Source organism: Heptranchias perlo, chromosome 35 (genome assembly GCF_035084215.1).
Source record: "Heptranchias perlo isolate sHepPer1 chromosome 35, sHepPer1.hap1, whole genome shotgun sequence".
In the NCBI taxonomy this organism is placed as follows: Eukaryota; Metazoa; Chordata; class Chondrichthyes; order Hexanchiformes; family Hexanchidae; genus Heptranchias; species Heptranchias perlo.
Genome location: NC_090359.1, coordinates 22,169,868 through 22,314,046, shown reverse-complemented (window position 1 = coordinate 22,314,046; position 144,179 = coordinate 22,169,868). Strand labels below are relative to the sequence as shown.

Here is a 144,179-nt window from a genome sequence, read left to right as displayed (position 1 = left end):
TCTGCAATTTTGTCTTCAACACACCCACTCACTTAAAGATCCACTGAACAGTGGTTAAGCAATCCCAGTGTCTGACAGTGCTGAGTGAATCATCACATGTACTGGCACAGCGTGTAGGAAGGAATAACTCATCCTCCCAACTGAGAGCCTGTGAGAAAGAGGAAACCATAGTGTCACCTCCAGTTACAGACACCAGTTCCAGACAAAGGACAGCCTGTATTTTTGTGAATTGTACGCTCATGGGGTGTAGGGTGTCAGCACTGGGGAATGTAACATCTCTCAATTCAGGCACCGACTGTCAGAATTAAACACTCCCAGGGCAGGTACAGCACAGGTTAGATACAGAGTAAAGCTCCCTCTACACTGTCCCATCAAACACTCCCAGGGCAGGTACAGCACGGGTTAGATACAGAGTAAAGCTCCCTCTACACTGTCCCATCAAACACTCCCAGGGCAGGTACAGCACGGGTTAGATACAGAGTAAAGCTCCCTCTACACTGTCCCATCAAACACTCCCAGGGCGGGTACAGCACGGGTTTGATACAGAGTAAAGCTCCCTCTACACTGTCCCATCAAACACTCCCAGGGCAGGTACAGCACGGGTTAGATACAGAGTAACGCTCCCTCTACACTGTCCCATCAAACACTCTCAGGGCAGGTACAGCACGGGGTTAGATACAGAGTAAAGCTCCCTCTACACTGTCCCATCAAACACTCCCAGGGTCAGGTACAGCACGGGTTAGATCCAGAGTAAAGCTCCCTCTACACTGTCCCATCAAACACTCCCAGGGCAGGTACAGCACGGGTTAGATACAGAGTAAAGCTCCCTCTACACTGTCCCATCAAACACTCCCAGGGCAGGTACAGCACGGGTTAGATACAGAGTAAAGCTCCCTCTACACTGTCCCATCAAACACTCCCAGGGCAGGTGCAGCACGGGTTAGATACAGAGTAAAGCTCCCTCTACACTGTCCCATCAAACACTCCCAGGGTCAGGTACAGCACGGGTTAGATACAGAGTAAAGCTCCCTCTACACTGTCCCATCAAACACTCCCAGGGTCAGGTACAGCATGGGTTAGATACAGAGTAAAGCTCCCTCTACACTGTCCCGTCAAACACTCCCAGGGTCAGGTGCAGCACGGGTTAGATACAGAGTAAAGCTCCCTCTACACTGTCCCGTCAAACACTCCCAGGGTCAGGTGCAGCATGGGTTAGATACAGAGTAAAGCTCCCTCTACACTGTCCCGTCAAACACTCCCAGGGTCAGGTGCAGCACGGGTTAGATACAGAGTAAAGCTCCCTCTACACTGTCCCGTCAAACACTCCCAGGGTCAGGTGCAGCATGGGTTAGATACAGAGTAAAGCTCCCTCTACACTGTCCCATCAAACACTCCCAGGGTAGGTACAGCACGGGTTAGATACAGAGTAAAGCTCCCTCTACACTGTCCCATCAAACACTCCCAGGGTAGGTACAGCACGGGTTAGATTCAGAGTAAAGCTCCCTCTACACTGTCCCATCAAACACTCCCAGGGCAGGTACAGCACGGGTTAGATACAGAGTAAAGCTCCCTCAACACTGTCCCATCAAACACTCCCAGGGCAGGTACAGCACGGGTTAGATACAGAGTAAAGCTCCCTCTACACTGTCCCATCAAACACTCCCAGGGCAGGTACAGCACGGGTTTGATACAGAGTAAAGCTCCCTCTACACTGTCCCATCAAACACTCCCAGGGCAGGTACAGCACGGGTTAGATACAGAGTAAAGCTCCCTCTACATTGTCCCATCAAACACTCCCAGGGCAGGTACAGCACGGGTTAGATACAGAGTAAAGCTCCCTCTACACTGTCCCGTCAAACACTCCCAGGGTAGGTACAGCACGGGTTAGATACAGAGTAAAGCTCCCTCTACACTGTCCCATCAAACACTCCCAGGGCAGGTACAGCACGGGTTAGATACAGAGTAAAGCTCCCTCAACACTGTCCCATCAAACACTCCCAGGGCAGGTACAGCACGGGTTAGATACAGAGTAAAGCTCCCTCTACACTGTCCCATCAAACATTCCCAGGGCAGGTACAGCACGGGTTAGATACAGAGTAAAGCTCCCTCTACACTGTCCCATCAAACACTCCCAGGGCAGGTACAGCACGGGTTAGATACAGAGTAAAGCTCCCTCTGCACTATCCCATCAAACATTCCCAGGGCAGGTACAGCACGGGTTAGATACAGAGTAAAGCTCCCTCTACACTGCCCCATCAAACACTCCCAGGGCAGGTACAGCACGGGTTAGATACAGAGTAAAGCTCCCTCTACACTGTCCCATCAAACACTCCCAGGGCAGGTACAGCACGGGTTAGATACAGAGTAAAGCTCCCTCTACACTGCCCCATCAAACACTCCCAGGGCAGGTACAGCACGGGTTAGATACAGAGTAAAGCTCCCTCTACACTGCCCCATCAAACACTCCCAGGGCAGGTACAGCATGGGTTAGATACAGAGTAAAGCTCCCTCTACACTGTCCCATCAAACACTCCCAGGGCAGGTACAGCACGGGTTAGATACAGAGTAAAGCTCCCTCTACACTGTCCCATCAAACACTCCCAGGGTAGGTACAGCACGGGTTAGATACAGAGTAAAGCTCCCTCTACACTGTCCCATCAAACACTCCCAGGGCAGGTCCAGCACGGGTTAGATACAGAGTAAAGCTCCCTCTACACTGTCCCATCAAACACTCCCAGGGCAGGTACAGCACGGGTTAGATACAGAGTAAAGCTCCCTCTACACTGTCCCATCAAACACTCCCAGGGCAGGTACAGCACGAGTTAGATACAGAGTAAAGCTCCCTCTACACTGTCCCATCAAACACTCCCAGGGCAGGTACAGCACGGGTTAGATACAGAGTAAAGCTCCCTCTACACTGTCCCATCAAACACTCCCAGGGCAGGTACAGCACGGGTTAGATACAGAGTAAAGCTCCCTCTACACTGTCCCATCAAACACTCCCAGGGCAGGTACAGCACGGGTTAGATACAGAGTAAAGCTCCCTCTACACTGTCCCATCAATCACTCCCAGGGCAGGTACAGCACGGGTTAGATACAGAGTAAAGCTCCCTCTACACTGTCCCATCAATACGCTTTCGCCCCAACCCGCGAAGACCGCCCCCTGCTGCACCAGAGTGGCATTTTTCCATTGCCCACATGTCGCCCTGTGGCCTCCCTGAGTGTGTGTGGAATTAGAGGCCGTGTTGTGCGCAGTGGAGACGGGTTTGAGACGGCCCAACTCATTTCACGCAGGAACTGCGAATCCCTTCCCTGGTGTAAAGATGCCGGGGAACACAAGCGATGGGGTGTAAAGCCAGACATTTGAGTCGATAAAGAACTTATTATTGTCACCTTAAAATAAAACAATTACAGACACGCAGTTTTTTTTTTAGTAGTTATTTGCTTCACGACTTCTTGGTCCCCGGTGCTAACGCTGTAAGGATATCAGGGGCGTGGGCATGCCTATCCCGCCCGTAGTCAGCACCAACTTGTGACGAGGCACATGTGACTAGCTTTCCTGGTGGCCCCTGGGGGTAAATGCACCACCCAGAAGAGCCCAGGCTCCAACAACCCCCCCCCCTCGGGGCAGCCCTGGCGGCGGCTGGTATACTGCAGTTAATTAGCCCCAGTGCCTCTCAGTCAGTGTCCTGCTCGCTATCTCGTGAGCTCTAATGGAAAGTGCATGTGCGTGTGGGCAGTGGGTGGAGAAAAGAGAGGGAGGAGGCGGGCTTGGGTGTGACGCCTATTATAGTTGAATAGTCTGCTAGAACGGCTACTTGCATGAGGTACTGGGGGTCGGAGAGAGCGCCCAGCGCCCAGTGGAACCGTACCCCAGCAAGAGTTGGCAATTTCGAGAGAGGAGGGGAGACTACTGAGGTGGGGGTGGGGTGGTGGGGGAGATATGAGGGGGTCGGCTCCCTCTCGGTCAACTTTACTTGGCTGTTAGAAACACTCGGCCCCGAGCCACCGTCGCTTCCCCCCCCGCTCCCGCTCCACCCCTCCCCCTCGCAATCGGAGCCACGAGTCGCCTCGTCCGAAGCGCTGAGTCGGCGACCGCCCCCCCCACCCTCCCCCGCCCCGCTAGAACTCGTCCCTCGCTCTGGGCGGGTCGTCCATGCCGAAGAAGGAGGAGGGTCGGCCGTGGGTGTCGCGCTCGCGCTTCACGAAGGCGGTGAAGGAGGAGACGCAGTTGCCGATGAAGTGGTCGGCCTGGGCGAGGATGTAGAGGTCGGTCTGCGGGAGCAGGGGTTGCAGGGACACCACCTTCACCTGAGGCAGGAGGAAGCACAGAGAGAGAGAGCTTTAGGAACAGAGAAAAGCAGCCCCGCTCTTACATTGAACACCGTGCCCCTCACTCAACAACTGTAACAACTTGCATTTATATAGCGCCTCGAACGTAATAAAAAAAAAAGTCCCACAGGAGAGTAAACAAACAAAATTTGACACCGAGCCACATGAGGAGATATTAGGACAGGCGACCAAAAGCTCGGTCGAAGAGGTAGGTTTTAAGCAGCGACTTAAAAGGAGGAGAGAGGCGGAGAGGTTTAGGGAGGGAATTCCAGAGCTTAGGGCCCAGGCGGCTGAAGGCACGGCCGCCAATGGAGGGGCAAAGGAAATCGGGGACACAGAAGAAGTCAGAATTGGAGGAGCGCAGAGATCTTGGAGTGTTGTTGGGCTGGAGGAGGTTATAGAGATAGTGAGGGTGCGAGGCCATGGAGGGATTTTTTTTTTTATTCGTTCATGGGATGTGGGCGTCGCTGGCGAGGCCGGCATTTATTGCCCATCACTAGTTGCCCTTGAGAAGGTGGTGGTGAGCCGCCTTCTTGAACCGCTGCAGTCCGTGTGGTGAAGGTTCTCCCACAGTGCTGTTAGGAAGGGAGTTCCAGGATTTTGACCCAGCGACGATGAAGGAACGGCCGATATATTTCCAAGTCATTTTAAATTTGTGGCGTTGATAGACCGGGAGCCAATGTTGGTCAGCGAGCACAGGGATGTTGGGAGAACAGGACATCCCAAAGCAATGACGTACTTTGACCTGGGCAGCCAGTTTGCACGCAGCAAGATCCCTCAGCCGTGGCTCAGTGGGTAGCACTCTCGCCTGTGAGTCAGAAGGTCGTGGGTTCGAGTCCCCACTCCAGGCACTTGAGCCCATAATCCAGGCCGACACTCCCAGTGCCAGTACTGAGGGAGTGCTGCACCGTTGGAGGTGCCGTCTCTCGGATGAGAGAGGATGTTAAACCAAGACCTCGTCTGCCCTCTCAGGTGGACGGAACAGATCCCACGGCCGTAACTGGAAGGAGAGATGGAGATTTCTCTACTTCCAATATTTATCCCTCAACCAGCACCTTGGGAGGTCCTGAAAGGTGCAAGCTCTTTCTGCCTCCCACACAAAGAAAAAAATGAACAATCTGTTTTTGGTGGAGTTGGTTGAGGGAGGAATGTTGGCCAAGACACCGGAAGAACTCTTATAAGAGCCATGTGATCCGCCTTGAGCGGGAAGAGAAGAGCTGCATCTCTGACGGTGCAGCACTCCCTCAGTACTGCACTGGGAGCCTCGGCCTGGATTATGGGCTTCATTTTCTGGAGTGGGAATTTGAACCTGCAACCTGCCGACCCAGGAGTGGGAGTACCACCAACTGAGCCAAGCTGATCTATCTCACCCGATCGCTCACTGCTTTCAGAGGTACCTCCAGCCCTCCCAGTGGCGTAGATACCGGCGTCTCCAAGCCGTACAGGGCAGGGAGGTTCCAGGATAGTCGGCTGCAGCGGCCGTCAGGGGATCTCGCACAGGAGAACTGACCACTTTGGCGATGTGTTGAAGGGCGCACGGGACGGGGCCTGTGGACCGTTCCCTCGTGCGCAAACCCAGACGGTGAGCCGCGGAGGGCTATTCGGCCATGGGGAGCGGCACAGCCCAGCCTAGTCCCGTCCTCTCGTGTACATTCCTGGGGGAGGGGGCGATTGGAAATCATGGCCGATTCCCCTCCCTCCTCCCCCCCCCTCCCCACCCTGGGACCCTACTCCCCGCCCCATCGCTAGCCCAACCGAGTTCCACCTATTCAGCCCAGACCGGGGACGGAATCTGGCCCAGTACCACGAGAAGGTACTGGCCTCTGCCCAGTGTGGCGGTTCTGTGGCCAACTAAATCCCGCCGTTTCCGTACCTTTCCGTTCACGGCCCGCTCGATCTCAGCGCTGAAGGATTCGGAGTCGGTGGCGATGTAGACGGCCTTTGCCCCAGTGCTCTTCACCCAGGTGGACACCGCCCTGCTGATCTCCTGCAGGCTGGGCAGGCACATCTCCATCGTCAGCGGTATGGCGGTTTGCCGGTTGTAGCCGACGCACTGCGGCGACGCCATGAGGTGCGGTCCTGCCATCCCATCCTTCACCATGTTGCAGGCGTTTTTCTGTCGAGAGACAAAAAAATATATAACATCGCCAAGGTTCGAACTCCCTCCCTCCCCTCGTCATTTTCGTTCCCTCATCCCCTGAAGGTGCTGACTCTCGGTGAGGTCCCTTAGGGTCCAGCTGCCCTCCGCCCGGTACCTCACTCAAGAGCCCATATTCGACTGTGGGCGGCATCACAAAGCTGGGGGTCAAATGAAAATGTCAAAACTGAGATTGATAAGGTTTTGGTTGGGTAAGGGTATTAAGGGTTATGGAACCAAGGCAGGTAAATGGAGTTAGGAGACAGATCAGCCATGATCTAATTGAATGGCGGAACAGGTTCGAAGGGCTGAATGGACTCCTCCTGTTCCCATGTTGAGGCGAATAGCATAGATGCCTTTCGGGGGAAGTTAGATAAGTACATGCGGGAGAAATGAGTAGAAAGATACGTTTAAAGGGGGAGATGAAGTAGGGAGGGAGGAGGCTCGTGTGGAGCATAAACACCGGCATAGACCTGTTGGGCCGAATGGCCTGTTTCTATGTTGTCAATTCTATGTAATGCTATGTGGAATCAGGTCCAAGCCACGAGTCTGTCCACGCTCCTACCAGCAGGGGTCAGTGCTGGATCAGGAGCGGGAATCCCGGTTGAATTTCCCCCTTCAGGGGCACTGAGGCTGATTCTAGCAGATCCCAACCGATGTCCCGGCTGAGGTCAGCTAGCAGCACAGATCGACCCTGGGACATTCTGGGCTGCGGGGCTCAGTGCCACACCGGGGCGATGTATTATATACCTCAGGAGCCCCTGGGCCAGCTGGGTTCAGAAATGCCAGGCGTCCACAAAGAACCGCTGTTACAAGGGGCCATTTCTGGTTGCTATGGTCACGGCAACGTTGGTTCAGCGCACGTCTCCGCGCTTGGGTCAAATGTTCATGGGGCCGGTCAGACTGAGGCGGGCGCAGCTGGCAGTGCCACCCTCCACACACAAAAAAAGAAAATAGCCACTCACCCAGTCCACACCGACTCGCAGGTGAACGCCCAGGTAGGGCCTGACCAGCAAGGCCCGGATGTGGCCCTCGGCCTCCTGTGCGATCTTGTCTGCCCACACGACGTACTTCTGGAGGTGCCTGTGTTCGTTCAGCACGGGAAACTGGGCCGGAGCCCCGGGCAGGGCCAGAACCGGGTGTTGGGAGGCCGGGTACCTGGAAAGGGAGCAGCAGCTTTAACTCTTGGTTCCAAAATATCAACCATTTTAGAACTAGACACGGTTGCTATGGTCACAATAGATCACTAGGTTGCTAAGCTCATGACATCACAACAAGTCATTCCTGGTTGCTAAGGGCATGACATCACAACTGATCATTTCTGGTTGCTAAGGGCATGACATCACAACTGATCATTCCTGGTTGCTAAGGGCATGACATCATAACTGATCATTCCTGGTTGCTAAGGGCATGACATCACAACTGATCATTCCTGGTTGCTAAGGGCATGACATCACAACTGATCATTCCTAGTTGCTAAGAGCATGACATCATAACTGATCATTCCTGGTTGCTAAGGGCATGACATCATAACTGATCATTCCTGGTTGCTAAGGGCACGAAATCACAACTGATCATTCCTGGTTGCTAAGAGCACGACATCACAACTGATCATTCCTGGTTGCTCAGGGCATGACATCACAATAAGTCATTACAGGTTGCTAAGACCTCAATAGGGTCACTCCTGGTTGCCATGGTCACAACAGATCATTCTTGGTTGCTGAGATCATGACATCACATGGTTGCTAAGGCCACAATCTCACGGAGATGCCAGTGTTAAGTTGCCTTGAATGACGGACATTCCCTGGCACCTTTCCTCCATTAAAACTCCACCGGGCTGGTGATTATTGCCTCAGTGGCCTGTCCCGACTCCCTCCCACGAGGAGGGAGGACAGAGGTGGGACTCGCCGCGAGATGAGAGGGCCAATTATCACCAGGAGATTCTAACAGGCCGACTGAAACTCCCATCCCAACCGTGAGAATGATATCGGAAGGAGATGTCAGTGCTTATTCACACCGCCAGGCATACACACCGCCTCCCACCCGGACTAGAGACGTTACCTGTCGATCCATTGGGACTTATAATACGAGTTGAACGCAATCCCGCTGAACAGCTCCGAGCGGTCAAAATCCACACTGAAGTGGTCCCAGAACGGTCCGAACGGATTCCCATCCTGTCAAACATCCGGAGTCAATCACCACAGGAACGAACAACCCCTCCACCAGCCCGTGTTTCTGAAATCCCAGTATCCCGCGTTCCCGATACCCCACGTTCCCGATACCCCCAGTACCCCACGTTCCCGATACCCGCAATACCCCACGTTCCCGATACCCCCAGTACCCCACGTTCCCGATACCCCCAGTACCCCACGTTCCCGATACCCCCCGTAACCCCCGTTCCTGATACCTCCAGTACCCCGCGCTCCTGCTAATCCACAGGCCCGCTACCCCCAATACCCCACACCCCCAATACCCCACGCTCCCCCCCTCCCGCCAGTTTGAACGGCAGCACTGGGAACCTCGGGACTCACCTTCATCGGACAGGACGATTTATCGGCGCTCCTGCGAGCCGCTGCGTCGAAGCAGTAGGCGACCCTTTGACCAGCCGGCCAGTGTTTGGGCGCCAACTCCTGCATGAAGACCTCCATACTGATCACCCGATGGAATTCCCTCAGCGGATCGAGCCGGAAGTATTCCGTGTATGGGACATGGGCCTGGAAAGCAGCAGACACCCCAACTCAGATCGAAACTCTTCATGGGAGACCCATCCTCCCGTGAGGCATCAGCACCCCCCACCCCGTTACCACAGAGATGGAAGTTCAGAGTGAGGTGGGGTGGGGAGAAAAAGATGGGAGCGAGAGGGGGAGGGGGGAAGAGAGGGGAGGGGGGAAGAGAGGGGAGGGGGGAAGAGAGGGGAGGGGGGGAAGAGAGGGGAGGGGGGGAAGAGAGGGGAGGGGGGGAAGAGAGGGGAGGGGGGAAGAGAGGGGAGGGGGGAAGAGAGGGGAGGGGGGAAGAGAGGGGAGGGGGGAAGAGAGGGGAGGGGGGAAGAGAGGGGAGGGGGGAAGAGAGGGGAAGAGAGGGGAGGGGGGAAGAGAGGGGAAGAGAGGGGAGGGGGAGGGGGGAAGAGAGGGGAGGGGGAGGGGGGAAGAGAGGGGAGGGGGAGGGGGGAAGAGAGGGGAGGGGGAGGGGGGAAGAGAGGGGAGGGGGAGGGGGGAAGAGAGGGGAGGGGGAGGGGGGAAGAGAGGGGAGGGGGAGGGGGGAAGAGAGGGGAGGGGGAGGGGGGAAGAGAGGGGGCGACAAAGGGAGGGGGCGACAAAGGGAGGGGGGAAAGAGAAAGGAATTGGGGGGGAAGGGAGGGAAACCAAATACACAGGGCCAATAGCGCGATGGTGAGGGAGGAGGCCCCTCCCTCTATTCCATGAACTATTCCTCGTTCCACGTACAGTCCAGCCCTTCGATCTGCCCGAGACCGTGACCGTGCTAAAATGCACCAGGCAGAGCGTCGGACTCTGGCCGATCTCTGCCCGAGGCTCATTGGGGGCCCCCCAACAACAAGGGGGTGTCCTCATCGTGCAACTGGAGCGCCTGAACCCCAGTCACATCGAACGGGCGCAGAAGCTGAGGCCCCCCAGAAACAAATATTATTTTGGGGGGATGGTCTTTGCTGTCCTTGATCCCCACATCCCCTGTCCTGGGGTGTTCTTCACCCTTCCCTCCATCCTCGCTCATCGCCCTGCGCCCCCGTCTCCAACTCCTTCCTTCCCGGGACCTCGAACCCCTGGAATGCCCCACATCCACTCCCCCCGACCATCGGCAAGCGTTCGGAACCCGAGCTCGGCGGCACCGAGTCACTCTTGGTTCACCTCGTCTCCCCTCCCAACTCTCCTCCTTTGGCTCGTGGTCCGTTTTTCTCTGATTACGCCTCAGTGAAGCGCCTCGGGACTTTTTCCAAGTTGAAGGCGCTATACAAATGCAAGTTGTTGTTGGTGCTGGTGACCTCCTGCACTCTGACCCTTGACCCTTTGTGGCTGAAGCGCACAGCAACCACTTAACTAACCGCGGCATAGCTGGGAGAGGGGTGGGGAGTAAGGTAGAGAGGGCACGCAGGAGTAAGCGATGGGTGAGTGTATAAGGGAGGGGAACGAGAGTTCCCAGTAAAACCAAAGACTTGCATTTATATAGCGACCTCAGGACGTCCCAAAGCGCTTTACAGCCAATGAAGCACTTTTGAAGTGCAGTCACTGTTGTAATGTAGGAAACGCGGCAGCCAATTTGCGCACAGCAAGATCCCACAAACAGCAATGAGATAAATGACCAGATCATCTGTTTTAGTGATGTTGGTTGAGGGATAAATATCGGCCCAGGACACCGGGGAGAACTCCCCCCAGTTCTTCAAAATAGTGGCCGTGGGGCCTTTTACGTCCACCCGAGAGGGGCAGACGGGGGCCTCGGTTTAACATCCCATCCAAAAGACGGCACCTCCGACAGCGCAGCGCTCCCTCAGTCCCGGCACTGGGGATTGTCGGCCTAAATTGACATGAACGAAGTCTCTGGAGTGGGGCTCGAACCCACCACCTTCTGTCCCAGAGCCGAGAGGGCTACCCACCTGAGCCACGGCCGGCACAGGAGGGGAAACTTACGTTTGTGTAGGGAGGGGTTTGGTGCCTGTACACCACCCATGGCGGCACGACCAAAGTCCGATTCAGCATCTGCGCGAACGCCAAGGAGCCCAGGAAATGGTCAGCCTGATTCCCAAATCGACCTGTTTCACATAAAACATATAAAAAGGTGCAGATCATTAGTGCCCGACACTAAAGGAATGTTGGCCTTTATCTTGAGGGGGGCTGGAATACAAAGGGGAGGAAGTTATGCTGCAGTTGTATAAAGCTCTGGTTAGACCCCCCACCTGGAGCACTGCGTTCAGTTCTGGGCACCGCACCTCAGGAAGGACACATTGGCCTTGGAGGGGGTGCAGCGCAGATTCACCAGAATGATACCGGGGCTAAAAGGGTTAAATTATGAGGACAGGCTGCACAGACTAGGCTTGTATTCCCTCGAGTATAGAAGATTGAGAGGTGATGTAATGGTGTTTAAGATAATTAAAGGAATTGATAGGGTCGATAGAGAGAAACTATTTCCTCTGGTGGGGGGGAATCCAGAACAAGGGGGCGTAACCTTAAAATTAGAGCCAGGCCGTTCAGGGGTGATGTCAGGAAGCACTTCTTCACACAAAGGGGAGTGGAAATCTGGAACTCTCTCCCCCAAAAAGCTATTGAGGCCGGGGGGTCAATTGGAAATCTCAAAACTGAGATTGATAGATTTTTGTTGGGCGAGGGTATTAAGGGTTAGGGAACCAAGGCGGAGTTAAGATACCGATCAGCCATGATGGAATTGAATGGCGGAACAGGCTCGAGGGGCTGAATGGCCTTCTCCTGTTCTTATGATACAGCAGCCTGGGTGTGGTGAGTGCGTCGGTAACAGCTGAGAGCTCGTGTCCACACCGTGCACCAATAGAGCCGGTGAGAACAGAGCAATGGCTGGAAAAAGATTTCTTTTGTCGGCTTTTGTACTCGTCAAGGTGAGCGATGGTGGTGCTGAGGATTGGACCACTTCCCACTGTCCCATCAAACACTCCCAGGGCAGGTACAGCACGGGTTAGATACAGAGTAAAGCTCCCTCTACACTGTCCCATCAAACACTCCCAGGGCAGGTACAGCACGGGATAGATACAGAGTAAAGCTCCCTCTACACTGTCCCATCAAACACTCCCAGGGCAGGTACAGCACGGGTTAGATACAGAGTAAAGCTCCCTCTACACTGTCCCATCAAACACTCCCAGGGCAGGTACAGGGTTAGATACAGAGTAAAGCTCCCTCTACACTGTCCCATCAAACACAAGTTGTCGTGTGTAATTCTCTTTCCATCTGTACGATTTGGATAAAGCCACGTCACGCCCTGCAGAGAGAGCCCTGGTTTACCTGGAGCAAGCCTTGGTTGGTTGATGTCACTTGTGCCTTGAGATACATTTTCGTTCATTTTCTTCATAGATCCCCCAGCCGAGGCCCACCTGTAATGCTCCGCCCCCTACGTCTCCTTTGGTGCTGCTCTGTAGCCTGTGGTTACAACGAGTGTCAGTCCAGATCCTCCTCGGTGGGCAAGGGGGCACGTGGGGGAGGGTTCCGGTGATATCCTGTGCCCATGTGCACCTGGCCTCCGCTCGCCAACTGCCCGAAAGCTAATCTTTGACTAATGCAGCCAGAGCGGTGATTTCAGACTGCAGCTCAGCATGTTGAGATTCCACGCCAACGTGTTAAAGCCCCACCCAAAAGGGGCTAATTTTTCCAGAGATATTGAAACTGGGCCCGTCCTCCAACGCCCCCCAGCCCCCACGATGACTCTGTAGACGGCAACGAATTAAGCCAGTGTTTCCCCGCTCCTGAACTCAATCCAGTGACCCCCCAACCCCGCTGGAAAATGGCCCATGTGCACCTGTCGGTATGAAGATAGAGGTGCGGGAGCAGCTGCGATGCCCCCACAGTCGAATAGCTCCCCAACGCTCACTGCTTAGACAAATACAGAAAGAAAGGGGACTGACTCGAGGTGCAGAAGGGTGGACGGAACCCGGCGACCCAGCGTCCTCGGGCGCTGGGGAGCGAATTAACGGTTGGAGATCTATATCCCGATGCAGCACACAGTCCAGATAAACTCATGCCGACCCCCACCCCCCGGACTTACCCATGCACGGACAGTAAAGGACGTAGCCATTCTTGTCCCACGCCAGCGGCTCGTTGCTCGCCACACTGCCCAGCGTGAGCCCGCCCCACTGTAGGAGGAGGATGAGGAGGAGGAGGGTCCTGTCCCTCATTTCGCCCATATCCGTGTGCCTCAGGGCCGCGCTCCGCCCGGGTGCCTCACGGCCCGTGGCTCAGTCTCATCAGGAATCTCTGTCCTTCCTCTCGTGTTGCCTGCAGGGTCGAATCGAAAGATTGGACCTCATTAGAGATTGGAAACCAGCCCCCGATCCCTCCTCCCCAGCCCTTCGCCCCCGCTGAGAGGGGGGTCCCGTCCCTCCGACCGCCCGAGAGAGAGGGGGGTCCCGTCCCTCCGACCGCCCGAGAGAGAGGGGGGTCCCGTCCCTCCGACCGCCCGAGAGAGAGGGGGGTCCCGTCCCTCCGACCGCCCGAGAGAGAGGGGGGTCCCGTCCCTCCGACCGCCCGAGAGAGAGGGGGGTCCCGTCCCTCCGACCGCCCGAGAGAGAGGGGGGTCCCGTCCCTCCGACCGCCCGAGAGAGAGGGGGGTCCCGTCCCTCCGACCGCCCGAGAGAGAGGGGGGTCCCGTCCCTCCGACCGCCCGAGAGAGAGGGGGGTCCCGTCCCTCCGACCGCCCGAGAGAGAGGGGGGTCCCGTCCCTCCGACCGCCCGAGAGAGAGGGGGGTCCCGTCCCTCCGACCGCCCGAGAGAGAGGGGGAGTCCCGTCCCTCCGACCGCCCGAGAGAGAGGGGGAGTCCCGTCCCTCCGACCGCCCGAGAGAGAGGGGGAGTCCCGTCCCTCTGACCGCCCGAGAGAGAGGGGGAGTCCCGTCCCTCTGACCGCCCGAGAGAGAGGGGGAGTCCCGTCCCTCTGACCGCCCGAGAGAGAGGGGGAGTCCCGTCCCTCTGACCGCCCGAGAGAGAGGGGGAGTCCCGTCCCTCTGACCGCCCGAGAGAGAGGGGGAGTCCCGTCCCTCTGACCGCCCGAGAGAGAGGGGGAGTCCCGTCCCTCTGACCGCCCGAGAGAGAGGGGGAGTCCCGTCCCTCTGACTGCCCGAGAGAGAGGGGGAGTCCCGTCCCTCTGACCGCCCGAGAGAGAGGGGGAGTCCCGTCCCTCTGACCGCCCGAGAGAGAGGGGGAGTCCCGTCCCTCTGACCGCCCGAGAGAGAGGGGGAGTCCCGTCCCTCTGACCGCCCGAGAGAGAGGGGGAGTCCCGTCCCTCTGACTGCCCGAGAGAGAGGGGGAGTCCCGTCCCTTTAACCACCCGAGAGAGAGGGGGGTCCCGTCCCTTTAACCACCCGAGAGAGAGGGGGGTCCCGTCCCTTTAACCACCCGAGAGAGAGGGGGGTCCCGTCCCTTTAACCACCCGAGAGAGAGGGGGGTCCCGTCCCTTTAACCACCCGAGAGAGAGGGGGGTCCCGTCCCTTTAACCACCCGAGAGAAGGGGTCCTGACCCTTCAAGAGAGAGCGAGCGAGAGTGCGAGCCTGCGAAAGAGCGAGAGATCCCTTTAATCACCCGGAGAGAGGGTCCTGGCCCTTTAACTGCCTTGAGCGAGTGTTCGTGCTCTATCTTTGCCAGTGCCCTTGGGACTTGGCTCCTGCAACAGAATCATTTCAGCCGTGAAATCCAGCTCAGTGAATATTTCCGCTCCGAGTCACACACACAGCTCCTGTGATTGTCGCAGTCTCCCAAACCCGCCCGCCCACCACGGAAACCCAGTGTCTTGCTTATCTTGAGGGATCTTCGCTTGCAGTTGGAGTAAGTGCCCAACGTGATCCCCAGCCATACAGAGTCCAGGGTTTCATACCAAGTCTGTGCTGTCTTAGTTGATCTTAGCCAGGGTGATGGGAGAAGGGAGAAGAGGCTACAATTGGCCTCAGTAGCCTGGGTTTGGTGGGGGGGGGCGAAATCAGCCGGGGTCTTGCTATCCAATGACCCTTGCTTGAAAGGGCAGGTGTGTTTGATTTCGGTAGAGACACACAATCGGGCTTGGGTGTGATGCCTTTGCAGTCGAACAGCCGACGGGCACGACGAATGGCCAGCTGGGCGAGGTGCTGGAGGGCACCCAGGGCTTGTGGGACCCATACCCCCAGCGACAGTCTGTGCCTTTTAGGGGTGGGGGGGGGGGGTAATAAGAAGGGAGAAAATTGACATACAGAAAATTCTTCACTGACTTTTCACACTGAGGGGGCGATTGTTGCTTGTGGTGATGCACCCTCATCGGAGAGGAGTGGGCGGTGCACCCCATGGTTCAATAGCGCAACGACCGCACACTGCATACTGGAAGTTGGACATCGCAGTGGCTCATCGCTAACTCCCAGCCCCACTCAGTGCTGTCTCCTCTTCGCGTGCTAAGTTCCTGACCGCAAGGGAAGGGGAAAGGGTCTGCTACGAAAGGAGAAGCCCACCTCCCCCCCCCCCCCCGTTGCGATGTGTCATACATGGAGAGCTCGGACGCTCGGCAAAGTTGGGGTGGGGGGCTCTCTCCCGCTCCCGAGCTTTCACAGGGTCCGGGGACCACAGCCATCAGTGGGTTTCGCCCGAGCTTTCTCCCCTCCTGCCCTGCAGGCGCTCGCTCTCCCCACAGGTGCCCGATCCACCCGCACCCCCTCAAACCGGGCTCAAACGGCCACTCTTCACACGCCAGCCGGATATTCGACCCGGGGAGGCATCGCAGCCAGACTCAATCCCGTTCTCCGTTACATAGCCGGGGGTGGGGGGTGGTCACCGGATCGGACGATCAGGAGCGGGGGTCCCGGCGGATCTTCCCGTCGAGCCCCCTTAACCCCAGCCCTGGCTTGAGGCCCATTAACTCAGCTCAGACCGCAGGGAATCCATCGAGTGGGTTACGAGTTACTTTCACCAGCTGACCGAGGGGCCTTTAGTGATACAACGCAGTTTGATTTGATACACGTCAATTTGTTACAAGTTACCTCCTTTATCGCTAATTTATTACTGATCACATCCTCCGTCACATGTTATATCCTCAATTCATTTGTTACTCATCACATCCTCAGTTACTTTGCAGAACAGACTCGTCGCATCGCACAGCAACAGGAGGAGGCCATTCGGCCCATCGCGTGTGTGCCGGCTCTTTGAAAGAGCTATCCAATTAGTCCCACTCTTTCCCCCCATAGCCCCGCAAATCTTTCCTTTTCAAGTATTTATCCAATTCCCTTTTGAAAGCTACTACTGAATCTGCTTCCACCGTCCTTTCAGGCAGCGCGTTCCAGATCATAACTCGCTGCGTAAAAGAAATTCTCATCTCCCCCCCCCGCTCTTTGGTTCTTTTGCCGATTATCTTAAATCTGTCCCCTCTGGTCACCGACCCTCCTGCATGTCCTCTCCTCAGTTAATCTGTTACATCTTCATTGTGAACTTGTTACTGGGGATTCTGTGAAGGAGGCAGCAGGGGGGAAACTTGACTTAAAAGTTTTTTTAAAAATGCCCCAGTAGTAACTGAGCAACAGAACAGAGGATCTGATGGTTACATAGAACGTACAGCACGGAAAACACTAACCCAACCCCCCTCCTCCTCCCTCCTCCTCCTCCTCCTCCCCAGCCCGCAGCCACTCACCGCCCCTCACACTCACCCCACAGACAGACGGGCAGACAAGTCCCTACCTCCCAGGGGCTCTCGCTCCAACAGCTGCTTCCTGTAGCACAGCCCGATGGGAAGTGGCTCTCCTCCATCACACTCCTCCTCCTCCCTCCTCCTCCTCCTCCCCTTGCTACGGAGAGCAGAAAAGGACAAACAAAAAACAGCTGCTTCAGCTCAACCGTGGAGCTTCAGGGCTGAACTCAAAACCTGTCGATTGGTCGAGGTTTCAGTGGGCGTGCGGGGAATGTCAGGGGCCGTGAGCTCGTTCAAACCACCGTTGGTTTTGTTTGTCTGACTTTTATTCCTGTTGTTTATTTCTAGAATGACATAGAATCTACAGCACAGAAACAGGCCATTCGGCCCAACTGCTCCGTGCCGGCGTTTATGCTCCACACGAACCTCCTCCCACCCCTCTTCATCTCACCCTATCACCATATCCTTCTATTCCTTTCTCCCTCATGTGTTTATCTCGCTGCCCCTTAAATGCATCTACGATATTCGCCTCCTTGTGGGAGCGAGTTCCACATTCTCACCGCTCTCTGGGTAAAGAAGTTTCTCCTGAATTCCCGATTGGATTTATTAGTGACTACCTTATATTTATGGCCCCGAGTTTTGGTCTCCCCCACAAATGGAAACATCTTCTCTACGGCTACCCTATCAAACCCCTTCGTAATTTTAAAGACCTCTGTCAGGTCACCCCTCAGCCTTCTCTTTTCTAGAGAAAAGAGCCCCAGCCTGTTCAGCCTTTCCTGATAGGTATAACCTCTTAGTTCTGGCATCATCCTGTGGGTCCCACAGGCACCGGGCTCTCTCCACTGCTTTGCTCGAGTGCGAGGCTATTCAACTGTGGAGGGCATCACGTCTGAACTCAATCCTGTTCCCACTTGAAGTCCACACATTCAGGCGTGCGCACAAACACAGGCACGCACCACACGCCCAATTACCAGCAGCAGTCCCTGGGCAGCGATCAGTGACAGGATCCCTGGCTGATATTTCCTCTCCTTAGCCCAGGGACACCGAGGCCAATTTTAGGGCCCTCTCTGGTGCCAGCTCGACTGAGATCAGCTAACTCAGCGCAGGCCAGGGGGATGGACCCTGGGACCAGGCTGTACGATACCTTCACTCCTTAGGATGGCAGGAAGCTTTATAATTTTTTTAAAAATAAAGCCTCGCGATTTTAAGATAGCTAAGTATTTTGTGTGTGTCTCTTCCCTTCAAAACATTCATTCAGACACAAATGTTTAACACAGCGGTGAAGGTAAGCCCATCCTGACTCTCACTGCCCCTCCCGTCTCAAACACACCCATCTTTAATAGTTCTCAGTCCAGCAACTCGTCATTATTATAAATTCCACTCCCTGCTGCACCACTCACCTCCATTTCATTAAGAGATTGCTAATCCATGTCGATCCATCTCCGGTCACCCTTCCTCACAGGTCAACCCAAACAATCTCTTTTATGGAATTTTTTTTTTAGCAGCTAATGTACTTAAGTCAGATTGGAAGGGAGGAAGGAGTCACAGTGACTCTCACTGCCTGCTCCTGATCACGGTCACAGACAGCGACACACAGATAGACACAGAGGGACAGACACAGACAGAGATACACAGACATAGACACAGATAGACACACAAACACAGGTAGACACAGAGGGACAGACACACACAGAGGGACAGACACACACAGGTAGACATGAACACACAGACACATGCACACAGAGAGACACAGCAACACATAGGTACACTCATAGAGATACACAGACACAAAGACAGTGTGGACTCCCTACATGCATACTAAACAGCGGAAGCAACATGCTATAGACAGAGCTAAGCGATTCCACAACCAACGGATCAGATCAAAGCTCTGCAGTCCTGCCACATCCAGTCCTGAATGGTGGTGGACAATTAAACAACTAACGGGAGGAGGAGGCTCTGTAAACATCCCCATCCTCAATGATGGCGGAGTCCAGCACGTGAGTGCAAAAGACAAGGCTGAAGCATTTGCAACCATCTTCAGCCAGAAGTGCCGAGTGGATGATCCATCTCGGCCTCCTCCCGATATCCCCACCATCACAGAAGCCAGTCTTCAGCCAATTCGATTCACTCCACGTGATATCAAGAAACGGCTGAGTGCACTGGATACAGCAAAGGCTATGGGCCCCGACAACATCCCAGCTGTAGTGCTGAAGACTTGTGCTCCAGAACTAGCTGCGCCTCTAGCCAAACTGTTCCAGTACAGCTACAACACTGGCATCTACCCGACAATGTGGAAAATTGCCCAGGTATGTCCTGTCCACAAAAAGCAGAACAAATCCAATCCGGCCAACTACCGCCCCATCAGTCTACTCTCAATCATCAGCAAAGTGATGGAAGGTGTCGTCGACAGTGCTATCAAGCGGCACTTACTCACCAATAACCTGCTCACCGATGCTCAGTTTGGGTTCCGTCAGGACCACTCGGCTCCAGACCTCATTACAGCCTTGGTCCAAACATGGACAAAAGAGCTGAATTTCAGAGGTGAGGTGAGAGTGACTGCCCTTGACATCAAGGCAGCGTTTGACCGAGTGTGGCACCAAGGAGCCCTAGTAAAATTGAAGTCAATGGGAATCTAGGGGAAATCTCCCCAGTGGCTGGAGTCATACCTAGCACAAAGGAAGATGGTAGTGGTTGTTGGAGGCCAATCATCTCAGCCCCAGGACATTGCTGCAGGAGTTCCTCAGGGCAGTGTCCTAGGCTCAACCATCTTCAGCTGCTTCATCAATGACCTTCCCTCCATCATAAGGTCAGAAATGGGGATGTTCGCTGATGATTGCACAGTGTTCAGTTCCATTCGCAACCCCTCAAATAATGAAGCAGTCCGAGCCCGCATGCAGCAAGACCTAGACAACATCCAGGCTTGGGCTGATAAGTGGCAAGTAACATTCGTGCCAGACAAATGCCAGGCCACGACCATCTCCAACAAGAGAGAGTCTAACCACCTCCCCTTGACATTCAATGGCATTACCATCGCCGAATTCCCCACCATCAACATCCTGGGGGTCACCATTGACCAGAAACTTAACTGGACCAGCCATATAAATACTGTGGTTACAAGAGCAGGTCAGAGGCTGGGTATTCTGCGGCGAGTGACTCACCTCCTGACTCCCCAAAGCCTTTCCACCATCTACAAGGCACAAGTCAGGAGTGTGATGGAATACTCTCCACTTGCCAGGATGAGTGCAGCTCCTACAACACTCAAGAAGCTCGACACCATCCAGGACAAAGCAGCCTGCTTGATTGGCACCCCATCCACCACCCTAAACATTCACTCCCTTCACCACCGGCGCACCGTGGCTGCAGTGTGCACTATCCACAGGATGCACTGCAGCAACTCGCCAAGGCTTCTTCGACAGCACCTCCCAAACCCGCGACCTCTACCACCTAGAAGGACAAGAGCAGCAGGCACATGGGAACAACACCACCTGCACGTTCCCCTCCAAGTCACACACCATCCCGACTTGGAAATATATCGCCGTTCCTTCATCGTCGCTGGGACAAAATCCTGGAACTCCCTTCCTAACAGCACTGTGGGAGAACCTTCACCACACGGACTGCAGCGGTTCAAGATGGCGGCTCACCACCACCTTCTCAAGGGCAATTGGGGATGGGCAATAAATGCTGGACTTGCCAGCTACGCCCACATCCCATGAACGAATAAAAAATAAGACAGACACAGAGATACACATAAACAGAGATACATACACAGACAAGACACACACAGATAGACATACAGAGATAGACAGATAGACAGACACACACAGATGCAGAAATAGATTTAAGGCAGGTACAGCATGGGTAAGATACAGAGTAAAGCTCCCTCTACACTGTCCCATCAAATACTCCCAGGGCAAGTACAGCACGGGTTAGATACAGAGTAAAGCTCCCTCTACACTGTCCCATCAAACACTCCCAGGGCAGGTACAGCACGGGTTAGATACAGAGTAAAGCTCCCTCTACACTGTCCCATCAAACACTCCCAGGGCAGGTGAAACAAGAATCGGACGGAACCAGGCCCCCTTTAAGGAAAGATCTTGCATTTATATAGCGCCTTTCACGACCTCAGGATGTCCCAAAGCGCTTTACAGCCAATGAAGCATTTTTGACGTGTAGTCTCTGTTGTAATCTAGGAAAGGCGGCAGCCGATTCGCGCACAGCAAGATCCCACAAACAGCAATGTGAAAAGTGACCAGATAATCTGTTTTAGCTGATAGCTCATGGAACTTGCTCTTTTGCTATTAATGAAAGATATAAGTGGGGTACGAACTGATTCAGAGGGCGCAGCCTGTGATCAGCAGGTCACCAGACGGTCTGCCGATGACCCCAGAGGCAGCTCAGCATGTCAACTCTCCCACTTTCCATATGGCTGCAGTTCTGGAAGTGAATGTGTTAACCAAAAAGGGAGGGGAACCTGGGTTTCCATGGTGCTGGATGGCGACAGCCATTTATTGTATGATTCATTGGGAGGCACTGAAGGATAAAGAGGACAAAGTGAGATACTGTCTGACAGACGTAAATCAGAGACTGGGCTGAGGTCAGGCAGCTTCCTGTCAGCCTGCATTCCCAAAATGATAATAAAATCTAATAAATTATCACTGCTGAAAGTACCAAATCTCGGAATATTCTTCCCGTCAAACACTCCCAGGGCAGCTACAGCACGGGTTAGATACAGAGTAAAGCTCCCTCTACACTGTCCCATCAAACACTCCCAGGGCAGGTACAGGGTTAGATACAGAGTAAAGCTCCCTCTACACTGTCCCATCAAACACTCCCAGGGTCAGGTACAGCATGGGTTAGATACAGAGTAAAGCTCCCTCTACACTGTCCCATCAAACACTCCCAGGGCAGGTACAGGGTTAGATACAGAGTAAAGCTCCCTCTACACTGTCCCATCAAACACTCCCAGGGCAGGTACAGGGTTAGATACAGAGTAAAGCTCCCTCTACACTGTCCCATCAAACACTCCCAGGGTCAGGTACAGCATGGGTTAGATACAGAGTAAAGCTCCCTCTACACTGTCCCATCAAACACTCCCAGGGCAGGTACAGCATGGGTTAGATACAGAGTAAAGCTCCCTCTACACTGTCCCATCAAACACTCCCAGGGTCAGGTACAGCATGGGTTAGATACAGAGTAAAGCTCCCTCTACACTGTCCCATCAAACACTCCCAGGGTCAGGTACAGCATGGGTTAGATACAGAGTAAAGCTCCCTCTACACTGTCCCATCAAACACCCCCAGGGCAGGTACAGCACGGGTTAGATACAGAGTAAAGCTCCCTCTACACTATCCCATCAAACACTCCCAGGTCAGGTACAGCATGGGTTAGATACAGAGTAAAGCTCCCTCTACACTGTCTCATCAAACACTCCCAGGGCAGGTACAGCACGGGTTAGATACAGAGTAAAGCTCCCTCTTCACTGTCCCATCAAACACTCCCAGGGCAGGTACAGCACGGGATAGATACAGAGTAAAGCTCCCTCTACACTGTCCCATCAAACACTCCCAGGGTCAGGTACAGCACGGGTTAGATACAGAGTAAAGCTCCCTCTACACTGTCTCATCAAACACTCCCAGGTCAGGTACAGCACGGGTTAGATACAGAGTAAAGCTCCCTCTACACTGTCCCATCAAACACTCCCAGGGCAGGTACAGCACGGGTTAGATACAGAGTAAAGCTCCCTCTTCACTGTCCCATCAAACACTCCCAGGGCAGGTACAGCACGGGTTAGATACAGAGTAAAGCTCCCTCTACACTGTCCCATCAAACACTCCCAGGGTCAGGTATAGAGCAGTTTAGATCCAGGATAGCTGATTCTCAATGGATCTTCTTTTGCAATTTGGCTGCAGTAACTCCCTAGGCTTGAGATCAAAGGGCAGTTTGGGAGAAGACCCAAGCTGGAGGACAGGGGCATAAGGGCAATCATTGGAGGAGCTGGAGCTGGGCCTACTTACCATGCAGTGACACCCACCTGCAAAAAATAGGTGCTGAAATGTTTTTATTGGTCGGACACCCGCCCATTCCAATTGGTTGAGGTTGGTCACATGCATTAGGTGATTGTTGAGGGGGAGGGGCATCTGTCTACATCTCGCAGCTGGTTGGTTGACAGTCCTGTCAATGAAAGATGTTGGACCAATGTATTACGTATTACATAGAATTTACAGCACAGAAACAGGCCATTTGGCCCAACTGGTCTATGCTCCACACGACCCTCCTCCAATTCCACTTACTTCATCTCATCCTATCAGCATATTTTATTCCTTTCTCCCTCATGTGTTTATCCAGCTTCCTCTGAATTGCATCTGTGCTATTCGCCTCAACTGCTCCTTGTGGTAGTGAGTTCCACATTCTCACCACTCTCTGGGTAAAGAAGTTTCTCCTGAATTCCTTACTGGATTTATTAGTGACTATCTTATATTTATGGCCTCTTGTTTTGGTCTCCCCCACAAATGGAAACATCCTCTCTAAGTTTACCCTATCGAAACCCTTTCATAATTTTAAAGACCTCTGTCAGGTCACCCCTCGGCCTTCCCTTTTCTAGAGAATAGAGCCCCAGCCTGTTCGGCCTTTCCTGATAGTTACAACCTCTCAGTTCTGGTATCACCCTTGTAAATCTTTTTTGCGCCTTCTCTAATGCCTCCATATCCTTTTTATAACATGGAGACCAGAACTGCGCACAGTCCTCCCAAGCGAGGTCTCACCAAGATATCCAGGAAAAACATTCGGTTCCTGAGATAGACAGGTTGAAGATCGGAGGTCAAAGTTCCTGTCACGACAAAAAAAAAAGGGGAAGGTTTCATTTCAGAATTAGCAGGAGCGTGCGGCCTCAAAATGTGGGATTTCGAAGAGCCTGATTTGGGTAGCGGGTTATTAAATGCGGAAAGATTCCCCCCTTTCTTTTTCGCATTAAAAAGAACTTCAACGACAAATTGTTAGAATTTAAAATGGCGGGTGGGTAGGGTTGCCAACCCTCCAGGATTCCCCTGGAGTCTCCAGGAATTAAAGATTAATCTCCTTGATACTGCTGCGAGCAAAACACCCGGGAGAAAAATCATAGCCGGTGGGTGTGGGGTGGGGGATAAGAAAATAGTGTGTTTTTCATTTTTTTTGAACACTTTCGTTTATTAGTTATAAAAATATTGGCGATGGGCTGGGGGGGGGGGGGGGCGGGGCGGGGCGGGGGAGGGCTGTTTGACTGGCAGTCAAGAACCATCCAATCGGGTAACGAAGAGTCTGTTCGCTGTCCAATCGGGCGTGAGAAGGCGAGGCATTGCGAGGATTGACGTGTTGGACGACCAATGGCGGGAGGGTGGAGGCGGGGCGATGGGAGGTCATGTGATGAAACCTCCTGGAATAGGCCCAACCAGAGTTGGCATCCCGACTTGCTGTGCGGCTGGCGAGTTGCGGTGACATCAGTAACGGGTCCAGCACCATTTCCGTTAAGTCGTCAGTTTTTTTGCTCTTCACCTCCAGGCCTGATTGTAAATCCCGGACCGGAGGGAATTGTCACGGCTAGGTTACCTATAGCAACCAGAGTCACGGCCCTTGCTTTAATGGCCGCCCACCCCCCCCCCCATCTCCAGTGATACCAGGGCCGTAGCTATGGCGACCTGGGGCAAGGATGGAAGTTCAGAGCTCGGGCCTGCAGTAGAGCGAGGCAGCGGAGGGGAGGCTGCAGTTCATAACTGACGTTCAGCCGTCAAAGCCTGTGGAGCAGCCCCCCAGTGAGGGCCAGTGTCTGTCACCTGTCCCCCAGTGAGAGTCAGCGTCTCCCACCTGTCCCCCAGTGAGAGTCAGCGTCTCCCACCTGTCCCCCAGTGAGGGTCAGTGTCTCCCACCTGTCCCCCAGTGAGAGTCAGTGTCTGTCACCTGTCCCCCAGTGAGAGTCAGCGTCTCCCACCTGTCCCCCAGTGAGAGTCAGTGTCTGTCACCTGTCCCCCAGTGAGGGTCAGTGTCTGTCACCTGTCCCCCAATGAGAGTCAGCGTCTCCCACCTGTCCCCCAGTGAGAGTCAGCGTCTCCCACCTGTCCCCCAGTGAGAGTCAGTGTCTGTCACCTGTCCCCCAGTGAGAGTCAGTGTCTGTCACCTGTCCCCCAGTGAGAGTCAGTGTCTGTCACCTATCCCCAGTGACAGTCAGTGTCTGTCACCTGTCCCCCAGTGAGAGTCAGTGTCTGTCACCTGTCCCCCAGTGAGAGTCAGTGTCTGTCACCTGTCCCCCAGTGAGAGTCAGTGTCTGTCACCTGTCCCCCAGTGAGAGTCAGTGTCTGTCACCTGTCCCCCAGTGAGAGTCAGTGTCTGTCACCTATCCCCAGTGACAGTCAGTGTCTGTCACCTGTCCCCCAGTGACAGTCAGTGTCTGTCACCTGTCCCCCAGTGAGAGTCAGTGTCTGTCACCTGTCCCCCAGTGAGAGTCAGTGTCTGTCACCTGTCCCCCAGTGAGAGTCAGTGTCTGTCACCTGTCCCCCAGTGAGAGTCAGTGTCTGTCACCTGTCCCCCAGTGAGAGTCAGTGTCTGTCACCTATCCCCAGTGACAGTCAGTGTCTGTCACCTGTCCCCCAGTGACAGTCAGTGTCTGTCACCTGTCCCCCAGTGAGAGTCAGTGTCTGTCACCTGTCCCCCAGTGACAGTCAGTGTCTGTCACCTGTCCCCCAGTGAGAGTCAGTGTCTGTCACCTGTCCCCCAGTGAGAGTCAGTGTCTGTCACCTGTCCCCCAGTGAGAGTCAGTGTCTGTCACCTGTCCCCCAGTGAGAGTCAGTGCCTGTCACCTGTCCCCCAGTGAGAGTCAGTGTCTGTCACCTGTCCCCCAGTGAGAGTCAGTGTCTGTCACCTGTCCCCCAGTGACAGTCAGTGTCTCTCACCTGTTCCCCAGTGAGAGTCAGTGTCTGTCACCTGTCCCCCAGTGAGAGTCAGTGTCTGTCACCTGTCCCCCAGTGAGAGTCAGTGTCTGTCACCTGTCCCCCAGTGAGAGTCAGTGTCTGTCACCTGTCCCCCAGTGAGAGTCAGTGTCTGTCACCTGTCCCCCAGTGAGAGTCAGTGTCTGTCACCTGTCCCCCAGTGAGAGTCAGTGTCTGTCACCTGTCCCCCAGTGAGAGTCAGTGTCTGTCACCTGTCCCCCAGTGAGAGTCAGTGTCTGTCACCTGTCCCCCAGTGAGAGTCAGTGTCTGTCACCTGTCCCCCAGTGAGAGTCAGTGTCTGTCACCTGTCCCCCAGTGACAGTCAGTGTCTGTCACCTGTCCCCCAGTGAGAGTCAGCGTCTCCCACCTGTCCCCCAGTGAGAGTCAGTGTCTGTCACCTGTCCCCCAGTGAGGGTCAGTGTCTGTCACCTGTCCCCCAATGAGAGTCAGCGTCTCCCACCTGTCCCCCAGTGAGAGTCAGTGTCTGTCACCTGTCCCCCAGTGAGAGTCAGTGTCTGTCACCTGTCCCCCAGTGAGAGTCAGTGTCTGTCACCTATCCCCAGTGACAGTCAGTGTCTGTCACCTGTCCCCCAGAGAGAGTCAGTGTCTGTCACCTGTCCCCCAGTGAGAGTCAGTGTCTGTCACCTGTCCCCCAGTGAGAGTCAGTGTCTGTCACCTATCCCCAGTGACAGTCAGTGTCTGTCACCTGTCCCCCAGTGACAGTCAGTGTCTGTCACCTGTCCCCCAGTGAGAGTCAGTGTCTGTCACCTGTCCCCCAGTGAGAGTCAGTGTCTGTCACCTGTCCCCCAGTGAGAGTCAGTGTCTGTCACCTGTCCCCCAGTGAGAGTCAGTGTCTGTCACCTATCCCCAGTGACAGTCAGTGTCTGTCACCTGTCCCCCAGTAACAGTCAGTGTCTGTCACCTGTCCCCCAGTGAGAGTCAGTGTCTGTCACCTGTCCCCCAGTGAGAGTCAGTGTCTGTCACCTGTCCCCCAGTGAGAGTCAGTGTCTGTCACCTGTCCCCCAGTGAGAGTCAGTGTCTGTCACCTGTCCCCCAGTGAGAGTCAGTGTCTGTCACCTGTCCCCCAGTGAGAGTCAGTGCCTGTCACCTGTCCCCCAGTGAGAGTCAGTGTCTGTCACCTGTCCCCCAGTGAGAGTCAGTGTCTGTCACCTGTCCCCCAGTGACAGTCAGTGTCTCTCACCTGTTCCCCAGTGAGAGTCAGTGTCTGTCACCTGTCCCCCAGTGAGAGTCAGTGTCTGTCACCTGTCCCCCAGTGAGAGTCAGTGTCTGTCACCTGTCCCCCAGTGAGAGTCAGTGTCTGTCACCTGTCCCCCAGTGAGAGTCAGTGTCTGTCACCTGTCCCCCAGTGAGAGTCAGTGTCTGTCACCTGTCCCCCAGTGAGAGTCAGTGTCTGTCACCTGTCCCCCAGTGAGAGTCAGTGTCTGTCACCTATCCCCAGTGAGAGTCAGTGTCTGTCACCTGTCCCCCAGTGAGAGTCAGTGTCTGTCACCTGTCCCCCAGTGAGAGTCAGTGTCTGTCACCTGTCCCCCAGTGAGAGTCAGTGTCTGTCACCTGTCCCCCAGTGAGTCAGTGTCTGTCACCTGTCCCCCAGTGAGAGTCAGTGTCTGTCACCTGTCCCCCAGTGAGAGTCAGTGCCTGTCACCTGTCCCCCAGTGCGAGTCAGTGTCTGTCACCTGTCCCCCAGTGAGAGTCAGTGTCTGTCACCTGTCCCCCAGTGAGAGTCAGTGTCTGTCACCTGTCCCCAGTGAGAGTCAGTGCCTGTCACCTGTCCCCAGTGAGAGTCAGTGTCTGTCACCTGTCCCCCAGTGAGAGTCAGTGTCTGTCACCTGTCCCCCAGTGAGAGTCAGTGTCTGTCACCTGTCCCCCAGTGACAGTCAGTGTCTCTCACCTGTTCCCCAGTGAGAGTCAGTGTCTGTCACCTGTCCCCCAGTGAGAGTCAGTGTCTGTCACCTGTCCCCCAGTGAGAGTCAGTGTCTGTCACCTGTCCCCCAGTGAGAGTCAGTGTCTGTCACCTGTCCCCCAGTGACAGTCAGTGTCTGTCACCTGTCCCCCAGTGAGAGTCAGTGTCTGTCACCTGTCCCCCAGTGAGAGTCAGTGTCTGTCACCTGTCCCCCAGTGAGAGTCAGTGTCTGTCACCTGTCCCCCAGTGAGAGTCAGTGTCTGTCACCTGTCCCCCAGTGAGAGTCAGTGTCTGTCACCTGTCCCCCAGTGAGAGTCAGTGTCTGTCACCTGTCCCAAAGTGAGAGTCAGTGTCTGTCACCTGTCCCCCAGTGAGAGTCAGTGTCTGTCACCTGTCCCCCATGAGAGTCAGTGTCTGTCACCTGTCCCCCAGTGAGAGTCAGTGTCTGTCACCTGTCCCCCAGTGAGAGCCAGTGTCTGTCACCTGTCCCCCAGTGAGAGTCAGTGTCTGTCACCTGTCCCCCAGTGAGAGTCAGTGTCTGTCACCTGTCCCCCAGTGAGAGTCAGTGTCTCTCACCTGTCCCCCAGTGAGAGTCAGTGTCTGTCACCTGTCCCCCAGTGACAGTCAGTGTCTGTCACCTGTCCCCAGTGAGAGTCAGTGTCTGTCACCTGTCCCCCAGTGAGAGTCAGTGTCTGTCGCCTGTTCCCACTGAGAGTCAGTGCCTGTCACCTGTCCCCAGTGACAGTCAGTGTCTGTCACCTGTCCCCCAGTGACAGTCAGTGTCTGTCACCTGTCCCCCAGTGAGAGTCAGTGTCTGTCGCCTGTTCCCACTGAGAGTCAGTGCCTGTCACCTGTCCCCTAGTGAGAGTCAGTGCCTGTCACCTGTCCCCAGTGAGAGTCAGTGTCTGTCACCTGTCCCCTAGTGAGAGTCAGTGTCTGTCACCTGTCCCCCAGTGAGAGCCAGTGTCTGTCACCTGTCCCCCAGTGAGAGTCAGTGTCTGTCACCTGTCCCCCAGTGAGAGTCAGTGTCTGTCACCTGTCCCCCAGTGAGAGTCAGTGTCTGTCACCTGTCCCCCAGTGAGAGTCAGTGTCTGTCACCTGTCCCCCAGTGACAGTCAGTGTCTGTCACCTGTCCCCAGTGAGAGTCAGTGTCTGTCACCTGTCCTCCAGTGACAGTCAGTGTCTGTCACCTGTCCCCCAGTGAGAGCCAGTGTCTGTCACCTGTCCCCCAGTGAGAGTCAGTGTCTGTCACCTGTCCCCCAGTGAGAGTCAGTGTCTGTCACCTGTCCCCCAGTGAGAGTCAGTGTCTGTCACCTGTCCCCCAGTGAGAGTCAGTGTCTGTCACCTGTCCCCCAGTGACAGTCAGTGTCTGTCACCTGATCCCCCAGTGAGAGTCAGTGTCTCCCACCTGTCCCCCAGTGAGAGTCAGTGTCTGTCACCTGTCCCCCAGTGAGAGTCAGTGTCTGTCACCTGTCCCCCAGTGAGAGTCAGTGTCTGTCACCTGTCCCCCAGTGAGAGTCAGTGTCTGTCACCTGTCCCCCAGTGAGAGTCAGTGTCTGTCACCTGTCCCCCAGTGAGAGTCAGTGTCTGTCACCTGTCCCCCATGAGAGTCAGTGTCTGTCACCTGTCCCCCAGTGAGAGTCAGTGTCTGTCACCTGTCCCCCAGTGAGAGCCAGTGTCTGTCACCTGTCCCCCAGTGAGAGTCAGTGTCTGTCACCTGTCCCCCAGTGAGAGTCAGTGTCTGTCACCTGTCCCCCAGTGAGAGTCAGTGTCTCTCACCTGTCCCCCAGTGAGAGTCAGTGTCTGTCACCTGTCCCCCAGTGACAGTCAGTGTCTGTCACCTGTCCCCAGTGAGAGTCAGTGTCTGTCACCTGTCCCCCAGTGAGAGTCAGTGTCTGTCGCCTGTTCCCACTGAGAGTCAGTGCCTGTCACCTGTCCCCAGTGACAGTCAGTGTCTGTCACCTGTCCCCCAGTGACAGTCAGTGTCTGTCACCTGTCCCCCAGTGAGAGTCAGTGTCTGTCGCCTGTTCCCACTGAGAGTCAGTGCCTGTCACCTGTCCCCCAGTGAGAGTCAGTGCCTGTCACCTGTCCCCAGTGAGAGTCAGTGTCTGTCACCTGTCCCCTAGTGAGAGTCAGTGTCTGTCACCTGTCCCCCAGTGAGAGCCAGTGTCTGTCACCTGTCCCCCAGTGAGAGTCAGTGTCTGTCACCTGTCCCCCAGTGAGAGTCAGTGTCTGTCACCTGTCCCCCAGTGAGAGTCAGTGTCTGTCACCTGTCCCCCAGTGAGAGTCAGTGTCTGTCACCTGTCCCCCAGTGACAGTCAGTGTCTGTCACCTGTCCCCAGTGAGAGTCAGTGTCTGTCACCTGTCCTCCAGTGACAGTCAGTGTCTGTCACCTGTCCCCCAGTGAGAGCCAGTGTCTGTCACCTGTCCCCCAGTGAGAGTCAGTGTCTGTCACCTGTCCCCCAGTGAGAGTCAGTGTCTGTCACCTGTCCCCCAGTGAGAGTCAGTGTCTGTCACCTGTCCCCCAGTGAGAGTCAGTGTCTGTCACCTGTCCCCCAGTGACAGTCAGTGTCTGTCACCTGATCCCCCAGTGAGAGTCAGTGTCTCCCACCTGTCCCCCAGTGAGAGTCAGTGTCTGTCACCTGTCCCCAGTGAGAGTCAGTGTCTGTCACCTGTCCCCCAGTGAGAGTCAGTGTCTGTCACCTATCCCCAGTGAGAGTCAGTGTCTGTCACCTGTCCCCCAGTGAGAGTCAGTGTCTGTCACCTATCCCCAGTGAGAGTCAGTGTCTGTCACCTGTCCCCCAGTGAGAGTCAGCGTCTGTCACCTGTCCCCCAGTGAGAGTCAGTGTCTGTCACCTATCCCCAGTGACAGTCAGTGTCTGTCACCTGTCCCCCAGTGAGAGTCAGTGTCTCTCACCTGTCCCCCAGTGAGAGTCAGTGTCTGTCACCTGTCCCCCAGTGACAGTCAGTGTCTGTCACCTGTCCCCCAGTGAGAGTCAGTGTCTGTCACCTGTCCCCCAGTGACAGTCAGTGTCTCTCACCTGTAGAACCGTCCCCAGTGAGAGTCAGTGCCTGTTGGAGAGATGGGGATTAACTGGGAACGAGAGAGTGAACTGGTTTGTCTAATTTCCCCCTCCTGTGGGTGAAACACCCAAATGTTTGGGTGTTTTTTTAAAACTATGTGAAGACTGGAGGGAAGAGTCATCACAACAACCTTCAGACAGATAAACAGGGCAACTAGGCCACGTCCAAAGCTTGGCAGCAGAATTACGTCTATAGTGTCATTCACCTCCTCAGGACAACGCAAGGCGATCCACAACCAATGAAGTACTTATCGAAGTGAAGTCACCGTTATGTCAGGAAACATGGCAGCCAAGACTGACATCTATATAGCATTGCATCAACAGTACCATGTTAACGATGCCCATATTCTGGCCCGCCTGAGGATACGTGCTCAAGATAAAGAATCACTGGATTGGGGGTAATATTCTGGCATGGGTGGAGGATTGGTTATCTAACAGGAAGCAGAGAGTTGGGATAAATGGTTCATTCTCGGACTGGCAACCAGTAGCCAGTGGTGTTCCGCAGGGGTCGGTGCTGGGTCCCCAACTCTTTACAATCTATATTAACGATTTGGAGGAGGGGACCGAGTGTAACATATCAAAGTTTGCAGATGATACAAAGATGGGAGGGAAAGTAGAGAGTGAGGAGGACATAAAAAACCTACAAGGGGATATAGACAGGCTGGGTGAGTGGGCGGAGATTTGGCAGATGCAATACAATATTGGAAAATGTGAGGTTATGCACTTTGGCAGGAAAAATCAGAGAGCAAGTTATTATCTTAATGGCGAGAAACTGGAAAGTACTGCAGTACAAAGGGATCTGGGGGTCCTCGTGCAAGAAAATCAAAAAGTTAGTATGCAGGTGCAGCAGGTGATCAAGAAGGCCAACGGAATGTTGGCTTTTATTGCTAGGGGGATAGAATATAAAAACAGGGAGGTATTGCTGCAGTTATATAAGGTATTGGTGAGACCGCACCTGGAATACTGCATACAGTTTTGGTCTCCATACTTAAGAAAAGACATACTTGCTCTCGAGGCAGTACAAAGAAGGTTCATTCGGTTAATCCCGGGGATGAGGGGGCGGACATATGAGGAGAGGTTGAGTAGATTGGGACTCTACTCATTGGAGTTCAGAAGAATGAGAGGCGATCTTATTGAAACATATAAGATTGTGAAGGGGCTTGATCGGGTGGATGCGGTAAGGATGTTCCCAAGGATGGGTGAAACTAGAACTAGGGGGCATAATCTTAGAATAAGGGGCTGCTCTTTCAAAACTGAGATGAGGAGAAACTTCTTCACTCAGAGGGTAGTAGGTCTGTGGAATTTGCTGCCCCAGGAAGCTGTGGAAGCTACATCATTAAATAAATTTAAAACAGAAATAGACAGTTTCCTAGAAGTAAAGGGAATTAGGGGTTACGGGGAGCGGGCAGGAAATTGGACATGAATTTAGATTTGAGGTTAGGATCAGATCAGCCATGATCTTAATGAATGGTGGAGCAGGCTCGAGGGGCCGATTGGCCTACTCCTGCTCCTATTTCTTATGTTCTTATGTACGTGCCATCATTGGGAGGGCCGGGAGTGTGGGGGCGGTGGTTATTTGAATGTCACTTCCTATATGGACAGGAAACGTCCTTCACTATCGGTTAACACACCTGCGCATCTAAAAGAAGCATCCCAACCCCGGTCAGTTCCGGAAAGTTCTTCCATCAGCGCGATATTGTGAGAGCAGAGGTCAAAAGGCCCTGGGTTCATTGGCGGGACAGTCTTCATTGGGAGCAGCAAAGGTCGAAGGTTAGCAGGCGCCCCCCCCGCAGCGAACCAGCGGGCAGCGTTCCGTGTCACGTGACCCGCACTGCGGCCAATAACGTCTCAAGATGACAGGCATTGACTATGAATCCAACAGGTAGGCCCCAACAGTGGGATATCAATCAGCAAACATCTAGAATATTCTGCATGGTCAACACTCCACACGAGGGCTGCTGTTTTATTTACACCACAGGTACGGGTAGGTTTGTAAGAAAAATAAATACATTCAGAATAAATATATATATATATATGTATATTTTTTAAAAAAGGCAGCCTCTCTTGTGGCACCATTGACATTCCCGCCAGGTTATTAAGTAGGACTGAGGAGAGCCTGTGAGGTATAACAGCAGAATTGGCTTCGACATTTGGTCTCGATGCAGAGGCGGACTGTTAAAGGGCTCCACTCACTGAAGGAATACAGGGCGATAAAAATGTAGTTAAACCACACCCAGGCCGGGCCAGGTTGCCCTCGTCTTGATTGAGGATGCTATCAGCCATTCCGCAGAGCAGGGCCCAATATCGACACCCACATGCACACACGCAGAGAGTTGTCGTCACCGTCTGGAATGCGCTGCCTGAAAGCAGATTCGATAATAACGTCCAAAAGAGGGGGAATCGGATAAATACTTGAAAAAGGATTAAAAAAAAAAATTTGCAGGGCTCTGGGGATCGAGCGGGGTGGGGGGAGTGGGACTAAATCGGGCAGCTCTCTCAAAGAGCCGGCACAGGCACGACGGGCCGAATGGCCTCCTTCCGTGCGCACGCTGCGGTGGCCGGGTAGCAATCGGGAGTGGGAACCCGGGCTATTCCACCATGGGGAGCATCCCTCCCCCCCTACGTCCAGCAAGGGTCCAAGCAGGGTAGCGACCGGGGGAAGCAGGAAATCTCGGTGACTCAGGGAGGCTGAAGCCAATTGCTCCGGGGAGAGGGTCAAACCTGGGACTTGCTGACCCGTCGGGGTTGAGGAAACCATATGGCGGGAGGGTGGGGGAGGGAGTAGCCTGCGGTGTCCGACCCCCTCTTGCGACGGTGCAGAGCTGATGTCAGGTCGTTCGGCAGCGGTTGGCTGGTAGACGGTGACCTTTGTCCTCGATAATCAGATCGGCCACGAACTGATAGAACGGCGGAGCAGGCTGGAGGGGCCGAATGGCCTCCTCCTTTTCCTACGTCGGAGGCGGTCGCGTTCGTTGACTCGCTCGCCGCTGGCGCCGAGCGCCCCACGCGGCGGGAAACCCACCGCCAGTCGGCGAGGGCGAGGCAGTCAAGCGGCAGTGACGGAGCGAGGGTCTCTGGGAGCCCCTAATACCCATCGGTCAGGGGTCTCGAGGCAGCGGCCATGACAGGGGTCTGTGTTGGGGATGGAGGGAGGGGGGCAAAAACAGAAGCTTATCGCTCCGCGTTTGTGACCCGTCTTATTCCCGATATCTCTGCCCACCCTCCTGGCAACAGACGGGCACAGTTGGAAACAGCACAAAAAAAGGGCGTAAAATGCCACCTGGAGGCCGGGTGCCATTTTGTGTCCACCGATGGGCACTTTTGTATTTTTTGTCTTGTTCCGCCTGAGTTTTTTTTGTTGGCAGCGTATTTCGGGCCGAGTGGCCAGTCCACGCAGAATGGCCTCCGACTGGCGATTGCCAGGCCACCCGGTCACCCCAGCCGGGCGGCTCCCCCGCCCTCGCTTTCCACCCCCCACCCCCCCCCCCCCGCCGCTGTTGCCGTCGTCGCCGTGTTCCTCCGACTACGTCCCCGTCTTCGGGGGCGCGCCCCTCCCACCGTTCATCGCCGCGGCCCCTCCCGGCGTCTTCGCCGCCTTCTTGGCGTCGGCGGGCTCCTCCGCCAGCTCGTGCAGCGAGGGCTCCCGGTACATGGCGACTGCAAGAGAAGGCACGGGGCCAGTCAGAGATCGGGCGGGGACGCGAGGTGACCGCGCGCACGCGCGGCGCTGACGCGGCCGCAGTACGGGGAGACATCGTCAAAGCCGCCATGCCGGTGGGGGAGGTGAGGTGGGGAGAGGGGGTGATGCTAACACTGAGGCGGGGGGGGGTTAAGAGGATCAAACTGGTCTCGGGCAGTCGCGCAAAAAACGGGCGATGGCGAATCGGCAGCAAATCAACGGGCGCGGTGGAAAGCGAGCTGCTGATTCGCTGTCGCCCGTTCTGCGCTCCAGCCGAGACCCGTTTCCCCCCCCATTGAGTACTCGCCCTCTGGGCTATGGGGGGGAAAGAGAAGCGGGGGGTGGGGTGGGGCTGGGGGGGGGGAAAGAGTGGGACTAATTGGAGAGCTCCATCAAAGAGCTGGCATGGGCACGATGGGCCGAACGGCCTCCTTCCGTGTTCTATGATTCGACGGGAGTTCAAATCCACAGACGGGATGAACGTTTCCTCTGTCGGCTGCCTGTAACCGAGTTTGAGGTGGTCTCCCATTTAGCAAGACCCCCAAAACTTGGCCATTCATTCTCCGGGGGGGGGTGGGGTAGAGTCTAACGCACCGAGCATGACCCTTTGGTTGGGGTACCCCAATGGGGAGCCTATGGGAGATGACCCCATGGGAGATGACCCCAGCGACTGTCGGGGTCTTAGCGAGGGGAATGGAGGGGGATCGTGAAGTTGAAGGCCTGGTGTTGGTTTTTTTTTTTTGTGTTACCTTCGATGAGTTTGGGTAGGAAATGTGCTGCCGCCTTGGTCTTCTTCACCCTGTTGCCTTTCATGGTCTGCCCGCCTTTGTTGATGCCGAGGTACCAGGACCTGCCTGATTCCCGCTGCCGGTACAGGAGTGAGGAGTAGGTCACGTAGTAGTTCTCAAACACCGACTCCTTGAACTTACACTCGGGGGTGAAGTGCTCCTGCGGAAGTTTAGAAAACGGGCTTCAGTTTGCTCTCCGAGCCGCTCGGTCGACAGGGAGGCCGTTGGCGCCAACTGCGTAGGAAATGAGAAGTGTTTGTGGCGCGTTCCCCCCAGGGGCAGAGACGCGGGGGGGGGGGTCTCCCCTTCCCCCGTCCCAACCCAACCCCTCCACCCCCACCCCCACCCCCAATCAGACACGCGTCCTGTCAGGTAGGCCCAAGAGTGACACAGGAGTGAAGCCAGCCCCCTCCTCTCCCCGTCTTGACTGCGGACACCCTCCCCCCGTTCCTGGGGTTTAAAATCACACCCACCCCCCCAAACGGGAATCTATTAAGGAGCCGGGGAGGGGGGAGAAGGGGAGGTGAAGATGGCCAAATAAGGAGACGAGCGAGCAGGCCGTGTCCTGGAGACCAGCCCCGTTGCAGCGGCCTGTCCGCACGGTGGGGACACAAGGTGGGAAGGAGGCAGCTCTGCCTGGGAGAACGCTGCGTCTATTTGAAGAGCCCCCTGACTGACCTGGAGTCAGGAACAGGCCTCTCGCTCCCCCCCACTCCCGAATCCCCCCCCCCCCGGTCAGCTCCTTTGTCTGACGTCGGGTCAGAATCCGCGCTCTGCGTGTGTTTAAAAATTAATCCCTCCGCCTGCGCTTTCCCGTGTTCCCTTTGTCCCGTTGGTGCATTTTTTCCGCCTGATTCCCTTTCAGCTTTTCTCTCCTTCCCTCCGAGACTCATTTTCTTACCCATCCCTTAACCCTCTGAGTGCCCAGTGGGACGACGGGACCTTACAGTAAAAGAGTCCGTCAGAGGCTGCGGCTGATTCAGTCTGTGTGAGAAAAGGGGGTTCCCCCACCATCCGGCCCCCCCCCCCCCGAACTGGTCTCCCTCCCCCTCCTGAAGGTGCTGACCCCCTTTCTAGGTACATGTGCCCAACTGCCCTCCCGAGAGAGTGGGGTGGGGAGGGAGGTGGAGGACGATTCTTGACCTGTGAAACTGGGCAGTGAGAGATGGCAGGCTATTCGAACCTGGAGGCCTGCCAATACACCCACAGGCCCAATCGCCAGCCTGCACCAGTGGGCCCAATCGCCAACCTGGAGCCATAGGCTTTGGTATCTATCCATCACACTGACAGATTCCAGTGTTATACAGTGACAGACCTGTACCCACCAGTACTGTACCCCAGTGTTATACAGTGACAGACCTGTACCCACCAGTACTGTACCCCAGTGTTATACTGTGACAGACCTGTACCCCAGTGTTATACTGTGACAGACCTGTACCCACCAGTACTGTACCCCAGTGTTATACTGTGACAGACCTGTACCCACCAGTACTGTACCCCAGTGTTATACAGTGACAGACCTGTACCCACCAGTACTGTACCCCAGTGTTATACAGTGACAGACCTGTACCCACCAGTACTGTACCCCAGTGTTATACAGTGACAGACCTGTACCCACCAGTACTGTACCCCAGTGTTATACTGTGACAGACCTGTACCCACCAGTACTGTACCCCAGTGTTATACAGGGACAGACCTGTACCCACCAGTACTGTACCCCAGTGTTATACAGGGACAGACCTGTACCCACCAGTACTGTACCCCAGTGTTATACAGTGACAGACCTGTACCCACCAGTACTGTACCCCAGTGTTATACAGGGACAGACCTGCACCTGCACCGGGCACAGTGCCAAGCGGAGTTATGGAGGGGAGGTGGGAGGGCACCTTCTTGGTCTTTCCCCGCCCCCTCATTATACCCAAGGTTCGCTGGAAGGGTGGCAACACATGGGTGTGGGGGGGGGGGGGATGGCGGGCGGGGATGGTGGGGGGGGTGCCCGAATGAGTTGGCAGATTGGTTTTCTGGCTGCTGTTACCCCACAGCAAAACGGCCCAGATGCTTGTGGTTAGGCCTGAGGCCTAGGCCTGCGCCCCATTTCGAGGCACAAAGCCCCACTGGTGGTCAGGCCTGAGGTCTTGGCATGTATTCCCGGCCTCGTTTCTAGGCACAGGGCCCCAACGGTGGTTCGGCCTGAGCCCTGAGGCCTTGGCCTGTATTTCTGGCCCCGTTTCTAGGCACAAGGCCCCACTGATGGTCAGGCCTGAGGCCTTGGCCTGTATTTCTGGCTCTGTTTTTTTTTTTGGCGCAAAGCCTTGCCGGTGGGTGAGCCTGTACCAGGCATGGTTGCATGAGGATGGGCGCAGGCGCACTGCGCCCGGCCAGCTCACGGGCAAAGTGGGTTTTAGTGGAATATCAGGGGCCTGACTATAGATGACAACCAAGACTCTCTGGGATGCACCTAACCAAGATTAAAAGCTGGGACACTCCTATCACGCAGCTCAAAGTCCTCCCTCCAGACACAGCCCAGGAGGACAGAGTCTAGAATTAGGAACATTAAGAACAGGAGGAGGCCATTCTGCCCCTCGAGCCTGTTCCGCCATTCAATTAAACCATGGCCAATCTGCACCTCAACTCCATTTTCCCACCTTAGCTCCATATCCCTTACCGAATAAAAATCTATCGATCTCAGCCTTGAAAGTTCCAATTGTCCCCCAGCATCCACAGGAGGAGGCCATTCGGCCCATCGTGCCTGTGCTAGCTCTTCGAAAGAGCTATCTAATTAGTCCCACTACCCCCCCGGCTCTTTCCCCACAGCCCTGCAAAAATTTCCCCTTCAAGTATTTATCCAATTCCCCTTTCGAAAGTTACTATTGAACCTGCTTCCGCCGTCCTTTCAGGCAGCGCATTCCAGATCAGAACAACTCGCTGCGTCAAAAAAAATTCTCCTCATCTCCCCACTCTGGTTCTTTTGCCGATTAGCTTAAATCTGTGTCCTCTGCTTACCGACCCTCCTGCCACTGGAAACACTTTCTCACCTTATTCACTCCATCAAAACCCTTTCATGATCTTGGGGGGGGGGAGAGAGTTCCAAATTTCTACTACCCTTTGCGTGACTATGTCCCAGTCTGTGCAACCTGTCCTCGTAATTTAACCCTCTAATCCCCGGTATCATCCTGGCGAATCTGCACTGCACCCCCTCCAAGGCCGATATCTCCTTCCAGGGGTGCGGTGCCCAGAACTGAACGCAGTATCTCCAGACGCTGCTTCATGCAGCTTCCTCCCCTTTGTCTTCCAGCCCCCTTGAGATAAAGGCCGACATTCTGATTGCTTTTTCTACCTGTCTGTTGGCTTTGGGATGACTGAACAGCCGAGTGTTTGATGCGGACGCAGTGAGGAGTGTTCACCTGCCCACCGAGACGCTGGGGGATCCCAGTGACCGCGCTGCACAGCTGCTCGCTGCTCCTGACCCCGGCCGAGCTGAGCCCGAGTGACGCAAGGGCCTCTCGGCAAGAAGCCAAGGGTCGTAGTTGGACGTGGGAGAGGGGTGCGGCCCTTTAACGAGCCTGCATCCATCAGCGCACTCAGTGGCTGGGGGAGGGAGACGCTGGGCCTCTCAACGATTTAGCCGCAGCTTTGTCTGTTCCTGACCCACTTCTGAGCACTGCCAGGTCCCCAGCGGGGACTGCACTTGGGGGAACGGCAGGTGAAAGCCTGAGACATCAGTCAGGAAGGTGTCCTGCGGACTGAGACAGAATGAGGACACGTCCCAACCCAAAACTACTTAACTCTTTGCCCCTCAGTGTGAGGTGTTTCCGACGCCATGCTGCGCACACACTAGTGTACGGTGTCAGCTCGCACCCTAGTGTACGGCGTCAGCTTGCACCCTAGTGTACGGCGTCAGCTCGCACCCTAGTGTACGGTGTGAGCTCGCACCCTAGCGTACGGTGTGAGCTCGCACCCTAGTGTACGGCGTCAGCTCGCACCCTAGCGTACGGCGTCAGCTCGCACCCTAGCGTACGGCGTCAGCTCGCACCCTAGCGTACGGCGTCAGCTCGCACCCTAGCGTACGGCGTCAGCTCGCACCCTAGCGTACGGCGTCAGCTCGCACCCTAGTGTACGGTGTGAGCTCGCACCCTAGTGTAGGGTGTCAGCTCGCACCCTAGTGTAACGTGTCAGCTCGCACCCTAGTGTACGGTGTCAGCTCGCACCCTAGTGTACGGTGTGAGCTCGCACCCTAGTGTAACGTGTCAGCTCGCACCCTAGTGTACGGTGTGAGCTCGTACCCTAGTGTACGGTGTCAGCTCGCACCCTAGCGTACGGAGTCAGCTCGCACCCTAGCGTACGGAGTCAGCTCGCACCCTAGCGTACGGTGTCAGCTCGCACCCTAGCGTACGGAGTCAGCTCGCACCCTAGTGTACGGTGTCAGCTCGCACCCTAGTGTACGGTGTGAGCTCGCACTCTAGTGTACGGTGTCAGCTCGCACCCTAGTGTACGGTGTCAGCTCACACCCTAGTGTACGGTGTCAGCTCGCACCCTAGCGTACGGAGTCAGCTCGCACCCTAGTGTACGGTGTCAGCTCGCACCCTAGTGTATGGTGTCAGCTCGCACTCTAGTGTACGGTGTCAGCTCGCACCCTAGTGTACGGTGTCAGCTCACACCCTAGTGTATGGTGTCAGCTCGCACCCTAGCGTACGGAGTCAGCTCGCACCCTAGTGTACGGTGTCAGCTCGCACTCTAGTGTACGGTGTCAGCTCGCACCCTAGTGTACGGTGTCAGCTCGCACCCTAGCGTACGGAGTCAGCTCGCACCCTAGTGTACGGTGTCAGCTCGCACCCTAGTGTACGGAGTCAGCTCGCACCCTAGTGTACGGTGTGAGCTCGCACCCGAGTGTACGGTATCAGCTCGCACCCTAGTGTACGGTGTCAGCTCGCACCCTAGTGTACGGAGTCAGCTCGCACCCTAGTGTACGGAGTCAGCTCGCACCCTAGTGTACGGAGTCAGCTCGCACCCTAGTGTACGGAGTCAGCTCGCACCCTAGTGTACGGTGTCAGCTCGCACCCTCGTGTACGGTGTCAGCTCGCACCCTCGTGTACGGTGTCAGCTCGCACCCTCGTGTACGGTGTCAGCTCGCACCCGAGTGTACGGTATCAGCTCGCACCCTAGTGTACGGAGTCAGCTCGCACCCTAGCGTACGGTGTCAGCTCGCACCCTAGTGTACGGTGTCAGCTCGCACCCTAGTGTATGGTGTCAGCTCGCACCCTAGTGTACGGAGTCAGCTCGCAGCCTAGAGTACGGAGTCAGCTCGCACCCTAGCGTACGGAGTCAGCTCGCACCCTCGTGTACGGTGTCAGCTCGTACCCTAGCGTACGGAGTCAGCTCGCACCCTAGTGTACGGAGTCAGCTCGCACCCTCGTGTACGGAGTCAGCTCGCACCCTAGCGTACGGTGTCAGCTCGCACCCTAGCGTACGGAGTCAGCTCGCACCCTAGTGCACGGTGTCAGCTCGCACCCTAGCGCACGGTGTCAGCTCGCACCCTAGTGTCCAGCCCAGCCGCCCTGTGCCCTCCCTGAGTGACAGTCCCAATTAAAGCCGTAATAGAAAGAAAGTTTTGCATTCATATAGCGCCTTTCACAACCTCAGGACGTCCCAAAGTGCTAATAGGGCTCAGTGTGGTATCGTGGGCCCAGGTTCACCCAAGCCCGTTTGACCGAGGACGCCTTGCAGCCAGCGGTCAGTGAGAGCTGATCCCGTCGGTCTGGGCTGGGGTTTGGAGACAGGCCCCTTGCGTGTGACCCACGGCCCGCCCAGTTCCCTGCTGTTACTCACTGATGTGTAGAGGTATCCATCGCTGTTCATGGCAACGTACAGACCTGTTTTCACTCCCTGAATCGCTACGACTCTCAGACTGACGGGGATTAAATTGAAGAGAGCTGGAAAAGAGAAAGAAGAGGTGAGAGGGACGGTGGGGTGGAGGGGGTCTCCGAAATATCCCACCCCAGGACGGTCTCCCTTCTACTGTCGCAAAACCCGCACCTCCACCTACCCCGCTGTCTAATCTATCACTCTCACTAGCATCAATTAGACAGGAATGGCCTGTATCACATCCTTCAGAGACATTCAAAACCATTTCACTTACACACCAAGGTCCCACAAAAGGAAGATCTTTTAATTTCTACAGCCCCTTTCATGACCTCAGGACGTCCCAGAGTGCTTTACGCCTGATGAAGTACTTTTTGAATTGTAGTCACCGTTGTAATGTGGGGAAAAACGGCAGCCAATTGCGCACAGCAAGATCCCACAAACAAATATGATAAATGACCAGATAATCTGTTTTTAGTGATGTTGGTTGAGGGTTAAATATTGGCTGGCAGAACCCCCCCCGCCCCCCTTCTTCGAATAATGGCCGTGGGATCTTTTACATCCACCTAAGAGGGCAAACAAGGGCCTCGGTTTGACGTCTCATCCGAAAGACGGCACCTCCGACAGTGCAGCACTCCCTCAGTACCGGCACTGGGAGCGTCAGCCTGGACAAACAGCGACCAGATGACGGACGATCAGTCAATCCGGTTTTTTTTTTTTTTGGCGGTGTTGGTGGAGGGAGAAACGTTGGCCCAGGACACCGGGGAGAACTCCCCACGTCTTCACTGTGCCGAGTTCCGGTCACTCTGCACCGTCTCCTGTTGGAACTCGCTGGGGAAGGTCTCCCTGTGCCTGCGCCTGAGAGTATCAGACTGCTGAGGCCCATCAAATTGGCTGATCTTATTCCCATTTTCCACCCCCTCCATCTCAAGACGATTTGCGTCTTTGTCGCGTCTTTAATGTCGGGAAACGTCCTAAGGCTCTTCAGGGAGGCGTAAATCAGACAAAAAAAAAAATGGACGTCCATCCAAAGAAGGAGACGTTAGGAGGGGTGACCAAAAGAGATGGGTTTTAAGGAGGGCCTTGAAGGAGGAGAGAGAGAGGCGGAGAGGTTTAGGGAGGGAATTCCAGGGCTTAGGGCCTGGATGGCTGCAGGCACGGCCGCCAATGGTGGGGCGAAGAGAGGAGAGCATAGACAAGAGGCCAGAGTCAGAAGAACTGAGAGGTTTATTTTATTCGTTCATGGGATGTGGGCGTCGCTGGCGAGGCCGGCATTTATTGCCCATCCCTAATTGCCCTTGAGAAGGTGGTGGTGAGCCGCCTTCTTGAACCGCTGCAGTCCGTGTGGTGAAGGTTCTCCCACAGTGCTGTTAGGAAGGGAGTTCCAGGATTTTGACCCAGCGACGATGAAGGAACAGCCGATATATTTCCAAGTCGGGATGGTGTGTGACTTGGAGGGGAACGTGCAGGTGATGTTGTTCCCATGTACCTGCTGCTCTTGTCCTTCTAGGTGGTAGAGGTCGCGGGTTTGGGAGGTGCTGTCGAAGAAGCCTTGGCGAGTTGCTGCAGTGCATCCTGTGGATGGTACACACTGCAGCCACAGTGCACCAGTGGTGAAGGGAGTGAATGTTTAGGGTGGTGGATGGGGTGCCAATCAAGCGGGCTGCTTTGTCCTGGATGGTGTCGAGCTTCTTGAGTGTTGTTGGAGCTGCACTCATCCAGGCAAGTGGAGAGTATTCCATCACACTCCTGACTTGTGCCTTGTAGATGGTGGAAAGGCTTTGGGGAGTCAGGAGGTGAGTCACTCGCCGCAGAATACCCAGCCTCTGACCTGCTCTTGTAGCCACAGTATTTATATGGCTGGTCCAGTTAAGTTTCTGGTCAATGGTGACCCCCTGGATGTTGATGGTGGGGGATTCGGCGATGGTAATGCCGTTGAATGTCAAGGGGAGGTGGTTAGACGCTCTCTTGTTGGAGATGGTCATTGCCTCGCACTTGTCTGGCCCGAATGTTACTTGCCACTTATCAGCCCATGCCTGGATGTTGTCCAGGTCTTGCTGCATGCGGGCTCGGACTGCTTCATTATTTACCTGGGCAATTTTCCACATTGTCGGGTGGATGCCAGTGTTGTAGCTGTACTGGAACAGTTTGGCTAGAGGCGCAGCTAGTTCTGGAGCACAAGTCTTCAACACTACAGCTGGGATGTTGTCGGGGCCCATAGCCTTTGCTGTATCCAGTGCACTCAGCCGTTTCTTGATATCACGTGGAGTGAATCGAATTGGCCGAAGACTGGCTTCTGTGATGGTGGGGATATCGGGAGGAGGCCGAGGACTGTAGGACTGGAGGAGGTTACGGAGATAGGGAAGTGGGGGGAGGGGGTGCGAGGCCATGGAGGGATTCGAACACGAGGATGAGAATTTTAAATTGGAGGTGTAGGGGGGACCGGGTTCCAATGTCGGTCAGCAACGTGGAAGAAAAGATCAGCGTCCCATCGAGCCTCCCCACCGGGACCTGCTGGACCCGCACGTGAGTCAGCTCCCGGGCGTTTTCCCAACAGCACATCCTGGCCTCCCAGTCGCAAGGCCGCAGGCTCGAGCCCCACTCCTGCTTCTCCGGTTACAACGCTCCTCAAAATCTTATCGGCTTCGTTCTTCGACGTCGGCGGACGTCTAGACTCCCGGGAACGTTATTTTTTTTCCGACCCCAGTAACTCCCAGGCTAGAGTGCGGGACCCTTTTAAACGATCGCCCCTCGGTCGTCCGTTTGGCTCACTGCAAACCGCGGTTTGCAGTGAGCCAAACGGACGACCGAGGGGCGATCGTTTAAAAGGGTCCCGCACTCTAGCCTGGGAAACAGAGCTAATCGCTCACCTTCAAACTCAAAACGGGCGACTCTTGCAGACCTGAGAGGGCCTCGGGTTCGTTAATGGCTGATTAATGGCAGAGGCTGCGAGATAAAGGGAGAGGGCAGTTTCACCTTGGAGCCTGGGCCAGCCGGCTGCTGTAAACAGGGACAGTCTCCCACCACCCCCCCCCCCGCCTCATAAACAGTGTTAATTGTTTTCGGTTGCAGTTCACTCCTCTACTCTGCTTAAGGCTTTGGCGACCTTCCTTGGGCACTGTAACCGTGGTGATGGGTGACCTCCGTTACCGTGTGTGTGTGTGTGTGTGTGTGTTAAAACTGTGAGTACCAGCGGGGCTATTCGACTTCAGGGACCATCACAGCTGAGCCCAATGCTCGGTGATTCCCCCCTCCCCCCAGACACACACTCCCTCTCCTTCCAGCAGGGGTCCGTCCCCAGATAGTGATCAGGAGCAGGGGACACTGGCTGGTTTGTCCCTCCCCGATCCAGGAGCAGCTGTGTGGCAAGGACCAAGAACCAGGAGGCCTCTCAAGAGCGGGGAGGGGGAGGGGAACCGAGGGCCGGGGTGGGGGGAGGGGAAACCGAGAGCGAGGGGGAATTGGAGGGCAGGGGGGAAATCGAGGGGGAACTCAGGGAAGGTGGGGGGGGGGAACCCAGGGCCGGGGGGGGGGTCCCTTTACACAGGTGGGGGGGGTCCCGTCACACAGAGGGGGGGGGGGGTCCCGTCACACAGAGTGGGGTGGTCCCGTCACACAGAGTGGGGGGGTGGTCCCGTCACACAGAGTGGGGGGGTGGTCCCGTCACACAGAGTGGGGGGGTGGTCCCGTCACACAGAGTGGGGGGGTGGTCCCGTCACACAGAGTGGGGGGGTGGTCCCGTCACACAGAGTGGGGGGGTGGTCCCGTCACACAGAGTGGGGGGGTGGTCCCGTCACACAGAGTGGGGGGGTGGTCCCGTCACACAGAGTGGGGGGGTGGTCCCGTCACACAGAGTGGGGGGGTCCCGTCACACAGAGTGGGGGGGTGGTCCCGTCACACAGAGTGGGGGGGTGGTCCCGTCACACAGAGTGGGGGGGTGGTCCCGTCACACAGAGTGGGGGCGTGGTCCCGTCACACAGAGTGGGGGGGTCCCGTCACACAGAGTGGGGGGGTCCCGTCACACAGAGTGGGGGGGTCCCGTCACACAGAGTGGGGGGGTCCCGTCACACAGAGTGGGGGGGTGGTCCCGTCACACAGAGTGGGGGGGTCCCGTCACACAGAGTGGGGGGGTCCCGTCACACAGAGTGGGGGGGTGGTCCCGTCACACAGAGTGGGGGGGTGGTCCCGTCACACAGAGTGGGGGGGTGGTCCCGTCACACAGAGGGGGGGGGTGGTCCCGTCACACAGAGTGGGGGGGGGGTCCCGTCACACAGAGTGGGGGGGTCCCGTCACACAGAGTGGGGGGGTGGTCCCGTCACACAGAGTGGGGGGGTGGTCCCGTCACACAGAGTGGGGGGGTCCCGTCACACAGAGTGGGGGGGTGGTCCCGTCACACAGAGTGGGGTGGTCCCGTCACACAGACTGAACCTTGGACCATGCGGAGAAACAAGAAGAAGTTGCCTTCCTGTGGGAGATTTTAATGCACGGAACAGCCCGAGGTGCTTCGTGGAGGGGAGTCGGACACCGTACATCCCCCGCACCCCCCCCCCCGGCGAGCCTCACCGCCCGGCTCGGTGCAGTTCGCCGCCACTTACCGAACGTGCTCATCTCGTCCTCGGTGCCATCCAGCCTGCCCCCGGGGGTCAGACGCAGGTAGTACCCGAGCTGGCAGTACAGGCGGGTGACGATGCCCTTTAGCTGGGGATCTGCAAGAGACAGAAAGATAGAAAGAACTTGCATTTATATAGCGCCTTTCACCACCTCAGGACGTCCCAAAGCGCATTATGGCCAACGAGGTACTCTTTTTTTGAAGTGTAGTCACTGTTGTAATGTAGGAGACGCAGCAGCCAATTTGCGCACAGCAAGATCCCACAAACAGCGATGCGATAATGACCAGATAGTTTTTTTTTAAGTGTTATTGGTTGAGGGATAAATATTGGAGAACCCCCCCCCAGCTTGTCTTCGAACAGTGGCCGTTCACCTGAGAGGGCAGACGGGGCCTCGGTTTAACGTCCCATCCGAAAGTCGGCATCTCCGCGTGTGCCCCCGCAAGGCAAAGGCCGCCCCCTGCCTATAGTTTCCAGACGTACCCGACGCAACGGAAGATGGTCGTGGTTGTTGGAGGCCAATCATCTCAGCCCCAGGACATCACTGCAGGAGTTCCTCAGGGCAGTGTCCTAGGCCCAACCATCTTCAGCTGCTTCATCAGTGACCTTCCCTCCGTCATGAGGTCAGGAATGATAATTGCACAGTGTTCAGCTCCATTCACTGCTCTTCCGGTAATGAATCAGCCCGTGCCCCCCCTACAGCAAGACCGAGACAACATCCAGACTCAGGCTGACAAGTGGTAGGTAAACACTGGCTGGAGAGTCTCGAACTAGGGGGCACAGTCTCGGGATAAGGGGTCGGCCATTTAGGACTGAGATGAGGGGGGATTTCTTCACTCAGGGGGTTGTGAATCTTTGGAATTCTCTACCCCAGAGGGCTGTGGATGCTCAGTCGTATTCAAGACTGAGATCGATAGATTTCTGGACTCAAAACGAATCAAGGGAAAGTGGAGTTGAGGTCGAAGATCAGCCATGATCTTATTGAATGGCGGAGGAGGCTTGAGGGGCCGTATGGCCTACTCCTGCTCCTATTTCTTATGTTTTTATAACATTCATGCCATGTAGAGTGCCAGGCAATGACCATCTCCAACTAGAGAAAGCCCAGCCATCTCCCCTTGGCCATCAACAGCACCACCATCAACACCTTGAAGATCGCCATTAACCAGAAGCTCGACTGGACCAATCATATCGACACCAGGGCAGAGGCTGGGTACTCTGCTCATCTCCTGACCCCCTGACCCCCTCAGAGCCTCTCCACCTTCCGCAAGGCTCAAGCCAGGATCGTGAATGGAACACTCACCTGGATGGGTGCAGTTGGAACGATGCTTAACAAGCTCGACAACACGATCCAAGGCAGAGCAGGTCACTTGATCTGTGCCCCTGCCCCTGGACTCAGTATCCACTCTCCCCACCACCGTGGCCGCAGTGCGTCCGATCTACAGGATGCGCCGCAGCAACTCGCCAGGGTTACTCCGAAAGCACCTCCCTCCCCTGTGACCTCCACAACCTAGAAGGACAAGGGCAGCAACCTCGTGGGAACACCAAATCATGGAGTTCATTCCTTCATCATTACATCGAATTACATAGAATTTACAGCACGGAAACAGGCCATTCGGCCCAACAGGTCTATGCCGGCGTTTATGCTCCACACGAGCCTCTTCCCTCCCTACTTCATCTCACCCTATCAGCATATCCTTCTATTCCTTTCTCCCTCATGTGTTTATCCAGCTTCCCCTTAAATGCTATTCACCTCAACCATTCCTTGTGGGAGCGAGTTCCACATTCTCACCACTCTCTGGGTAAAGAAGTTTCTCCTGAATTCCCCATTGGATTTATTAGTGACGATCTTACATTTATGGCCCCCTAGTTCTGGTCTCCCCCACAAGTGGAAACATCTTCTCTACGTCTACCCTATCAAACCCTTCATAATCTTAAAGACCTCGATCAGGTCACCCCTCAGTCTTCTCTTTTCTAGAGAAAAGAGCCTCATCCTGTTCGGTCTTTCCTGATTAGTTATAACCTCTCAGTTCTGGGATCATCCTTGTAAATCTTTTTTTGTACCTTCTCCAGTGCCTCTGTATCCTTTTTGTAGCATGGAGAGCAGAACTGCGCACGGTACTCCAAGTGTGGTCTAACCAACGTTCGATACAAGTTTAACATAACTTCTCATCCCAGTGTCAGTATCCTGGAACTCCCTACCTAACACCACTGTGGGGGCATCATCGCCACTTGGACTGCGGAGGTATAAGGAGAAGGCCCTCCACCACCTTCTCAGGGCAACTAGGGATGGGCAATAAATGCCGGCCTTGCCAGCAAAGAATTGCTGCCCCCTCACTCCCTCCCAATGCTGCCTTCACACACAGGATTCCTGACCGTCATCCGGTGACCCCTGCCAATGAACGCATGGACAGGATTAGGCTTGACCGTGCTGCCCCACGTAGTCGAATGCCCGGCCTACACTTGCTGTCTAGGCTCACACGAGAATAACAGCCACACCCTTAGGCAAGGTACAGGAGGGCGCCCAGCATTTGTGGATTTACACCCCAGTTAGAGATAGCAATCTCAAGGAGAAAGGGGGCAGGAAGGGAAGGAAAGTGGGAAGGGGATGGGGGTTGGGAAGGAGGAATTGTATTGTAGTCACTCCACATCCTGTATAAAGTGCAACCGGCAGAGGATCGGCAGTCCAGTCTTCACTGCCCGAAGGTGTCAGCCCCTCGCCTTGGGGTCAGAATGTCGTGGGTTCAAGTCCCACTCCAGAGCACGTAATCCAGGCCGACACTCCCAGCGTCAGTGCTGCACTGTCGGAGGCGCCGGCTTTCGGGTGAGACGTTAAACCGAGGGCCCCGTCTGCCCTTTCAGGCGGAGGGAAAAAGATCCCGTGGAACTATTCGAAAAAGGAAGCGGGGGAATTCTCCCCCGGGGGCCAATATTTATCCCTCAACCAACATCACCAAAAAAAAAACAGATGATCTGGGTCATTAACACATCGCTGTTTGCGGGATCTTGCTGTGCGCAAATCGGCTGCCGCGTTTCCCTACGTTACAACAGCGACTACACTTCAAAAAAAAAAGTACCTCGTTGGCCGTGAGGCGCTTTGGGACGTCCGGAGGTCGCTATATAAATGCAAGGTCCTTTCTTTTCTCTTTGCGACCTGATGTGTGAGGGCCCTGGGGGAGGAAGTGAAGGGCTGAAGAAATGACGCTGTGTTTCTTATTAATCAGACCAGCTGTGCATTTTGTGTGCCAAATCAGTAAAAGTGACTTCAGGTGGATCCAAAAGCTTTTACTGGGACAGCGAGCTGATTCATGGTGATCCCTGACAGCGCAGTACATCAGGCCAATGGATGGTGCAATATTAAGTACAGCGTTAGCCCTCAGCTCTTCCAAAAGGAGCTGATGGCTACAGTTAAGTATTTTACCACAATCTTTCTTCCATGTTGTATCGAGCCAGCTCGTTGTCTCAGGAGGGGCAGCGCCAGGCGGTGGGGTTGTTCTCCTCAGCGCCGAGGTTCCTGCCCAAATGCCAAGCCTCCCCTCTCCGCAGGTGGTCTGGTATCGGGTTGGGAGGGACGATGGGGCTTGAGCGGAGAGGCTGGAGAAACTGGGGCTCTTTTCATTAGAGCGGAGAGGTTAGGAGATCTGATGGAGGGGCTTCAACGTGACGTGGGGTTTTGAGAAAGTGAATCGGGGAAAAAGCTATTCTCACTGGTCGGTAACTAGACAACATCAATCGCCAACAGAAGGCAGGGAGAGGTCAGGAGAAATTATTTGACGCAGTGGGGGAAAGAGAATCCAAAAGAGCTTTTAAAAGGGAGGTGAGGGACAATTAAGAGGGTGTGAGGGAAAGGGGCTGAGGGGAGAGCTCTTTCAACGAGAGGGCACAGGGGAGATGGTTTTACCTCCAACCGAGAGGGCAGACGGGATCTCGGTTTCATGTCTCATCCATAAAGACGGCACCCTCCGACAGTGCAGCACTCCCTCAGTCGTGGGACTTGAATCTCCATTGCAGTTTGCCGCCTGTAAAATCCAGCCCTGGATCCACTCACCTCTGGGATCTGGGCCCAAATCCAGCCCTGTGCTCCATCCTCTCTGGAACCCGGGCCCAAATCCAATCCAGGCAGAAGGTGCTTTTACATTTGGCAGTGGTGTAGTTTGGATATTGGGAGAGTGATATTCGTACATTGCTAAAAACTGCCTTCTTTCCCCTGACGTCAGCCATGGATCCCAAGGAAATCAGGGTGCGCAGTCAGGCTAAGGGATCGTTCCTTATCAGCCCTCCCCGAAGGGTCTTCAGATAGAACGTGTCCCTGGCCATAATATGCTCGCGGCCAGGAAGAAAGACCAGAAAATTTAGCGCTGGTTTTCATCATGGGGGGCGATTTTGATAGAGGTGTTTCAAATGATGAAGGGATGGGAGAGGGTCGACAGAGACTGCTTCCGGTGGTTGAGGGGGTCTGGAATGAGAGGACACGGGTACAAGATAAACCCCGAGGGATTTGGGGCGAAGAGCAGGAGGTTTGTTTCACACAAAGTGTTGTGAGGTTGTGGAAGGCACTAGCAGAGTGAGTGATAGAATGGTTACAGCACAGAAGGAGGCCATTGGGCCCATCGAGCCCGTGCCGGCTCTTTGTAAGAGCAATCCAGTTAGCCCCATTCCCCCGCTCTTTCCCCGTAGCCCTGCAAATTTATTTCTCTTGAAGTATTTATCCAATTCCTTTTTGAAAGCCATGATTGAATCTGCTTCCACCGCCCTTTCAGGCAGTGCATTCCAGATCATAACTACTCGATGGATAAAAAAGTTTCTCCTCATCTCGCCTTTTTGCCAATCACCTTAAATCTGTGTCCTCTGGTTCTCGACCCTTCCGCCAATGGGGAACAGGTTCTCCTTATTTGCTCTATCAAAACCCTTCATGATTTTGAACACCTCTATCAAATCTCCTCCTAACCTTCTCTGCTCTAAGGAGAACAACCCCAGCTTCTCCAGTCTCTCCACATAACTGAAGTCCCTCATCCCTGGTACCATTCTAGTAAATTGTGATTGAAGCAATGTTTAAGACAAGGCTGATTAGATGGTTGAAGGAAAGAGGAGATAAAGGCATATGGGAACAGGGCGGGCTCGTGGGATTAGGACTACTGCTCGTGTGCAGGATAAACACCAACACAGAGTGCTTGGGCCGAGTGGCCTGTTTCCGTGTTGTTATTCTATGGGTGATGAGGGCTGGGCACCCTCCCAGTGAGCCGGGACAGCGAGTGTCGGCAGGACATTCAACCGTGAGGGGGGCTGAACCCCCTCAATGTGACTGGGACATTCGCCCCCCCCCCCTGTTGGAAGGGTCCCACGCACAGCACTTTCCAGGTAGAGGCCAAGAGTGGACAGCCTGGCTGGGAAGTCCGACACCCCGCCCACCCCCAACCCCACCCCAGCACGGGGGCACTGAGGCCCATCGGGGCATCCCAATTGGTAACCGAGCTCAGCTCAGCCAACCCAGCCCAGAACCCAGGTACCTCCCGATCTGTAGGTCTCAGTTAGACACTGAATTTACCAGTTAATCCATCTGGGGGGGGGGGGGGCGGGGGGTGCCTATCCTCTTACCCAGTGTTGGCGGAGTCAATTATTCGACCCTCCCTCACTTTGATATCACCTCCCTCCCCTCGTCCATAAATGATTCCCTCCCCCCTTTGTATAACTTTTTTTCTAATATTCATTCATGGGATGTGGGCGTCGTTGTCAAGGCCGGCATTTATTGCCCATCCCTAATTGCCCTTGAGAAGGCGGTGGTGAGCCGCCATCTTGAACCGCTGCAGTCCGTGTGGTGACGGTTCTCCCACAGTGCTGTTAGGAAGGGAGTTCCAGGATTTTGACCCAGCGACGATGAAGGAACGGCCGATATATTTCCAAGTCGGGATGGTGCGTGACTTGGAGGGGAACGTGCAGGTGGTGTTGTTCCCATGCGCCTGCTGCCCTTGTCCTTCTCGGTGGTGGAGGTCGCGGGTTTGGGAGGTGCTGTCGAAGAAGCCTTGGCGAGTTGCTGCAGTGCATCCTGTGGATGGTACACACTGCAGCCACTGTGCGCCGGTGGTGAAGGGAGTGAATGTTTAGGGTGGTGGATGGGGTGCCAATCAAGCGGGCTGCTTTGTCCTGGATGGTGTCGAGCTTCTTGAGTGTTGTTGGAGCTGCACTCATCCAAGCAAGTGGAGAGTATTCCATCACACTCCTGACTTGTGCCTTGTAGATGGTGGAAAGGCTTTGGGGAGTCAGGAGGTGAGTCACTTGCCGCAGAATACCCAGCCTCTGACCTGCTCTTGCAGCCACAGTATTTATATGCCTGGTCCAGTTAAGTTTCTAGTCAATGGTGACCCCCAGGATGTTGATGGTGGGGGATTCGGCGATGGTAATGCCATTGAATGTCAAGAGGAGATGGTTAGACTCTCTCTTGTTGGAGATGGTCATTGCCTGGCACTTGTCTGGCACGAATGTTATCTGAGGGGTCGCGAGTTGAGCTGAACACAGTGCAAACAACAGCCCCATTTCTGACCTTATGACGGAGGGAAGGTCATTGATGAAGCAGCTGAAGATGGTTGGGCCTCGGACACTGCCCTGAGGAAATCCTGAAGCGATGTTCTGGGGCTGAGATGATTGGCCTCCAACAACCACTACCATCTTGCTTTGCCCTAGGTTTGACTCCAGCTACTGGAGAGTTTTCCCCCTGATCCCCACTGACTTCAGGTTTACTCGGGCTCCTTGGTGCCACACTCGGTCAAATGCTGCCTTGGTGTCAAGGGCAGTCACCCTCACCTCACCCCCAGAATTCAGCTCTTTTGTCCATGTTTGGACCAAGGCTGTAATGAGGTCTGGAGCCGAGTGGTCCTGGCGGAACCCAAACTGAGCATCGGTGAGCAGGTTATTGGTGAGTAAGTGCCGCTTGATAGCACTGTTGACGACACCTTCCATCACTTTGCTGATGATCAGGAGGAGGCTGATAGGACGGTAATTGGCCGGATTGGATTTGTCCTGCTTTTCGTGGACAGGACATATCTGGGCAATTTTCCACATTGTCGGGTAGATGCCTCTCTCGCCAGACTGTAAACCACCGAGCTCCCTCTCCCCTCCCAAACTTCTGGTGGGTCTGTCCTGCCGGTGGGACGGGGCTTACCCAGGAATGGCGATGGAGGAGCCTGGGGCTTTGGCTGACGGATAGGATTCTGCGGAGTACGACTATATCAGGCTGTTGCTTGGCCAGTCCATGGGACAGCTCTCCGTAACTTTGGCACCAGTCCCCAGATGTTAGTGAGGAGGACTTTGCAAGGTTGAATGGGCTGGGTGTATCTTGGCCGTGTCCTATTACAACGTCTAGGTCACAGCCGAGTGGTCCAATGCTGTCGGATAGTAAACGTGTTAAGTCTGCTCGGCATTATACTTGCATCTCTCTCTCTCTCTCTCTCTCGCTCTGAAACACTTACAAATCTCCTCAACCAGCACCCGATCCTATTAAAGTTTCATTACCCCTGTGGAGTGGTGCTTTTAAACCTGCTTTTACAGGCTTGATAAATTGCCAACTACCTCCGAAATGTGAGGATTCAATTAGCTACATATTAATTAGTGACCATTACGTAATGCAGTGCTGGCGCTAACTCAAGTGATCAATAGCACAGACTGTCGGGCAGTGCTGGAGCCATTCATCAGAATCGCAGCAGAACCACATCACAGATTCACATGGGGGAGGGGAGAGGGACTGAGACGAGCCCGCATGCTTTTTTTGCGGAGGTGGGGGGGTAGATGTTGAAATTAACGAACAGCACGGGTTAGATACGGAGTAAAGCTCCCTCTACACTGTCCCATCAAACACTCCCAGGGCAGGTACAGCACGGGTTAGATACAGAGTAAAGCTCCCTCTACACTGTCCCATCAAACACTCCCAGGGCAGGTACAACACGGGTTAGATACAGAGTAAAGCTCCCTCTACACTGTCCCATCAAACACTCCCAGGGCAGGTACAGCACGGGTTAGATACAGAGTAAAGCTCCCTCTACACTGTCACATCAAACACTCCCAGGGCAGGTACAGCACGGGTTAGATACAGAGTAAAGCTCCCTCTACACTGTCACATCAAACACTCCCAGGGCAGGTACAGCACGGGTTAGATACAGAGTAAAGCTCCCTCTACACTGTCCCATCAAACACTCCCAGGGCAGGTACAGCACGGGTTAGATACAGAGTAAAGCTCCCTCTACACTGTCCCATCAAACACTCCCAGGGCAGGTACAGCACGGGTTAGATATAGAGTAAAGCTCCCTCTACACTGTCCCATCAAACACTCCCAGGGCAGGTACAGCACGGGTTAGATACAGAGTAAAGCTCCCTCTACACTGTCCCATCAAACACTCCCAGGGCAGGTACAACACGGGTTAGATACAGAGTAAAGCTCCCTCTACACTGTCCCATCAAACACTCCCAGGGCAGGTACAGCACGGGTTAGATACAGAGTAAAGCTCCCTCTACACTGTCACATCAAACACTCCCAGGGCAGGTACAGCACGGGTTAGATACAGAGTAAAGCTCCCTCTACACTGTCACATCAAACACTCCCAGGGCAGGTACAGCACGGGTTAGATACAGAGTAAAGCTCCCTCTACACTGTCCCATCAAACACTCCCAGGGCAGGTACAGCACGGGTTAGATACAGAGTAAAGCTCCCTCTACACTGTCCCATCAAACACTCCCAGGGCAGGTACAGCACGGGTTAGATATAGAGTAAAGCTCCCTCTACACTGCCCCAAAGACAGTGTGAGAAGCACCCCTCCTAGTGTCAGTTTGGCTCGGTTGGTAGCACTCCCGCCTCGGAGTCAGAAGGTCGTGGGTTTGAGTCCCACTCCACAGACCTGAGCACAAAATCCAGACTGACACTCCCAGTGCCAGTACTGAGGGAGTGCTGCACTGTCAGAAGTGCCGTCTTTCTGATGAGACGTTAAACCGAGGTCTTGTGTGCCCCTCTCAGGTGGACGTAAAAGATCACACGGCCACTATTCCAACAAGAGCAGGGGAGTTCTCCCCGGTGTCCTGGGCCAACATTTATCCCTCAACCAACACCTAAAAACAGATGAGCTGGTCATTTATCACATTGCCGTTTGTGGGATCTTGCTGTGCGCAAATTGGCTGCCGCGTTTCCTACATTACAACAATGACTACACTTCAAAAGTCTTTTGTGACAGCCTGAGGTCGTGAAAGGTGCTATATAAATGCAAGTCTTTCGTTTTTTTGTGTGGGACTGAAGGATGGGGGCGTCAAACCCCCCCCCCCCTCCCCCCAATGTGGGCACTCTGGAGAAGTAAATCAGGGAACGAGGGGCTAGGGGTCGAGGGTCAGGGGTCACTGTACAAGCACCATCCTTTGAATCATTGTGAAAGTAACTGAAAATAAGCGGGGGAGATGATCGAGTGTTCAGAATGGGTCAGACTCCCAGTTAGATTATCGATCACGCTGGTCAGTGCCAGCACTTCATTACGTAATGGTCTCTAATTAATATGTAACTAATTGAATCCACACATTTAAGAGGTAATTGGCAATGGATCATTCATCACTCCTGTAAAAGCTTTTTTAAGAGCACAACATTGCGAGGGTAATGAAACTTTAATAGGTTGAGACAATCTGACAAGGGTTTGCTACAGAATAGGGAAATGTTTATTACAGACTCGGCCCACTGTTACACTGCAGGCTGTGGGAGACTGTGCTCTGAGCAGCTGCAGTCCATTGTCCATATCAGCGGCAGTGAGGGACCCCCACTCCCAGAGACCCCCAACAGTGGGTGTCAGTCCCATGATAGTGAGGGACCCCCACTCCCAGAGATCCCCATCAGTGGGTGACTGTACTGTGATAGTGAGGGACTCGCACTCTCAGAGACCCCCATCAGTGGGTGACTGTACTGTGATAGTGAGGGACCCCCACTCCCAGAGACCCCCAACAGTGGGTGACAGTCCCGTGATAGTGAGGGACCCCCACTCCCAGAGACCCCAACAGTGGGTGACTGTACTGTGATAGTGAGGGACTCGCACTCTCAGAGACCCCCATCAGTGGGTGACTGTACTGTGATAGTGAGGGACCCCCACTCCCAGAGACCCCCAACAGTGGGTGACAGTCCCGTGATAGTGAGGGACCCCCACTCCCAGAGACCCCCAACAGTGGGTGACAGTCCCGTGATAGTGAGGGACCCCCACTCCCAGAGACCCCAACAGTGGGTGACTGTACTGTGATAGTGAGGGACCCCCACTCCCAGAGACCCCCAACAGTGGGTGACAGTCCCGTGATAGTGAGGGACCCCCACTCCCAGAGACCCCCAACACTGTGTGACAGTCCCGTGATAGTGAGGGACTCGCATTCTCAGAGACCCCCATCAATGGGTGACTGTACTGCGATTGTGAGGGGCTCCCACTCCCAGAGACCCCCAACAATGCGGTGACAGTCCCGTGATAGTGAGGGGCTCGCACTCCCAGAGACCCCCAGTAGTGGGTGACAGTCCCGTGATAGTGAGGAGTTCGCACTCCCAGAGACCCCCAACAGTGGGTGACAGTCCCGTGATAGTGAGGGGCTCGCCCTCCCAGAGACCCCCAACAGTGGGTGACTGTACTGTGATAGTGAGGGACTCGCCCTCCCAGAGACCCCCAACAGTGGGTGACAGTCCTGTGATAGTGAGGGACACGCACTCCCAGAGACCCCGAACAGTGGGCGACAGTCCCGTGATAGTGAGGGGCTCACACTCCCAGAGACCCCCATCAGTGGGTGACAGTCCCGTGATAGTGAGGGGCTCACACTCCCAGAGACCCCCATCAGTGGGTGACAGTCCCGTGATAGTGAGGGACCCCCAATCCCAGAGACCCCGAACAGTGGGTGACAGTCCCGTGATAGTGAGGGGCTCGCACACCCAGAGACCCCGAACAGTGGGCGACAGTCCCGTGATAGTGAGGGACCCCCAATCCCAGAGACCCCGAACAGTGGGCGACAGTCCCGTGATAGTGAGGGACTCACACTCCCAGAGACCCCCATCAGTGGGTGATGATCCTGTGATGGTGAAAGACCAGCGAGGAACGGACCATTTTTCTCACTCTACAATCTTCCTGCCTGTGGATCTTCGCTCTGCACCTGCCCTGTGACCGTTTCCCAGGAGATGGCTGTCTCCGCCTCAGCTGCCGGCTAACAGGGAACGTTCTGGGAATACACTCAGACATTAACGCTGATAGACGCAGTTTGTGTGTTTCTCAGACTGAGGAAGATGAACGTGGTGGGTGGGGGCAGGATTCTGGGAATTTCTCTCTCCACATCACCCTGACAGTACAGAGCACCCTCTACATTACCCTGAGAGTACAGAGCTCCCTCTACATTACCCTGAGAGTACAGAGCTCCCTCTACATTACCCTGACAGTACAGAGCTCCCTCTACATCACCCTGAGAGTACAGAGCTCCCTCGACATTACCCTGAGAGTACAGAGCTCCCTCGACATTACCCTGAGAGTACAGAGCTCCCTCTACATTACCCTGAGAGTACAGAGCTCCCTCTACATCACCCTGAGAGTACAGAGCTCTCTCTACATTACCCTGACAGTACAGAGCTCCCTCTACATTACCCTTACAGTACAGAGCTCCCTCTACATTACCCTTACAGTACAGAGCTCCCTCTACATTACCCTGAGAGTACAGAGCTCCCTCTACATTACCCTGAGAGTACAGAGCTCCCTCTACATTACCCTGAGAGTACAGAGCTCCCTCTACATTACCCTGAGAGTACAGAGCTCCCTCTACATTACCCTGAGAGTACAGAGCTCTCTCTACATTACCCTGACAGTACAGAGCTCTCTCTACATTACCCTGACAGTACAGAGCTCTCTCTACATTACCCTGACAGTACAGAGCTCCCTCTACATTACCCTGACAGTACAGAGCTCCCTCTACATTACCCTGACAGTACAGAGCTCCCTCTACATTACCCTGACAGTACAGAGCTCCCTCTACATTACCCTGACAGTACAGAGCTCCCTCTACATCATCCTGAGAGTACAGAGCTCCCTCTACATCACCCTGAGAGTACAGAGCTCCCTCTACATCACCCTGAGAGTACAGAGCTCCCTCTACATTACCCTGAGAGTACAGAGCTCCCTCTACATTACCCTGACAGTACAGAGCACCCTCTACATTACCCTGAGAGTACAGAGCTCCCTCTACATTACCCTGAGAGTACAGAGCTCCCTCTACATTACCCTGACAGTACAGAGCTCCCTCTACATTACCCTGACAGTACAGAGCTCCCTCTACATCACCCTGACAGTACAGAGCTCCCTCTACATCACCCTGAGAGTACAGAGCTCCCTCTACATTACCCTGACAGTACAGAGCTCCCTCTACATTACCCTGACAGTACAGAGCTCCCTCTACATTACCCTGACAGTACAGAGCTCCCTCTACATTACCCTGACAGTACAGAGCTCCCTCTACATTACCCTGACAGTACAGAGCTCCCTCTACATTACCCTGACAGTACAGAGCTCTCTCTGCATTACCCTGAGAGTACAGAGCTCCCTCTACATTACCCTGACAGCTTGACTCAGTTGGTAATAATCAGACCTGAGCACGTAGACCGGGAATTTCCTCGGAGACGTTCCCGTTTCACTGCCGTACCTTTGCCAGAAGTTTGGCGGAAACCCACTTTCCTGGGAAGGGGCTCATCAGAAACGCTGGGCCTCCCAGTGAGATCTCTGCCGTACAGAGGCAGCTCGCCGTCGGCAGCCAGGGCAATGCAGTGGGTGCTTGAGGGAGGATGGGCCGCCATTAAAGATGGAGGGGGGTGGGGGCAGCAGGAGCGCCCTGAAGGTTCCCGCCGACAATTCATTTAAGGCCCTGTTAACTGAGCCGAGGCTGATACAGGGCAAGTGTCTGGGGCCAGTACCAATCCTTCTCGCCCCGGATTGTACCTCTGCTCCTCTGCTGCTGGTAGCTGGGCTTAGTAGTACTTGAGGCTGGAGGCAGAGAAATCCCAGGCCCCAGTCCCATCCATGCTCCTCCGTCATTTAAATGCAGCCGGTGGGGGGAGGAGGGTTCAAGGGTCAAGCAGCTGAGCTCCCAGTTGTGGGAGAGAGGGGGAGGAAAATTCCCAGAGGATCTGGCAGTATGACCCTCCCCCAGCCCCGTTCCCCTTCATCTTATGCGGCTATTTGCCCGGTGTCAGGGGAAGGCCTCCCTGCCTTCTGGCCGTGTTTGTTGTAACAGGCTGAGGGCGGTTACAGCGCCGCCTCTGGAGCGAGCAGGAACTACAGGCCTGGAAAGCGGGTTGCGCCCGACGTGGGGCACGATCCCGGTGCAGCGCACGTGGCCCAAAAGAAGATGGCGGCAGGACCGCGGCAAATTGGTCCGTCGGCCCCCGAGTTAGCTCGGCGCTCACGGTGGGTCAGCAAGGTCCTAGCGGCCGAGGATCTAAGGCGGGTCCAGGCACAATCGGGACGGGGTGTGAGAGGTGGCCAGCAGCACCCCGCATTTTTAATGTGGAGCCAGGAGAAGCTCTCCTAGCTTTCTTTTAAGACTTTCCTTTTTGGTGGCCGGAGCCAGCCTTCCCCGGTTAGGTCTGGCCGTCCAGAACGCAGGAGGCCCAATGCCCGCCTCGTTCAGTGCAAACCAATTTCCGGTTTGGGTCCTGGGCCCCTTATTAGCATACTCAAGGGGCCTGTTTTAGGCGGCTGCCAGGGACGCCTCTACAGCGCTTAAACCAATATGGCATCGGACGCGTTTCTGACGCTCATTGGACGAGGGATGTTGGCCCCCTAAATTGGACCTCTTTGCACCTGTTTTCCACCCGGAAGTCAGGCGCAGCGAGGTCCAGTTTCACCCCCGTGGTCTTTTAGAGGTTACAGCGCTACCTTCTGGAGGAAGCAAGAACATTATAAATTCCCATGTCCACAGCACCTCCACAGGTGGGAGGCTGTCATTGCAGCGTGACAGGTTTAGATAGGCAGTTGCCATTATAAATGTTGACATAGGAATTTATAATGGGAAAAGTTGATAGGAAGTGCAGGCAGATGTGAGATTTTGAATATATTATAGATAAATAAACCTCTATAAGCTCTCAGTCACCTCTTCCGAAGGGTGACGAGTTCCAGCTTCTCTAAATTGTTCCTGTAACTGGTCCTTTAACAGCAAGGACCGATCTTGTGACTCTCCCGACACTGCCTCCAGGGCCTGACTGCTCCCACTGTTTCTCATCACAGGCATTCCCTCTCCCTGGAATTCTGTCGGGTATCACCTTAACTAATCTTTCATTTGGGCCACTGCCTCCAGACAGATTCAGTTTTGTCTCCCTCAGCAATATTCATTCATTCTCTTTTCGCCTTCCTTCCCCTGCAGGTTCACAGAAAAAGTCATTAAAGAGAGACATATTCACAGCACTGACTGACACGAGTGAAATTCCAGTGACTTTCAGGCACCTCCAAGCACAGCGGCTAATCGCCAGAACAGCTAATCAGTACAAATTCCTCAGCTTCCCACCGGGGAGTTGGCTGTTCAGTCATCACTTGCAAATGGGAAGAGGCAGATGAAAGGGATGGAGTGAAACAGTGCAGAATATTTGATCAATTACTGACTCCGTCCATTGGAGTTCGTGACAGGCACTGAACCACAAACAGCTTGATAGACAACGCCCAATCCCGACCGTGTATCATCACAGTCTCGAACTCCTCCCATCTGTTATTATATACACTCTGGCCCTGTGCCCCTGTACACTGAGTATCGATCTCTAGACTGTACACTGAGTATCGATCTCTAGACTGTACACTGAGTATCGATCTCTAGACTGTACACTGAGTATCGATCTCCAGACTGTACGCTGAGTATCGATCTCCAGACTGTACGCTGAGTATCGATCTCCAGACTGTACGCTGAGTATCGATCTCCAGACTGTACGCTGAGTATCGATCTCTGGACTGTCCACAGAGTATCGATCTCGAGACTGGACGCTGAGTATCGATCTCTAGACCGTACACTGAGTATCGATCTCTAGACTGGACGCTGAGTATCGATCCCTAGACCGTACACTGAGTATCGATCTCTAGACTGGACACTGAGTATCGATCTCTAGACCGTACACTGCGTATCGATCTCCAGACTGGACACTGAGTATCGATCTCTAGACCGGACACTGCGTATCGATCTCTAGACTGGACACTGCGTATCGATCTCTAGACTGGACACTGAGTATCGATCTCTAGACTGGACACTGAGTATCGATCTCTAGACTGGACACTGAGTATCGATCTCTAGACTGGACACTGAGTATCGATCTCTAGACTGGACACTGAGTATCGATCTCTCTAGACCGTACACTGAGTATCGATCTCTAGACTGTACACTGAGTATCGATCTCTAGACCGTACACTGAGTATCGATCTCTAGACTGTACACTGAGTATCGATCTCTAGACTGTACACTGAGTATCGATCTCTAGACCGTACACTGAGTATCGATCTCTAGACTGGACACTGAGTATCGATCTCTAGACTGGACACTGAGTATCGATCTCTAGACTGGACACTGAGTATCGATCTCTAGACTGTACACTGAGTATCGATCTCTAGACTGGACACTGAGTATCGATCTCTAGACTGGACACTGAGTATCGATCTCTCTGGACCGTACACTGAGTATCGATCTCTCTAGACCGTACACTGAGTATCGATCTCTAGACTGGACACTGAGTATCGATCTCTCTAGACTGTACACTGAGTATCGATCGAGACTGTACACTGAGTATCGATCTCTAGACTGGAAACTGAGTATCGATCTCCAGACTGGACACTGAGTATCGATCTCCAGACTGGACACTGAGTATCGATCTCTAGACTGTACACTGAGTATCAATCTCGAGACTGGAAACTGAGTATCGATCTCCAGACTGGACACTGAGTATCGATCTCCAGACTGGACACTGAGTATCGATCTCCAGACTGGACACTGAGTATCGATCTCTAGACTGGACACTGAGTATCGATCTCTAGACTGGACACTGAGTATCGATCTCTCCAGACTGTACACTGAGTATCGATCTCTCTAGACTGTACACTGAGTATCGATCGAGACTGTACACTGAGTATCGATCTCTAGACCGGACACTGAGTATCGATCTGAAGACTGGACACTGAGTATCGATCTCTAGACTGGACACTGAGTATCGATCTCTAGACTGGACACTGAGTATCGATCTCTAGACTGGACACTGAGTATCGATCTCTAGACTGTACACTGAGTATCGATCTCTGGACCGTACACTGAGTATCGATCTCTAGACCGGACACTGAGTATCGATCTCTAGATTGTACACTGAGTATCGATCTCTAGATTGTACACTGAGTATCGATCTCTCTGGACTGTACACTGAGTATCGATATCGAGACTGTACACTGAGTATCGATCTCTATAGACCGTACACTGAGTATCGATCTCTATAGACCGTACACTGAGTATCGATCTCTCTAGACCGTACACTGAGTATCGATCTCTCTAGACCGTACACTGAGTATCGATCTCTCTAGAGTGTACACTGAGTATCAATCTCTCTAGACTGTACACTGAGTATCGATCGAGACTGTACACTGAGTATCGATCTCTAGACTGGACACTGAGTATCGATCTCTAGACTGGACACTGAGTATCGATCTCTAGACTGGACACTGAGTATCGATCTCTAGACTGGACACTGAGTATCGATCTCTCTGGACTGTACACTGAGTATCGATCTCTAGACTGTACACTGAGATTCGATCGAGACTGTACACTGAGTATCGATCTCTCGAGACCGTACACTGAGTATCTATCTCTCTAGACCGTACACTGAGTATCGATCTCTCTAGAGTGTACACTGAGTATCAATCTCTCTAGACTGTACAATGAGTATCGATCGAGACTGTACACTGAGTATCGATCTCTAGACTGGACACTGAGTATCGATCTCTAGACTGGACACTGAGTATCGATCTCTAGACTGGACACTGAGTATCGATCTCTAGACTGGACACTGAGTATCGATCTCTAGACTGGACACTGAGTATCGATCTCTCTGGACTGTACACTGAGTATCGATCTCTAGACTGTACACTGAGATTCGATCGAGACTGTACACTGAGTATCGATCTCTCGAGACCGTACACTGAGTATCGATCTCTCTAGACCGTACACTGAGTATCGATCTCTCTAGACCGTACACTGAGTATCAATCTCTCTAGACCGTACACTGAGTATCGATCTCTCTAGAGTGTACACTGAGTATCAATCTCTCTAGACTGTACACTGAGTATCGATCTCTCGAGACCGTACACTGAGTATCGATCTCTCTAGACCGTACACTGAGTATCGATCTCTCTAGACCGTACACTGAGTATCGATCTCTCTAGACTGTACACTGAGTATCGATCTCTCTAGACTGTACACTGAGTATCGATCGAGACTGTACACTGAGTATCGATCTCTAGACCGGACACTGAGTTTCGATCTCTAGACTGGACACTGAGTATCGATCTCTAGACTGGACACTGAGTATCGATCTCTAGACTGGACACTGAGTATCGATCTCTAGACTGGACACTGAGTATCGATCTCTAGACCGTACACTGAGTATCGATCTCTAGACCGGACACTGAGTATCGATCTCTAGACCGGACACTGAGTATCGATCTCTAGACTGGACACTGAGTATCGATCTCTAGACCGGACACTGAGTATCGATCTCTGGACCGTACACTGAGTATCGATCTCTGGACCGTACACTGAGTATCGATCTCTGGACCGTACACTGAGTATCGATCTCTAGACCGGACACTGAGTATCGATCTCCAGACTGGACACTGCGTATCGATCTCCAGACTGGACACTGAGTATCGATCTCTAGACTGGACACTGAGTATCGATCTCTAGACTGTACACTGAGATTCGATCGAGACTGTACACTGAGTATCGATCTCTCTAGACCGTACACTGAGTATCGATCTCTCTAGACCGTACACTGAGTATCGATCTCTCTAGACCGTACACTGAGTATCGATGTCTCTAGACCGTACACTGAGTATCAATCTCTCCAAACTGTACACTGAGTATCGATCTCTCTAGACTGTACACTGAGTATCGATCGAGACTGTACACTGAGTATCGATCTCTAGACCGGACACTGAGTATCGATCTCTAGACTGTACACTGAGTATCGATCTCTAGACCGGACACTGAGTATCGATCTCTAGACTGGACACTTAGTATCGATCTCTAGACTGGACACTGAGTATCGATCTCTAGACTGGACACTGAGTATCGATCTCTCTGGACTGTACACTGAGTATCGATCTCTAGACTGTACACTGAGATTCGATCGAGACTGTACACTGAGTATCGATCTCTCGAGACCGTACACTGAGTATCGATCTCTCTAGACCGTACACTGAGTATCGATCTCTCTAGACCGTACACTGAGTATCGATCTCTCTAGACCGTACACTGAGTATCGATCTCTCTAGAGTGTACACTGAGTATCAATCTCTCTAGACTGTACACTGAGTATCGATCGAGACTGTACACTGAGTATCGATCTCTAGACTGGACACTGAGTATCGATCTCTAGACTGGACACTGAGTATCGATCTCTAGACTGGACACTGAGTATCGATCTCTAGATTGTACACTGAGTATCGATCTATCTGGACTGTACACTGAGTATCGATCTCTAGACTGTACACTGAGATTCGATCGAGACTGTACACTGAGTATCGATCTCTCGAGACCGTACACTGAGTATCGATCTCTCTAGACCGTACACTGAGTATCGATCTCTCTAGACCGTACACTGAGTATCGATCTCTCTAGACCGTACACTGAGTATCGATCTCTCTAGACCGTACACTGAGTATCGATCTCTCTAGACCGTACACTGAGTATCGATCTCTCTAGACTGTACACTGAGTATCGATCTCTCTAGACTGTACACTGAGTATCGATCGAGACTGTACACTGAGTATCGATCTCTAGACCGGACACTGAGTATCGATCTCTAGACTGGACACTGAGTATCGATCTCTAGACTGTACACTGAGTATCGATCTCTAGACTGTACACTGAGTATCGATCTCTAGACTGGACACTGAGTATCGATCTCTAGACTGTACACTGAGTATCGATCTCTAGACCGTACACTGAGTATCGATCTCTAGACCGGACACTGAGTATCGATCTCTAGACCGGACACTGAGTATCGATCTCTAGACTGGACACTGAGTATCGATCTCTAGACCGGACACTGAGTATCGATCTCTAGACCGTACACTGAGTATCGATCTCTGGACCGTACACTGAGTATCGATCTCTGGACCGTACACTGAGTATCGATCTCTGGACCGTACACTGAGTATCGATCTCTAGACCGGACACTGAGTATCGATCTCTAGACCGTACACTGAGTATCGATCTCTAGACCGGACACTGAGTATCGATCTCTAGACCGGACACTGAGTATCGATCTCTAGACTGGACACTGAGTATCGATCTCTAGACTGGACACTGAGTATCGATCTCTAGACCGTACACTGAGTATCGATCTCGAGACCGGACACTGAGTATCGATCTCGAGACCGGACACTGAGTATCGATCTCGAGACTGGACACTGAGTATCGATCTCTAGACAGGACACTGAGTATCGATCTCGAGAACGTACGCTGAGTATCGATCTCTCTGGACCGTACACTGAGTATCGATCTCTCTGGACCGTACACTGAGTATCGATCTCTCTAGACCGTACACTGAGTATCGATCTCTCTAGAGTGTACACTGAGTATCAATCTCTCTAGACTGTACACTGAGTATCGATCTCTCACGACCGTACACTGAGTATCGATCTCTCCAGACCGTACACTGAGTATCGATCTCTCTCGACCGTACACTGAGTATCGATCTCTAGACTGGACACTGAGTATCGATCTCTAGACCGTACACTGAGTATCGATCTCTAGACTGGACACTGAGTATCGATCTCTAGACTGTACACTGAGTATCGATCTCTAGATTGTACACTGAGTATCGATCTCTAGATTGTACACTGAGTATCGATCTCTAGATTGTACACTGAGTATCGATCTCTCTGGATTGTACACTGAGTATCGATCTCTAGACTGTACACTGAGATTCGATCGAGACTGTACACTGAGTATCGATCTCTCTAGACCGTACACTGAGTATCGATCTTTCTGGACCGTACACTGAGTATCGATCTCTCTGGACCGTACACTGAGTATCGATCTCTCTGGACCGTACACTGAATATCGATCTCTCTGGACCGTACACTGAGTATCGATCTCTCTCGACCGTACACTGAGTATCGATCTCTCTCGACCGTACACTGCGTATCGATCTCTAGACTGGACACTGAGTATCGATCTCTCTGGACTGTACACTGAGTATCGATCTCTAGACTGTACACTGAGTATCGATCTCTCTAGACCGTACACTGAGTATCGATCTCTCTAGACCGTACACTGAGTATCGATCTCTCTAGACCGTACACTGAGTATCGATCTCTCTAGAGTGTACACTGAGTATCAATCTCTCTAGACTGTACACTGAGTATCGATCTCTCTAGACTGTACACTGAGTATCGATCGAGACCGGACACTGAGTATCGATCTCTAGACCGGACACTGAGTATCGATCTCTAGACCGGACACTGAGTATCGATCTCTAGACTGTACACTGAGTATCGATCTCTAGACTGGACACTGAGTATCGATCTCTAGACTGTACACTGAGTATCGATCTCTCTAGACCGTACACTGAGTATCGATCTCTAGACTGGACACTGAGTATCGATCTCTAGACCGGACACTGAGTATCGATCTCTCGACCGGACACTGAGTATCGATCTCTAGACCGTACACTGAGTATCGATCTCTAGACCGTACACTGAGTATCGATCTCTAGACCGGACACTGAGTATCGATCTCTGGACCGGACACTGAGTATCGATCTCTAGACCGGACACTGAGTATCGATCTCTAGACCGGACACTGAGTATCGATCTCTAGACCGGACACTGAGTATCGATCTCTAGACTGGACACTGAGTATCGATCTCTAGACTGGACACTGAGTATCGATCTCCAGACAGGACACTGAGTATCGATCTCTAGACCGGACACCGAGTATCGATCTCAAGACCGGACACTGAGTATCGATCTCTAGAACGTACGCTGAGTATCGATCTCTCTAGACCGTACACTGAGTATCGATCTCTCTAGACCGTACACTGAGTATCAATCTCTCTAGACCGTACACTGAGTATCGATCTCTCTAGAGTGTACACTGAGTATCAATCTCTCTAGAGTGTACACTGAGTATCGATCTCTCTGGACCGTACACTGAGTATCGATCTCTCCGGACCGTACACTGAGTATCGATCTCTCCAGACCGTACACTGAGTATCGATCTCTCTGGACCGTACACTGCGTATCGATCTCCAGACTGGAGACTGAGTATCGATCTCTGGACTGGACACTGAGTATCGATCTCTCTAGACCGTACACTGCGTATCGATCTCTCTGGACCGTACACTGAGTATCGATCTCTAGACTGGACACTGAGTATCGATCTCTAGACCGTACACTGAGTATCGATCTCTAGACCGTACACTGAGTATCGATCTCTAGACTGTACACTGAGTATCGATCTCTAGACTGTACACTGAGTATCGATCTCTCTGGATTGTACACTGAGTATCGATCTCTAGACTGTACACTGAGATTCGATCGAGACCGTACACTGAGTATCGATCTTTCTGGACCGTACACTGAGTATCGATCTCTCTGGACCGTACACTGGGTATCGATCTCTCTGGACCGTACACTGAGTATCGATCTCTCTGGACCGTACACTGAGTATCGATCTCTCTCGACCGTACACTGAGTATCGATCTCTCTCGACCGCACACTGAGTATCGATCTCTCTCGACCGTACACTGCGTATCGATCTCTAGACTGGACACTGAGTATCGATCTCTAGACTGGACACTGAGTATCGATCTCTAGATTGTACACTGAGTATCGATCTCTCTGGACTGTACACTGAGTATCGATCTCTAGACTGTACACTGAGATTCGATTGAGACTGTACACTGAGTATCGATCTCTCTAGACCGTACACTGAGTATCGATCTCTCTAGACCGTACACTGAGTATCGATCTCTCTAGACCGTACACTGAGTATCGATCTCTCTAGACCGTACACTGAGTATCGATCTCTCTAGAGTGTACACTGAGTATCAATCTCTCTCGACTGTACACTGAGTATCGATCTCTCTAGACTGTACACTGAGTATCGATCGAGACTGTACACTGAGTATTGATCTCTAGACCGGACACTGAGTATCGATCTCTAGACCGGACACTGAGTATCGATCTCTAGACCGGACACTGAGTATCGATCTCTAGACTGGACACTGAGTATCGATCTCTAGACTGGACACTGAGTATCGATCTCTAGACCGGACACTGAGTATCGATCTCCAGACTGGACACTGAATATCGATCTCGAGACTGTACACTGAGTATCGATCTCTCCAGACCGTACACTGAGTATCGATCTCTAGACTGGACACTGAGTATCGATCTCAAGACCGGACACTGAGTATCGATCTCTAGACCGTACACTGAGTATCGATCTCTAGACCGTACACTGAGTATCGATCTCTAGACCGTACACTGAGTATCGATCTCTAGACCGTACACTGAGTATCGATCTCTAGACCGGACACTGAGTATCGATCTCTAGACCGGACACTGAGTATCGATCTCTAGACCGTACACTGAGTATCGATCTCTAGACCGGACACTGAGTATCGATCTCTAGACGGACACTGAGTATCGATCTCTGGACCGGACACTGAGTATCGATCTCTAGAACGTACACTGAGTATCGATCTCTAGAACGTACACTGAGTATCGATCTCTAGACTGGACACTGAGTATCGATCTCTAGACCGTACACTGAGTATCGATCTCTAGACTGGACACTGAGTATCGATCTCTCTGGACCGTACACTGAGTATCGATCTCTCTGGACCGTACACTGAGTATCGATCTCTCTGGACCGTACACTGAGTATCGATCTCCCTGGACCGTACACTGAGTATCGATCTCTCACGACCGTACACTGCGTATCGATCTCTAGACTGGACACTGAGTATCGATCTCTAGACTGGACACTGAGTATCGATCTCTAGATTGTACACTGAGTATCGATCTCTCTGGACTGTACACTGAGTATCGATCTCTAGACTGTACACTGAGATTCGATTGAGACTGTACACTGAGTATCGATCTCTCTAGACCGTACACTGAGTATCGATCTCTCTAGACCGTACACTGAGTATCGATCTCTCTAGACCGTACACTGAGTATCGATCTCTCTAGAGTGTACACTGAGTATCAATCTCTCTCGACTGTACACTGAGTATCGATCTCTCTAGACTGTACACTGAGTATCGATCGAGACTGTACACTGAGTATTGATCTCTAGACCGGACACTGAGTATCGATCTCTAGACCGGACACTGAGTATCGATCTCTAGACCGGACACTGAGTATCGATCTCTAGACTGGACACTGAGTATCGATCTCTAGACTGGACACTGAGTATCGATCTCTAGACTGTACACTGAGTATCGATCTCTCGACCGTACACTGAGTATCGATCTCTAGACCGGACACTGAGTATCGATCTCCAGACTGGACACTGAATATCGATCTCGAGACTGTACACTGAGTATCGATCTCTCCAGACCGTACACTGAGTATCGATCTCTAGACTGGACACTGAGTATCGATCTCAAGACCGGACACTGAGTATCGATCTCTAGACCGTACACTGAGTATCGATCTCTAGACCGTACACTGAGTATCGATCTCTAGACCGTACACTGAGTATCGATCTCTGGACCGGACACTGAGTATCGATCTCTAGACTGGACACTGAGTATCGATCTCTAGACTGGACACTGAGTACCGATCTCTAGACTGGACACTGAGTATCGATCTCTAGACCGTACACTGAGTATCGATCTCTAGACCGGACACTGAGTATCGATCTCTAGACCGGACACTGAGTATCGATCTCTAGACCGGTCACTGAGTATCGATCTCTAGAACGTACACTGAGTATCGATCTCTAGAACGTACACTGAGTATCGATCTCTAGACTGGACACTGAGTATCGATCTCTAGACCGTACACTGAGTATCGATCTCTAGACTGGACACTGAGTATCGATCTCTCTGGACCGTACACTGAGTATCGATCTCTCTGGACCGTACACTGAGTATCGATCTCTCTGGACCGTACACTGAGTATCGATCTCTCTGGACCGTACACTGAGTATCGATCTCTCACGACCGTACACTGAGTATCGATCTCTCCAGACCGTACACTGAGTATCGATCTCTCTCGACCGTACACTGCGTATCGATCTCTCTGGACCGTACACTGAGTATCGATCTTTCTGGACCGTACACTGAGTATCGATCTCTCTGGACCGTACACTGGGTATCGATCTCTCTGGACCGTACACTGAGTATCGATCTCTCTGGACCGTACACTGAGTATCGATCTCTCTCGACCGTACACTGAGTATCGATCTCTCTCGACCGTACACTGAGTATCGATCTCTCTCGACCGTACACTGCGTATCGATCTCTAGACTGGACACTGAGTATCGATCTCTAGACTGGACACTGAGTATCGATCTCTAGATTGTAAACTGAGTATCGATCTCTCCGGACTGTACACTGAGTATCGATCTCTAGACTGTACACTGAGATTCGATTGAGACTGTACACTGAGTATCGATCTCTCTAGACCGTACACTGAGTATCGATCTCTCTAGACCGTACACTGAGTATCGATCTCTCTAGACCGTACACTGAGTATCGATCTCTCTAGAGTGTACACTGAGTATCAATCTCTCTCGACTGTACACTGAGTATCGATCTCTCTAGACTGTACACTGAGTATCGATCGAGACTGTACACTGAGTATTGATCTCTAGACCGGACACTGAGTATCGATCTCTAGACCGGACACTGAGTATCGATCTCTAGACCGGACACTGAGTATCGATCTCTAGACTGTACACTGAGTATCGATCTCTAGACTGGACACTGAGTATCGATCTCTAGACTGGACACTGAGTATCGATCTCTCGACCGTACACTGAGTATCGATCTCTCGACCGGACACTGAGTATCGATCTCCAGACCGGACACTGAATATCGATCTCTAGACTGTACACTGAGTATCGATCTCTCCAGACCGTACACTGAGTATCGATCTCTAGACTGGACACTGAGTATCGATCTCTAGACCGGACACTGAGTATCGATCTCTAGACCGGACACTGAGTATCGATCTCTAGACCGTACACTGAGTATCGATCTCTAGACCGTACACTGAGTATCGATCTCTAGACCGTACACTGAGTATCGATCTCTAGACCGGACACTGAGTATCGATCTCTGGACCGGACACTGAGTATCGATCTCTAGACTGGACACTGAGTATCGATCTCTAGACTGGACACTGAGTACCGATCTCTAGACTGGACACTGAGTATCGATCTCTAGACCGTACACTGAGTATCGATCTCTAGACCGGACACTGAGTATCGATCTCTAGACCGGACACTGAGTATCGATCTCTAGACCGGACACTGAGTATCGATCTCTCTAGACCGTACACTGAGTATCGATCTCTCTAGACCGTACACTGAGTATCGATCTCTCTAGACCGTACACTGAGTATCGATCTCTCTAGAGTGTACACTGAGTATCAATCTCTCTAGACTGTACACTGAGTATCGATCTCTCTAGACTGTACACTGAGTATCGATCGAGACTGTACACTGAGTATCGATCTCTAGACCGGACACTGAGTATCGATCTCTAGAACGTACACTGAGTATCGATCTCTAGAACGTACGCTGAGTATCGATCTCTCTAGACCGTACACTGAGTATCGATCTCTCTAGACCGTACACTGAGTATCGATCTTTCTGGACCGTACACTGAGTATCGATCTCTCTGGACCGTACACTGAGTATCGATCTCTCTGGACCGTACACTGAGTATCGATCTCTCTCGACCGTACACTGAGTATCGATCTCTCTGGACCGTACACTGAGTATCGATCTCTCTGGACCGTACACTGAGTATCGATCTCTCTCGACCGTACACTGAGTATCGATCTCTCTCGACCGTACACTGAGTATCGATCTCTCTCGACCGTACACTGCGTATCGATCTCTCTGGACCGTACACTGAGTATCGATCTCTAGACTGTACACTGAGTATCAATCTCTCTAGACTGTACACTGAGTATCGATCGAGACTGTACACTGAGTATCGATCTCTAGACTGGACACTGAGTATCGATCTCAAGACTGGACACTGAGTATCGATCTCTAGACTGGACACTGAGTATCGATCTCTCTAGACCGTACACTGAGTATCGATCTCTAGACCGTACACTGAGTATCGATCTCTAGACCGTACACTGAGTATCGATCTCTAGACTGGACACTGAGTATCGATCTCGAGACCGTACACTGAGTGTCGATCTCTCTGGACCGTGCACTGAGTATCGATCTCTAGACCGTACACTTAGTATCGATCTCTAGACCGTACACTGAGTATCGATCTCTAGACCGTACACTGAGTGTCGATCTCTCTAGACCGTACACTGAGTATCGATCTGTAGACCGTACACTGAGTATCGATCTCTAGACCGTACACTGAGTATCGATCTCTAGACCGTACACTGAGTATCGATCTCTAGACCGTACACTGAGTATCGATCTCTAGACTGGACACTGAGTATCGATCTCTCTAGACCGTACACTGAGTATCGATCTCTAGACTGTACACTGAGTATCGATCTCTAGACCGTACACTGAGTATCGATCTCTAGACTGTACACTGAGTATCGATCTCTAGACCGTACACTGAGTATCGATCTCTAGACCGTACACTGAGTATCGATCTCTAGACCGTACACTGAGTATCGATCTCTAGACCGTACACTGAGTATCGATCTCTAGACGGTACACTGAGTATCGATCTCTAGACCGTACACTGAGTATCGATCTCTAGACTGTACACTGAGTATCGATCTCTGGACCGTACACTGAGTATCGATCTCTAGAACGTACACTGAGTATCGATCTCTAGACTGGACACTGAGTATCGATCTCTAGAACGTACACTGAGTATCGATCTCTAGACTGGACACTGAGTATCGATCTCTCTAGACTGTCCACTGAGTATCGATCTCTAGAGCGTACACTGAGTATCGATCTCTAGACTGGACACTGAGTATCGATCTCTCTAGACTGGACACTGAGTATCGATCGAGACTGTACACTGAGTATCGAACTCTAGACTGGACACTGAGTATCGATCTCTCTAGACTGGACACTGAGTATCGATCTCTCGACCGTACACTGAGTATCAATCTCTCTCGACCGTACACTGAGTATCAATCTCTCTAGACTGTGCACTGAGTATCGATCTCTCTAGACTGTGCACTGAGTATCGATCTCTCTAGACTGTACACTGAGTATCGATCTCTCGACCGTACACTGAGTATCGATCTCTAGACCGTACACTGAGTATCGATCTCTGGACCGTACACTGAGTATCGATCTCTAGATCGGACACTGAGTATCGATCTCTAGACTGGACACTGAGTATCAATCTCTAGACTGTACACTGAGTATCGATCTCTCTAGACCGTACACTGAGTATCGATCTCTAGACCGGACACTGAGTATCGATCTCTCTCGACCGTACACTGAGTATCAATCTCTCTAGACTGTGCACTGAGTATCGATCTCTCTAGACTGGACACTGAGTATCGATCTCTAGACCGGACACTGAGTATCGATCTCTAGACCGGACACTGAGTATCGATCTCTAGACCGGACACTGAGTATCGATCTCCAGACCGTACACTGAGTATCGATCTCTAGACCGTACACTGAGTATCGATCTCTAGACTGGACACTGAGTATCGATCTCTAGACTGGACACTGAGTATCGATCTCTCTAGACCGTACACTGAGTATCGATCTCTCCAGACCGTACACTGAGTATCGATCTCTCTAGACTGTACACTGAGTATCGATCTCTAGACCGTACACTGAGTATCGATCTCTAGACCGGACACTGAGTATCGATCTCTAGACTGGACACTGAGTATCGATCTCTAGACTGGACACTGAGTATCGATCTCTAGACCGTACACTGAGTATCGATCTCTAGAACGTACACTGAGTATCGATCTCTAGAACGTACACTGAGTATCGATCTCTAGAACGTACACTGAGTATCGATCTCTAGACGGGACACTGAGTATCGATCTCTAGACCGTACACTGAGTATCGATCTCTAGACCGTACACTGAGTATCGATCTCTAGACCGTACACTGAGTATCGATCTCTAGACCGTACACTGAGTATCGATCTCTAGACCGTACACTGAGTATCGATCTCTAGACCGTACACTGAGTATCGATCTCTAGACCGTACACTGAGTATCGATCTCTCTAGACCGTACACTGAGTATCGATCTCTCGACCGTACACTGAGTATCGATCTCTCTAGACCGTACACTGAGTATCGATCTCTCTAGACCGTACACTGAGTATCGATCTCTCTAGACCGTACACTGAGTATCAATCTCTCTAGACTGTGCACTGAGTATCGATCTCTAGACCGGACACTGAGTATCGATCTCTCTGGACCGTACACTGAGTATCGATCTCTAGAACGTACACTGAGTATCGATCTCTAGAACGTACACTGAGTATCGATCTCTAGACTGGACACTGAGTATCGATCTCTAGACTGGACACTGAGTATCGATCTCTAGACTGGACACTGAGTATCGATCTCTAGAACGTACACTGAGTATCGATCTCTAGACTGGACACTGAGTATCGATCTCTCTAGACTGTCCACTGAGTATCGATCTCTAGAGCGTACACTGAGTATCGATCTCTAGACTGGACACTGAGTATCGATCTCTCTAGACTGGACACTGAGTATCGATCGAGACTGTACACTGAGTATCGATCTCTAGACTGGACACTGAGTATCGATCTCTCTGGACCGGACACTGAGTATCGATCTCTCTAGACCGTACACTGAGTATCAATCTCTCTAGACTGTACACTGAGTATCGATCTCTAGACCGGACACTGAGTATCGATCTCTAGACCGTACACTGAGTATCGATCTCTAGACTGGACACTGAGTATCGATCTCTATACCGTACACTGAGTATCGATCTCTAGACCGTACACTGAGTATCGATCTCTAGACCGTACACTGAGTATCGATCTCTAGACCGTACACTGAGTATCGATCTCTAGACTGGACACTGAGTATCGATGTCTCTGGACCGTACACTGAGTATCGATCTCTCGACTGGACACTGAGTATCGATCTCTCTAGACCGTACACTGAGTATCGATCTCTAGACTGGACACTGAGTATCGATCTCTAGACTGGACACTGAGTATCGATCTCTCTAGACCGTACACTGAGTATCGATCTCTCTAGACCGTACACTGAGTATCGATCTCTCCAGACTGTACACTGAGTATCGATCTCTAGACCGTACACTGAGTATCGATCTCTAGACCGGACACTGAGTATCGATCTCTAGACCGGACACTGAGTATCGATCTCTAGACCGGACACTGAGTATCGATCTCTAGACCGGACACTGAGTATCGATCTCTAGACTGGACACTGAGTATCGATCTCTAGACCGTACACTGAGTGTCGATCTCTAGAACGTACACTGAGTATCGATCTCTAGACTGGACACGGAGTATCGATCTCTAGACCGGACACGGAGTATCGATCTCTAGACCGGACACGGAGTATCGATCTCTAGACCGTACACGGAGTATCGATCTCTAGACCGTACACGGAGTATCGATCTCTAGACTGGACACTGAGTATCGATCTCTCTAGACCGTACACTGAGTATCGATCTCTAGACCGTACACTGAGTATCGATCTCTAGACTGGACACTGAGTATCGATCTCTAGACCGTACACTGAGTATCGATCTCTAGACCGTACACTGAGTATCGATCTCTAGAACGTACGCTGAGTATCGATCTCTAGAACGTACGCTGAGTATCGATCTCTCTAGACCGTACACTGAGTATCGATCCCTCTAGACCGTACACTGAGTATCGATCTCTCTAGACCGTACACTGAGTATCGATCTCTCTAGAGTGTACACTGAGTATCAATCTCTCTAGACTGTACACTGAGTATCGATCTCTCTAGACTGTACACTGAGTATCGATCGAGACTGTACACTGAGTATCGATCTCTAGAACGTACACTGAGTATCGATCTCTAGACTGGACACTGAGTATCGATCTCTAGACTGTACACTGAGTATCGATCTCTAGACTGGACACTGAGTATCGATCTCTAGAACGTACACTGAGTATCGATCTCTAGACTGGACACTGAGTATCGATCTCTCTAGACTGTCCACTGAGTATCGATCTCTAGAGCGTACACTGAGTATCGATCTCTCTAGACTGGACACTGAGTATCGATCGAGACTGTACACTGAGTATCGATCTCTAGACTGGACACTGAGTATCGATCTCTCTGGACCGGACACTGAGTATCGATCTCTCTAGACCGTACACTGAGTATCAATCTCTCTAGACTGTACACTGAGTATCGATCTCTAGACCGGACACTGAGTATCGATCTCTAGACCGTACACTGAGTATCGATCTCTAGACTGGACACTGAGTATCGATCTCTATACCGTACACTGAGTATCGATCTCTAGACCGTACACTGAGTATCGATCTCTAGACCGTACACTGAGTATCGATCTCTAGACTGGACACTGAGTATCGATCTCTAGACTGGACACTGAGTATCGATGTCTCTGGACCGTACACTGAGTATCGATCTCTCGACTGGACACTGAGTATCGATCTCTCTAGACCGTACACTGAGTATCGATCTCTAGACTGGACACTGAGTATCGATCTCTAGACTGGACACTGAGTATCGATCTCTCTAGACCGTACACTGAGTATCGATCTCTCTAGACCGTACACTGAGTATCGATCTCTCCAGACTGTACACTGAGTATCGATCTCTAGACCGTACACTGAGTATCGATCTCTAGACCGGACACTGAGTATCGATCTCTAGACCGGACACTGAGTATCGATCTCTAGACCGGACACTGAGTATCGATCTCTGGACTGGACACTGAGTATCGATCTCTAGACTGGACACTGAGTATCGATCTCTAGACTGGACACTGAGTATCGATCTCTAGACCGTACACTGAGTGTCGATCTCTAGAACGTACACTGAGTATCGATCTCTAGACTGGACACGGAGTATCGATCTCTAGACTGGACACGGAGTATCGATCTCTAGACCGTACACGGAGTATCGATCTCTAGACCGTACACGGAGTATCTATCTCTAGACCGTACACGGAGTATCGATCTCTAGACTGGACACTGAGTATCGATCTCTCTAGACCGTACACTGAGTATCGATCTCTAGACCGTACACTGAGTATCGATCTCTAGACCGGACACTGAGTATCGATCTCTAGACCGTACACTGAGTATCGATCTCTAGACCGTACACTGAGTATCGATCTCTAGAACGTACGCTGAGTATCGATCTCTAGAACGTACGCTGAGTATCGATCTCTCTAGACCGTACACTGAGTATCGATCTCTCTAGACCGTACACTGAGTATCGATCTCTCTAGACCGTACACTGAGTATCGATCTCTCTAGAGTGTACACTGAGTATCAATCTCTCTAGAGTGTACACTGAGTATCAATCTCTCTAGACTGTACACTGAGTATCGATCTCTCTAGACTGCACACTGAGTATCGATCGAGACTGTACACTGAGTATCGATCTCTAGACCGGACACTGAGTATCGATCTCTAGACTGGACACTGAGTATCGATCTCGAGACTGGACACTGAGTATCGATCTCTCGACCGTACACTGAGTATCGATCTCTAGACCGTACACCGAGTATCGATCTCTAGACCGTACACTGAGTATCGATCTCTAGAACGTACGCTGAGTATCGATCTCTCTCGACCGTACACTGAGTATCGATCTCTCTAGACCGTACACTGAGTATCGATCTCTCTGGACCGTACACTGAGTATCGATCTCTCTGGACCGTACACTGAGTATCGATCTCTCTAGAGTGTACACTGAGTATCAATCTCTCTAGACTGTACACTGAGTATCGATCTCTCTAGACTGTACACTGAGTATCGATCGAGAATGTACACTGAGTATCGATCTCTAGACTGGACACTGAGTATCGATCTCTAGACTGGACACTGAGTATCGATCTCTAGACTGTACACTGAGTATCGATCTCTAGACCGTACACTGAGTATCGATCTCTAGACCGGACACTGAGTATCGATCTCTAGACTGGACACTGAGTATCGATCTCTAGACTGTACACTGAGTATCGATCTCTCTAGACCGTACACTGAGTATCGATCTCTAGACCGGACACTGAGTATCGATCTCTTGACTGGACACTGAGTATCGATCTCTAGACTGGACACTGAGTATCGATCTCGAGACCGTCCACTGAGTATCGATCTCTAGACCGTACACTGAGTATCGATCTCTAGACCGTACAATGAGTATCGATCTCTAGACCGGACACTGAGTATCGATCTCTAGACCGGACACTGAGTATCGATCTCTGGACCGGACACTGAGTATCGATCTCTCGACCGGACACTGAGTATCGATCTCTAGACCGGACACTGAGTATCGATCTCTAGACCGGACACTGAGTATCGATCTCTAGACCGGACACTGAGTATCGATCTCTAGACCGGACACTGAGTATCGATCTCTAGACCGGACACTGAGTATCGATCTCTAGACCGGACACTGAGTATCGATCTCTAGACTGGACACTGAGTATCGATCTCTCTAGACTGTCCACTGAATATCGATCTCTCTAGACTGTCCACTGAGTATCGATCTCTAGACCGGACACTGAGTATCGATCTCTGGACCGGACACTGAGTGTCGATCTCTAGACTGGACACTGAGTATCGATCTCTCTCGACTGGACACTGAGTATCGATCTCTCTGGACTGTACACTGCGTATCGATCTCTAGACTGTACACTGAGTATCGATCTCTAGATTGTACACTGAGTATCAATCTCTAGACCGGACACTGAGTATCGATCTCTAGACCGTACACTGAGTATCGATCTCTAGACTGTACACTGAGTATCGATCGAGACTGTACACTGAGTATCGATCTCTAGACCGTACACTGAGTATCGATCTCTAGACTGGACACTGAGTATCGATCTCTCTAGACTGTCCACTGAGTATCGATCTCTCTAGACTGTCCACTGAGTATCGATCTCTTGAGCGTACACTGAGTATCGATCTCTAGACTGGACACTGAGTATCGATCTCTAGACTGGACACTGAGTATCGATCTCTAGACTGGACACTGAGTATCGATCTCTAGACCGTACACTGAGTATCGATCTCTAGACCGGACACTGAGTATCGATCTCTCTAGACCGTACACTGAGTATCGATCTCTAGAGCGTACACTGAGTATCGATCTCTAGACTGGACACTGAGTATCGATCTCTAGACTGGACACTGAGTATCGATCTCTCTGGACTGGACACTGAGTATCGATCTCTAGACCGTACACTGAGTATCGATCTCTAGACCGGACACTGAGTATCGATCTCTCTAGACCGTACACTGAGTATCAATCTCTCTAGACTGTGCACTGAGTATCGATCTCTCTAGACTGTGCACTGAGTATCGATCTCTCTAGACCGTACACTGAGTATCAATCTCTCTAGACTGTGCACTGAGTATCGATCTCTCTAGACTGTACACTGAGTATCAATCTCTCTAGACTGGACACTGAGTATCGATCTCTAGACTGGACACTGAGTATCGATCTCTAGACCGTACACTGAGTATCGATCTCTAGACCGTACACTGAGTATCGATCTCTCTAGACCGTACACTGAGTATCGATCTCTAGACTGTACACTGAGTATCGATCTCTAGACCGTACACTGAGTATCGATCTCTAGACTGTACACTGAGTATCGATCGAGACTGTACACTGAGTATCGATCTCTAGACTGGACACTGAGTATCGATCTCTAGACCGTACACTGAGTATCGATCTCTAGACCGTACACTGAGTATCGATCTCTCTAGACTGTCCACTGAGTATCGATCTCTATTGCGTACACTGAGTATCGATCTCTAGACTGGACACTGAGTATCGATCTCTAGGCTGGACACTGAGTATCGATCTCTCTGGACTGGACATTGAGTATCGATCGAGACTGTACACTGAGTATCGATCTCTAGACTGGACACTGAGTATCGATCTCTCTAGACCGGACACTGAGTATCGATCTCTAGACCGTACACTGAGTATCGATCTCTAGACCGGACACTGAGTATCGATCTCTAGACCGTACACTGAGTATCGATCTCTAGAACGTACGCTGAGTATCGATCTCTCTAGACCGTACACTGAGTATCGATCTCTCTAGACCGTACACTGAGTATCGATCTCTCTGGACCGTACACTGAGTATCGATCTCTCTAGACCTTACACTGAGTATCGATCTCTCTAGAGTGTACACTGAGTATCAATCTCTCTAGACTGTACACTGAGTATCGATCTCTCTACACTGTACACTGAGTATCGATCGAGACTGTACACTGAGTATCGATCTCTAGACTGGACACTGAGTATCGATCTCTAGACTGGACACTGAGTATCGATCTCTAGACCGTACACTGAGTATCGATCTCTAGACCGTACACTGAGTATCGATCTCTAGACCGGACACTGAGTATCGATCTCTAGACTGGACACTGAGTATCGATCTCTAGACTGTACACTGAGTATCGATCTCTAGACTGGACACTGAGTATCGATCTCGAGACCGTCCACTGAGTATCGATCTCTAGACCGTACACTGAGTATCGATCTCTAGACCGTACACTGAGTATCGATCTCTAGACCGGACACTGAGTATCGATCTCTAGACCGGACACTGAGTATCGATCTCTAGACCGGACACTGAGTATCGATCTCTAGACCGGACACTGAGTATCGATCTCTAGACCGGACACTGAGTATCGATCTCTAGACCGGACACTGAGTATCGATCTCTAGACCGGACACTGAGTATCGATCTCTAGACCGGACACTGAGTATCGATCTCTAGACCGGACACTGAGTATCGATCTCTAGACCGGACACTGAGTATCGATCTCTAGACCGGACACTGAGTATCGATCTCTAGACCGGACACTGAGTATCGATCTCTAGACTGGACACTGAGTATCGATCTCTAGACTGGACACTGAGTATCGATCTCTCTAGACTGTCCACTGAATATCGATCTCTCTAGACTGTACACTGAGTATCGATCTCTCTAGACTGTCCACTGAGTATCGATCTCTAGACCGGACACTGAGTATCGATCTCTGGACCGGACACTGAGTGTCGATCTCTAGACTGGACACTGAGTATCGATCTCTCTCGACTGGACACTGAGTATCGATCTCTCTGGACTGTACACTGCGTATCGATCTCTAGACTGTACACTGAGTATCGATCTCTAGATTGTACACTGAGTATCAATCTCTAGACCGGACACTGAGTATCGATCTCTAGACCGTACACTGAGTATCGATCTCTAGACTGTACACTGAGTATCGATCGAGACTGTACACTGAGTATCGATCTCTAGACTGGACACTGAGTATCGATCTCTAGACCGTACACTGAGTATCGATCTCTTGACTGGACACTGAGTATCGATCTCTCTAGACTGTCCACTGAGTATCGATCTCTCTAGACTGTCCACTGAGTATCGATCTCTAGAGCGTACACTGAGTATCGATCTCTAGACCGTACACTGAGTATCGATCTCTAGACCGTACACTGAGTATCGATCTCTCTAGACTGTCCACTGAGTATCGATCTCTATTGCGTACACTGAGTATCGATCTCTAGACTGGACACTGAGTATCGATCTCTAGGCTGGACACTGAGTATCGATCTCTCTGGACTGGACATTGAGTATCGATCGAGACTGTACACTGAGTATCGATCTCTAGACTGGACACTGAGTATCGATCTCTCTAGACCGGACACTGAGTATCGATCTCTAGACCGTACACTGAGTATCGATCTCTAGACCGGACACTGAGTATCGATCTCTCTAGACCGTACACTGAGTATCGATCTCTAGAGCGTACACTGAGTATCGATCTCTAGACTGGACACTGAGTATCGATCTCTAGACTGGACACTGAGTATCGATCTCTAGACTGGACACTGAGTATCGATCTCTCGACGGTACACTGAGTATCGATCTCTAGACCGTACACTGAGTATCGATCTCTAGACCGTACACTGAGTATCGATCTCTAGAACGTACGCTGAGTATCGATCTCTCTAGACCGTACACTGAGTATCGATCTCTCTAGACCGTACACTGAGTATCGATCTCTCTGGACCGTACACTGAGTATCGATCTCTCTAGACCTTACACTGAGTATCGATCTCTCTAGAGTGTACACTGAGTATCAATCTCTCTAGACTGTACACTGAGTATCGATCTCTCTACACTGTACACTGAGTATCGATCGAGACTGTACACTGAGTATCGATCTCTAGACTGGACACTGAGTATCGATCTCTAGACTGTACACTGAGTATCGATCTCTAGACCGTACACTGAGTATCGATCTCTAGACCGGACACTGAGTATCGATCTCTAGACTGGACACTGAGTATCGATCTCTAGACTGTACACTGAGTATCGATCTCTCTAGACCGTACACTGAGTATCGATCTCTAGACCTTACACTGAGTATCGATCTCTCTAGAGTGTACACTGAGTATCAATCTCTCTAGACTGTACACTGAGTATCGATCTCTCTACACTGTACACTGAGTATCGATCGAGACTGTACACTGAGTATCGATCTCTAGACTGGACACTGAGTATCGATCTCTAGACTGTACACTGAGTATCGATCTCTAGACCGTACACTGAGTATCGATCTCTAGACCGGACACTGAGTATCGATCTCTAGACTGGACACTGAGTATCGATCTCTAGACTGTACACTGAGTATCGATCTCTCTAGACCGTACACTGAGTATCGATCTCTAGACCGGACACTGAGTATCGATCTCTTGACTGGACACTGAGTATCGATCTCTAGACTGGACACTGAGTATCGATCTCGAGACCGTCCACTGAGTATCGATCTCTAGACCGTACACTGAGTATCGATCTCTAGACCGTACACTGAGTATCGATCTCTAGACCGGACACTGAGTATCGATCTCTAGACCGGACACTGAGTATCGATCTCTAGACCGGACACTGAGTATCGATCTCTAGACCGGACACTGAGTATCGATCTCTAGACCGGACACTGAGTATCGATCTCTAGACCGGACACTGAGTATCGATCTCTAGACCGGACACTGAGTATCGATCTCTAGACCGGACACTGAGTATCGATCTCTAGACCGGACACTGAGTATCGATCTCTAGACCGGACACTGAGTATCGATCTCTAGACCGGACACTGAGTATCGATCTCTAGACTGGACACTGAGTATCGATCTCTCTAGACTGTCCACTGAATATCGATCTCTCTAGACTGTACACTGAGTATCGATCTCTCTAGACTGTCCACTGAGTATCGATCTCTAGACCGGACACTGAGTATCGATCTCTGGACCGGACACTGAGTGTCGATCTCTGGACTGGACACTGAGTATCGATCTCTCTCGACTGGACACTGAGTATCGATCTCTCTGGACTGTACACTGCGTATCGATCTCTAGACTGTACACTGAGTATCGATCTCTAGATTGTACACTGAGTATCAATCTCTAGACCGGACACTGAGTATCGATCTCTAGACCGTACACTGAGTATCGATCTCTAGACTGTACACTGAGTATCGATCGAGACTGTACACTGAGTATCGATCTCTAGACTGGACACTGAGTATCGATCTCTAGACCGTACACTGAGTATCGATCTCTAGACTGGACACTGAGTATCGATCTCTCTAGACTGTCCACTGAGTATCGATCTCTCTAGACTGTCCACTGAGTATCGATCTCTAGAGCGTACACTGAGTATCGATCTCTAGACTGGACACTGAGTATCGATCTCTAGACTGGACACTGAGTATCGATCTCTAGACTGGACACTGAGTATCGATCTCTAGACCGTACACTGAGTATCGATCTCTAGACCGGACACTGAGTATCGATCTCTCTAGACCGTACACTGAGTATCGATCTCTAGAGCGTACACTGAGTATCGATCTCTAGACTGGACACTGAGTATCGATCTCTAGACTGGACACTGAGTATCGATCTCTCTGGACTGGACACTGAGTATCGATCTCTAGACCGTACACTGAGTATCGATCTCTAGACCGGACACTGAGTATCGATCTCTCTAGACCGCACACTGAGTATCAATCTCTCTAGACTGTGCACTGAGTATCGATCTCTCTAGACTGTGCACTGAGTATCGATCTCTCTAGACCGTACACTGAGTATCAATCTCTCTAGACTGTGCACTGAGTATCGATCTCTCTAGACTGTACACTGAGTATCAATCTCTCTAGACTGGACACTGAGTATCGATCTCTTGACTGGACACTGAGTATCGATCTCTAGACCGTACACTGAGTATCGATCTCTAGACCGTACACTGAGTATCGATCTCTCTAGACCGTACACTGAGTATCGATCTCTAGACTGTACACTGAGTATCGATCTCTAGACCGTACACTGAGTATCGATCTCTAGACTGTACACTGAGTATCGATCGAGACTGTACACTGAGTATCGATCTCTAGACTGGACACTGAGTATCGATCTCTAGACCGTACACTGAGTATCGATCTCCAGACTGGACACTGAGTATCGATCTCCAGACTGGACACTGAGTATCGATCTCCAGACTGGACACTGAGTATCGATCTCTAGACTGGACACTGAGTATCGATCTCTAGACTGGACACTGAGTATCGATCTCTCCAGACTGTACACTGAGTATCGATCTCTCTAGACTGTACACTGAGTATCGATCGAGACTGTACACTGAGTATCGATCTCTAGACCGGACACTGAGTATCGATCTGAAGACTGGACACTGAGTATCGATCTCTAGACTGGACACTGAGTATCGATCTCTAGACTGGACACTGAGTATCGATCTCTAGACTGGACACTGAGTATCGATCTCTAGACTGTACACTGAGTATCGATCTCTGGACCGTACACTGAGTATCGATCTCTAGACCGGACACTGAGTATCGATCTCTAGATTGTACACTGAGTATCGATCTCTAGATTGTACACTGAGTATCGATCTCTCTGGACTGTACACTGAGTATCGATATCGAGACTGTACACTGAGTATCGATCTCTATAGACCGTACACTGAGTATCGATCTCTATAGACCGTACACTGAGTATCGATCTCTCTAGACCGTACACTGAGTATCGATCTCTCTAGACCGTACACTGAGTATCGATCTCTCTAGAGTGTACACTGAGTATCAATCTCTCTAGACTGTACACTGAGTATCGATCGAGACTGTACACTGAGTATCGATCTCTAGACTGGACACTGAGTATCGATCTCTAGACTGGACACTGAGTATCGATCTCTAGACTGGACACTGAGTATCGATCTCTAGACTGGACACTGAGTATCGATCTCTCTGGACTGTACACTGAGTATCGATCTCTAGACTGTACACTGAGATTCGATCGAGACTGTACACTGAGTATCGATCTCTCGAGACCGTACACTGAGTATCTATCTCTCTAGACCGTACACTGAGTATCGATCTCTCTAGAGTGTACACTGAGTATCAATCTCTCTAGACTGTACAATGAGTATCGATCGAGACTGTACACTGAGTATCGATCTCTAGACTGGACACTGAGTATCGATCTCTAGACTGGACACTGAGTATCGATCTCTAGACTGGACACTGAGTATCGATCTCTAGACTGGACACTGAGTATCGATCTCTAGACTGGACACTGAGTATCGATCTCTCTGGACTGTACACTGAGTATCGATCTCTAGACTGTACACTGAGATTCGATCGAGACTGTACACTGAGTATCGATCTCTCGAGACCGTACACTGAGTATCGATCTCTCTAGACCGTACACTGAGTATCGATCTCTCTAGACCGTACACTGAGTATCAATCTCTCTAGACCGTACACTGAGTATCGATCTCTCTAGAGTGTACACTGAGTATCAATCTCTCTAGACTGTACACTGAGTATCGATCTCTCGAGACCGTACACTGAGTATCGATCTCTCTAGACCGTACACTGAGTATCGATCTCTCTAGACCGTACACTGAGTATCGATCTCTCTAGACTGTACACTGAGTATCGATCTCTCTAGACTGTACACTGAGTATCGATCGAGACTGTACACTGAGTATCGATCTCTAGACCGGACACTGAGTTTCGATCTCTAGACTGGACACTGAGTATCGATCTCTAGACTGGACACTGAGTATCGATCTCTAGACTGGACACTGAGTATCGATCTCTAGACTGGACACTGAGTATCGATCTCTAGACCGTACACTGAGTATCGATCTCTAGACCGGACACTGAGTATCGATCTCTAGACCGGACACTGAGTATCGATCTCTAGACTGGACACTGAGTATCGATCTCTAGACCGGACACTGAGTATCGATCTCTGGACCGTACACTGAGTATCGATCTCTGGACCGTACACTGAGTATCGATCTCTGGACCGTACACTGAGTATCGATCTCTAGACCGGACACTGAGTATCGATCTCCAGACTGGACACTGCGTATCGATCTCCAGACTGGACACTGAGTATCGATCTCTAGACTGGACACTGAGTATCGATCTCTAGACTGTACACTGAGATTCGATCGAGACTGTACACTGAGTATCGATCTCTCTAGACCGTACACTGAGTATCGATCTCTCTAGACCGTACACTGAGTATCGATCTCTCTAGACCGTACACTGAGTATCGATGTCTCTAGACCGTACACTGAGTATCAATCTCTCCAAACTGTACACTGAGTATCGATCTCTCTAGACTGTACACTGAGTATCGATCGAGACTGTACACTGAGTATCGATCTCTAGACCGGACACTGAGTATCGATCTCTAGACTGTACACTGAGTATCGATCTCTAGACCGGACACTGAGTATCGATCTCTAGACTGGACACTTAGTATCGATCTCTAGACTGGACACTGAGTATCGATCTCTAGACTGGACACTGAGTATCGATCTCTCTGGACTGTACACTGAGTATCGATCTCTAGACTGTACACTGAGATTCGATCGAGACTGTACACTGAGTATCGATCTCTCGAGACCGTACACTGAGTATCGATCTCTCTAGACCGTACACTGAGTATCGATCTCTCTAGACCGTACACTGAGTATCGATCTCTCTAGACCGTACACTGAGTATCGATCTCTCTAGAGTGTACACTGAGTATCAATCTCTCTAGACTGTACACTGAGTATCGATCGAGACTGTACACTGAGTATCGATCTCTAGACTGGACACTGAGTATCGATCTCTAGACTGGACACTGAGTATCGATCTCTAGACTGGACACTGAGTATCGATCTCTAGATTGTACACTGAGTATCGATCTATCTGGACTGTACACTGAGTATCGATCTCTAGACTGTACACTGAGATTCGATCGAGACTGTACACTGAGTATCGATCTCTCGAGACCGTACACTGAGTATCGATCTCTCTAGACCGTACACTGAGTATCGATCTCTCTAGACCGTACACTGAGTATCGATCTCTCTAGACCGTACACTGAGTATCGATCTCTCTAGACCGTACACTGAGTATCGATCTCTCTAGACCGTACACTGAGTATCGATCTCTCTAGACTGTACACTGAGTATCGATCTCTCTAGACTGTACACTGAGTATCGATCGAGACTGTACACTGAGTATCGATCTCTAGACCGGACACTGAGTATCGATCTCTAGACTGGACACTGAGTATCGATCTCTAGACTGTACACTGAGTATCGATCTCTAGACTGTACACTGAGTATCGATCTCTAGACTGGACACTGAGTATCGATCTCTAGACTGTACACTGAGTATCGATCTCTAGACCGTACACTGAGTATCGATCTCTAGACCGGACACTGAGTATCGATCTCTAGACCGGACACTGAGTATCGATCTCTAGACTGGACACTGAGTATCGATCTCTAGACCGGACACTGAGTATCGATCTCTAGACCGTACACTGAGTATCGATCTCTGGACCGTACACTGAGTATCGATCTCTGGACCGTACACTGAGTATCGATCTCTGGACCGTACACTGAGTATCGATCTCTAGACCGGACACTGAGTATCGATCTCTAGACCGTACACTGAGTATCGATCTCTAGACCGGACACTGAGTATCGATCTCTAGACCGGACACTGAGTATCGATCTCTAGACTGGACACTGAGTATCGATCTCTAGACTGGACACTGAGTATCGATCTCTAGACCGTACACTGAGTATCGATCTCGAGACCGGACACTGAGTATCGATCTCGAGACCGGACACTGAGTATCGATCTCGAGACTGGACACTGAGTATCGATCTCTAGACAGGACACTGAGTATCGATCTCGAGAACGTACGCTGAGTATCGATCTCTCTGGACCGTACACTGAGTATCGATCTCTCTGGACCGTACACTGAGTATCGATCTCTCTAGACCGTACACTGAGTATCGATCTCTCTAGAGTGTACACTGAGTATCAATCTCTCTAGACTGTACACTGAGTATCGATCTCTCTCGACCGTACACTGAGTATCGATCTCTCCAGACCGTACACTGAGTATCGATCTCTCTCGACCGTACACTGAGTATCGATCTCTAGACTGGACACTGAGTATCGATCTCTAGACCGTACACTGAGTATCGATCTCTAGACTGGACACTGAGTATCGATCTCTAGACTGTACACTGAGTATCGATCTCTAGATTGTACACTGAGTATCGATCTCTAGATTGTACACTGAGTATCGATCTCTAGATTGTACACTGAGTATCGATCTCTCTGGATTGTACACTGAGTATCGATCTCTAGACTGTACACTGAGATTCGATCGAGACTGTACACTGAGTATCGATCTCTCTAGACCGTACACTGAGTATCGATCTTTCTGGACCGTACACTGAGTATCGATCTCTCTGGACCGTACACTGAGTATCGATCTCTCTGGACCGTACACTGAATATCGATCTCTCTGGACCGTACACTGAGTATCGATCTCTCTCGACCGTACACTGAGTATCGATCTCTCTCGACCGTACACTGCGTATCGATCTCTAGACTGGACACTGAGTATCGATCTCTCTGGACTGTACACTGAGTATCGATCTCTAGACTGTACACTGAGTATCGATCTCTCTAGACCGTACACTGAGTATCGATCTCTCTAGACCGTACACTGAGTATCGATCTCTCTAGACCGTACACTGAGTATCGATCTCTCTAGAGTGTACACTGAGTATCAATCTCTCTAGACTGTACACTGAGTATCGATCTCTCTAGACTGTACACTGAGTATCGATCGAGACCGGACACTGAGTATCGATCTCTAGACCGGACACTGAGTATCGATCTCTAGACCGGACACTGAGTATCGATCTCTAGACTGTACACTGAGTATCGATCTCTAGACTGGACACTGAGTATCGATCTCTAGACTGTACACTGAGTATCGATCTCTCTAGACCGTACACTGAGTATCGATCTCTAGACTGGACACTGAGTATCGATCTCTAGACCGGACACTGAGTATCGATCTCTCGACCGGACACTGAGTATCGATCTCTAGACCGTACACTGAGTATCGATCTCTAGACCGTACACTGAGTATCGATCTCTAGACCGGACACTGAGTATCGATCTCTGGACCGGACACTGAGTATCGATCTCTAGACCGGACACTGAGTATCGATCTCTAGACCGGACACTGAGTATCGATCTCTAGACCGGACACTGAGTATCGATCTCTAGACTGGACACTGAGTATCGATCTCTAGACTGGACACTGAGTATCGATCTCCAGACAGGACACTGAGTATCGATCTCTAGACCGGACACCGAGTATCGATCTCAAGACCGGACACTGAGTATCGATCTCTAGAACGTACGCTGAGTATCGATCTCTCTAGACCGTACACTGAGTATCGATCTCTCTAGACCGTACACTGAGTATCAATCTCTCTAGACCGTACACTGAGTATCGATCTCTCTAGAGTGTACACTGAGTATCAATCTCTCTAGAGTGTACACTGAGTATCGATCTCTCTGGACCGTACACTGAGTATCGATCTCTCCGGACCGTACACTGAGTATCGATCTCTCCAGACCGTACACTGAGTATCGATCTCTCTGGACCGTACACTGCGTATCGATCTCCAGACTGGAGACTGAGTATCGATCTCTGGACTGGACACTGAGTATCGATCTCTCTAGACCGTACACTGCGTATCGATCTCTCTGGACCGTACACTGAGTATCGATCTCTAGACTGGACACTGAGTATCGATCTCTAGACCGTACACTGAGTATCGATCTCTAGACCGTACACTGAGTATCGATCTCTAGACTGTACACTGAGTATCGATCTCTAGACTGTACACTGAGTATCGATCTCTCTGGATTGTACACTGAGTATCGATCTCTAGACTGTACACTGAGATTCGATCGAGACCGTACACTGAGTATCGATCTTTCTGGACCGTACACTGAGTATCGATCTCTCTGGACCGTACACTGGGTATCGATCTCTCTGGACCGTACACTGAGTATCGATCTCTCTGGACCGTACACTGAGTATCGATCTCTCTCGACCGTACACTGAGTATCGATCTCTCTCGACCGCACACTGAGTATCGATCTCTCTCGACCGTACACTGCGTATCGATCTCTAGACTGGACACTGAGTATCGATCTCTAGACTGGACACTGAGTATCGATCTCTAGATTGTACACTGAGTATCGATCTCTCTGGACTGTACACTGAGTATCGATCTCTAGACTGTACACTGAGATTCGATTGAGACTGTACACTGAGTATCGATCTCTCTAGACCGTACACTGAGTATCGATCTCTCTAGACCGTACACTGAGTATCGATCTCTCTAGACCGTACACTGAGTATCGATCTCTCTAGACCGTACACTGAGTATCGATCTCTCTAGAGTGTACACTGAGTATCAATCTCTCTCGACTGTACACTGAGTATCGATCTCTCTAGACTGTACACTGAGTATCGATCCAGACTGTACACTGAGTATTGATCTCTAGACCGGACACTGAGTATCGATCTCTAGACCGGACACTGAGTATCGATCTCTAGACCGGACACTGAGTATCGATCTCTAGACTGGACACTGAGTATCGATCTCTAGACTGGACACTGAGTATCGATCTCTAGACCGGACACTGAGTATCGATCTCCAGACTGGACACTGAATATCGATCTCGAGACTGTACACTGAGTATCGATCTCTCCAGACCGTACACTGAGTATCGATCTCTAGACTGGACACTGAGTATCGATCTCAAGACCGGACACTGAGTATCGATCTCTAGACCGTACACTGAGTATCGATCTCTAGACCGTACACTGAGTATCGATCTCTAGACCGTACACTGAGTATCGATCTCTAGACCGTACACTGAGTATCGATCTCTAGACCGGACACTGAGTATCGATCTCTAGACCGGACACTGAGTATCGATCTCTAGACCGTACACTGAGTATCGATCTCTAGACCGGACACTGAGTATCGATCTCTAGACGGACACTGAGTATCGATCTCTGGACCGGACACTGAGTATCGATCTCTAGAACGTACACTGAGTATCGATCTCTAGAACGTACACTGAGTATCGATCTCTAGACTGGACACTGAGTATCGATCTCTAGACCGTACACTGAGTATCGATCTCTAGACTGGACACTGAGTATCGATCTCTCTGGACCGTACACTGAGTATCGATCTCTCTGGACCGTACACTGAGTATCGATCTCTCTGGACCGTACACTGAGTATCGATCTCCCTGGACCGTACACTGAGTATCGATCTCTCACGACCGTACACTGCGTATCGATCTCTAGACTGGACACTGAGTATCGATCTCTAGACTGGACACTGAGTATCGATCTCTAGATTGTACACTGAGTATCGATCTCTCTGGACTGTACACTGAGTATCGATCTCTAGACTGTACACTGAGATTCGATTGAGACTGTACACTGAGTATCGATCTCTCTAGACCGTACACTGAGTATCGATCTCTCTAGACCGTACACTGAGTATCGATCTCTCTAGACCGTACACTGAGTATCGATCTCTCTAGAGTGTACACTGAGTATCAATCTCTCTCGACTGTACACTGAGTATCGATCTCTCTAGACTGTACACTGAGTATCGATCGAGACTGTACACTGAGTATTGATCTCTAGACCGGACACTGAGTATCGATCTCTAGACCGGACACTGAGTATCGATCTCTAGACCGGACACTGAGTATCGATCTCTAGACTGGACACTGAGTATCGATCTCTAGACTGGACACTGAGTATCGATCTCTAGACTGTACACTGAGTATCGATCTCTCGACCGTACACTGAGTATCGATCTCTAGACCGGACACTGAGTATCGATCTCCAGACTGGACACTGAATATCGATCTCGAGACTGTACACTGAGTATCGATCTCTCCAGACCGTACACTGAGTATCGATCTCTAGACTGGACACTGAGTATCGATCTCAAGACCGGACACTGAGTATCGATCTCTAGACCGTACACTGAGTATCGATCTCTAGACCGTACACTGAGTATCGATCTCTAGACCGTACACTGAGTATCGATCTCTGGACCGGACACTGAGTATCGATCTCTAGACTGGACACTGAGTATCGATCTCTAGACTGGACACTGAGTACCGATCTCTAGACTGGACACTGAGTATCGATCTCTAGACCGTACACTGAGTATCGATCTCTAGACCGGACACTGAGTATCGATCTCTAGACCGGACACTGAGTATCGATCTCTAGACCGGTCACTGAGTATCGATCTCTAGAACGTACACTGAGTATCGATCTCTAGAACGTACACTGAGTATCGATCTCTAGACTGGACACTGAGTATCGATCTCTAGACCGTACACTGAGTATCGATCTCTAGACTGGACACTGAGTATCGATCTCTCTGGACCGTACACTGAGTATCGATCTCTCTGGACCGTACACTGAGTATCGATCTCTCTGGACCGTACACTGAGTATCGATCTCTCTGGACCGTACACTGAGTATCGATCTCTCACGACCGTACACTGAGTATCGATCTCTCCAGACCGTACACTGAGTATCGATCTCTCTCGACCGTACACTGCGTATCGATCTCTCTGGACCGTACACTGAGTATCGATCTTTCTGGACCGTACACTGAGTATCGATCTCTCTGGACCGTACACTGGGTATCGATCTCTCTGGACCGTACACTGAGTATCGATCTCTCTGGACCGTACACTGAGTATCGATCTCTCTCGACCGTACACTGAGTATCGATCTCTCTCGACCGTACACTGAGTATCGATCTCTCTCGACCGTACACTGCGTATCGATCTCTAGACTGGACACTGAGTATCGATCTCTAGACTGGACACTGAGTATCGATCTCTAGATTGTAAACTGAGTATCGATCTCTCCGGACTGTACACTGAGTATCGATCTCTAGACTGTACACTGAGATTCGATTGAGACTGTACACTGAGTATCGATCTCTCTAGACCGTACACTGAGTATCGATCTCTCTAGACCGTACACTGAGTATCGATCTCTCTAGACCGTACACTGAGTATCGATCTCTCTAGAGTGTACACTGAGTATCAATCTCTCTCGACTGTACACTGAGTATCGATCTCTCTAGACTGTACACTGAGTATCGATCGAGACTGTACACTGAGTATTGATCTCTAGACCGGACACTGAGTATCGATCTCTAGACCGGACACTGAGTATCGATCTCTAGACCGGACACTGAGTATCGATCTCTAGACTGTACACTGAGTATCGATCTCTAGACTGGACACTGAGTATCGATCTCTAGACTGGACACTGAGTATCGATCTCTCGACCGTACACTGAGTATCGATCTCTCGACCGGACACTGAGTATCGATCTCCAGACCGGACACTGAATATCGATCTCTAGACTGTACACTGAGTATCGATCTCTCCAGACCGTACACTGAGTATCGATCTCTAGACTGGACACTGAGTATCGATCTCTAGACCGGACACTGAGTATCGATCTCTAGACCGGACACTGAGTATCGATCTCTAGACCGTACACTGAGTATCGATCTCTAGACCGTACACTGAGTATCGATCTCTAGACCGTACACTGAGTATCGATCTCTAGACCGGACACTGAGTATCGATCTCTGGACCGGACACTGAGTATCGATCTCTAGACTGGACACTGAGTATCGATCTCTAGACTGGACACTGAGTACCGATCTCTAGACTGGACACTGAGTATCGATCTCTAGACCGTACACTGAGTATCGATCTCTAGACCGGACACTGAGTATCGATCTCTAGACCGGACACTGAGTATCGATCTCTAGACCGGACACTGAGTATCGATCTCTCTAGACCGTACACTGAGTATCGATCTCTCTAGACCGTACACTGAGTATCGATCTCTCTAGACCGTACACTGAGTATCGATCTCTCTAGAGTGTACACTGAGTATCAATCTCTCTAGACTGTACACTGAGTATCGATCTCTCTAGACTGTACACTGAGTATCGATCGAGACTGTACACTGAGTATCGATCTCTAGACCGGACACTGAGTATCGATCTCTAGAACGTACACTGAGTATCGATCTCTAGAACGTACGCTGAGTATCGATCTCTCTAGACCGTACACTGAGTATCGATCTCTCTAGACCGTACACTGAGTATCGATCTTTCTGGACCGTACACTGAGTATCGATCTCTCTGGACCGTACACTGAGTATCGATCTCTCTGGACCGTACACTGAGTATCGATCTCTCTCGACCGTACACTGAGTATCGATCTCTCTGGACCGTACACTGAGTATCGATCTCTCTGGACCGTACACTGAGTATCGATCTCTCTCGACCGTACACTGAGTATCGATCTCTCTCGACCGTACACTGAGTATCGATCTCTCTCGACCGTACACTGCGTATCGATCTCTCTGGACCGTACACTGAGTATCGATCTCTAGACTGTACACTGAGTATCAATCTCTCTAGACTGTACACTGAGTATCGATCGAGACTGTACACTGAGTATCGATCTCTAGACTGGACACTGAGTATCGATCTCAAGACTGGACACTGAGTATCGATCTCTAGACTGGACACTGAGTATCGATCTCTCTAGACCGTACACTGAGTATCGATCTCTAGACCGTACACTGAGTATCGATCTCTAGACCGTACACTGAGTATCGATCTCTAGACTGGACACTGAGTATCGATCTCGAGACCGTACACTGAGTGTCGATCTCTCTGGACCGTGCACTGAGTATCGATCTCTAGACCGTACACTTAGTATCGATCTCTAGACCGTACACTGAGTATCGATCTCTAGACCGTACACTGAGTGTCGATCTCTCTAGACCGTACACTGAGTATCGATCTGTAGACCGTACACTGAGTATCGATCTCTAGACCGTACACTGAGTATCGATCTCTAGACCGTACACTGAGTATCGATCTCTAGACCGTACACTGAGTATCGATCTCTAGACTGGACACTGAGTATCGATCTCTCTAGACCGTACACTGAGTATCGATCTCTAGACTGTACACTGAGTATCGATCTCTAGACCGTACACTGAGTATCGATCTCTAGACTGTACACTGAGTATCGATCTCTAGACCGTACACTGAGTATCGATCTCTAGACCGTACACTGAGTATCGATCTCTAGACCGTACACTGAGTATCGATCTCTAGACCGTACACTGAGTATCGATCTCTAGACGGTACACTGAGTATCGATCTCTAGACCGTACACTGAGTATCGATCTCTAGACTGTACACTGAGTATCGATCTCTGGACCGTACACTGAGTATCGATCTCTAGAACGTACACTGAGTATCGATCTCTAGACTGGACACTGAGTATCGATCTCTAGAACGTACACTGAGTATCGATCTCTAGACTGGACACTGAGTATCGATCTCTCTAGACTGTCCACTGAGTATCGATCTCTAGAGCGTACACTGAGTATCGATCTCTAGACTGGACACTGAGTATCGATCTCTCTAGACTGGACACTGAGTATCGATCGAGACTGTACACTGAGTATCGAACTCTAGACTGGACACTGAGTATCGATCTCTCTAGACTGGACACTGAGTATCGATCTCTCGACCGTACACTGAGTATCAATCTCTCTCGACCGTACACTGAGTATCAATCTCTCTAGACTGTGCACTGAGTATCGATCTCTCTAGACTGTGCACTGAGTATCGATCTCTCTAGACTGTACACTGAGTATCGATCTCTCGACCGTACACTGAGTATCGATCTCTAGACCGTACACTGAGTATCGATCTCTGGACCGTACACTGAGTATCGATCTCTAGATCGGACACTGAGTATCGATCTCTAGACTGGACACTGAGTATCAATCTCTAGACTGTACACTGAGTATCGATCTCTCTAGACCGTACACTGAGTATCGATCTCTAGACCGGACACTGAGTATCGATCTCTCTCGACCGTACACTGAGTATCAATCTCTCTAGACTGTGCACTGAGTATCGATCTCTCTAGACTGGACACTGAGTATCGATCTCTAGACCGGACACTGAGTATCGATCTCTAGACCGGACACTGAGTATCGATCTCTAGACCGGACACTGAGTATCGATCTCCAGACCGTACACTGAGTATCGATCTCTAGACCGTACACTGAGTATCGATCTCTAGACTGGACACTGAGTATCGATCTCTAGACTGGACACTGAGTATCGATCTCTCTAGACCGTACACTGAGTATCGATCTCTCCAGACCGTACACTGAGTATCGATCTCTCTAGACTGTACACTGAGTATCGATCTCTAGACCGTACACTGAGTATCGATCTCTAGACCGGACACTGAGTATCGATCTCTAGACTGGACACTGAGTATCGATCTCTAGACTGGACACTGAGTATCGATCTCTAGACCGTACACTGAGTATCGATCTCTAGAACGTACACTGAGTATCGATCTCTAGAACGTACACTGAGTATCGATCTCTAGAACGTACACTGAGTATCGATCTCTAGACGGGACACTGAGTATCGATCTCTAGACCGTACACTGAGTATCGATCTCTAGACCGTACACTGAGTATCGATCTCTAGACCGTACACTGAGTATCGATCTCTAGACCGTACACTGAGTATCGATCTCTAGACCGTACACTGAGTATCGATCTCTAGACCGTACACTGAGTATCGATCTCTAGACCGTACACTGAGTATCGATCTCTCTAGACCGTACACTGAGTATCGATCTCTCGACCGTACACTGAGTATCGATCTCTCTAGACCGTACACTGAGTATCGATCTCTCTAGACCGTACACTGAGTATCGATCTCTCTAGACCGTACACTGAGTATCAATCTCTCTAGACTGTGCACTGAGTATCGATCTCTAGACCGGACACTGAGTATCGATCTCTCTGGACCGTACACTGAGTATCGATCTCTAGAACGTACACTGAGTATCGATCTCTAGAACGTACACTGAGTATCGATCTCTAGACTGGACACTGAGTATCGATCTCTAGACTGGACACTGAGTATCGATCTCTAGACTGGACACTGAGTATCGATCTCTAGAACGTACACTGAGTATCGATCTCTAGACTGGACACTGAGTATCGATCTCTCTAGACTGTCCACTGAGTATCGATCTCTAGAGCGTACACTGAGTATCGATCTCTAGACTGGACACTGAGTATCGATCTCTCTAGACTGGACACTGAGTATCGATCGAGACTGTACACTGAGTATCGATCTCTAGACTGGACACTGAGTATCGATCTCTCTGGACCGGACACTGAGTATCGATCTCTCTAGACCGTACACTGAGTATCAATCTCTCTAGACTGTACACTGAGTATCGATCTCTAGACCGGACACTGAGTATCGATCTCTAGACCGTACACTGAGTATCGATCTCTAGACTGGACACTGAGTATCGATCTCTATACCGTACACTGAGTATCGATCTCTAGACCGTACACTGAGTATCGATCTCTAGACCGTACACTGAGTATCGATCTCTAGACTGGACACTGAGTATCGATCTCTAGACTGGACACTGAGTATCGATGTCTCTGGACCGTACACTGAGTATCGATCTCTCGACTGGACACTGAGTATCGATCTCTCTAGACCGTACACTGAGTATCGATCTCTAGACTGGACACTGAGTATCGATCTCTAGACTGGACACTGAGTATCGATCTCTCTAGACCGTACACTGAGTATCGATCTCTCTAGACCGTACACTGAGTATCGATCTCTCCAGACTGTACACTGAGTATCGATCTCTAGACCGTACACTGAGTATCGATCTCTAGACCGGACACTGAGTATCGATCTCTAGACCGGACACTGAGTATCGATCTCTAGACCGGACACTGAGTATCGATCTCTAGACCGGACACTGAGTATCGATCTCTAGACTGGACACTGAGTATCGATCTCTAGACCGTACACTGAGTGTCGATCTCTAGAACGTACACTGAGTATCGATCTCTAGACTGGACACGGAGTATCGATCTCTAGACCGGACACGGAGTATCGATCTCTAGACCGGACACGGAGTATCGATCTCTAGACCGTACACGGAGTATCGATCTCTAGACCGTACACGGAGTATCGATCTCTAGACTGGACACTGAGTATCGATCTCTCTAGACCGTACACTGAGTATCGATCTCTAGACCGTACACTGAGTATCGATCTCTAGACTGGACACTGAGTATCGATCTCTAGACCGTACACTGAGTATCGATCTCTAGACCGTACACTGAGTATCGATCTCTAGAACGTACGCTGAGTATCGATCTCTAGAACGTACGCTGAGTATCGATCTCTCTAGACCGTACACTGAGTATCGATCCCTCTAGACCGTACACTGAGTATCGATCTCTCTAGACCGTACACTGAGTATCGATCTCTCTAGAGTGTACACTGAGTATCAATCTCTCTAGACTGTACACTGAGTATCGATCTCTCTAGACTGTACACTGAGTATCGATCGAGACTGTACACTGAGTATCGATCTCTAGAACGTACACTGAGTATCGATCTCTAGACTGGACACTGAGTATCGATCTCTAGACTGTACACTGAGTATCGATCTCTAGACTGGACACTGAGTATCGATCTCTAGAACGTACACTGAGTATCGATCTCTAGACTGGACACTGAGTATCGATCTCTCTAGACTGTCCACTGAGTATCGATCTCTAGAGCGTACACTGAGTATCGATCTCTCTAGACTGGACACTGAGTATCGATCGAGACTGTACACTGAGTATCGATCTCTAGACTGGACACTGAGTATCGATCTCTCTGGACCGGACACTGAGTATCGATCTCTCTAGACCGTACACTGAGTATCAATCTCTCTAGACTGTACACTGAGTATCGATCTCTAGACCGGACACTGAGTATCGATCTCTAGACCGTACACTGAGTATCGATCTCTAGACTGGACACTGAGTATCGATCTCTATACCGTACACTGAGTATCGATCTCTAGACCGTACACTGAGTATCGATCTCTAGACCGTACACTGAGTATCGATCTCTAGACTGGACACTGAGTATCGATCTCTAGACTGGACACTGAGTATCGATGTCTCTGGACCGTACACTGAGTATCGATCTCTCGACTGGACACTGAGTATCGATCTCTCTAGACCGTACACTGAGTATCGATCTCTAGACTGGACACTGAGTATCGATCTCTAGACTGGACACTGAGTATCGATCTCTCTAGACCGTACACTGAGTATCGATCTCTCTAGACCGTACACTGAGTATCGATCTCTCCAGACTGTACACTGAGTATCGATCTCTAGACCGTACACTGAGTATCGATCTCTAGACCGGACACTGAGTATCGATCTCTAGACCGGACACTGAGTATCGATCTCTAGACCGGACACTGAGTATCGATCTCTGGACTGGACACTGAGTATCGATCTCTAGACTGGACACTGAGTATCGATCTCTAGACTGGACACTGAGTATCGATCTCTAGACCGTACACTGAGTGTCGATCTCTAGAACGTACACTGAGTATCGATCTCTAGACTGGACACGGAGTATCGATCTCTAGACTGGACACGGAGTATCGATCTCTAGACCGTACACGGAGTATCGATCTCTAGACCGTACACGGAGTATCTATCTCTAGACCGTACACGGAGTATCGATCTCTAGACTGGACACTGAGTATCGATCTCTCTAGACCGTACACTGAGTATCGATCTCTAGACCGTACACTGAGTATCGATCTCTAGACCGGACACTGAGTATCGATCTCTAGACCGTACACTGAGTATCGATCTCTAGACCGTACACTGAGTATCGATCTCTAGAACGTACGCTGAGTATCGATCTCTAGAACGTACGCTGAGTATCGATCTCTCTAGACCGTACACTGAGTATCGATCTCTCTAGACCGTACACTGAGTATCGATCTCTCTAGACCGTACACTGAGTATCGATCTCTCTAGAGTGTACACTGAGTATCAATCTCTCTAGACTGTACACTGAGTATCGATCTCTCTAGACTGCACACTGAGTATCGATCGAGACTGTACACTGAGTATCGATCTCTAGACCGGACACTGAGTATCGATCTCTAGACTGGACACTGAGTATCGATCTCGAGACTGGACACTGAGTATCGATCTCTCGACCGTACACTGAGTATCGATCTCTAGACCGTACACCGAGTATCGATCTCTAGACCGTACACTGAGTATCGATCTCTAGAACGTACGCTGAGTATCGATCTCTCTCGACCGTACACTGAGTATCGATCTCTCTAGACCGTACACTGAGTATCGATCTCTCTGGACCGTACACTGAGTATCGATCTCTCTGGACCGTACACTGAGTATCGATCTCTCTAGAGTGTACACTGAGTATCAATCTCTCTAGACTGTACACTGAGTATCGATCTCTCTAGACTGTACACTGAGTATCGATCGAGAATGTACACTGAGTATCGATCTCTAGACTGGACACTGAGTATCGATCTCTAGACTGGACACTGAGTATCGATCTCTAGACTGTACACTGAGTATCGATCTCTAGACCGTACACTGAGTATCGATCTCTAGACCGGACACTGAGTATCGATCTCTAGACTGGACACTGAGTATCGATCTCTAGACTGTACACTGAGTATCGATCTCTCTAGACCGTACACTGAGTATCGATCTCTAGACCGGACACTGAGTATCGATCTCTTGACTGGACACTGAGTATCGATCTCTAGACTGGACACTGAGTATCGATCTCGAGACCGTCCACTGAGTATCGATCTCTAGACCGTACACTGAGTATCGATCTCTAGACCGTACAATGAGTATCGATCTCTAGACCGGACACTGAGTATCGATCTCTAGACCGGACACTGAGTATCGATCTCTGGACCGGACACTGAGTATCGATCTCTAGACCGGACACTGAGTATCGATCTCTAGACCGGACACTGAGTATCGATCTCTAGACCGGACACTGAGTATCGATCTCTAGACCGGACACTGAGTATCGATCTCTAGACCGGACACTGAGTATCGATCTCTAGACCGGACACTGAGTATCGATCTCTAGACCGGACACTGAGTATCGATCTCTAGACTGGACACTGAGTATCGATCTCTCTAGACTGTCCACTGAATATCGATCTCTCTAGACTGTCCACTGAGTATCGATCTCTAGACCGGACACTGAGTATCGATCTCTGGACCGGACACTGAGTGTCGATCTCTAGACTGGACACTGAGTATCGATCTCTCTCGACTGGACACTGAGTATCGATCTCTCTGGACTGTACACTGCGTATCGATCTCTAGACTGTACACTGAGTATCGATCTCTAGATTGTACACTGAGTATCAATCTCTAGACCGGACACTGAGTATCGATCTCTAGACCGTACACTGAGTATCGATCTCTAGACTGTACACTGAGTATCGATCGAGACTGTACACTGAGTATCGATCTCTAGACCGTACACTGAGTATCGATCTCTAGACTGGACACTGAGTATCGATCTCTCTAGACTGTCCACTGAGTATCGATCTCTCTAGACTGTCCACTGAGTATCGATCTCTTGAGCGTACACTGAGTATCGATCTCTAGACTGGACACTGAGTATCGATCTCTAGACTGGACACTGAGTATCGATCTCTAGACTGGACACTGAGTATCGATCTCTAGACCGTACACTGAGTATCGATCTCTAGACCGGACACTGAGTATCGATCTCTCTGGACCGTACACTGAGTATCGATCTCTAGAGCGTACACTGAGTATCGATCTCTAGACTGGACACTGAGTATCGATCTCTAGACTGGACACTGAGTATCGATCTCTCTGGACTGGACACTGAGTATCGATCTCTAGACCGTACACTGAGTATCGATCTCTAGACCGGACACTGAGTATCGATCTCTCTAGACCGTACACTGAGTATCAATCTCTCTAGACTGTGCACTGAGTATCGATCTCTCTAGACTGTGCACTGAGTATCGATCTCTCTAGACCGTACACTGAGTATCAATCTCTCTAGACTGTGCACTGAGTATCGATCTCTCTAGACTGTACACTGAGTATCAATCTCTCTAGACTGGACACTGAGTATCGATCTCTAGACTGGACACTGAGTATCGATCTCTAGACCGTACACTGAGTATCGATCTCTAGACCGTACACTGAGTATCGATCTCTCTAGACCGTACACTGAGTATCGATCTCTAGACTGTACACTGAGTATCGATCTCTAGACCGTACACTGAGTATCGATCTCTAGACTGTACACTGAGTATCGATCGAGACTGTACACTGAGTATCGATCTCTAGACTGGACACTGAGTATCGATCTCTAGACCGTACACTGAGTATCGATCTCTAGACCGTACACTGAGTATCGATCTCTCTAGACTGTCCACTGAGTATCGATCTCTATTGCGTACACTGAGTATCGATCTCTAGACTGGACACTGAGTATCGATCTCTAGGCTGGACACTGAGTATCGATCTCTCTGGACTGGACATTGAGTATCGATCGAGACTGTACACTGAGTATCGATCTCTAGACTGGACACTGAGTATCGATCTCTCTAGACCGGACACTGAGTATCGATCTCTAGACCGTACACTGAGTATCGATCTCTAGACCGGACACTGAGTATCGATCTCTAGACCGTACACTGAGTATCGATCTCTAGAACGTACGCTGAGTATCGATCTCTCTAGACCGTACACTGAGTATCGATCTCTCTAGACCGTACACTGAGTATCGATCTCTCTGGACCGTACACTGAGTATCGATCTCTCTAGACCTTACACTGAGTATCGATCTCTCTAGAGTGTACACTGAGTATCAATCTCTCTAGACTGTACACTGAGTATCGATCTCTCTACACTGTACACTGAGTATCGATCGAGACTGTACACTGAGTATCGATCTCTAGACTGGACACTGAGTATCGATCTCTAGACTGGACACTGAGTATCGATCTCTAGACCGTACACTGAGTATCGATCTCTAGACCGTACACTGAGTATCGATCTCTAGACCGGACACTGAGTATCGATCTCTAGACTGGACACTGAGTATCGATCTCTAGACTGTACACTGAGTATCGATCTCTAGACTGGACACTGAGTATCGATCTCGAGACCGTCCACTGAGTATCGATCTCTAGACCGTACACTGAGTATCGATCTCTAGACCGTACACTGAGTATCGATCTCTAGACCGGACACTGAGTATCGATCTCTAGACCGGACACTGAGTATCGATCTCTAGACCGGACACTGAGTATCGATCTCTAGACCGGACACTGAGTATCGATCTCTAGACCGGACACTGAGTATCGATCTCTAGACCGGACACTGAGTATCGATCTCTAGACCGGACACTGAGTATCGATCTCTAGACCGGACACTGAGTATCGATCTCTAGACCGGACACTGAGTATCGATCTCTAGACCGGACACTGAGTATCGATCTCTAGACCGGACACTGAGTATCGATCTCTAGACCGGACACTGAGTATCGATCTCTAGACTGGACACTGAGTATCGATCTCTAGACTGGACACTGAGTATCGATCTCTCTAGACTGTCCACTGAATATCGATCTCTCTAGACTGTACACTGAGTATCGATCTCTCTAGACTGTCCACTGAGTATCGATCTCTAGACCGGACACTGAGTATCGATCTCTGGACCGGACACTGAGTGTCGATCTCTAGACTGGACACTGAGTATCGATCTCTCTCGACTGGACACTGAGTATCGATCTCTCTGGACTGTACACTGCGTATCGATCTCTAGACTGTACACTGAGTATCGATCTCTAGATTGTACACTGAGTATCAATCTCTAGACCGGACACTGAGTATCGATCTCTAGACCGTACACTGAGTATCGATCTCTAGACTGTACACTGAGTATCGATCGAGACTGTACACTGAGTATCGATCTCTAGACTGGACACTGAGTATCGATCTCTAGACCGTACACTGAGTATCGATCTCTTGACTGGACACTGAGTATCGATCTCTCTAGACTGTCCACTGAGTATCGATCTCTCTAGACTGTCCACTGAGTATCGATCTCTAGAGCGTACACTGAGTATCGATCTCTAGACCGTACACTGAGTATCGATCTCTAGACCGTACACTGAGTATCGATCTCTCTAGACTGTCCACTGAGTATCGATCTCTATTGCGTACACTGAGTATCGATCTCTAGACTGGACACTGAGTATCGATCTCTAGGCTGGACACTGAGTATCGATCTCTCTGGACTGGACATTGAGTATCGATCGAGACTGTACACTGAGTATCGATCTCTAGACTGGACACTGAGTATCGATCTCTCTAGACCGGACACTGAGTATCGATCTCTAGACCGTACACTGAGTATCGATCTCTAGACCGGACACTGAGTATCGATCTCTCTAGACCGTACACTGAGTATCGATCTCTAGAGCGTACACTGAGTATCGATCTCTAGACTGGACACTGAGTATCGATCTCTAGACTGGACACTGAGTATCGATCTCTAGACTGGACACTGAGTATCGATCTCTCGACCGTACACTGAGTATCGATCTCTAGACCGTACACTGAGTATCGATCTCTAGACCGTACACTGAGTATCGATCTCTAGAACGTACGCTGAGTATCGATCTCTCTAGACCGTACACTGAGTATCGATCTCTCTAGACCGTACACTGAGTATCGATCTCTCTGGACCGTACACTGAGTATCGATCTCTCTAGACCTTACACTGAGTATCGATCTCTCTAGAGTGTACACTGAGTATCAATCTCTCTAGACTGTACACTGAGTATCGATCTCTCTACACTGTACACTGAGTATCGATCGAGACTGTACACTGAGTATCGATCTCTAGACTGGACACTGAGTATCGATCTCTAGACTGTACACTGAGTATCGATCTCTAGACCGTACACTGAGTATCGATCTCTAGACCGGACACTGAGTATCGATCTCTAGACTGGACACTGAGTATCGATCTCTAGACTGTACACTGAGTATCGATCTCTCTAGACCGTACACTGAGTATCGATCTCTAGACCTTACACTGAGTATCGATCTCTCTAGAGTGTACACTGAGTATCAATCTCTCTAGACTGTACACTGAGTATCGATCTCTCTACACTGTACACTGAGTATCGATCGAGACTGTACACTGAGTATCGATCTCTAGACTGGACACTGAGTATCGATCTCTAGACTGTACACTGAGTATCGATCTCTAGACCGTACACTGAGTATCGATCTCTAGACCGGACACTGAGTATCGATCTCTAGACTGGACACTGAGTATCGATCTCTAGACTGTACACTGAGTATCGATCTCTCTAGACCGTACACTGAGTATCGATCTCTAGACCGGACACTGAGTATCGATCTCTTGACTGGACACTGAGTATCGATCTCTAGACTGGACACTGAGTATCGATCTCGAGACCGTCCACTGAGTATCGATCTCTAGACCGTACACTGAGTATCGATCTCTAGACCGTACACTGAGTATCGATCTCTAGACCGGACACTGAGTATCGATCTCTAGACCGGACACTGAGTATCGATCTCTAGACCGGACACTGAGTATCGATCTCTAGACCGGACACTGAGTATCGATCTCTAGACCGGACACTGAGTATCGATCTCTAGACCGGACACTGAGTATCGATCTCTAGACCGGACACTGAGTATCGATCTCTAGACCGGACACTGAGTATCGATCTCTAGACCGGACACTGAGTATCGATCTCTAGACCGGACACTGAGTATCGATCTCTAGACCGGACACTGAGTATCGATCTCTAGACCGGACACTGAGTATCGATCTCTAGACTGGACACTGAGTATCGATCTCTCTAGACTGTCCACTGAATATCGATCTCTCTAGACTGTACACTGAGTATCGATCTCTCTAGACTGTCCACTGAGTATCGATCTCTAGACCGGACACTGAGTATCGATCTCTGGACCGGACACTGAGTGTCGATCTCTGGACTGGACACTGAGTATCGATCTCTCTCGACTGGACACTGAGTATCGATCTCTCTGGACTGTACACTGCGTATCGATCTCTAGACTGTACACTGAGTATCGATCTCTAGATTGTACACTGAGTATCAATCTCTAGACCGGACACTGAGTATCGATCTCTAGACCGTACACTGAGTATCGATCTCTAGACTGTACACTGAGTATCGATCGAGACTGTACACTGAGTATCGATCTCTAGACTGGACACTGAGTATCGATCTCTAGACCGTACACTGAGTATCGATCTCTAGACTGGACACTGAGTATCGATCTCTCTAGACTGTCCACTGAGTATCGATCTCTCTAGACTGTCCACTGAGTATCGATCTCTAGAGCGTACACTGAGTATCGATCTCTAGACTGGACACTGAGTATCGATCTCTAGACTGGACACTGAGTATCGATCTCTAGACTGGACACTGAGTATCGATCTCTAGACCGTACACTGAGTATCGATCTCTAGACCGGACACTGAGTATCGATCTCTCTAGACCGTACACTGAGTATCGATCTCTAGAGCGTACACTGAGTATCGATCTCTAGACTGGACACTGAGTATCGATCTCTAGACTGGACACTGAGTATCGATCTCTCTGGACTGGACACTGAGTATCGATCTCTAGACCGTACACTGAGTATCGATCTCTAGACCGGACACTGAGTATCGATCTCTCTAGACCGTACACTGAGTATCAATCTCTCTAGACTGTGCACTGAGTATCGATCTCTCTAGACTGTGCACTGAGTATCGATCTCTCTAGACCGTACACTGAGTATCAATCTCTCTAGACTGTGCACTGAGTATCGATCTCTCTAGACTGTACACTGAGTATCAATCTCTCTAGACTGGACACTGAGTATCGATCTCTTGACTGGACACTGAGTATCGATCTCTAGACCGTACACTGAGTATCGATCTCTAGACCGTACACTGAGTATCGATCTCTCTAGACCGTACACTGAGTATCGATCTCTAGACTGTACACTGAGTATCGATCTCTAGACCGTACACTGAGTATCGATCTCTAGACTGTACACTGAGTATCGATCGAGACTGTACACTGAGTATCGATCTCTAGACTGGACACTGAGTATCGATCTCTAGACCGTACACTGAGTATCGATCTCTAGACCGTACACTGAGTATCGATCTCTCTAGACTGTCCACTGAGTATCGATCTCTATTGCGTACACTGAGTATCGATCTCTAGACTGGACACTGAGTATCGATCTCTAGGCTGGACACTGAGTATCGATCTCTCTGGACTGGACATTGAGTATCGATCGAGACTGTACACTGAGTATCGATCTCTAGACTGGACACTGAGTATCGATCTCTCTAGACCGGACACTGAGTATCGATCTCTAGACCGTACACTGAGTATCGATCTCTAGACCGGACACTGAGTATCGATCTCTCTAGACCGTACACTGAGTATCGATCTCTAGAGCGTACACTGAGTATCGATCTCTAGACTGGACACTGAGTATCGATCTCTAGACTGGACACTGAGTATCGATCTCTCTGGACTGGACACTGAGTATCGATCGAGACTGTACACTGAGTATCGATCTCTAGACTGGACACTGAGTATCGATCTCTCTAGACCGGACACTGAGTATCGATCTCTCTAGACCGTACACTGAGTATCAATCTCTCTAGACTGTGCACTGAGTATCGATCTCTCTAGACCGTACACTGAGTATCAATCTCTCTAGACTGGACACTGAGTATCGATCTCTAGACCGGACACTGAATATCGATCTCTAGACTGTACACTGAGTATCGATGTCTAGACTGGACACTGAGTATCGATCTCTAGACCGTACACTGAGTATCGATCTCTCTAGACCGTACACTGAGTATCGATCTCTAGACCGTACACTGAGTATCGATCTCTAGACCGGACACTGAGTATCGATCTCTAGACCGGACACTGAGTATCGATCTCTAGACCGGACACTGAGTATCGATCTCTAGACCGGACACTGAGTATCGATCTCTCTAGACCGTACACTGAGTATCGATCTCTAGACTGTACACTGAGTATCGATTTCTAGACCGGACACTGAGTATCGATCTCTAGACTGGACACTGAGTATCGATCTCTAGACTGGACACTGAGTATCGATCTCTAGACCGTACACTGAGTGTCGATCTCTAGAACGTACACTGAGTATCGATCTCTAGACTGGACACGGAGTATCGATCTCTAGACCGTACACGGAGTATCGATCTCTAGACCGTACACGGAGTATCGATCTCTAGACCGTACACGGAGTATCGATCTCTAGACCGGACACTGAGTATCGATCTCTAGACCGTACACTGAGTATCGATCTCTAGACCGTACACTGAGTATCGATCTCTAGAACGTACGCTGAGTATCGATCTCTAGAACGTACGCTGAGTATCGATCTCTCTAGACCGTACTCTGAGTATCGATCTCTCTAGACCGTACACTGAGTATCGATCTCTCTAGACCGTACACTGAGTATCGATCTCTCTAGAGTGTACACTGAGTATCAATCTCTCTAGACTGTACACTGAGTATCGATCTCTAGACCGGACACTGAGTATCGATCTCTCGACCGTACACTGAGTATCGATCTCTAGAGCGTACACTGAGTATCGATCTCTAGACTGGACACTGAGTATCGATCTCTAGACTGGACACTGAGTATCGATCTCTCTGGACTGTACACTGCGTATCGATCTCTAGACTGTACACTGAGTATCGATCTCTAGATTGTACACTGAGTATCAATCTCTAGACCGGACACTGAGTATCGATCTCTAGACCGTACACTGAGTATCGATCTCTAGACTGTACACTGAGTATCGATCGAGACTGTACACTGAGTATCGATCTCTAGACTGGACACTGAGTATCGATCTCTAGACCGTACACTGAGTATCGATCTCTAGACTGGACACTGAGTATCGATCTCTCTAGACTGTCCACTGAGTATCGATCTCTCTAGACTGTCCACTGAGTATCGATCTCTAGAGCGTACACTGAGTATCGATCTCTAGACTGGACACTGAGTATCGATCTCTAGACTGGACACTGAGTATCGATCTCTAGACTGGACACTGAGTATCGATCTCTAGACCGTACACTGAGTATCGATCTCTAGACCGGACACTGAGTATCGATCTCTCTAGACCGTACACTGAGTATCGATCTCTAGAGCGTACACTGAGTATCGATCTCTAGACTGGACACTGAGTATCGATCTCTAGACTGGACACTGAGTATCGATCTCTCTGGACTGGACACTGAGTATCGATCTCTAGACCGTACACTGAATATCGATCTCTAGACCGGACACTGAGTATCGATCTCTCTAGACCGTACACTGAGTATCAATCTCTCTAGACTGTGCACTGAGTATCGATCTCTCTAGACTGTGCACTGAGTATCGATCTCTCTAGACCGTGCACTGAGTATCAATCTCTCTAGACTGTGCACTGAGTATCGATCTCTCTAGACTGTACACTGAGTATCAATCTCTCTAGACTGGACACTGAGTATCGATCTCTAGACTGGACACTGAGTATCGATCTCTAGACCGTACACTGAGTATCGATCTCTAGACCGTACACTGAGTATCGATCTCTCTAGACCGTACACTGAGTATCGATCTCTAGACTGTACACTGAGTATCGATCTCTCTAGACCGTACACTGAGTATCGATCTCTAGACTGGACACTGAGTATCGATCTCTAGGCTGGACACTGAGTATCGATCTCTCTGGACTGGACATTGAGTATCGATCGAGACTGTACACTGAGTATCGATCTCTAGACTGGACACTGAGTATCGATCTCTCTAGACCGGACACTGAGTATCGATCTCTAGACCGTACACTGAGTATCGATCTCTAGACCGGACACTGAGTATCGATCTCTCTAGACCGTACACTGAGTATCGATCTCTAGAGCGTACACTGAGTATCGATCTCTAGACTGGACACTGAGTATCGATCTCTAGACTGGACACTGAGTATCGATCTCTCTGGACTGGACACTGAGTATCGATCGAGACTGTACACTGAGTATCGATCTCTAGACTGGACACTGAGTATCGATCTCTCTAGACCGGACACTGAGTATCGATCTCTCTAGACCGTACACTGAGTATCAATCTCTCTAGACTGTGCACTGAGTATCGATCTCTCTAGACCGTACACTGAGTATCAATCTCTCTAGACTGGACACTGAGTATCGATCTCTAGACCGGACACTGAATATCGATCTCTAGACTGTACACTGAGTATCGATCTCTAGACTGGACACTGAGTATCGATCTCTAGACCGTACACTGAGTATCGATCTCTCTAGACCGTACACTGAGTATCGATCTCTAGACCGTACACTGAGTATCGATCTCTAGACCGTACACTGAGTATCGATCTCTAGACCGGACACTGAGTATCGATCTCTAGACTGGACACTGAGTATCGATCTCTAGAACGTACACTGAGTATCGATCTCTAGACTGGACACTGAGTATCGATCTCTAGACTGTACACTGAGTATCGATCTCTAGACTGGACACTGAGTATCGATCTCTAGAACGTACACTGAGTATCGATCTCTAGACTGGACACTGAGTATCGATCTCTCTAGACTGTCCACTGAGTATCGATCTCTAGAGCGTACACTGAGTATCGATCTCTAGACTGGACACTGAGTATCGATCTCTCTAGACCGGACACTGAGTATCGATCTCTCTAGACCGGACACTGAGTATCAATCTCTCTAGACTGTACACTGAGTATCGATCTCTAGACCGGACACTGAGTATCGATCTCTAGACCGTACACTGAGTATCGATCTCTAGACTGGACACTGAGTATCGATCTCTCTAGACCGGACACTGAGTATCGATCTCTCTAGACCGTACACTGAGTATCAATCTCTCTAGACTGTACACTGAGTATCGATCTCTAGACCGTACACTGAGTATCGATCTCTAGACCGTACACTGAGTATCGATCTCTAGACCGTACACTGAGTATCGATCTCCTAGACTGGACACTGAGTATCGATGTCTCTGGACCGTACACTGAGTATCGATCTCTCTGGACTGCACACTGAGTATCGATCTCTAGACCGTACACTGAGTATCGATCTCTAGACTGGACACTGAGTATCGATCTCTAGACTGGACACTGAGTATCGATCTCTCTAGACCGTACACTGAGTATCGATCTCTCTGGACCGTACACTGAGTATCGATCTCTCTGGACCGTACACTGAGTATCGATCTCTCTGGACCGTACACTGAGTATCGATCTCTCTAGACCGTACACTGAGTATCGATCTCTCTAGACTGTACACTGAGTATTGATCTCTAGACTGGACACTGAGTATCGATCTCTAGATCGTACACTGAATATCGATCTCTCTAGACCGTACACTGAGTATCGATCTCTCTCGACTGTACACTGAGTATCGATCTCTCTAGACCGTACACTGAGTATCGATCTCTCTAGACCGTACACTGAGTATCAATCTCTAGACCGTACACTGAGTATATGTTGATTTCTGTCCAAGTCGGGATGGTGTGTGACTCGGAGGGGAACCTGCAGGTGCTGGTTGTTCCTATGTACCCGCTGCCGATGTCCTTCTAGATGGTGGAGACCGTGGGTTTGGGAGAAGCTGCTGAAGAAACTTTGGTCATTCATTCAATAACTGTGGAATATTGTCAATTAAATCCACGGCTCCTTTTGCCATGTCTGTGGAATAAACCTGTGTTTGAAAGAGGCAAGGGCAGTGAAAGTTAATTAGTTATTTAAGATGATGCAATGTGTCACAGTCCATCTGCTCTTGGACTCTTCTGCCGAGTGCCAAATGGCTCTTAATGAAGCCCTGTCATCGCCAAATACCTACTCTGTCACTTCAACTCTGTCTTGCCAAAGCTCGGGGGATGGTGTCACATGGAGCACACAGTTAAGTAAGATCGTAAACGTCTCACAAATGGGAATCTGGATTGTTACGACAAGGCAAGCCTCGGACAAAGGGACTCGGGTTCAAACTGGTCAGGGGTAATCCTAGGCCTGATGGTCTTCACAGAGAGTGGTCAAGATGTAGAATGGACTTATTGGTAAGTTACTGAGGGCAAAACCCCCATCACTCATTGGGCACTGCTCTGGCCTGTAGTCTTCTCCTGATTGGATGAGCTGATGGGCTGAAAGGCCCTTCGTCTTGTGACCGAGTGATTCTTTGGCCCCTCTGATTGTCCACTCTCTGTGGCTGCAGCAAACCTCCACCATACCCCTCCGTCACTCTGTGACTCCAACCAACCTCTCACCCCCACTCTCCCTTCACGGTTGTAATCCGCCGCTAACTCTATGAGCAGACTTTCTGCAACAAAATATCGACAAATTAAGAACATTAGAAAGCTTGGAATCAGAGTCGGCCATTCCGTCATCAACCACGCTCCTTGTGCAACCTACATGTACACTCCACCCTATCACAGCCCACGCACACTCCACCCTATCACAGCCCACGTACATTCCACCCAATCACAGCCCACGCACACTCCACCCTATCACAGCCCACGCACACTCCACCCTATCACAGCCCAAGTACACTCCACCCTATCACAGCCCACGTACATTCCACCCAATCACAGCCCACGCACACTCCACCCTATCACAGCCCACGCACACTCCACCCTATCACAGCCCACGCACACTCCACCCTATCACAGCCCACGCACACTCCACCCTATCACAGCCCACGCACACTCCACCCAATCACAGCCCACGCACACTCCACCCTATCACAGCCCACGCACACTCCACCCTATCACAGCCCAAGTACACTCCACCCTATCACAGCCCACGTACATTCCACCCAATCACAGCCCAAGTACACTCCACCCAATCACAGCCCACGCACACTCCACCCTATCACAGCCCACACACACTCCACCCTATCACAGCCCAAGTACACTCCACCCAATCACAGCCCACGCACACTCCACCCTATCACAGCCCACGCACACTCCACCCTATCACAGCCCACGCACACTCCACCCAATCACAGCCCACGCACACTCCACCCAATCACAGCCCACGCACACTCCACCCAATCACAGCCCACGCACACTCCACCCAATCACAGCCCACGCACACTCCACCCTATCACAGCCCACGCACACTCCACCCTATCACAGCCCACGCACACTCCACCCAATCACAGCCCACGCACACTCCACCCAATCACAGCCCACGCACACTCCACCCAATCACAGCCCACGCACACTCCACCCTATCACAGCCCACGCACACTCCACCCTATCACAGCCCACGCACACTCCACCCTATCACAGCCCACGCACACTCCACCCTATCACAGCCCACGCACACTCCACCCTATCACAGCCCACGCACACTCCACCCTATCACAGCCCACGCACACTCCACCCAATCACAGCCCACGCACACTCCACCCTATCACAGCCCACGCACACTCCACCCTATCACAGCCCACGCACACTCCACCCAATCACAGCCCACGCACACTCCACCCAATCACAGCCCACGCACACTCCACCCAATCACAGCCCACGCACACTCCACCCAATCACAGCCCACGCACACTCCACCCAATCACAGCCCACGCACACTCCACCCTATCACAGCCCACGCACACTCCACCCAATCACAGCCCACGCACACTCCACCCAATCACAGCCCACGCACACTCCACCCAATCACAGCCCACGCACACTCCACCCAATCACAGCCCACGCACACTCCACCCAATCACAGCCCACGCACACTCCACCCAATCACAGCCCACGCACACTCCACCCAATCACAGCCCACGCACACTCCACCCAATCACAGCCCACGCACACTCCACCCAATCGCGGACTCTACCCACCCATTGAATCTCCTGAGGGAAAGCCCAAATAAACACTCCCTGATCCCCAAAGGGTAACTGGGCAAAAGTCTAGGATAATCATCTATGCTCACATCTCTGTTGAACTCTGACCTGCTGACCTCCAGCCGAACGTTCACTCCCTGCCCAAGCAGCAGGGGAACCGCGAAGTACTTGCCTCAGTCTATACTTTTCCTTTTTGCTACTGACCCCAGAGATGGGGGGGAGGAGGTGCGCAGTGGGAGGACACTTAGCACGAGTGAGAGGAGCCCCCTCGACAGTCTCGGGGGTAGGGGGAGGAGAGGGGAGGGGGTGAAGGTATCACCTGGTGTAGCACCACGTCATACAGAGCACAAAGGTTTGAAACGGGGCCTGAGTTTGCTGGTCTTGGGTGGGGCATCAGGAAAGTGTTAAATAAAGAAGGAACTTGCATTTATATAGCGCCTCAGGTCGTCCCCAAGCGCTTTACAGCCAATGAGGTAACTTTTGAGCTGTAGTCACTGTTGCAATGTAGGAAACACGGCAGCCAATTTGCGCACAGCAAGATCCCACAAACAGCAATGAGATAAATGACCAGATCACCCGATTTTTAATGATGTTGGTTGAGGGATAAATATTGGCCCCAGGACACCGGGGAGAACTCCTCTTCAAAATGGTGGCCGTGGGATCTTTTACGTCCACCCGAGAGGGGCAGACGGGACCTCGGTTTAACGTCTCGTCCGAAAGACGCCACCTCCGACAGCGCAGAGCGCCCCCAGCACTGGCGCTGAAGTACAATTGTCGTCAGCGCTCCTGAGCTAAGGGGGGGGGTGGGGAGAAAAAAATCAGACAGACGTCCTCCCCGCAGTCGCTGGCCGGTGGTCCCTCCTGGAACGTGCGCATAGGACGAAGGCAGGAACGAGCTCAAATTGCTAATACGTCCTCACCCCGAGAAGCCCAGTTGCGACTCCTCCCAGCGCACTGTAGGAAATGTGGCAGCCAATTTACGCACAGCAAGCTCCCACAAACAGCAGTGTGATAATGACCAGATAATCTGTTTTAGTGAAGTTTTGGTTGAGGGATAAATACCGGCCAGGACTACGGAGAGAACTGCACTTCTTCAAATAGTGGCCGTGGGATCTTTTACGTCCACCTGAGAGGGGCAGACGGGGCCTCGGTTTTAATGTCTCATCCAAAAGACGGCACCTCCGACAGTGCAGCGCTCCCTCAGAACTGGCATGAGGGCGTCCGCCTCCCTCAGGACTGGCACTGAGAGCGTCGGCCTCCCCCGGGACGGGCACCGAGGGCGTCCGCCTGGATTACGTACTCAAATCACTGGAGTGGGATTTGAACCCATGACCTCCTGACTCAGGCGAGGGTCCCACCCACTGCTGACACCAAACGTGACTCACTTCAACCCCTCGGCTCTGCGGCCTGCTCCCAGCCTCACGGCGAGTGACGGCCAAGCAGCACTTCATTCACACCAAGGCCCCGATTAATCATACTGATTAGTGTAATTGGGTGTGTTAGAGCCGCTTTCAATTAACATTCCCTGATTGTACCAGAGGAAGGATGTCATCGCCCAGGGGGGCTGAACTGACTTCGAGAAATAGATAACACTGTCACATCCCAGCTAGACACAGACACCCCTGTTAAAGGGAATCCACTCTTAAAGGGGACACTCACTTAGCCACATTTCGTGTCCCTGGATGTCCACTGGTGGCTGATGGCTTCAATTCCGACAGTGTCTGCAAGGGACTTCTTGCTTTGCCAAAAAAAACCTGGGTGTCATCCGTGGCTCAGTGGGTAGCACTCTCGCCTCTGAGTTAGAAGGTCTATGGGTTCGAGTCTCACTCCAGAGACCTGAGCACAAAATCCAGGCCGACGCTCCCACTGCCGCACTGAGGGAGTGCTGCACTGTCTGCAGGTGCCGTCTTTCGGACTGAGATGTTGAACATAGACCCTCTTGGCTGGGTGCAAAAGGTCCCACGGCCACTATTTCGAAGAAGAGCAGCGGGGAGTTCTCCCTGGGGCCGATATTTATCCCTCAACCAACATCACTAAAAAAACAGATGATCTGGTCATTGATCACATTGCTGTTTGTGGGATCTTGCTGTGCGCAATTTGGCTGCCGCGTTTCCTACATTACGACAGTGACTACACTTCAAAAAAAAAAGTACTTCATTGGCTGTAAAGCGCTTTGGGACGTACTGAGGACGTGAAAGGCGCTATATAAATGCGAGTTATTTCTTTCTTTCAGATCTTGTCTGGGACAATTTATTGCTTCTTCCCCATACCGCGCCAGATGTACCTGGTCCAATTTCAAATCAGAAACCCCAGCACAGAAATCGGCCGCATTGCTTCCTGCTTCTAGCATCTCCATGTGAGAAAAGTAGCATTGAGTAGTTTGTCGATGGCAGGCCGGTTTTTAATCAATTTGATGCTCACCCGGGACTCCTGGACTAGCCTGATTCATTTAGGATCAAACTCCAGGCAAATTGATCATTGCGATTGAAACTGCGTCTTTCATTTATCCCAGAGAGTCCCGTGGGGAATTATTGGCACGGTGTCCCTGACACTTTGGATGGCCTTACATTCCGCTGTGTGTAAGGGTGGCCGATAACAGCTGAGAAAGATCATGCTCGCTCCCTAACTGCTCGACCTTCAGTATTGCCTGGAGGTCTATGATTGATATTCCCACCATGCCTCTTCATCTACCCTCCATCTCTGCAGTGGGTACCCGAAAAACGATTAATCTCATTCTAATCAGCTTATTCTCACTGTACCTTGTATCTGTTCCTGGGAGAATAGATTTACTATCTCTGTGGTTCCCGATATTTGAGTTCATTGCTGCTAAACTTTATCACTCCCAAACTAATCCCACTGCCCCGCTCTCTCCCCATAGCCCTGTATCAATCCCAAACTAATCCCACTGCCCCGCTCTCTCCCCATAGTCCCGTATCAATCCCAAACTAATCCCACTGCCCCGCTCTCTCCCCATAGCCCTGTATCAATCCCAAACTAATCCCACTGTCCCACTCTCTCCCCATAGCCCTGTATCAATCCTAAACTAATCCCACTGCCCCACTCTCTCCCCATAGCCCTGTATCGATCCCAAACTAATCCCACTGCCCCGCTCTCTCCCCATAGCCCTGTATCAATCCCAAATAAACCTCACTGCCCCTCTCTCTCCCCATAGCCCTGTATCAATCCCAAACTAATCCCACTGCCCCGCTCTCTCCCCATAGCCCTGTATCAATCCCAAACTAATCCCACTGCCCCCCTCTCTCCCCATAGCCCTGTATCTCCCTCTGCTTCAAATTTTTATCCAATTTTCCCTTAAAAGATGCAACGGTCTCGGCCTCAAACATTCCCTGTAACAAAGCGTTCCGTGCTCCAACAAGCCTCTGTGTAAAGAGATTTCTCGTAACCTCTCTCCTCACTCTCTTAATGACAATCTTCAATGGGTGGCCCCTCGTCACAGACTCCCCAACCAGAGCGAACAGTCTCTCCCTATTCACACTCTCAAAACTATTTTTAATTGTAAAAATCTCAATTGAATTTCCTCTTAACCCTTTCTGCTCCAGTAGAAATGGTCCCAGTGCCTCAAATCTCCGGGATTTTGATTGTGATGTTGGGCTGCATTAGGGAAAAGGCAAGACTACAAACAACAAACACTTATATAAGATTTCCCCGTGGAGGTCTAGTAGGTGAAGTTACTGCCTCACAGAGCATCGAGTCCTGTGCACCAGAAAGACACTCGGTTCGATTCCTGGTCAATTAATTGATTAGTTTGAGGGCTCACACTCCGGCACGGGGCTCACACTAGCACAGAGCTCACACCAGCACAGAGCTCACACCGGCACGGGGCTCACACTAGCACAGAGCTCACACCAGCACAGAGCTCACACCGGCACGGGGCTCACACTAGCACAGAGCTCACACCAGCACAGAGCTCACACTGGCACAGAGCTCACACCGGCACAGAGCTCACACCGGCACAGAGCTCACACCAGCACAGAGCTCACACCAGCACAGAGCTCATGATTTGGATTTGGGATTCGGAAGACCAATTTCAAAATTTGCGGGCGACATCAAATTGTGGGGGGGGTGTAGTTAATACAAAGGAAGACAGCGTCAAAATGCAAGAAGGCATTAATAAACTTGCAGAATGGGTGTGTAATTGGCAAATGAATTTCAATATCGATAAGTGTGAGGTGGTGCATTTTGGTGGGAAGAATAAGGAGGCCACATACTGCTTGGATAATAAGAGTCTAAATGGGATAGAGGAGCAGAGGGATCTGGGGGTTACAGATACACAAATCACTAAAAGTAGTGACGCAGGTTAGTAACGCCATTTAAAAAAAGGCAAATCAAGCACTGGGGTTCATTTCTAGAGGGATAGAATTGAGAAGCAGAGAAGTTATGTTAAACTTGTATCGAACCTCGGTTAGACCACACTTGGAGTACTGGGCACAGTTCTGGTCTCCATATTTATAAAAAGGATACAGAGGCAATGGAGAAGGTGCAAACAAGATTCACAAGGATGATACCAGAACTGAGAGGTTATACTAATCAGGAAAGGCTGAACAGGCGGGGGCTTTTTTCTCTAGAAAAGAGAAGGCTGAGGGGTGACCTGATCGAGGTCTTTAAGATAGGGTAGACGTAGAGAAGATGTTTCCACTTGTGGGGGAGACCAGAACTAGGGGGCATAAAATATAAGGTAGTCACTAATAAATCCAATAGGGAATTCAGGAGAAACTTCTTTACCCAGAGAGTGGTGAGAATGTGGAACTCACTACCACAAGGAGTAGTTGAGGCGAGTAGCAGAGATACTTTTAAGGGGAAGCTAGATAAACACATGAGGGAGAAAGGAATAGAAGGATATGCTGATAGGGTGAGATGAAGTAGGGAGGGAGGAGGCTCATGTGGAGCATAAACACCAGCATGGACCAGTTGGGCCGAATGGAGCTAACACACTAACGCGGGGCTCACACGAGCACAGAGCTAACACACTAACACGGGGCTCACACTAACACAGAACTCGCACACTAGCACAGGGCTCACACTAACACAGAGCTAACACACTAACATGGGGCTCACACTAACACGGAGCTAACACATTAGCACAGGGCTCACACTAACACAGAGCTAACACACTAACATGGGGCTCACACTAACATGGAGCTAACACATTAGCACAGGGCTCACACTAGCACAGAGCTTGTTCAATTGCACGGGGCTCACACACTATTGCGGGGCTCACACAATGGCGCGGAGCTCACACTAACACGGGGCTCACACACTAGTGCGGGGCTCACACACTAGCGCGGAGGTCACACTAACACAGGGCTCACACACTAGCGCGGAGGTCACACTAGCATGGGGCTCACACATTAGCAACAGAGCTCACACACTAGCATGGGGCTCACACTAACACAGAGCTTACACACTAGCAACAGAGCTCACACTAGCAACAGAGCTCACACTAGCAACAGAGCTCACACTCCAGTATAAGGCTTTCTCTAAAGCTGGCAAACGTCCACCTGGCCAATCCCCTCGATCCCCTAATGTCCCCCCCTCGATCCCCTAATGTCCCCCCCTCGATCCCCGAATGTCCCCCCCTCGATCCCCGAATGTCCCCCCCTCGATCCCCGAATGTCCCCCCCTCGATCCCCGAATGTCCCCCCCTCGATCTCCGAATGTCCCCCCCTCGATCCCCGAATGTCCCCCCCTCGATCCCCGAATGTCCCCCCCTCGATCCCCTACCATGCCGATCTGCGCTGGAAACCCCCAGTAGAAATTCCAGGCACTGTTTACTATGTGTTCACAAACACAGCACGAAGGTTACTGCTGTCCTCTTGCTCTGGTGAAATTGTGATCAAATCCAAAAGGCTTCTACTTCCACTAGGGTAGGGACTGGAGCAAACCCTCGGCAGCAGAGGGCCAGAACATCGGACCACCCACCGCACACCCCAGGGCAAACTCAGCAGGACCACATCAGGGCTGGACACACACACACACGCACACATACCCTCACAAGTACACACTCACATACACACACACTCTCACACACACTCTTACACACGCTGTCTCACACACACTCTTACACACGCTGTCTCACACACACTCTTACACACGCTGTCTCACACACACTCTTACACACGCTGTCTCACACACACTCTTACACACGCTGTCTCACACACACTCTTACACACGCTGTCTCACACACACTCTTACACACGCTGTCTCACACACGCTCTTACACACGCTGTCTCACACACGCTCTTACACACGCTGTCTCACACACGCTCTTACACACGCTGTCTCACACACGCTCTTACACACGCTGTCTCACACACGCTCTTACACACGCTGTCTCACACACGCTCTTACACACGCTGTCTCACACACACACACACGTACACACACTCCCTCACACACACACGTACACACACTCCCTCACACACACACGTGCACACACTCCCTCACACACACACACACGTGCACACACTCCCTCACACACACACACACGTGCACACACTCACACACACACGTACACTCCCACACACACGTACACTCCCACACACACACTCCCACACACACACTCCCACACACACGTACACTCCCACACACACGTACACTCCCACACACACACTCCCACACACACACTCCCACACACACACTCCCACACACACACACACATACGTACACACTCACACACACACGTAGACACATTCACACACACACGTAGACACATTCACACACACACATCTATATATTTATATCTATCTGTATGCACATATACACACATGCTGTTCACACACATATGTGCACAAACGTGTAGACACACACGCACAAGTGCACACGCACACATAACTCTTAAATTTAAGATACTAACGTGCCAGTGATAGATTTGGCAGCTGCACTTATGTGATAATGCAGTACACACACTTGGGCACACAAGTTCAGAACAGACACCGCTACTGCAGAACTCTTCAAAAAAAAAAATCCAAAGCTTTGCAACACCACGCGGGATTGTAAAACCAAGTAAGTCCCGCGGGTACGAAGCTTCCGGGGGTCGGGGGAGGGTCTCGAGAGGACTGTCCCTTTAAGAAGTTGCAAGCTTTAACCCCGGTCAGTGCAGCAGCTGCATTAGAGAGGACGGCAGCTTTTAAATGCTGGGTGATCTAAAGCAGGTTTCTCTCCTTCCCTCCGGAATTAGGACCCACTCCCCTCCGCGACTCACAAACCTGGTCTCCTCTCCAGCCTTCCCTTCCTCCCGCCGCACAGCCGCACTTTGGCGATGAGGATCAGGATGTGCTTCTGACAGAGGGACTTCTTCCTTTTAGGACCAGCCTTCCTTTTAATCGGAGCAGGGCGAGTATTAATTTGCTCCTTGATCTCCCGTTTCTGCCTGATGAGGGTACTTGCCAAGGCAGCCATCCTCCTGTCCACCGCACGCCTGCTGCCAAGAAGGGCTACGTCCCGGTTTTGGCTTTCTGTTCGATTTCTACGTCCTCCCCTCTCGCAGTGGCCTCACATTGCCAGTCCTTCTCCTCCTTCCCCTCTCTCCAGCAGCAGGCTTGTCCTTTAAGCAGTGCAGCGAGTGATGCTCTGATCAGGTCCTTCTCTCACTATCCCGTTTGCCTTCTGAGAGGTACAAGGCAGACTGCCACCTTTCAACCTTGGAATAATTGGTACCTTGCCTTAAAGGGAAAGGTTCCAGTCTTCAAAGGGAGCTGGGGGGGGGGGGGTGGGAATATATATAATATATATATATATATATATATATATATATATATAAAATCCCTGTTTCTCCTTAAAGGAATAGATTAGGTGCAATATCGTCAATCTCCAAAGAGAATGTCACTGTCACTCACCATTCAGCTGATAACAATAAAAGTCACCGCCTTCTTAAAGGGAAAGGGCATTTTTGCGAGCCTGACTTTGTCAAGAAATGCCGGCCTTTTCGCATGTGACTTCTTCCTTTGCCTCATCCAGCAGAGGCCGCCTGATCTTAAAGGGGCCGCGCCCCTTTATTTCACCCCTCGACTTCACGGTGGAAAATTTAAAGGGACCGCACCCCCCCCCCCCCCCCCCCGCCTCCAACTCCTCCTCCTATTTCTCCTCTCCCTCCCCCTCCCCCCCCCCCCTCCACCTCTCCTGAAGGGGTACATTTCCAGCAGCAGCCTCGCCCAAAGCGAGGGGGTGGGTGGGAGAGTGGAGGGCGACGGGGTCGCCAGACTGGGCACGGATGGGCAATCAAACCCGCCACCTTCCTACTCGGGATGACTCGGTGCCACTGTTACCTGTGGCAGAAGGGCGGGGCGCATTCCAATCGTCAATAAAGGCTGCGGGCCGACGCCAGGGGGGCAGCGGACCCAAAGCCCGCTGGCCCCAGGAGGTGAAAGGACGTTGAGCGTGCCCACTTCTTGCCAAGTATTGGCGGTCTTAAGGCTTGTTGTTACGGGCACTCGGTCAGCTGAAACCAGAGGCAAGAACCACAGGGCAAGGTTCTGCTCATGGACACCTCCTTGTGGCTGGTCAGATAACTGCACCTGCTACAGGGGGGGGGGGAAAAATGTAGATTTAAATGATTAGAATCGTCTATTAAAGAAACAGAACATAAAAGAAAGGATTTCTTTCCTGCCGTTAATAATATAGTGACCTTGGAAAAGGTTCGGAGGAGAGATACGAGAATGATTCTTAACTTAAAGAACCATAGTTACTCAGCTAGGCTTTAGAAGCTGGGTCTTTTTACTTTAGAGCAGCATAGACATGCAGGAGACCTCATAGAGGTTTATAAAACAACAAAAGAACTGTCTGAGGCTGAACCAGACTGTTCACAACCTTGGCACCCTATCTGATCCTGAGTTGAGCCTCCGACCCCATATTCCCTAAAGGGTGCGGTCCCTTTAAATTTTCCATCATCAAGACCGCCCACTTCCACCTCGGTAACGTCGCCCGTCTCCGTCCCTGCCTGAGCCCGTCTGCTGCTGAGACCCTCATCCCTGCCTTTGTTACCTCCAGACCCGACTATTCCAACGCTCTCCTGGCCGGCCTCCCGTCTCCCACCCTCCGTTAACTGCAGCTCATCCAAAACTCTGCTGCCCCGTATCCTAACTCGCACCGAGTCCCGTTCACCCATCACCCCCTGCGCTCGCTGACCTACATCGGCTCCCGGTCCGGGAACGCCTCGATTTTAAAATTCTCATCCTCGTGTTCAAATCCCTCCGTGGCCTCACCACCCCCCTCCCTATCTCTGTCACCTCCTCCAGCCCCTACAACCCTCCGAGATCTCTGCGCTCCTCCAATTCTTGCCTCTTGCGCATCCCCGATTTCCATCGCTCCACCATTGGCGGCCGTGCACTCAGCTGCCTAGGCCCTAAGCTCTGGAATTCCCTCCCTAAACCTTCCCGCCTCTCTCTCCTCCTTTAAGACGCTCCTAAAAACCTGCCTCTTTGACCAAGCTTTTGGTCGCCTGTCCTAATATCTCCTTATGTGGCTCGGCGTCAAATTTTGTTTGATAATCGCTCCTGTGAAGTGCCTTGGGGACGTTTTACTACGTTATATAAATGCAAGTTGCTGTTGATGATAACATGCCTATTGATAGATTATTCCAGTTTAACAGATTGGGAAGGACCAGGAGTCACGAGTTTAAGCAATGCAAGAGTAGGAATAGACTGGGTGTTGGGGGGAGGCAGTAGGAATTGTCCAGTCTTGATGCTCCATGAGTGTGGGGCAGGCCTGATGGTCCAGCTGGTCTTTCGCTGCCCGTCACTTTCAAAAGATTCACAGTTCGAAGGAGAATAATCCCTTCAGTATCAAAAATTGGGTAAGCCATCTCCTCAGGTTTAACCCCGCCATGTCAACTGATCCATGTCCCTGTCTGTTTGAAGACCTTTCTCACAATTTAGGCTCCGATGGAGAAAGCTCTTCGGAGGCCGTTTGATGTCACCCTCCCACAATCCCGGCCCCACTGTCTCCCCATTACCTCCCTCGTGGACTGGCTGCTACTATTCTTTTCCCTGTCGAGCCCCTGCCAGCTGTCCGTTGCCTGCAGTGAACTGAAATACGTCCTTAATTTGCCCTGAACTTGTGCTTTGTTGCCCTCCTGCCCCTGGTGTATCTGAAAATATTGCCCCGCGGTTTGCTTCCTCTGTCCCGATAAGCACGTAATATTCCTGGATTTACATAGAGATTACAACATGGAAGCAGGCCATTCGGTCCATTGGTTCATGCTCCAGACGAGCCTCCTCCTCTTCATCTCACTCGATCCTTCAATCCTTTCTCCCTCATGTGTTTATCTAGCTTCCCCTTAAATGCATCTACGCTATTTGCCTCGACCACTCCGTGAGGTGACGAGTTCCACCTAGAGTCATAGAGTCATAGAGTTATACAGCACGGATAGAGGCCCTTCGGCCCATCGTGTCCGCGCCGGCCATCAAGCCCTGTCTACTCTAATCCCATATTCCAGCATTTGGTCCGTAGCCTTGTATGCTATGGCATTTCAAGTGCTCATCCAAATGCTTCTTGAATGTTGTGAGGGTTCCTGCCTCCACAACCCTTTCAGGCAGTGAGTTCCAGACTCCAACCACCCTCTGGGTGAAAAAGTTCTTTCTCAAATCCCCTCTAAACCTCCCGCCTTTTACCTTCTCACCACGCTGCAATAACCCTGATCCCAAGTGCCTTCCCTTATCCCACGCCCCCTTCATCTCCCTCTCCTTCAACCATCTCTCTTAACGGGTTCCGCAGTTTTCTCAATGGGATTCACAGCCGCTGTTGCACCTTTAAGAAAGTTGCCGTGTCGGCCGTTCGCCGGCAGAGGGAGTTGCACACAAGCTTCCTGGGTGAACTTATTTGCGTACCCATTGGTTGGTGCAAAAACGGGTGTGAACCTCGTGCAAAAAACGGGTGTGAACTCGGTGCGAAACGGGCGTAAAACCCGTTGTGAGGCCCGAGGTAGCGGCCATCAAAATGGGGTCGGTGAACTTAGCAGTGAAGTGGCCGCCTCCATCTTGAAAGGGGCCTACCTGCAGGGTGTCCAAAGCACCCGCCTGTTTCGGGCGTTAGGCCCCTCTTAATGTGGAAATCGGGGGTGGGGGGTTCTTTCATAGGACCCCAGTTGCCATTTTTGGTCGGAGCCTGCGCTGTGCAGATTTATCTGGGCCTCTAAGGCCCTGGGAACCCATCACCTTCCTTCATCGCCAGCCCCGACAGCTTACCTTGCTGGCGGCCGCCCGGGTCCGACCTCGAGGCCTTGACCCGGCGAGCTGCACCGGGACGTCTGCCGAATTTAAGCGAGGCCGGAGCCTCGAAAATCTCGGGGTGGGGGGAGGGGTGGGGAGGGGAGGGGCGGCTTTGCCACCGGAACTGGGGGGGGGCGGCCGGCCAGCGCGCTCCGCCGGTCGGTCGTCCAAAAGTCAAGATGGACCCTCACATCTCTTACCTCACCTCTCCCACGCCTAATGGGAGCCCAGCTCTCGACCCCCTGGAGTTAACAGGCCCTCTGAATGGGAATCTAGCACTCACCTCGAGAGGAAGCAGCCAATATTCTACCCCGAAATCTACCAAGCTTTATGAATGGGAGGCCAGCACTCCACCTGAGAGGAGTGGAAGGATGCACTTGCGTTCATAAAGGGGCTTTCATGTCCTCAGGACTCCTAACAGTGTGAGAGAGGCAATAGGTTATGTTTCCTCGATTTTGGGCAGAGCAAGATCCCACAAGCAGCAATGAGATGGATGACCAGTTGGTCTGCATTTGGTGGTGTTTATGACCTGAATGGATGTTGGTCAGGGCAGCGGGAGAACACCCCTGCTTCAAAAAGCACCACGGGACCTTCTGCATTCACCTGACCAGGGAGATGGTTATCATCTAAAAGACGGCATCTCCGACAGTGCAGCACTCCCTCAGTACTGGACTATATGCTCAATGTCTCTGGAGCGGGGCTCGAACCCATGGTCTGCCTGACTCAGAGTGGGGGAGTTCTACCCACTGAGCCACGGCTGACATTTAAAGAAACCCAGGACTCTATCCTTAAACCTACCAGGGTCCCATTCACGTCACGATGGAGCTAAAGGTAAAATTCTGATTAGTGGTTCACCTCATTTGATATTTGAACTTTTTATCAGTGGCTCCGTGAGAGATTAGCGAGTGAAACACCAGATATAAAAACAATGCGGCCTCAAATTAAATTGATGACAAGGCTTCAGACTGCAAATTAGCCACAAGAAACAGCACAAATGCTTCAGCCCTTGCGTTTCCGCCAAGTTTTCTCGCGATCTTTGGTGGGAGATCAGTGGAACCATCAGTAAACGGCCAACTTTAGCCATTTACATCGCTTCTCCGGGGAGACAGGAAGGCGGAGACCTCTACCCACCCCGAAGGAAATTTCAGGCATTTGGGGTAGGGGGTTGGTTGGACTGCCTTTCATTGGAGCTGGCACCTTTAGGGGTAGAGGGTTGGATGGACGGCCATTCACAGGGCCTGGCACCTTTAGGGGTAGAGGGTTGGATGGACGGCCATTCACAGGGCCTGGCACCTTTAGGGGTAGAGGGTTGGCCTCCTACTGAAAAAGACTATGTTTAGGGGTGGAGAGTGCAGACACTCAGTGGGGAATTGACTTAAAGGCATCAATACGATGGGTGGGTGGGGTGGGGGCAGGGCACGGAGACACCAGAGCATGGAGACACCAGGGCACAGACACCAGGGCACATATACCAGGGCACAGAGACCAGGGCACGGAGACACCAGGGCACGGAGACACCAGGGCACGGAGACACCAGGGCATGGAGACACCAGGGCACGGAGACACCAGGGCACAGACACCAGGGCACATATACCAGGGCACAGAGACCAGGGCACGGAGACACCAGGGCACGGAGACACCAGGGCACGGAGACACCAGGGCACGGAGACACCAGGGCACGGAGACACCAGGGCATGGAGACACCAGGGCACGGAGACACCAGGGCACGGAGACACCAGGGCACGGAGACACCAGGGCACGGAGACACCAGGGCACGGAGACACCAGGGCATGGAGACACCAGGGCACAGACACCAGGGCACGGAGACACCAGGGCACAGACACCAGGGCACAGACACCAGGGCACGGAGACACCAGGGCACAGACACCAGGGCACAGACACCAGGGCACGGAGACACCAGGGCACAGACACCAGGGCACGGAGACACCAGGGCACAGACACCAGGGCACGGAGACACCAGGGCACGGAGACACCAGGGCACAGAGACACCAGGACACGGAGACACCAGGGCACAGACACCAGGGCACGGAGACACCAGGGCACAGACACCAGGGCACGGAGACACCAGGGCACGGAGACACCAGGACACGGAGACACCAGGGCACAGACACCAGGGCACGGAGACACCAGGGCACGGAGACACCAGGACAAGGAGACACCAGGGCACAGACACCAGGGCACGGAGACACCAGGGCACAGACACCAGGGCACGGAGACACAAAGGGGGTAATATTGACTTTGTGCGATAATGTAAACAGGGCATTATTGATTCAGCTGCCCGTTATACATCTCTCCCGATTTTCTTTAGTATTGATTTCACATGGCACTGCCTGCAATTGTCCAACACACATTGACAGCCTGCAAGAAAGTGCCCACAGCACAACACCCCCCACCCCCCCAGAATTTAACTTAAAGGGAGTGGCCATTTGGGCAAGATCTGTGAGGACGATCGAGAGCAGAGAGAGAGAGGGGCTCAACAGTAGAGATCAGAACTCACAGCTATCTGGTCACGAGGCAGGCAAATCTATCTCTCTCTATATGTGTGACTCTCTCTCACTGTGTCTCTCTCTATATGTGTGACTCTCTCTCACTGTGTCTCTCTCTCTCTGTGACTCTCTCTAACTGTGTCTCTCTCGCTCTCTGTGTGACTCTCTCTCACTGTGTCTATCTCTCTCTGTATGTGTGACTCTCTCTCACTGTGTGTGTCTCTCTCTCTCTCTCTGTGCATGACTCTCTCACTGTGTGTCTCTCTCTCTCTGTGTCTCTCGCTCACTGTGTGTCTCTCTCTGTATGTGTGTCTCTCGCTCACTGTGTCTCTCTCTCTCTCACTGTGTCTCTCGCTCACTGTGTCTCTCTCTCTCTGTGCGTGACTCTCTCTCACTGTGTCTCTCTCTCTGTATGTATGTCTCTCGCTCACTGTGTGTCTCTCTCTCTGTGTGTGACTCTCTCACTATGTCTCTCTCTCTCTGTATGTGTGACTCTCTCTCACTGTCTCTCTCTGTGTGTGTGACTCTCTCTCACTGTGTCTCTCTCTCTGTGACTCTCTCACTGTGTCTGTGTGTGTGTGTGTGACTCTCTCTCACTGTATCTCTCTCTGTATGTGTGACTCTCTCTCACTGTATCTCTCTCTCTGTGACTCTCTCTCACTGTATCTCTCTCTCTCTCTCTCTGTGACTCTCTCTCACTGTGTGTCTCTCACTCTGTATGTGTGACTCTCTCTCATTGTGTCTGTGTGTGTGTGACTCTCTCTCACTGTGTCTCTCTCGCTCTGTGACTCTCTCACTGTGTCTATTTCGCTGTGTGTGTGTGTGACTCTCTCTTACTGTGTCTCTCGCTCTCTCTCTCTCTGTAACTCTCTCTCACTGTGTGTCTCTCTCTCTGTGTGACTCTCTCTCACTGTGTCTCTCTCTGTGTGTGTGTGTGACTCTCTCTCGCTGTATCTATCTCTGTGTGTGTGACTCTCTCTCGCTGTATCTCTCTCTCTCTCTGTGTGACTCTCTCTCACTGTATCTATCTCTCTGTGTGTGTGAATCTCTCTCACTGTATCTCTATCTCTGTGTGTGTGACTCTCTCTCACTGTATCTAACTCTGTGTGTGTGACTCTCTCTCGCTGTATCTCTCTCTGTGTGTGTGACTCTCTCTCACTGTATCTATCTCTGTGTGTGTGACTCTCTCTCGCTGTATCTATCTCTCCATGTGTGACTCTCTCTCACTGTATCTCTCTCTCTGTGTGTGTGTGACTCTCTCTCACTGTATCTCTATCTCTGTGTGTGTGTGACTCTCTCTCGCTGTATCTATCTCTCTGTGTGTGTGACTCTCTCGCTGTATCTATCTCTCTGTGTGTGTGACTCTCTCTCGCTGTATCTATCTCTGTGTGTGTGTGTGACTCTCTCTCGCTGTATCTAACTCTGTGTGTGTGACTCTCTCTCACTGTATCTATCTCTCTGTGTGTGTGACTCTCTCTCACTGTCTCTATCTCTGTGTGTGTGTGACTCTCTCTCGCTGTATCTATCTCTCTGTGTGTGTGACTCTCTCTCACTGTATTTATCTCTGTGTGTGTGTGACTCTCTCTCACTGTATCTATCTCTGTGTGTGTGTGACTCTCTCTCGCTGTATCTCTATCTGTGTGTGTGTGTGACTCTCTCTCGCTGTATCTCTATCTCTGTGTGTGTGTGACTCTCTCTCACTGTATCTCTATCTCTCTGTGTGTGTGACTCTCTCTCGCTGTATCTATCTGTGTGTGTGTGTGACTCTCTCTCGCTGTATCTCTATCTGTGTGTGTGTGTGACTCTCTCTCGCTGTATCTCTATCTCTGTGTGTGTGACTCTCTCTCGCTGTATCTATCTCTGTGTGTGTGTGACTCTCTCTCACTGTATCTATCTCTGTGTGTGTGTGACTCTCTCTCGCTGTATCTATCTCTGAGTGTGTGTGACTCTCTCTCACTGTATCTATCTCTGTGTGTGTGTGACTCTCTCTCGCTGTAACTATCTCTGTGTGTGTGTGACTCTCTGTCACTGTATCTCTCTGTGTGTGTGTGACTCTCTCTCGCTGTATCTATATCTGTGTGTGTGTGACTCTCTCTCACTGTATCTATCTCTGTGTGTGTGACTCTCTCTCGCTGTAGCTCTATCTCTGTATGTGTGACTCTCTCTCGCTGTATCTATCTCTCTGTATCTGTGACTCTCTCTCACTGTATCTATCTCTGTGTGTGTGTCACTCTCTCTCGCTGTATCTATCTCTGTGTGTGTGACTCTCTCTCGCTGTATCTATCTCTCTGTGTGTGTGACTCTCTCTCACTGTATCTATCTGTGTGTGTGTGTGTGACTCTCTCTCGCTGTATCTATCTCTGTGTGCGTGTGACTCTCTGTCACTGTATCTCTCTCTGTGTGTGTGTGACTCTCTCTCACTGTATCTATCTGTGTGTGTCTGACTCTCTCTCGCTGTATCTCTCTCTGTGTGTGTGTGTGACTCTCTCTCACTGTATCTATCTCTGTGTGTGTGTGACTCTCTCTCGCTGTATCAATCTCTGTGTGTGTGTGACTCTCTCTCGCTGTATCTATCTCTCTCTGTGTGTGACTCTCTCTCACTGTATCTATCTCTCTGTGTGTGTGACTCTCTCTCGCTGTATCTATCTCTGTGTGTGTGTGACTCTCTCTCACTGTATCTATCTCTGTGTGTGTGTGTGACTCTCTCTCGCTGTATCTCTCTCTCTGTGTGTGTGTGACTCTCTCTCACTGTATCTATCTCTGTGTGTGTGACTCTCTCTCGCTGTGTCTATCTCTCCATGTGTGACTCTCTCTCACTGTATCTCTGTGTGTGTGTGTGTGTGACTCTCTCTTACTGTATCTCTATCTCTGTGTGTGTGTGATTCTCTCTCGCTGTATCTATCTCTCTGTGTGTGTGACTCTCTCGCTGTATCTATCTCTCTGTGTGTGTGACTCTCTCTCGCTGTATCTATCTCTGTGTGTGTGTGTGACTCTCTCTCACTGTATCTCTGTGTGTGTGTGTGTGACTCTCTCTCACTGTATCTATCTCTCTGTGTGTGTGTGACTCTCTCTCACTGTCTCTATCTCTCTGTGTGTGTGACTCTCTCTCGCTGTATCTATCTCTGTGTGTGTGACTCTCTCTCACTGTATCTATCTCTCTGTGTGTGACTCTCTCTCACTGTCTCTATCTCTCTGTGTGTGTGACTCTCTCTCGCTGTTTCTATCTCTCTGTGTGTGTGACTCTCTCTCACTGTATTTATCTCTGTGTGTGTGTGACTCTCTCTCACTGTATCTATCTCTGTGTGTGTGTGACTCTCTCTCGCTGTATCTATCTCTGTGTGTGTGTGTGACTCTCCCTCGCTGTATCTCTATCTCTGTGTGTGTGTGACTCTCTCTCACTGTATCTCTATCTCTCTGTGTGTGTGACTCTCTCTCTCTGTATCTATCTGTGTGTGTGTGTGACTCTCTCTCGCTGTATCTCTATCTGTGTGTGTGTGTGACTCTCTCTCGCTGTATCTCTATCTCTGTGTGTGTGACTCTCTCTCGCTGTATCTATCTCTGTGTGTGTGTGACTCTCTCTCACTGTATCTATCTCTGTGTGTGTGTGACTCTCTCTCGCTGTATCTATCTCTGAGTGTGTGTGACTCTCTCTCACTGTATCTATCTCTGTGTGTGTGTGACTCTCTCTCGCTGTAACTATCTCTGTGTGTGTGTGACTCTCTGTCACTGTATCTCTCTGTGTGTGTGTGTGACTCTCTCTCGCTGTATCGATCTCTGTGTGTGTGTGACTCTCTCTCACTGTATCTATATCTGTGTGTGTGACTCTCTCTCGCTGTATCTCTATCTCTGTATGTGTGACTCTCTCTCGCTGTATCTATCTCTCTGTATCTGTGACTCTCTCTCACTGTATCTATCTCTCTGTGTGTGTGTGACTCTCTCTCACTGTATCTATCTCTCTGTGTGTGTGACTCTCTCTCGCTGTATCTATCTCTCTGTGTGTGTGTGACTCTCTCTCACTGTATCTATCTCTGTGTGTGTGACTCTCTCTCGCTGTATCTATCTCTCTGTGTGTGTGACTCTCTCTCACTGTATCTATCTGAGTGTGTGTGTGTGACTCTCTCTCGCTGTATCTATCTCTGTGTGCGTGTGACTCTCTGTCACTGTATCTCTCTCTGTGTGTGTGTGACTCTCTCTCACTGTATCTATCTGTGTGTGTCTGACTCTCTCTCGCTGTATCTCTCTCTCTGTGTGTGTGTGACTCTCTCTCACTGTATCTATCTCTGTGTGTGTGTGACCTTCTCTCGCTGTATCAATCTCTGTGTGTGTGACTCTCTCTCGCTGTATCTATCTCTGTGTGTGTGTAACTCTCTCTCGCTGTATCTATCTCTGTGTGTGTGTGACTCTCTCTCACTGTATCTATCTCTCTGTGTGTGTGTGACTCTCTCTCGCTGTATCTCTCTCTCTGTGTGTGTGTGACTCTCTCTCACTGTATCTATCTCTGTGTGTGTGTGACTCTCTCTCGCTGTATCAATCTCTGTGTGTGTGTGACTCTCTCTCGCTGTATCTATCTCTCTGTGTGTGTGTGACTCTCTCTCACTGTATCTATCTCTGTGTGTGTGTAACTCTCTCTCACTATCTCTATCTCTCTGTGTGTGTGACTCTCTCTTGCTGCATCTATCTCTGTGTGTGTGACTCTCTCTCACTGTATCTATCTCTCTGTGTGTGTGACTCTCTCTCACTGTCTCTATCTCTCTGTGTGTGTGACTCCCTCTCGCTGTATCTATCTCTCTGTGTGTGTGAGACTCTCTCTCACTGTATCTATCTCTGTGTGTGTGTGACTCTCTCTCGCTGTATCTCTATCTGTGTGTGTGTGTGACTCTCTCTCGCTGTATCTCTATCTCTGTGTGTGTGTGACTCTCTCTCACTGTATCTCTATCTCTCTGTGTGTGTGACTCTCTCTCACTGTCTCTCTCTGTGTGTGTGACTCTCTCTCACTGTGTCTCTCTCTCTGTGACTCTCTCACTGTGTCTGTGTGTGTATGTGTGACTCTCTCTCACTGTATCTCTCTCTGTATGTGTGACTCTCTCTCACTGTATCTCTCTCTCTCTCTCTGTGTGACTCTCTCTCACTGTGTGTCTCTCACTCTGTATGTGTGACTCTCTCTCATTGTGTCTGTGTGTGTGTGACTCTCTCTCACTGTGTCTCTCTCGCTCTGTGACTCTCTCACTGTGTCTATCTCGCTGTGTGTGTGTGTGACTCTCTCTTACTGTGTCTCTCCCTCTCTCTCTCTCTGTAACTGTCTCTCACTGTGTGTCTCTCTCTCTGTGTGACTCTCTCTCACTGTGTCTCTCTCTGTGTGTGTGTGTGACTCTCTCTCGCTGTATCTATCTCTGTGTGTGTGACTCTCTCTCGCTGTATCTCTCTCTCTCTCTGTGTGACTCTCTCTCACTGTATCTATCTCTCCGTGTGTGTGACTCTCTCTCACTGTATCTAACTCTGTGTGTGTGACTCTCTCTCGCTGTATCTATCTCTGTGTGTGTGACTCTCTCTCACTGTATCTATCTCTGTGTGTGTGACTCTCTCTCGCTGTATCTATCTCTCCATGTGTGACTCTCTCTCACTGTATCTCTCTCTCTGTGTGTGTGTGACTCTCTCTCACTGTATCTCTATCTCTGTGTGTGTGTGACTCTCTCACTGTATCTATCTCTGTGTGTGTGTGACTCTCTCTCGCTGTATCTATCTCTCTGTGTGTGTGACTCTCTCGCTGTATCTATCTCTGTGTGTGTGTGACTCTCTCTCGCTGTATCTATCTCTGTGTGTGTGTGTGACTCTCTCTCACTGTATCTCTGTGTGTGTGTGTGTGACTCTCTCTCACTGTATCTATCTCTCTGTGTGTGTGTGACTCTCTCTCACTGTATCTATCTCTGTGTGTGTGTGACTCTCTCTCACTGTATCTATCTCTGTGTGTGTGTGACTCTCTCTCGCTGTATCTCTATCTGTGTGTGTGTGTGACTCTCTCTCGCTGTATCTCTATCTCTGTGTGTGTGTGACTCTCTCTCACTGTAACTCTATCTCTCTGTGTGTGTGACTCTCTCTCGCTGTATCTATCTGTGTGTGTGTGTGACTCTCTCTCGCTGTATCTCTATCTCTGTGTGTGTGACTCTCTCTCACTGTATCTATCTCTGTGTGTGTGTGACTCTCTCTCACTGTATCTATCTCTGTGTGTGTGTGACTCTCTCTCGCTGTATCTATCTCTGTGTGTGTGTGACTCCCTCTCACTGTATCTATCTCTGTGTGTGTGTGACTCTCTCTCGCTGTATCTATCTCTCTGTGTGTGTGACTCTCTGTCACTGTATCCCTCTCTGTGTGTGTGTGACTCTCTCTCGCTGTATCTATCTCTGTGTGTGTGTGACTCTCTCTCGCTGTATCGATCTCTGTGTGTGTGACTCTCTCTCGCTGTATCTCTATCTCTGTGTGTGTGACTCTCTCTCGCTGTATCTATCTCTCTGTATCTGTGACTCTCTCTCACTATATCTATCTCTGTGTGTGTGTGACTCTCTCTCACTGTATCTATCTCTGTGTGTGTGTCACTCTCTCTCGCTGTATCTATCTCTGTGTGTGTGACTCTCTCTCGCTGTATCTATCTCTCTGTGTGTGTGACTCTCTCTCACTGTATCTATCTGTGTGTGTGTGTGTGACACTCTCTCGCTGTATCTATCTCTGTGTGCGTGTGACTCTCTGTCACTGTATCTCTCTCTGTGTGTGTGTGACTCTCTCTCACTGTATCTATCTGTGTGTGTCTGACTCTCTCTCGCTGTATCTCTCTCTCTCTGTGTGTGTGACTCTCTCTCACTGTATCTATCTCTGTGTGTGTGTGACTCTCTCTCGCTGTATCAATCTCTGTGTGTGTGTGACTCTCTCTCGCTGTATCTATCTCTCTCTGTGTGTGACTCTCTCTCACTGTATCTATCTCTGTGTGTGTGTGACTCTCTCTCGCTGTATCTATCTCTGTGTGTGTGTGACTCTCTCTCACTGTATCTATCTCTCTGTGTGTGTGTGACTCTCTCTCGCTGTATCTCTCTCTCTGTGTGTGTGAGACTCTCTCTCACTGTATCTATCTCTGTGTGTGTGTGACTCTCTCTCACTGTATCTATCTGTGTGTGTGTGTGACTCTCTCTCGCTGTATCTCTATCTGTGTGTGTGTGTGACTCTCTCTCGCTGTATCTCTATCTCTGTGTGCGTGTGACTCTCTCTCACTGTATCTCTATCTCTCTGTGTGTGTGACTCTCTCTCACTGTCTCTCTCTGTGTGTGTGACTCTCTCTCACTGTGTCTCTCTGTGACTCTCTCACTGTGTCTGTGTGTGTATGTGTGACTCTCTCTCACTGTATCTCTCTCTGTATGTGTGACTCTCTCTCACTGTATCTCTCTCTCTCTCTCTGTGTGACTCTCTCTCACTGTGTGTCTCTCACTCTGTATGTGTGACTCTCTCTCATTGTGTCTGTGTGTGTGTGACTCTCTCTCACTGTGTCTCTCTCGCTCTGTGACTCTCTCACTGTGTCTATCTCGCTGTGTGTGTGTGTGACTCTCTCTTACTGTGTCTCTCCCTCTCTCTCTCTCTGTAACTCTCTCTCACTGTGTGTCTCTCTATCTGTGTGACTCTCTCTCACTGTGTCTCTCTGTGTGTGTGTGTGTGACTCTCTCTCGCTGTATCTATCTCTGTGTGTGTGACTCTCTCTCGCTGTATCTCTCTCTCTCTCTGTGTGACTCTCTCTCACTGTATCTATCTCTCTGTGTGTGTGACTCTCTCTCACTGTATCTAACTCTGTGTGTGTGACTCTCTCTCGCTGTATCTATCTCTGTGTGTGTGACTCTCTCTCACTGTATCTATCTGTGTGTGTGTGACTCTCTCTCGCTGTATCTATCTCTCCATGTGTGACTCTCTCTCACTGTATCTCTCTCTCTCTGTGTGTGTGACTCTCTCTCACTGTATCTCCATCTCTGTGTGTGTGTGACTCTCTCACTGTATCTATCTCTCTGTGTGTGTGTGACTCTCTCTCACTGTATCTCTCTCTCTGTGTGTGTGTGACTCTCTCACTGTATCTATCTCTCTATGTGTGACTCTCTCTCACTGTATCTCTCTCTGTGTGTGTGTGTGACTCTCTCTCACTGTATCTCTATCTCTGTGTGTGTGTGACTCTCTCTCGCTGTATCTATCTCTGTGTGTGTGACTCTCTCTCGCTGTATCTATCTCTGTGTGTGTGTGACTCTCTCTCACTGTATCTATCTCTGTGTGTGTGTGACTCTCTCTCGCTGTATCTATCTCTGTGTGTGTGTGACTCTCTGTCACTGTATCCCTCTCTGTGTGTGTGTGACTCTCTCTCGCTGTATCTATCTCTGTGTGTGTGTGACTCTCTCTCGCTGTATCGATCTCTGTGTGTGTGACTCTCTCTCGCTGTATCTCTATCTCTGTGTGTGACTCTCTCTCGCTGTATCTATCTCTCTGTATCTGTGACTCTCTCTCACTGTATCTATCTCTCTGTGTGTGTGACTCTCTCTCACTGTATCTATCTCTGTGTGTGTGTCACTCTCTCTCGCTGTATCTATCTCTGTGTGTGTGACTCTCTCTCGCTGTATCTATCTCTCTGTGTGTGTGACTCTCTCTCACTGTATCTATCTGTGTGTGTGTGTGTGACTCTCTATCGCTGTATCTATCTCTGTGTGCGTGTGACTCTCTGTCACTGTATCTATCTGTGTGTGTCTGAATCTCTCTCGCTGTATCTCTCTCTCTGTGTGTGTGACTCTCTCTCACTGTATCTATCTCTGTGTGTGTGTGACTCTCTCTCGCTGTATCAATCTCTGTGTGTGTGTGACTCTCTCTCGCTGTATCTATCTCTCTCTGTGTGTGACTCTCTCTCACTGTATCTATCTCTGTGTGTGTGTGACTCTCTCTCGCTGTATCTATCTCTGTGTGTGTGTGACTCTCTCTCACTGTATCTATCTCTCTGTGTGTGTGTGACTCTCTCTCGCTGTATCTCTCTCTCTCTCTCTGTGTGACTCTCTCTCACTGTATCTATCTCTGTGTGTGTGTGACTCTATCTCGCTGTATCAATCTCTGTGTGTGTGTGACTCTCTCTCGCTGTATCTATCTCTCTCTGTGTGTGACTGTCTCTCACTGTATCTCTGTGTGTGTGTGTGTGACTCTCTCTCACTGTATCTATCTCTCTGTGTGTGTGTGACTCTCTCTCACTGTATCTATCTCTGTGTGTGTGTAACTCTCTCTCACTGTCTCTATCTCTCTGTGTGTGTGACTCTCTCTTGCTGTATCTATCTCTGTGTGTGTGACTCTCTCTCACTGTATCTATCTCTCTGTGTGTGTGACTCTCTCTCACTGTCTCTATCTCTCTGTGTGTGTGACTCTCTCTCGCTGTATCTATCTTTCTGTGTGTGTGACTCTCTCTCACTGTATCTATCTCTGTGTGTGTGTGACTCTCTCTCACTGTATCTATCTCTGTGTGTGTGTGACTCTCTCTCGCTGTATCTATCTCTGTGTGTGTGACTCTCTCTCACTGTATCTATCTCTCTGTGTGTGACTCTCTCTCACTGTCTCTATCTCTCTGTGTGTGTGACTCTCTCTCGCTGTTTCTATCTCTCTGTGTGTGTGACTCTCTCTCACTGTATTTATCTCTGTGTGTGTGTGACTCTCTCTCACTGTATCTATCTCTGTGTGTGTGACTCTCTCTCGCTGTATCTATCTCTCTGTGTGTGTGACTCTCTCTCGCTGTATCTCTATCTCTGTATGTGTGACTCTCTCTCGCTGTATCTATCTCTCTGTATCTGTGACTCTCTCTCACTGTATCTATCTCTCTGTGTGTGTGACTCTCTCTCACTGTATCTATCTCTGTGTGTGTGTCACTCTCTCTCGCTGTATCTATCTCTGTGTGTGTGACTCTCTCTCGCTGTATCTATCTCTCTGTGTGTGTGACTCTCTCTCACTGTATCTATCTGAGTGTGTGTGTGTGACTCTCTCTCGCTGTATCTATCTCTGTGTGCGTGTGACTCTCTGTCACTGTATCTCTCTCTGTGTGTGTGTGACTCTCTCTCACTGTATCTATCTGTGTGTGTCTGACTCTCTCTCGCTGTATCTCTCTCTCTGTGTGTGTGTGACTCTCTCTCACTGTATCTATCTCTGTGTGTGTGTGACCTTCTCTCGCTGTATCAATCTCTGTGTGTGTGACTCTCTCTCGCTGTATCTATCTCTCTGTGTGTGTGACTCTCTCTCGCTGTATCTATCTCTGTGTGTGTGTGACTCTCTCTCACTGTATCTATCTCTCTGTGTGTGTGTGACTCTCTCTCGCTGTATCTCTCTCTCTGTGTGTGTGTGACTCTCTCTCACTGTATCTATCTCTGTGTGTGTGTGACTCTCTCTCGCTGTATCAATCTCTGTGTGTGTGTGACTCTCTCTCGCTGTATCTATCTCTGTGTGTGTGTGACTCTCTCTCGCTGTATCTATCTCTCTGTGTGTGTGACTCTCTCTCACTGTCTCTATCTCTCTGTGTGTGTGACTCCCTCTCGCTGTATCTATCTCTCTGTGTGTGTGAGACTCTCTCTCACTGTATCTATCTCTGTGTGTGTGTGACTCTCTCTCACTGTATCTATCTCTGTGTGTGTGTGACTCTCTCTCGCTGTATCTCTATCTGTGTGTGTGTGTGACTCTCTCTCGCTGTATCTCTATCTCTGTGTGTGTGTGACTCTCTCTCACTGTATCTCTATCTGTCTGTGTGTGTGACTCTCTCTCACTGTCTCTCTCTGTGTGTGTGACTCTCTCTCACTGTGTCTCTCTCTCTGTGACTCTCTCACTGTGTCTGTGTGTGTATGTGTGACTCTCTCTCACTGTATCTCTCTCTGTATGTGTGACTCTCTCTCACTGTATCTCTCTCTCTCTCTCTGTGTGACTCTCTCTCACTGTGTGTCTCTCACTCTGTATGTGTGACTCTCTCTCATTGTGTCTGTGTGTGTGTGACTCTCTCTCACTGTGTCTCTCTCGCTCTGTGACTCTCTCACTGTGTCTATCTCGCTGTGTGTGTGTGTGACTCTCTCTTACTGTGTCTCTCCCTCTCTCTCTCTCTGTAACTGTCTCTCACTGTGTGTCTCTCTCTCTGTGTGACTCTCTCTCACTGTGTCTCTCTCTGTGTGTGTGTGTGACTCTCTTTCGCTGTATCTATCTCTGTGTGCGTGACTCTCTCTCGCTGTATCTCTCTCTCTCTCTGTGTGACTCTCTCTCACTGTATCTATCTCTCTGTGTGTGTGACTCTCTCTCACTGTATCTAACTCTGTGTGTGTGACTCTCTCTCGCTGTATCTATCTCTGTGTGTGTGACTCTCTCTCACTGTATCTATCTCTGTGTGTGTGACTCTCTCTCGCTGTATCTATCTCTCCATGTGTGACTCTCTCTCACTGTATCTCTCTCTCTGTGTGTGTGTGACTCTCTCTCACTGTATCTCTATCTCTGTGTGTGTGTGACTCTCTCACTGTATCTATCTCTGTGTGTGTGTGACTCTCTCTCGCTGTATCTATCTCTCTGTGTGTGTGACTCTCTCGCTGTATCTATCTCTCTGTGTGTGTGACTCTCTCTCGCTGTATCTATCTCTGTGTGTGTGTGTGACTCTCTCTCACTGCATCTGTGTGTGTGTGTGTGTGACTCTCTCTCACTGTATCTATCTCTCTGTGTGTGTGTGACTCTCTCTCACTGTATCTATCTCTGTGTGTGTGTGACTCTCTCTCACTGTATCTATCTCTGTGTGTGTGTGACTCTCTCTCGCTGTATCTCTATCTGTGTGTGTGTGTGACTCACTCTCGCTGTATCTCTATCTCTGTGTGTGTGTGACTCTCTCTCACTGTATCTCTATCTCTCTGTGTGTGTGACTCTCTCTCGCTGTATCTATCTGTGTGTGTGTGTGACTCTCTCTCGCTGTATCTCTATCTCTGTGTGTTTGACTCTCTCTCACTGTATCTTTCTCTCTGTGTGTGTGACTCTCTCTCACTGTATCTATCTCTGTGTGTGTGTGACTCTCTCTCGCTGTATCTATCTCTGTGTGTGTGTGACTCCCTCTCACTGTATCTATCTCTGTGTGTGTGTGACTCTCTCTCGCTGTATCTATCTCTCTGTGTGTGTGACTCTCTGTCACTGTATCCCTCTCTGTGTGTGTGTGACTCTCTCTCGCTGTATCTATCTGTGTGTGTGTGTGACTCTCTCTCGCTGTATCGATCTCTGTGTGTGTGACTCTCTCTCGCTGTATCTCTATCTCTGTGTGTGTGACTCTCTCTCGCTGTATCTATCTCTCTGTATCTGTGACTCTCTCTCACTGTATCTATCTCTCTGTGTGTGTGACTCTCTCTCACTGTATCTATCTCTGTGTGTGTGTCACTCTCTCTCGCTGTATCTATCTCTGTGTGTGTGACTCTCTCTCGCTGTATCTATCTCTCTGTGTGTGTGACTCTCTCTCACTGTATCTATCTGTGTGTGTGTGTGTGACTCTCTCTCGCTGTATCTATCTCTGTGTGCGTGTGACTCTCTGTCACTGTATCTCTCTCTGTGTGTGTGTGACTCTCTCTCACTGTATCTATCTGTGTGTGTCTGACTCTCTCTCGCTGTATCTCTCTGTGTGTGTGTGTGACTCTCTCTCGCTGTATCAATCTCTGTGTGTGTGTGACTCTCTCTCGCTGTATCTATCTCTCTCTGTGTGTGACTCTCTCTCACTGTATCTATCTCTGTGTGTGTGTGACTCTCTCTCGCTGTATCTATCTCTGTGTGTGTGTGACTCTCTCTCACTGTATCTATCTCTCTGTGTGTGTGTGACTCTCTCTCGCTGTATCTCTCTCTCTGTGTGTGTGAGACTCTCTCTCACTGTATCTATCTCTGTGTGTGTGTGACTCTCTCTCACTGTATCTATCTGTGTGTGTGTGTGACTCTCTCTCGCTGTATCTCTATCTGTGTGTGTGTGTGACTCTCTCTCGCTGTATCTCTATCTCTGTGTGTGTGTGACTCTCTCTCACTGTATCTCTATCTCTCTGTGTGTGTGACTCTCTCTCACTGTCTCTCTCTGTGTGTGTGACTCTCTCTCACTGTGTCTCTCTCTCTGTGACTCTCTCACTGTGTCTGTGTGTGTATGTGTGACTCTCTCTCACTGTATCTCTCTCTGTATGTGTGACTCTCTCTCACTGTATCTCTCTCTCTCTCTCTGTGTGACTCTCTCTCACTGTGTGTCTCTCACTCTGTATGTGTGACTCTCTCTCATTGTGTCTGTGTGTGTGTGATTCTCTCTCACTGTGTCTCTCTCGCTCTGTGACTCTCTCACTGTGTCTATCTCGCTGTGTGTGTGTGTGACTCTCTCTTACTGTGTCTCTCCCTCTCTCTCTCTCTGTAACTCTCTCTCACTGTGTGTCTCTCTCTCTGTGTGACTCTCTCTCACTGTGTCTCTCTGTGTGTGTGTGTGTGACTCTCTCTCGCTGTATCTATCTCTGTGTGTGTGACTCTCTCTCGCTGTATCTCTCTCTCTCTCTGTGTGACTCTCTCTCACTGTATCTATCTCTCTGTGTGTGTGACTCTCTCTCACTGTATCTAACTCTGTGTGTGTGACTCTCTCTCGCTGTATCTATCTCTGTGTGTGTGACTCTCTCTCACTGTATCTATCTCTGTGTGTGTGACTCTCTCTCGCTGTATCTATCTCTCCATGTGTGACTCTCTCTCACTGTATCTCTCTCTCTGTGTGTGTGTGACTCTCTCTCACTGTATCTCTATCTCTGTGTGTGTGTGACTCTCTCACTGTATCTATCTCTCTGTGTGTGTGTGACTCTCTCTCACTGTATCTCTCTCTCTGTGTGTGTGTGACTCTCTCACTGTATCTATCTCTCGATGTGTGACTCTCTCTCACTGTATCTCTCTCTGTGTGTGTGTGTGACTCTCTCTCACTGTATCTCTATCTCTGTGTGTGTGTGACTCTCTCTCGCTGTATCTATCTCTTTGTGTGTGACTCTCTCTCGCTGTATCTATCTCTGTGTGTGTGTGACTCTCTCTCACTGTATCTATCTCTGTGTGTGTGTGACTCTCTCTCGCTGTATCTATCTCTCTGTGTGTGTGACTCTCTCTCACTGTATCTATCTGTGTGTGTGTGTGTGACTCTCTATCGCTGTATCTATCTCTGTGTGCGTGTGACTCTCTGTCACTGTATCTATCTGTGTGTGTCTGAATCTCTCTCGCTGTATCTCTCTCTCTCTGTGTGTGTGACTCTCTCTCACTGTATCTATCTCTGTGTGTGTGTGACTCTCTCTCGCTGTATCAATCTCTGTGTGTGTGTGACTCTCTCTCGCTGTATCTATCTCTCTCTGTGTGTGACTCTCTCTCACTGTATCTATCTCTGTGTGTGTGTGACTCTCTCTCGCTGTATCTATCTCTGTGTGTGTGTGACTCTCTCTCACTGTATCTATCTCTCTGTGTGTGTGTGACTCTCTCTCGCTGTATCTCTCTCTCTCTCTCTGTGTGACTCTCTCTCACTGTATCTATCTCTGTGTGTGTGTGACTCTATCTCGCTGTATCAATCTCTGTGTGTGTGTGACTCTCTCTCGCTGTATCTATCTCTCTCTGTGTGTGACTGTCTCTCACTGTATCTCTGTGTGTGTGTGTGTGACTCTCTCTCACTGTATCTATCTCTCTGTGTGTGTGTGACTCTCTCTCACTGTATCTATCTCTGTGTGTGTGTAACTCTCTCTCACTGTCTCTATCTCTCTGTGTGTGTGACTCTCTCTTGCTGTATCTATCTCTGTGTGTGTGACTCTCTCTCACTGTATCTATCTCTCTGTGTGTGTGACTCTCTCTCACTGTCTCTATCTCTCTGTGTGTGTGACTCTCTCTCGCTGTATCTATCTTTCTGTGTGTGTGACTCTCTCTCACTGTATCTATCTCTGTGTGTGTGTGACTCTCTCTCACTGTATCTATCTCTGTGTGTGTGTGACTCTCTCTCGCTGTATCTATCTCTGTGTGTGTGACTCTCTCTCACTGTATCTATCTCTCTGTGTGTGACTCTCTCTCACTGTCTCTATCTCTCTGTGTGTGTGACTCTCTCTCGCTGTTTCTATCTCTCTGTGTGTGTGACTCTCTCTCACTGTATTTATCTCTGTGTGTGTGTGACTCTCTCTCACTGTATCTATCTCTGTGTGTGTGACTCTCTCTCGCTGTATCTATCTCTCTGTGTGTGTGACTCTCTCTCGCTGTATCTCTATCTCTGTATGTGTGACTCTCTCTCGCTGTATCTATCTCTCTGTATCTGTGACTCTCTCTCACTGTATCTATCTCTCTGTGTGTGTGACTCTCTCTCACTGTATCTATCTCTGTGTGTGTGTCACTCTCTCTCGCTGTATCTATCTCTGTGTGTGTGACTCTCTCTCGCTGTATCTATCTCTCTGTGTGTGTGACTCTCTCTCACTGTATCTATCTGAGTGTGTGTGTGTGACTCTCTCTCGCTGTATCTATCTCTGTGTGCGTGTGACTCTCTGTCACTGTATCTCTCTCTGTGTGTGTGTGACTCTCTCTCACTGTATCTATCTGTGTGTGTCTGACTCTCTCTCG

The 144,179-nt window shown here is 50.8% G+C and overlaps 3 protein-coding genes across 9 annotated transcripts in view; all 3 read right to left on the bottom strand.

Annotated features, from left to right (window-relative positions):
- Positions 1 to 427, bottom strand: part of LOC137302429 (acetylcholine receptor subunit beta) — a 9,492-nt gene extending 9,065 nt beyond the window's left edge. The window contains exon 1 of one of the 2 annotated variants that reach the window (XR_010958457.1): positions 33 to 425. The gene's annotated coding sequence lies outside the window, so the exon portion shown is untranslated. The other variant, XM_067972084.1, reaches the window with a different exon arrangement.
- A 2,935-nt stretch (positions 428 to 3,362) lies between these two features.
- Positions 3,363 to 16,930, bottom strand: pofut1 (protein O-fucosyltransferase 1). 6 transcript variants are annotated; one of them, XM_067972080.1, is made up of 9 exons: positions 16,843 to 16,902; positions 14,734 to 14,815; positions 13,205 to 13,434; positions 11,110 to 11,231; positions 9,001 to 9,183; positions 8,531 to 8,643; positions 7,435 to 7,627; positions 6,206 to 6,448; positions 3,363 to 4,311 (listed from the first exon to the last, which is right to left on the bottom strand). In XM_067972080.1, exons 3-9 carry the CDS (start codon positions 13,341 to 13,343, stop codon positions 4,123 to 4,125), a joined length of 1,182 nt encoding a protein of 393 aa, XP_067828181.1. In that variant the 5' UTR covers positions 13,344 to 13,434; positions 14,734 to 14,815; positions 16,843 to 16,902; the 3' UTR covers positions 3,363 to 4,122. The 6 variants fall into 6 exon arrangements, with proteins under 6 accessions (XP_067828181.1, XP_067828182.1, XP_067828180.1 ...); XM_067972081.1 differs by having other exon boundaries at positions 14,672 to 14,815; positions 16,812 to 16,874; XM_067972079.1 differs by having other exon boundaries at positions 16,812 to 16,874.
- Positions 16,931 to 34,273: 17,343 nt separating this feature from the next.
- On the bottom strand, positions 34,274 to 122,242 carry LOC137302307 (fibroblast growth factor 11-like). Its single transcript, XM_067971947.1, has 5 exons — positions 122,050 to 122,242; positions 45,672 to 45,782; positions 41,044 to 41,147; positions 35,179 to 35,377; positions 34,274 to 34,407 (listed from the first exon to the last, which is right to left on the bottom strand). Exons 1-5 carry the CDS (start codon positions 122,240 to 122,242, stop codon positions 34,274 to 34,276), a joined length of 741 nt encoding a protein of 246 aa, XP_067828048.1.
- Positions 122,243 to 144,179: the final 21,937 nt, after the last annotated feature.

Excerpts from the sequence above, each read along its gene's own strand:
- pofut1 (XM_067972082.1), bottom strand. The coding sequence starts at position 13,343 with ATGGGCGAAATGAGGGACAGGACCCTCCTCCTCCTCATCCTCCTCCTA. Across the intron at positions 8,644-9,000 it reads AATCGTCCTGTCCGATGAAG|GATGGGAATCCGTTCGGACC; the intron begins GTGAGTCCCGAG and ends GATGTTTGACAG. Across the intron at positions 6,449-7,434 it reads TGCGAGTCGGTGTGGACTGG|AAAAACGCCTGCAACATGGT; the intron begins GTGAGTGGCTAT and ends GTCTCTCGACAG.
- LOC137302307 (XM_067971947.1), bottom strand. The coding sequence starts at position 122,242 with ATGGCTGCCTTGGCAAGTACCCTCATCAGGCAGAAACGGGAGATCAAG. Across the intron at positions 41,148-45,671 it reads GGACGAGATGAGCACGTTCG|CTCTCTTCAATTTAATCCCC; the intron begins GTAAGTGGCGGC and ends TCTCTTTTCCAG. Across the intron at positions 35,378-41,043 it reads ATGGATACCTCTACACATCA|GAGCACTTCACCCCCGAGTG; the intron begins GTGAGTAACAGC and ends AAACTTCCGCAG.